The sequence below is a fragment of the Larus michahellis genome, chromosome 17 (assembly GCF_964199755.1).
Source record: "Larus michahellis chromosome 17, bLarMic1.1, whole genome shotgun sequence".
NCBI classification, from domain to species: Eukaryota; Metazoa; Chordata; class Aves; order Charadriiformes; family Laridae; genus Larus; species Larus michahellis.
The window spans coordinates 5,197,417-5,319,963 of NC_133912.1; the positions used below are offsets into that span (position 1 = coordinate 5,197,417).

General features: G+C 53.2%; 2 protein-coding genes and 1 long non-coding RNA gene across 5 annotated transcripts; all 3 read right to left on the reverse strand.

Annotated features, from left to right (window-relative positions):
* Positions 1-51,263: 51,263 nt before the first annotated feature.
* SORL1 (sortilin related receptor 1) lies at positions 51,264-99,912 on the reverse strand. Of its 3 annotated transcripts, none has more exons than XM_074561485.1 (48): positions 99,721-99,912; positions 89,183-89,299; positions 88,750-88,875; positions 88,058-88,219; positions 86,586-86,653; positions 86,060-86,240; positions 84,022-84,123; positions 82,892-83,061; positions 82,526-82,718; positions 82,213-82,330; positions 81,605-81,678; positions 79,770-79,858; positions 79,479-79,657; positions 77,895-78,081; positions 76,680-76,808; positions 76,360-76,445; positions 74,509-74,681; positions 74,186-74,317; positions 73,586-73,677; positions 72,640-72,886; positions 72,045-72,183; positions 71,177-71,350; positions 70,888-71,001; positions 69,629-69,751; positions 68,840-68,959; positions 66,415-66,540; positions 66,086-66,193; positions 65,500-65,631; positions 65,110-65,241; positions 64,273-64,407; positions 63,753-63,908; positions 63,007-63,156; positions 62,460-62,588; positions 60,942-61,068; positions 60,216-60,385; positions 59,511-59,623; positions 59,058-59,162; positions 58,024-58,096; positions 56,759-56,841; positions 56,383-56,479; positions 55,631-55,815; positions 55,033-55,152; positions 54,768-54,932; positions 53,737-53,911; positions 53,077-53,183; positions 52,223-52,415; positions 51,894-52,106; positions 51,264-51,412 (listed from the first exon to the last, which is right to left on the reverse strand). In XM_074561485.1, exons 1-48 carry the CDS (start codon positions 99,796-99,798, stop codon positions 51,345-51,347), a joined length of 6,435 nt encoding a protein of 2,144 aa, XP_074417586.1. In that variant the 5' UTR covers positions 99,799-99,912; the 3' UTR covers positions 51,264-51,344. The 3 variants fall into 3 exon arrangements, with proteins under 3 accessions (XP_074417586.1, XP_074417585.1, XP_074417584.1); XM_074561484.1 differs by lacking the exon at positions 99,721-99,912 and adding an exon at positions 98,822-99,119 and having other exon boundaries at positions 66,415-66,537; XM_074561483.1 differs by lacking the exon at positions 99,721-99,912 and adding an exon at positions 98,822-99,119.
* Positions 99,913-101,928: 2,016 nt separating this feature from the next.
* Positions 101,929-103,697, reverse strand: LOC141732458 (uncharacterized). Its single transcript, XR_012584115.1, has 3 exons — positions 103,556-103,697; positions 102,200-102,311; positions 101,929-102,064 (listed from the first exon to the last, which is right to left on the reverse strand). It is a non-coding gene; the product is annotated as an uncharacterized LOC141732458 (long non-coding RNA).
* A 7,900-nt stretch (positions 103,698-111,597) lies between these two features.
* On the reverse strand, positions 111,598-117,539 carry SC5D (sterol-C5-desaturase). The gene is made up of 5 exons (XM_074561491.1): positions 117,425-117,539; positions 115,433-115,650; positions 113,738-113,870; positions 113,163-113,263; positions 111,598-112,884 (listed from the first exon to the last, which is right to left on the reverse strand). The coding sequence occupies exons 2-5, from the start codon at positions 115,640-115,642 to the stop codon at positions 112,459-112,461; spliced, it is 870 nt and encodes a 289-aa protein (XP_074417592.1). The 5' UTR covers positions 115,643-115,650; positions 117,425-117,539; the 3' UTR covers positions 111,598-112,458.
* Between the last annotated feature and the right edge of the window lie 5,008 nt (positions 117,540-122,547).

The following is a 122,547-nucleotide window of genomic DNA, read 5'->3' on the forward strand; positions in this document are numbered from 1 at the left end:
TGGAAGCTGTAGGTTAAGATAGACCTTTTGCCTTTCTGTAGCCTGGACGCTTGCTTAGAGGAATTTTTTTTTTCTTTAAGATTTGCTTTCCCCCATTTCTCTGTGCGTTTCATTCAGGTTTCAAACACCTCCATCAGCTAGGGTGTGCTGAGACAGTCAGTGCGTGCTCCTGCTTGTAGGAACCTCTTGTACTGATGGTTTGTGGTCTCTTTTTAGAGCTAGATGTAGCCAGAGGTGGACACAGAGAAGCAGAACACGATGGTCTCCGAAGAGATGCTCTGAATTAAGCAGGAGGTTGCTATGCCATGGGAGTGCTGTGCTCTCCAACAAAAGTTACAGCACTGTGTCCTGATGCAAAATGGGGTTTTCAAAGCAAAAGAATCTGCAAAGGCATGCCCTTAGCTGGCTGTGGTTGTAAAAAAAAAAAAAAAAAAAAAAAAAAAAAACAACAACCAAAAAAAAAACCAACCAAAAAACCCCAAAAAAACAAGAAAACAAAACAAACAAACAAACCCAAAAAAACCCCAACCAAAACAAAAAAACCCCACCTTGAAGTCATTTGGTATTTTATCTCGTACCTCTTGCAGCATCCATATTTACTTCCCCACAAGCAAACTAACAAAACCAAACAGCCTCCCTTCCCCAGAATCCTTGAGTGTGCAGCACTGAGCTCTGCCGCCTTCTGGTGCTTATGTTTATTTACATAGATACTACAATAAAAATAATATTTGATTCTCCCCTGGAATGGCTCCCCCGGGCTTCCCCCAAGGATGGCTCGGCACATCTCTCACATCATTCATCTTTCTGGAAAGTTATTCCCACCTCTCGTCCAGCCGGAGAGGGTTAACTTGGCCTTTCCCCGGACCTAGCAAGGGCAGCACCTGCTAGCAGGGTGGGGTGTTCCCTCGCACAGCTTGTTAGAGGCAGATTATTATTATTATTATTATTTTGTAAAATAACACGTTTCTTTGTCTGCGTCCTACCCCACAACCTTCAATAGAGCGTTGCTGGTCTCTCAGCCCTCGCTGCCAATTTTGCTGCTTCCCCTGTTTGCAGAAACCTTAATGCTCTGTTTGAATTGGCCTCCAGAATAACTATTCGAGAAGGGCGAGAGACCGAACAAAAATGGGAGGCTTCCCCCGGTCCCCCCTCTCGTCCCCCAAAAAGGAGTGTAATTTGCCTTTAAAGGCTCTTAAACAGCAAACACATTCTGTCTGATCCTCCTTAATAAAGTATCCCAGCAGTGCTACAGTGCCTTATTTGAGGTCTGTGCAGTCTCATTAAATTTGATGTGTCACAGAGGGCTTGGACATGTGAAAGGGAGGCTGCAGGAACCAGGATTGAAGTTTGCCAGATTTGCTAAGGAAAAATGATTCATTACGGCTTTTCAAAATGGACGCCCTTCAGGCTTCCCGCTCCATTGATTGTGTGTGCGCGGCCGAGGGAGAGACGGGCAAAGGGGCCATCGCAGCCTGCAGATTTAACCCTTATTAATAGCTGGTTAAATTAAGGATTCGGTTTGATCTCCTAAGATGTGCGCTTGTACTTCTGTGCTGCCAGTAAAGAAAAGAAAGGTTATTAAAGATTTAAGGGCTGGATGTTTCAGCTGAAAACTCTGGGCTTGCTTTCCGTGCCACTGTAGGGAGGGAGGAGGGCGGCAGCTCCGGGCTTTGCCTCCCTACGCTCAGGCCGTGTGAAGCTCTCCGTGACTCCCACCTGCATGCGGACCAGCCCTGGAGCTGTTGAAACCAGCATCCAGCTGCCCCACGTGCCGCCGGTGCTGAGACGTGTGTTTGGGTCATCCCTTTGGTGTAGCCCCAGTGCCGTGCTTTCGGACCTGAATGTGCTGGAACTGCAAGGGGCTGTCACACAAGGACCGCTTTGGTGGGGCTGTCTCCTGCTCTACACGCAGGAGCATTACGCTGGGATTTGGATTCATGGACTCCTGCTGTGTTAGGGGCAGGTAGTTGGTAGATAATGACTGTCACGCGTGCTGCGGTCTGGGGCAAAATACACGTACAACACATTGGTTTCTGTTTGTTGGAGCTTGAACCCTAGTCGGTTCTCATGCTGGTGAAGTTGAGCAGCTTCTGCCCTGAAAAACCCCTTGGGTATCTGCCCTGTGCCTTACCGGGAGGAGAGCCAGCACAGCCTGCCAGGCATCTGCAGGAGGTTTCTCTCCTGCCATCATGCTGCACTAGTGGCGGGTGAGGAGGAGGAAGGTGGCTCGGAAAGGTGCTGTAGGAATGGTACCAGGGCAGAGTGATGCTGTTTCCCTGGCAGGCTGCAGCTGCTCGGAAAATAAGGCAGAGGCAGGTTAAGCTGGACACCAAAAAGTTGTGGGCCTGGAGCTAGTGGGCATATTTGGAGACGATGTCCAGGGTCAGTGGCCCCAGGCGGCGGCGGGAGTCAGTGAAGCGAGAGATGTCTCGCAGCGTTACCCCACGCTGCCCTTGCATGTGGCACACAGCGATACAGCCAGGTTCATGGGTCTGAAAAGGTGTTAATCCTGGGCAAGAGGCCGCAATAGTGAGCTGATGAGCAGCGGGCTCACACGTTATATTTCTTTCCTCTCCTCTCCCCCCCCCCGGCTCTGTGAGCCTACAGCGTGAAGTTCACAATACAGCCAAATTTCAGTTCTAGACACCAGGGGGAAAACCGTCAAGAAAACTGATCTGGGGGATCCATGTCCGTTTCTTTGGATAGCAACAAAAAGACGGGAGAAAAGCAGCAAGGGGGATTTCCTGATGCTGCAAAGATTTCTCCTGATTTGTGGCATCTGAGTTAGGGGCCTGAAAAGAAAAACATTTGTGCTTTTACAAAGCTTGTAAATCACGCTCTGAATGCTCACCATTTACATTTTAAGTGAAATAGGATGTCAAACCATTTTGCTTTATGTTTATTTTCAAATACTGTACGCTTTACTGTCCACTTTCTCTAGTGCCTGTGCCATTTAAATCATATTGTATATAGCCAAAGATGCAGGGAATATAAATCTCACATGGTGTGTGTATACACCAATTATTCTTGGGAAATGCAGCCTGCCAGCTAGAATTCGCAGTACCTGAGAAACCTGCATGCAGCGGACTGTGCTCTTTCTGTGAAGCTTTGGGTGTGATTCTTACCCAGCATAGATTTAAGAGTAAATCCACTGAGTTCAGTGGTGGGGCACAAGTATAAAATGCATGTAAATGAGATCTTTTAATTTTGGAGAGCAAATTTCGGCTGCAGACGCATACAGATGCTGTGTGATAAATACAGTCTCTCAACTGCATATTTAAACAAAGCATTAAAGCATTCACACTTCCTGTTGGAGAAGCATTTTATTTCTTTTCCTTTATTTATACAGTGTGGCAGAAAGAGCAGAAATAAATTTCATCAGCTTCTTACTGCCTCATCACCAGCAGAGACACACAGGAACAAGATGAAACATTGTTCAAATAAAATGTAAATTTAACTTGCATGCCTTGTCCAGTAAAACACTGTGAGACTTGGCGAGGAATAGCACAGGGCAATATGGAGAGCGAGACGGGGCCACAGGAGGGACGGACCTGGTTGTGATCCAGAGCTAAATGAGCTGAAGTAGTGGGGGTATCGCTGTACAGGCTTTGGGCTCAGCTCCATGCCTAACGTCCGTGCTGGAAGCGTGTGTATCCATTCCCCGAGTCCTGGCGCTAACCAGGTTTGGTTTCTGTTGGAGTTGTGCCCCATTTTTGCTTCGCTCAGGTCTTTAAGAAGGTGAGAGTTCCCACGAAGGCTTGCACAGTGGCAGTGCTATTTGCGAAGTGCTCTCTGCTGTAGGTTCTCTGGTCTTTCATAAGGTGTATCTTTTCAGCTTTTCCACAAACCAGAGGTTTGCCTCTAGTCTGACCTGCCTACAGTTATGAATGTCACGGGGACGTAACTCCTGCTGAGACGGCTCTGCCTTTGGTGACACCGTCTAGCAGGTGACAGAGCAGTTAGGGAAGGAGACGTGGTCAGCACGACTGCCCCGAGCCCCTCTTCTGAAGGAACCCGTGCCAAACCCAGCAACGCCGATGCTGCAGATAGGGCAGGATCTGTGCCGAGTTTGTGCTTTCTGGACAGAGGAACTCGGTGCGTTCTTCTCTATCAGCAGCGTAACGAGAGGTTTGGATTGCCTTGTCTTGAAAAATAGAGAGAACCGTCCTCCTCTGCCTTTCCGTAGCACTGCCTCCCTGACCTCGGTGAAACCGCGCAGATTCACGTCGCCTGAGCGTCGGGCGCTGGGGGAGCGGGGTGCCCCAATGCCAGGGTGAGGGGCACTGCCTGCGCCCGCAAAGCTGCTCCTGTGGTGGCCTCCAGTTGTCCCCACTGCTCTATGAGCCCAGTTAAACTGGGGAGAGGAATCAGAGTCATCGGGAATTTGATTTGCAATTACTGCTCTACCTTAATTTGTATACTTTTTGCTCACAATGAGGCTGGAAGCCCAGCTAAGAGACAGTGCTAGATCTTCCCTGAGCCGCCCTCCTGGTTAATTAAAAGATATTCTCCCCTATAGCTTCTAGCACAAATCCCATTTACCAGGCTTTCTCATGGGCAAAGAAAGGCTGAAATTCAAACTATAAGGCTAAATAGATCCACATTGTGCTGTGAAAAAAAATAAAAGCCACCACCCCACATCACAATTCAGTTAGCTGCTTAAAAAGCTGCCTTGCTTATTGCCATTGTTATAAAACCTAATAAATCATGAGATTACTTTCTCAGGGTCCTAGAAGCTATCCTGCAGGGGGAGAGATTTAGATAGCAGATGAAATTGGGATGTTGGCTCAGCAGACGTTCAAACCAGAGGGCACAAGACACAACCCCCCCCAAGAAGCCCTAAGCCCGAGTGGCGTGGCTGGCACATGAGGGATTTAGGCAGGCTGGGGGTTCCTGTGGGAAGGGAGGCTTACAGAGCATCCGAAGCATTCAGGGAGCTTGCAGGGCCCTGCTGCGTTCTGTCTTTTAGCTTACATCCTCTGCTGCTAGAGAGGTTTTGCTTTGCAGTCACCCAGATCCCGTCATACTGCTGAAATTTGAACACAGGCACCCTGTGCCTTATATTTTACAAAGGATATTCCCCAACTTCTTAGTATCAATAGGTCTGGCAGGCCCCAGGATTGAAGCTGGAATAGAAAAGATTGTTGTCCTCTTTCTCTGTTGGACCCAGTGTGTCCATTATAATTCCAAATTCCCTGTGACTGAGGAGTGGGTACCTAACCACCATACAGGTGCGTCTACCTAAAGACATTGGGGGTGCAATTCCATCCAAATTTCTACTTATATTAGACATGATCTTTTGGTCTATAGACAATAAGCTGTATTAAACTACAGCTCAGCTTGCCTTTACCTAGCAGTAAAACGCAATTGTCAGAGCAGGTTCCTACGGGAGACAGCATGGTGCGGTGGATGGGACACCGGCGTGACAGTTGGAAAGTGCGGGAGCTCCTCCCGTCTCTGCCATTGACCTGTTGGGTGGCTGGGGTGAGACTTTTAATCTGTTTCTCCTTGCTTTCATCTATTTAGATCGCGAGGGCTTTGAGGATGGAAGGGGCCGTGTGTGCATGTAGAGTGCTGAGCACAACAGGGTCCTGCTCCACGCTGGGGCCCAGGTACTGAGCCCCACTGTACCAGGAACGAACCCAGAATGAATTCACACAGCTCCGTTTCTGTCAGTGACACCAGCCGAGCACCTGGTCCTAAATTTAGCTTAAAACCTGACACACTCTTCAAGTCAAACTGGGACAATCCTGTTTCTGGGTGAGCAGATAGCAGCAATTCAGGGAGATAACATATTCCAGGTCTCTCTCATTACAATTCTCCTCATGCAAGATTATCTTTGATTTTTCCATAGCTCCTCCACACTGGCAGCCAGAGGCTTTGTTTAAAACACATCCATCATTATCACTGTAATGTATTATTATTATTATTATAACTTATTCATTCATATAGCATTTTCCCACAACAACCTAGGAATCAAAGTGTTTTACACTTTGCAGCCTGAAAGCAATCTGAAAGAAGAAATCGGGGTGGGGTGGCGTGGTGTTAAAAATACCGAAGTAAATCTGTGAAACTGGTTTGAGGTGCACAGTGAAAACTCCAGGTCTAAGTGGAAAGCTCTAAGTAATGGTGAGGAGCTGTGGGTAGCTGAGAAGAAAACTATTAAGTTGTGTAAGGTTAGATAAAAGAGAATTTAGAAGAGACTTTGCCTCATCTCTACCTGGAAGGGTGTTCTCCAGGTAGCTTTGTGATACAGCGTACCTCATCTCTAAAACAGGAATCCATATCTTGGTTCAGCATGCGGACATCTGGGAGCTAAGGTATAGATTTAGCTAGACATAATTAATAAGGATCAAGGCTGACGTCTTAGCAGAACGCCAGGGATATTAACATCTGAAGTTCTCTAGGTCTGTCCTTTTCTCTGCAGCTATCTCAAAAAAAAACCCAACCCCCCCCTCCCCCCCCCCCCCCCCCCAAAAAAAAATCAACCACCAAACGACAACCTCAAAACAGAGACAAATGAATAAAAAGAAGGGACTTGAAACTGCGTAAGGTCAGTGTAAACAGCTGTTAAAGGGGTGAGGTGAAACCCAAATGAAACCCTGATTATGCCCCAGTCCCTTCTCGAAGAGTAAAACTCTCACATCTGCATCACTCCAATCAAAGGCAGCAAGAGACCCCGGAAGAGACTGTAGTGACATCTTGATTTTAGATCTACCCAGACAGACTAGAGAACCCTGAAGCCTTCAATAATTCATTGTTTTATCCTCTTAATTTCCTTTCCTGCTACAAACATGCACTGTGCCGTGTATTTCATGCTCAAGGTTTTGCTGAAGGTGATTCTGTTTGTGCAGCTTTTAGATGCAGCCTCTTCCCTTTTTAATTTTAATGCAGCATTTTGAGGATGTCTCCTGAAAACCTTGATGTCTGCTTTGTGGAGTATCAGGAAGGCATGAAAAGATATGGCTAAGGAAGATTATGATATCATTCTGGTTAAGTGCAAATGCATTTTATAAAATGCTTTGGCTTCTTACCAAGAGGAAGTGACAGATCATCTTTGGCAATTTTATTAATGCATCTTTTCTGTATTGTTCTATATATCCCCATTATTTTCTAGAAACGGGCAAGGACCAGCATTATTTTTCTAAATCTTTCCTGTCTCCTCGTAAGGAATCTTGTATGCGTTTGGAAAATTGTATCCCAGATTCAAATGATCTTTTCCCTTTATGTATATATCCGAAATCCTTATTTGAATATCTGCCCACTGGTTATTTTATATTATCATTTGTGTAGTTCAACTTCAGCCTGACTCCTCTGTGAGATTAAAGTGTAACAGCCACCCTCTTGGCACGTATTAACAGGACTATTACCTGTCTAGGCGTTCACCCAGATGTGTTTTGAGAGCTGCTACGTTCGCAACTAGAAAATAAGGAAGAGAGTTGCAGTGGCCAAGTATTTCCTGGACACCTTCTTTAACTGCTGTTTGTGACAGCTGAGAACCAGCTTCTCTGTCACCACCACCTCCCTGGTGCATTCCCAGCCCTTCGGGTAACCCCCAAGGAAAAGAGGAATAGCTGGCCTGTAAAGTTTGTTTCTTTAGATGCTCGCTTGCTCGCAAGAGTTTTATCCTTCCTTTCTGCCCTGACGTCCTTCCATCATGAGCTCAGCGGCTTTTCTGGAGGGACAGAAGGCAGTTTATCCTACGTAAGTCTAGTGCGGTAGGTGTGTCTACAGGACATGGTGTCCAGCTGTCCAGCAATGCAGAATGAACCAAAGCGTCCTTATGTTCTGAAGGCCACGTGGTGGTTTTGCCACTGGAATAGAGAGAGAAAGGGCTAATTACAGTATCAGGGAAACGCTGAGAGACGAGTCAAATACAAAATATTCAATTCATTTAATATTCCTGATGAATAGGCAAATTACTCTAATCACATTAGTTATTCTATTCATTTATTAGCTAAGAGTGATTAGTAGTGAATAGCTGTAAGAGGATCTTCCAGGTGCAAAAATTAGGCATCTATAGTTTCATGATGTTTATTTTCAGCTGAAGATAATTGTCTCTTTAGTTCGTCTCAGACGTACATACACACTGACACACACAGATACACTCTCTTTTGTCCAGGCGTGGGGAGAAAAGGTAGAAGAAAACAGGGCTGGCACACAGGTGTGGAGAGATAAGGACAATTCACTGCAGAATTTAACAGGATTTATTTAAAAGCAGTTGGGAAGAGATTTCTCAAAGATTATGCCAAGTGAATGCAAAGGGATTTGGATCTCTGGTTGCCACAGAGCGTGCAGATAATGCCATGTTAAGCACTGGGCTCTACTACACTCATGCCTGATTTGATTGCACTAGCGAGTTGTAGCTTGGCTTTATCTGTAGCACAAATATGACATCGGTCCCTCGTGTGACAGTGGCACTGCTGCGCTGATCCATTTCCACCGATCCTCACTAGTCGCCAGATACTCTCTCGTGTCGCTCCTCATGGGCTGAATGCACGTGCTGCCTATGTGCAAAATTGTGGTGGCTAATTTGCGAAGAACGCACAAGTCTGAAACTTTTCCTTTGTTAGCAACTGTATAAGTGCGCATAGATGACTCCAGTACGTGAGGAAGAGCAATCAAAATGGCTGGAAGTCTGCCTGAAACAAATTAATTTATTAAAGTTCTGCCTGAAACAAATTAATTTATTAAAGTCCAAGAAATTCCTAAGAAAACCCCTCCACCGTGCTTACCCAGCACTTCCTGGGATGCACAGTTCAGTGCTAACAGGCACAGCCAGTGGGGGACACGTCGCAGGACAGCTGAGAAAAGCGGTGGGATTGGCTGGGCGTAGCGTGAGAGACAGGTAAAAGGGAATTTCTGCATACTTAAACTTTGCTGTCGTTGCCTTGGGACTCATCTTTCTGTGCATACCTTGCGGCTTGATGGATTTCACTAGGGCTCTGCACCAGTTCGTCTCCAGGCATTAAACTACAAGATCGGAGTTTGGATTGCAAGCAAGGCATTTTGCTTATTTCACCATGTAGAAAATCAATAGGCAATAGCATTTGGACGGTAAATTGACAGTAGTATTTACTTCTATATTGCATAGAGCGTTACCATGTTGCGTTAATTTAATGTTCTCATGCACTTTCAGGATGTTATGCTAAGCAAAGGCTGAGCTGTCATTACATTTTTATGAAGTCAATGCAGTTTCTAACAGCTCAGAAAAAAGAATTTAAAAAAATTGATGAAATATCTCATTTTTCTAAGAGAATCTGTTCCCCTGGATTTCCCTGAGCTGTCAGCTTTCATTGATATGATCTGATTGATGCTGTTTGCCACATTAAGAAACGTCGGAAGCTAATCTGTTTTAATCCCATTCTCTGTTTTTAATATAATACTCTTGAAGGGAACTGAAGGTTATTACTTATTTTAAATAGCTTAAATATTTGTGTCAAAACATTGTCCTGAAAGGTTCAAATCCAGCCTTTGCCACAAGGCTGGGGATAAAAAAAAAAAAAAAAAAAGAAAACCCCTGAACCACCAATGTTGAGACCATTTGGAATGATCTAATCCATGCTTCAAATCCCTTTGTTCTCCTGTTCCCTTGCAGTGTTGGAGAGTTTGAGCTGAATGCTATTTATTAGCCTGTTAGAGGGTGTGCTGGCTGCTAAGTCTCGTTTCAAAGATTTTCTTCAGTAGGCTGTTTTGGGAGGCTGCATTTTTCAAACTCACAATTTGCTCCCAGTTTGGATGAGAACTGCCATATCACAAGTCATTTTCTATGGCAAGGACTAAGAATCCATCACTGCACTGCAGGGAACACTCTGTTATATTAAGCTGGTACCTTTATTTCTGGAGGAAAAAAGCCGTGGTTTTCCAGGACTTTAAAACCAGTATTTCAGGGGATTGGAAAAAAAAAAGTCCTTGGGTAATGAGAGTTGTACATTATTTTAGAGGAATCATTTATCTCTATGCCAGTTGTTTACCCGGGTTTGCCAAGCTTGAAAATTTAGATTTATTGGTGCCAGAAATAGGAATGGAAGCATTTAATGGGCTTGTGCTCTATGGAGGTGACAAGGAAAAGCAAAGGAAAGTCAAGAGGTGGCTGCAGGGGTGGCTGGAATTGCGCATCAATGACTTTTTTTTTTTAAATAAGAATAAATTCTGATTGCTGAAAGAAAAGATGAATTTTAGGAATATCTTAGGCAAGATGGTAAGATGCTGGAGATGCTATAGGCAGAAGTGGTCAGAATTCCAGCATTTCATTGGGGAATCGGTGCCACGACTTCAAATTCCCGACAAAACATTACATTTGAACTTTAAAGTCGCAACTTTCCCCATCTGACCTATGTTGCAGCTGTTTGCCGTGGCCAGTCGTCCTGAATCGCGGCGGTTCAAACCCTGCTGTTTTAATAAAGCACAGCTTTGGCTTCCCTAGAGCCACCGGGCAGCACGTGCTGCCTCCCTCTTAGCAGGGAAGGGACACGGACCCAACCCTAGTGTTGAGAACACGAGCCCCACGACCCGTGCCTTTGTCAGGGCTCAGCTGGTTTTCTCCCCCCTCGGTAAACCTTCCCCTGCAGCCCAGCGCAGGAGGAGTTTTCTCCTCCCCGGCTGTTGCCAGACAAGGCGCCTCTCCATTTTCAAAGGCGCTGGGCTCAAGATGGCCCCCATAGCATACGCACGTTTGCTTGTGCTTGTGTTGCACTAGTGATGCTGTTGTTTACACTACATGCTAAAACAGGGCTTGCACTGGCTTCGCGGGAGCAGATGTGAAGCATAATCTTGGACGCTTTCCCAGCCCTCGCTCAGCGCGTCCAAGTGCTCAGTATTTCCTGCACGGAGCAAGTCTAGTCTGACACAATGCCAGCTGCACTAAATGCGCGCTTGGAGTGAATGCTCAGTGTCTGGGTGGCTGATCGCTCGCACACAAAACCAGCGTTTTTCAGTCGGTCCCATTTCTAGCTCATTTGCTTCCCGCCCAGCCCAACTTTAGCGTCGCGGCGCTGCTTTTGCCGCCTCGGCAAATGTCGGCTTTGCTCCTGCCTGGAGTATCTCCGAGCGGGATCGTGATGTAGGAGGCAGTGATGGTGAAAACACATCTGTGGTGCCCGGTGCCTTCCCCATGCACCTGCTTTTCCCGGAGCCGCTGTGGTCCAGCACCACCCCTTGGGTTGCTCCCACCTACGGCTTTCTGGGGCAAGCTGATCTCATGGAGGCACAAACCATGGCCCAAAGAAAGGGGTTTTGCTCCTGCCCCTCTCACCTGCTTTTGATTATGTCTTCGGATTTAGAGCTAACAAATACACGTGCATTTATGGTTTATGTAGATCAAGCAAAGCGGTGAACATTTAGCTCCTTCCTGCCAAGTTTTTCACTCGCTATAGTACATAGTCCACTTAAGAGCTACAATCTGGTTGCTTCATTTGCTTTCAGATTCGGTTCCCATTTGTTCCTCCAAGACATTTGGGTAAGTGGCAGCATCTGTCTTATGTTTGTGTTATTCACACTGAATTTCCAAATGGACATTTCAAATGGGTGCAAGATGCTACTCTGGCTTGAAAATCAGACTTCTCCAGGCTGTGCTCGACTTATTAGATGTTAAATAGGCTCAATTTTGATGTGGGGCTTGATGGAAAACCTCCAGAGCAGCACTGGAGCCTCTGTAAGGAGTGCTTTTGCTGCTGAATCTTTATCAGCACCATTGCAGTAAGGGCCTGGACACAAAGGGAGTGCAGCAGGGTCACGCACCGATGGCAGTGCCAGGGCTGAAATCTGTGTTTTTACGCTCAAAGGTCACCTGTCTGTCTCTGCAGAAAAGTGCAGGGCTGCCTTGGCCGGGTCCCGCACCCCAGTGAGCTGCATTCTGCCGGCCCAGGGGCCCTCTAGTGGCTTTCCCGGCAGGATGTGCTCAGCCCATCTCCTCCCTGCAACCTGGGCTGAGGTCTCCTGCCACCCTTCCTGGGTGGAGCGGTGGCCAGCCACCACGAGCAGGATGCTCCATGCCCCCCGCATCCTGCACCCGGGTCCCCACCCAGCAGCAAAAGCCCAGGTGGGGTGGGAATAAGGCTGAAACCACGGCAGGCTTCTCGGAAGCCTGCTCTGTCCGTGGCTGGTGTTGGGGAGTACAGCAGCACCCTCCTGCCTGCCCAATACCCCTCCTTACACCCCGACATGCCAGCCCCGCTTTCCCAAAGGTATTTCCCTCTCTGTAGCTGATGTAGCCAAACTGTCCATGTCCCTGCCTTATGCTTCATCCTGCAATAGCATTTCTCATTGCGGTATTATCTTTTCCTGGGAGGAGGTAGACATGGTCTTCCCCCGTACCGCAGCTCAGTGGCGTTTCAGCTCCAGGGTGCAGGAGAGAGCCCCGGCAGGGACCAATGCAGGGATGGGGAGGTCGGGAGTTGTGCGCTGGCGACAACTTTTCTTGTCTGCAAGGTGCTGTGATAGCCACAGCCTCCCCAGGTCTTTACAGGCCAGGTAAGCCATCCACCTTCCCTGCATGCTTAGTGACCAGGACACTGTGTTGGCCATTTCACTGGCTTGACAGGAATAGAAAGGGCTTTTAGGGATAGAAAGGTGTCTCTTTTGTATCTAGCTTTCCCTGTAGCTTTTAATACGACTTTTCTTGTCCAAGCTTGCTGGTGGGAACCCGTGTAAGCAAAGGAAACATCTCTGCTGTTCTATAATACAATAAACACCTGGGCTTCCTTGAGTAGGCTCTGTTTTTCACTTAATTATTTCTACAGGTTTTTGTGTTCCCTTGATTTCCTTTTTTTTCATTCTTCAGTTTTTCTCCATCAGCATTTTCTCCAGTTTCTAGGGCCCCTTTTTCAGTCTGTTTGCAAATAAATTTTCCACCCTCCATCCCCTTTTTCCTTAGACAATCAATTTTTTGAAGCTGTTGGAGAAATTGTTCAGATGTTCCCCCTAGCAAATACGAGCTTTAAGTTGTTCCCTGATGGTTTTACTTCTTATCCCTTTCATTTACAATGGGAGGGAAATACAGATAATTGCAGATCCTGTACATCTCAAACTGTTTGTGGTGATAGTTACAATTATCTAAAATAATTGGCAGAAAGATCTGTGGACTTAATGTGCTGGGCTAAATTAATACTTCAAATGCTAACATTTTAACAGCCTGTCTTTGTGACATTGCCTGTGCTGGATCTTCTAAAATGGGCTAAATTGGCCACGCTGGACATAAGGAAGCATAAAAAGGTTTCTCATGTCATTTCAGATTGAAGTTCATCTGACCAGCTATTGGGAAAGACAGGGAGGAATATCGCTTGCGCCCATAGGGATCTACCTTCTTCCCAACATAACTGTGTGGCCCTTACCCCTCAAAGACTTTAAATAGAGACAAAATTTTCATCTGCACAGCTATGCGCAGGCTGTCCAGCCTGGGCTACACAGAAAGTCAGTCTTCATCAGCGTTTCTTATCCAGTTTGCAAGTAAAACCCTCTTCTGGGTTCCTCTGTTTCTATGGCAGGCCACTGCTCCACACACAAAATATCAGAAGCTCGTTTCTGCTAGTTTAAGGGAGAGGAAAACATCTGTAATTACAGGGTGAGCATTCCCATTCCTCAAAGGAGCAGAGCTGCCCAACTGGTGAAGAGTGTCACTGGCCCCAACATAAAACCTCGGCAGACTGGGATGGGAATCTTTAGAGATACTGAATTTGGGATCAGATTGAGGCAGAGCTAAGTCAGAGCTAAGTACTTGTGAAAATCTTAGGCTGCTAAGGGTGCGCTTGGCCACTCTCTGGATGGAGCCAGTCAAAACCTCCAGGAAAGGGAGACAGAATAAGGGTGGGGGGTGCAGACAGAGCTGGTGCTTTGCCTACGGCCACGCAGGCGGCTCTGAAAACAGAACCACAGCTCTGGCTTTTGCCAAGAGACCTCACCCCCCCCTGCCCCCAGCCAGACTGTGGGGAGAAAGACATTGGGAGTGAAGGACTGACAGAGACTGACAGAAGCTTAGCACCCTGCTGGATCCGGCATTTCAAAATCTGCGATGAAAGATAAAACTCTCTGCGCTGCGATGGCAGCAAAGTCCCTGGTGCAGCCCTTTGTCTAAAAGATGCCAGCGAAGACTGTGCCAAGGTGCTTTTCCCTGACCATCTGCCTTATGAGCCCACATGCCAGGGTTGATGCAATCCAAAGCCTGATAGCACACAGGCCTGCTGGTTTATGAGAATCCATTTCGCAATTAAAACAAATATTTAGGATTTCTTCTAAATGAAGTGGCCAAGTCCTCAGAAGGAAAGTCTGGCGGATCCGAACAGGATAAAGAGGCTTCCCTGGCTCTCGTGACAGATGCAAATAGCAGTAAGATTCAAGGAGTACAGAGGTCGTATATGTAATTAAAAAAATCACACTGGACCTAAATTAAAAGAAAAAGGACTATAGAAACTCTAAAAAAGCTCTAAAAAAAACCAGAGAGAAAGTATACTGGCTGCGCTTCTTGGTAAAATGCACATCCTCCCCCTGCGGCTTAGATCTCATAGTGATAAGCCAGGCATAAAAGATAGAGGTTATCCAGTTATCAGGGATGCTGACTTTGACTTCACATTTCCTTTACAATATGCTACAGGGCATCTACTGTGCACCTGGGAAAAAACTCCATCCTGGCTCAGATATTGGGTCATTTTTGTATTCCACCTGAGCTTTCAAGGGCAGTATGTCTTGCAGCAAGGCTTGATGTTTCCTGAGCTTCCTTCTAGTGCTACCATCATGTTAAACAAATGCATATGCTTCCTGCAGTTCCTTGGCAGTCCTTTGAATATCTCCTACACGGTAATGATGAGGTCTGGCATGCCACTGTGCAATCCAATGGTCTCACACCCCAACAGAGCTCAGCTGCAGGTCATATGTTCCCCTCTGAACCATATTTTCTGATGAAAACCTTTTTGGCTGCAGCCTCATAACCAGCTTGAGTTAAGTCAACAAGACAGAGGAAATGACTTGGCCAAGATGAAATGGCAAGTTGGTAGTGGAGCTGGGACTGGAATGGGGTCTCTTGACTCAAGGGTGGTTTTTTATTGCTGTGGTTGATGAGCGCAGTACGAATGCCAACCTGTCCTATTAATGCCGTGCACACCTTCACCTGCTTATTTCTTTTTGACAAGTAGAGAGAGGGAAGCAAAGAGACTCCCCTATGAATATTGCAGTGTTGCACATCATGGAGGTAATCCTGAGGCTCCCCCATGGAAGCACCTCTGGGGTGTCGGACTTTCCCGGGCGTGCAGTCAGGCATCGGTCCTGTACCTGAGACACATCAGCAGCTGTAAACCCTACCTTTTGTTTCACCTTGATCCATAGAGGAAGGACCGGCTTTAAGCAGTGAATGCTCTTGAGATCCCGTAACTTAATGTGATATGGTTTTGGCTACCGTCACTGTAGTGTTATGTACTGGTGCTACCTACTGAATAAGGGACATGTGAATTGCTCTGTCTCTATGTGCTACTCTCCCTTTTTAAGCTGTGCTGTAAAAAGGAGTGTGGGACCTCCTTTTTTTCTGCTGGCGGGGTTCTGGCTATCATTCTCTGTGGATGGTTTCTAGACACACATTCCTTTGTTTAGGAAGACCCTGTATTATGTTGACACAGCAGCATGTGGCACTGGAAAAGGAAATAGAAAAGGCTTTTGAACAGAAACTGGACTAGCGTTAGAAGAATGCAGGGGTTTGCGGACAGCCCTGCTCCCTTTCAGGAAGAAAGATGATTAAATATTAGGGAGCAGTTGAAGTCAAAAATTCAGATCTGCATCTCTCCTTTCTGAACAATGTGGGGCAGGAAGCCCCGGTGATTTATTCCACTTGTAGGGCAAAGTAACCAAGGCAGGCTCTGTATTAACGCGGTGAGGTTCCTCAGGTAGAGCCCAGCAGGGCACTGTGTGGATATGGTGAGTACTGAGAACAAGGAGACACTGGAAGCTCTTTGGGTTCTTTGCCTTGTTCTTGCATCGTGTCACTTTGTGGTGCAGTAACTCCCACTCCCTAAGCCTCAGTTTCTCCCTGGGGAATATTAATGCTTATTGGTAAAGTGCTTTCAGGGCTTGTACATGAATTTTTAAAACACAACAGAATTGCCAAAAAAAATCTGTGGTTTGGTTCCAAGTCGATAATTTCCCACCCCCTAAGGACCGTGTCCTCAATCAAAACACATCTGTTGCAGTCAACGTAGCTCCATCAGTTTATAACACCTATGTCAGAAGTTTATCTAAGCTGTTCCACCGATCTCTGTTTCCCAACTTGTTTCCTAATGGATATTCCATGAAATATGGCTCTTGAATGGCCTACACGTTCAGGGCTCTTTCCTGGGATTCCCAAGCATAGATTTAATTCCTTATCTTGCTGAAAACTCCCCATAGGTCTGTGCACAAAACCAGCATTTACGCTTTTACTCGGCACTCGTATGCACCATTTCCATATTTATGGCTTAGCTGTTGCTGCGACTCAGCTGAGGCACAAAAAATAACTGTACGGGCGCTCAGGCTGGTGTGATAACCAGGAGGTTTGATTGAGTGTCTGAGCCCCCAGTGAAAGCCACATGAAGGGACATTTTACACTGTCTAAAAAGTCCTTTTAGAAGAATGCCATAGGGTAAAAGAGCCTTACAGGGTAAGAGAATTAGGTTTTATCTCTCTGCGCCTCAGCTCTGCAACTGTAAAATGGGGATGAACTGGTATTTCTCATGTGGCTTTGCTGGTTTCGGTTATAAGGACTTTCGGGGTAGGCACCTAGAATTTCTCCCTCCGTGTAGGGTGCCCGGCAGGATGGTGTCCCAGCTCCACCTGTTGTACCCAGGGGTGTTTGCAGTATGGGGAAGGGGTGCAGAATTTGGCCAACGCTGTGGGCTGCCCCCGAGCCCCCAGGTCTCGCTCTCTGCGCTTTGCCTGCCAGTCCTGATTTGCTTATCTCTTGGGGGCCTTTCTGTTTTTAATTCCATTGTTCCTCACCTGGGAATTTCAGGCTATTATTTAATTTCCTTCCAGATTTCTGCCCTTCCCCCTTGCCTCCAAGGTCTCCCACTCCATCGCCAGCCCCATCCCCTCGGAGAAGGCGTTTTACTTTTCTGCCCCTCTGTGCGAGTCAGTTTTCGTTGGCTCTCGCAGCGTCTCCTCTTGTCAAGGCATTATCCTGTGGGGAGCCTGATTATTTAGATTCCTCCAGTTTCCCCTTTTAATATATCTCCTCTGTGTCCTGCAGCCTGACCCCTGCCAAAGGACCTGCCACGAGGGTTGTTTCTCCCAGTCTGAAGCCCTCCCCCAGCTTCCCTTTCATCTGTGTTTTCTAAGAGGTCTGTGCTTCAGGCAGCAAAGTCAGCGAAGGGTTTGGGGCCTCCGGGTCCACTGCCGGATCCCTCCCCCCATCACCTGAGAAAAGGCAAAGGCAAAAACCACTTCAAGGCCAGTCCTGGCAGGGGGTGGGGAATAGCTGATCCTGGCCAGGGAAAGGAAACCATTTATTCCCCCCCACTTTCTTTTTTTTTTTTTTTTTTTTAAATTTGCGGCACGGTTCCTAGCAGACTGTAGGCACTGTGGGCTGTGCTCTGCAGCTTCCATTTTGGGCAGTGGGCCTGGGGGAAGTGAAGAGGGGGTCCCTACAAACCAGAAATCAGATGATATTAATACTGCACCGGCCCAGCCTGGGTCCAAGCTGCTGTGTGGGAGGTCAGCACCCGGGAGCACAGTCTGGGCTGGTCCTTGACAGGTCCAGTATGCCCAGTGTCCAGAGGGACCAGTCTGGAGCTCCACGCGGGGACCTCAGCGGAGCCCTCACTGGATTCAACGTGGGATGCCGCGTGATGTCATTTGATTCCCTACTCCATATTTACGTTATTTAGCACTTCTCAGCCACTGATCTCCAGGGGTTTTGCATAGCAAGACATGGGTGGTGTAGTGCTGAGGTGGAAACTGAGGTGGGCTCTCCAGGATTGCTGCTGAGTACGTGACCGAGGTGCTTGCAAGTCTCCGCAAGTGCAGCACCGCAGAGAGGAAAAGTCACTCACCACAGAGAACAAATTCACTCTGGTGACATTCACGTTTCGAGGAGCTCAGGAAGGCGTCTTTAACGGAGGGTGCACATCTGGACACCTTTCCTATTCGAGGTGGTACAACTGTTGTCTCGTTGAACCCCTCACGTCGTGCCCTGTTTTCACGAGCCACTCAGAGCTCCCACAGGGAGGGCTGACACCAGCTGCAATTGTCAAGATACTCAGAGCAAATCCCCCTGTGATCTGTATGATGGAGAGCATATGCACAGCCCAGGATCTGAGGGAAATCACCTCCCATATGAAGAACATAAACATGTTTTCCTACATCTCTGCCAGGGCTTTATTTGTAAAATTGCTAGAGAAGGAGGAGACCCTCAGAGGTCTCCAAGCTCTAGACCCAAAACAAATAAAATGGTGCTGGAATATATTTAGCAAAGATGATGTTGAACACAGAAAAACATAAAGGGAGTGATGGAAAGATATATCTAGTGAAAGCTATTGAGGGTTTCTATCCAGAGAGCGGGGCACTGTCTAAATGTTTTGACGGGCTCCCTGTTCACAGCTCAGGTAATATGTAAGCCACGCATGATCCGCCAGTGCTTGTACTGAAACCTGGCCCTACCAGAGGCCAAGCTGAAAGGCAGATAGCGGGGAAAAATGGCATTGTGCACATAGCATTGCTTGTAATTCCTGAGATGGGCACTTGTTCTCAAATAAGCATTCTCAAATATGCCTCCAGACTGGTGCAAAATAGCGGCTGGTGGCATTAGATCCTCCTTTAGCTCATACCTCTGGCACCCCTCCTTGCTGCATTGCGCGAGAGAGGGATGATTTGATCTTAGGAAATTGTCTTGTGGTCGGCCAAGCTATAGGAGCTGGAGCAGATGGGAAAATCTCTCCTTTAATGTCTGGGTATCACTCTATGATCAGAGCCAACTGCAGTGACCTTACAGGGGGACAAAGGTACTGTTCAGCACGCGTGGCCCACCAAGACCTGCAGTTTTTCTTAATCCCGTCTTCCAACAACATGCAGCAAAATCCTACTCTTGCAGAGAGCTACCTCCCTTGAAATCAGCCAGCACTGATCTAGTAATTGCCACGACTTGTCATTCCCTGTCCCATCTCTCACACAGCGCAACATGACACCTCCGCCAGGGACGTTCAAAAAGAAGCAGTTTTGTGTCGGCTTCAATTTACCAATAAAGAGAGAGAAAGGCTTTGAACACAAGGCTTTAAATGACTGTGTTCTCAATGAAAACCTCTTTTATGAAACGTAACGGGACACTTCTCTTGGAGAAGTGCTGGGCCAAAAACTTAGTTAGAAGTATTTCCCCTCTTTGTCTACCATCATCCACCCTTCCACTCCCTGGCCAACAGTATCATCAGGTTTTTGGCTCTACTGAGTGTCAAGGGAGAGTCCTGCATTGCCCCTTGCCTGGGGATGTGGCCCAGCACCTAAGTCCAAGCGTCTGAGCAGTCATGCTGACACCCCCCCTGCCCTTGATGACATGCCAATGGAAACTTATTAGTATTGAGCAACAACTCTTCATTGATATTTTCAAGGGGAAGGGCTAGGAGCAGCTATGTTCATCCATAGCTAGGACTATTGCAGCTAAAATCTTATAAAACCTTCCAAGTCCTGCGTACCTGGGTATTGCTTTGGCTCGCTGAAGTTGGTACCACTCGGCCGAAGTGAAGGTTCGGGCTGATAACGAGTATGTTGGAGCTATATAAGTTCCATGCCTCTGCATTTTCCCCGATATGTTAAATTTTTAAACATTTGGTTCCAGGAGTACAGCAGCGCTGTCATATGGTTTCAAGTAAGCCCTGTGCTTCCCCAGGCCAAAGACTGCAGGCAACCCATATTACAGGAAGCAGAGATTTGACATCTGGATCAAAACTCCAGTGCAGTTATCTTCAGGTTTAAAAACTCCCCTAACATTAACCTCACCCTTGACAGTTACCATCTTGCCTCTCTCCTACCTGTCTGAACAGTGCTGTAAATATAACTTTCTGGCTGATTGTCTCAGCTCCCCTCCCCTATTTATTTATTTTTTAACCTTCATAGCGAGCTGGGAATCCTTATCACAAGGCAGTGGCCCATCTAGCATCTCTCTCTCATGCTGTGAAGATCTCAGTCCTTGCTGCTTGCTTTGCTGGAAGTGCATGTCTCATCATCTACCGGGAAAATGACTCCTGCTTCCAAATGCCGCTTTGCTAAAGGCATGAGCAACGCCCTCTGCAACAGCAGTTGAGAGTCTCCCTTAATGCTGCAGGGTGCTCCCAGGTACGGGCTTGTCCTGCCTCTGGCCAGGCTCTGTGCTCCGGAGCGCGGTGGGGAAAAAAGCCCTACCAGCTCCTGTGTTAGGAGAAGGAGAAAAATCATTTTTTCTCTCACGTTCTGCAGTGCAGGAGGTGTCTGACTTCAGATTCACATTGTGAAGTCCGTGGAGTTGTCCGCATCCTTTTTAATCTCATGTTTATTTGGTATATAGTGAAGTGGGGGAGAGCCTGCAAGCAGGATGATTCAGCGAGGGGAAGGGCAGGAGTGAATGAGAAGACAGGCTGAAGCCTCCACTGGGGTGAAAGGAACAAGGTTTTGGGGAGATTTCTGTCATGTTGAGGATCTGGCCTGGTGAACAGCAGAGCAGCGATTATTTTCTAACACACAGAGCACATATTAACTCAGAGTTCAAAATTCTTTATTTCCCTTGGCATAGCGAGAAAAGAGACCTAACGTGGCAATCATACATAATACATGAAACAAGCAAAAAAAAGACATAAAGCAAACAAAAATGAGATCAAATGCACAGGATACGCAGCAGTACAGGGCAACCCGCCACTTGTGTACTGCTGCTAACAGCAATAACAGCGGCTCTCCTCCTGCACCTTTCAACGCAGGATCCCCAAGTATACGTTGTAGAAAACCAAAGTAAATCAATTAGCCTCCTAGCGCCCATTTGAAGGAAAGAGAGGGGGAATGTTTGCTCACCTGGGCAAGGAGAAAAGCCACCATGCCTAGGGGCAACCCCAGCCGCTGTGTAACCACAGGCAGCATGGTTGAGCGGCTGTTTAAGGCTGGAAGACTCTATCCACGCTGCCTAATTCAGGCTCTGACAGTAGCTGTGAGGCACCTGGTTGGCTGCTGTAATCAATAAAGGGAGGAAAACGGCTCCAGAAGTCGGTTTTAAGCCAGACTTTTACTTCGGCCCTTTGGCAGAACTGTTTTCTCTCTATGGGCGATGGCATCTATAGTTTGTGACTGTAGGGCTCTGCCATGGATTCCGCAGCAGATGTGGGAGGGAAATATTCCCTTCCTTAGTGCATGGTCCTCCTTGAAATATTCGGAGCTGGCCTGCGGACAGTCAGCCTGATGGGTTTGGATGAAGATCTGTTTCTGTCTTTCTCTGTGTTGGGGTTGGTGCCTCCCCTTGTCCTGGGTCATTTTACTAGGAACCGATGAGTGGCAGAGCCCTGGTTTCATGGGCTCTGGTGGTCTGAGCACCCCCTGAGAGAAAGGTGGGTCTTCCTTAAACAGTCCGGGTAAAAGAATATGCCAAACCTGCAGCTGGCAAAAGATATCAGAGCTCCGTTGACTGTAGTGAACTGAGTCCCTAACGAATACTCGTCGTCACTCTTGGATTGCATGTATACTGCGAGGGACGTGTCTGTTGGAAAACAAATTTGAGAAGAAATATAATCTTGAAAGGGCGGTTAGCAAAATGAGGGAAGTCAAAGTATTTCTTGAGCCTTCTTTGTTTAATCACTGCATTGTGATTTCTCCCCAGCAGCATGTAACACATCCACCATCCCCCTACACACACGCATGCACACACATACACTCCGCACCAGGGCAACTGCTCTGAATTTTATTGGAAAAATATAAAACGGCTTTGCATTCTTACCTTTATTTCAAGACCTCCTACAAGAAACAGGAAGGGTAAACATGAAAGATCTGTTTCCTTTAAATTGTGAGTGTGGGGGAGTTTTCCTGTAGTGAAAGGACTGTTTTGAAAAGCCCTAAATGCTTTTGAATTGAATACATAGAAGTAATGTACACACGGTTTGAATTTACAGTTCTGGGTCTCCTATCCCCCTCCATATGAATCCTATAAGTCAGACGTGTTGCAACAGTGATTCCCACCGGGAAAGTCTGGACCTAGACTAGGAACAGCTGTAGATCTACAATCCACCAAAGTCGGCTTCTGAAACAGATATGAATTATTGGTTCAGTCAGATAAATATGGCTTTGACTTTCCCCCACAGGCAACCACATATGGCACTTGGAAAGAATTAAAACCTTTACCCTTGGCCAGGTCTGGTTAAATAATGGCTCTTTCTTATACTTTCCCCCTCTCTCCATTTCCTCTCATTCATTCTTCTTTCAATTTTCCTTTCATGATCTTTTTGGCACCAGTATCCGACATGTCACCTCCTCAAAGTGACCCTGAATTTTACAGTGTCACCTACAGGGCTGCGGGAGCACAGGCAGGCAGACGTATGGGAAAAAATGTAGTTGTTATTCAGTGGGGATGGAGCTCTGAAAGGAGAAACAAAACCACCTTTCTGCCTCTCAGCGTGGCCACACTGAGCCCAGAAAACCCTCCGAGGCTGCAGCTACGCTATCAGCTGAACGCAGCCTGCCCCGGAGCCCACGTTCGCTCACCGCCCCTGGCACATACGTGCGGGACGATGCTCCGACGCCCTTCTTGGGGGGCAGAGCTTACAACCTCTCCTACACCAGCAGTGCCGATTTAGATATATAGCATTTTTGATGTCTCGGTGTTATGGCTTGTGTTAAACTGCTCTAACAGCGAGGACTGGTGATCTGAGGTGGAAGCATCACAGGGAGACGTGGGACGTGAGGGTTCGGCCGCTGGCTCTGCCATGAGCAGCCTTGCTCCGAGCTGGAGCCATGTGCAGCTGGGCACCGAGCCATCCCAAGATGCTGGTGTACGTGTGTCAGGATCTGCCCCTCCAAATCCAGGGCATGCAGGTGCAGAACAGCATCCCTTAGAGGAGAATTCAACCTCAGAGCTAAGAAATGCCCTTACCTGTTTCTCCTGAGGTCCCTTATATCCCCTCCTCTCTCTCTGCCCCTCTTTTCTGCCCTTATGCATTCATTCAGCCTCCCAAGCTTGAGGAGCCTGCCCCCAGCCAAGCCCTCCACTAGGTTTAACCCAGTTCTCTTCCTGAAGCTACTTCATGGGCTTTAAAAATCTGGAATTAAGAAACCTGTAACTCGCTGCTTTATCTCATTATCTCCTGTTTTGCATTTTAATGTGCCTGCTCTAAAAAAGACCTCATTGATATTCTGGTTCGGCATGTGTTTGTTTGTGTCTCTTGGGAAAATTGGCTACAGATATTACTAAGTCAAAAACACACACAGGAGAGTTTGCTGCATATTTTCCTCTCCTTTTTTCCTTCTTTGAAAGAAGATGTTATTTTCTTCACTTTCTTGAATGGTGAGCGAATTGAAACGGCAGAATTCTGAGACAGCTTGGGATGTAGGATAGAAATCTACTGATCTTAGAGATATCTGTCTCCTGTTCTGTGGCCGTAGGTCCCGCATTCCTCCTCCCCCTCTGCAAAAGGACCCCAGGATCCTGCTCTGAAATGCAGGTCACTGTGCCTGGCATCCTCCTACAGCTTCCTATTCATGTGGCGCCTCTTCCTGAAGCCCTAAAAGTGACAGTGCACACAGGGACAATCCAAAGGGTCCAAAGCAGCCCTTGGGAACCAAAGGACAGTGTTGAACTTAAGGTGAACGCAAAGGCCAGTGTTTCTTGCTATGCAGCGACCCCGGGAGGGTGACACCGGGCAGGAGCGTGCCCACCAGAGCACCGTGGGCTCCTAAATGTGGAGTGTGCCAACCCTTGTGCAGACGGATTGGCCCCAGTGTGTCTGTGGGCGGCCTGGGAAGTGGCCGCATGGGCAGTGGGCAGGCGCTGTGCCCAGCAGCAGCATCGCCCTGACTCCCACAGCGGCTCCTCAGCGGCTGTGCCGAGCTCAGCGCGGTTGCTTCTGGAAAGGTACGGGTGACTTAATTTGGATGGCTTTCTTTCCACTAGTCACTGCTCCAGCAAGATGTTGCCAGAGGTTTTTTTTCCTCTTCCTTTTGAGGTGCAAAATTAGCTTTCTGCCCTTGTGCGGCTGTTAAAGATCCCTCTGGTGCTGCTCTCAAAGGGTCGTTTAACTGTTATGGTCCTGACACGTTTCCACTGCATAACTGTGTGCTCCTTCCTGCTATAATCCTATGGTTAGGAGGTCTTAGGATGGGAGGAATAACCCTCTGGAGGCAGCGATGCCTCTCCACTGACTAGAGAGGGAGTTTAAATAGCTACTTCAGACCAGACATTGAATTCTTTAGGTGAATAAAAATTAGATGAGGTGAACCCCAGGTTGGCTGCTTGGGAAATCAGCGTCAAGCAAGTCTTTGAACAGATTTCTTAAAAATACAGTTGTTTTCAATGTGTTCTCAAGAATCATAAATGTTAAAATACCCGCCTTCAGCTTGGGACTCAGCGTACAAGGACTTCTTGATTGTATCTCCCTTGGTTTTGACGCGGCATTTTGTACAGGTGGCATCTTTGCAGTAGGAGGGGAGGATATGCGTTAACAAACGAGGAGGCTCTGTGTATGTGTGAATCGGCCTCGGAACTATGGCAGCTTTGGGGTTTACCCCGCGCAGCGGGTGATCTAGTAAGCCCTGCCATCGCACAGAGACCTTCGGCAAGTTAACCCACTAGAGGCATCTTACCACCCAAAAGATGCTGTCATCTTTATTTCGTCATCTTCCCTGTGTATTGCACTGTGATGCTCTGGTGTAAGCAACAAATGCCGTTGCCATTGCGCAAGAGCCCAGGTCCATGCTGGGCTCCAGGTGTCTCCTGCAGGCTTTTGCTGCTTCTGCTGCTCTTTCTGTAGCTTTGAGCAATGCCACAAACTCTCCCGGCAGCCCCCCCCGCCCCCCGCCCCGAGTCTGCTGTAGGTCAGCGGCAAATAAAGGTATTTCTGAAGAGTTCATCTCTCGATTTCTGGAGTGCTTTGCCCTCTCTGCATTGGAGCAGTGAGCAGCTCAGTATCGCTAATGGCAAAGACTACAGTGAAGCATTTTCCATCTTCGTTGCTCTTCAGGGGCCCAACGTGGGAGACTGAGCAGGGACTTTCCATACGGAGTTTGAACTCCGGAGCTGGATGGTGTGTACACGTTCCGTAGCACAGTGCATTCACATCCCCGCATGGCAGACAAAAGTCTTCACCTGCGCTTACAGCGCTTGTGGCACTAGAGCCACCACCCCAAACCTCTCCTGGGAGGTGACAGTATGGAAGAGAAGCACATCCCAGCGGTCAGCGTCCACGCATTTATCGCAGATCTCTGCGCCAGCAGGCATCCTCTCTGAGGCCTCATTTTGCTGTCCTGCTCTCTGGACTCCCAAAGATGAGGCACGAACCAGACCTGCTTTTCAAAGATGTAGACTTAGCGGTTCCTCAAAATCAGGCTCCTTTATGGCTTCTCAGCTGTTGAAATAGAGGGCTCCCTCTCCCCACGGCAGTCAATTTTCCTGTGTCGCCAACCCGCGGGGTGCTGAGGTGTCTGCGTGGGGTGGGTGGGTCAGGGACCTGCTGGAGGCTGGTGATGGGCACCTGTAAATCTCGGCAGCATCTCTCTGGCCAACAGCAGACTGCACGTTTTGAGACAGTCTCTGACAGCAGCCGACCCACAGACGCTGCCACCCATCTCAGGACACATTTCCCCAAAAACATGGGTCTATGTGAGGCACCATTGTAATCTAATGTTCCATTGCCAGTATTTCTACCTCTTAGGTGTGCATTTATTTGTTGTAGGTGCTTTTTTTTTTTCTCTTAAATGATCTTTTTACTTTCTTTATGTTTTCGGATATTTCCTGTGGAACTGTGGAAGCCAGTGCCTTTCTTTTCCACCTTGCCCTGCTGACCACCCCGACACAGTAGCCCCTGTCAAACCCGCAGCAAGCAGGAGCAAGCTTTCAGGGGACGGCTGTGCAAGGGAAGAAGTGGCACCGTTGCCAGATGCTCCGGCGAGCAAACAGTTTTGGAGCCCTGTGATTTTCCCCCCGCTGTATAGCAAGGCTGCTGCTGTACAGAGGGCTCCCGACAGCACTGCAGCCACGCACTTAACTGACTTTAAAAGGGACCGAGGTGAAGTAACCCTTCTTTCTTTATTTTTTTAAATACCCTGTGGTGCCGAACTGAAATTGCAGCCAGCTTCTATTTTCAGAGGCCTCGGTAAGAGAATGTTTTTATCTGGAGATACAATGACTGTCGCCCCGTAGCCTGCAGTTCCCATGCTGGTGCTGCCAGGACCCATGAATGCGTGCTTTATGAGCGGCTCTCGCAGGTGTTCGGGGGGCATGTAATCACTAATGAATAGTAGGGAGACATAGAAACTCGAGGCAGGCTCTGGCACAGGGAGCTAGGCCAGGCTTTTTTAATTCTGTGAGAAAGGGAGAAAAAAAAATAATAAAAAAAGTACAGTGCCTTTCCTCCGCTCCCTTTGCATACTTGACTGCGGAGCGCTCTCCCAGCCTCTGCCCGGCTAGCTAGTTATCGGCTCCATTTATACCAACACAGATGTAAATTTGGCCATAGAATTCATTGTGCTTTTATTTTTTTTTTTTTTTTTTACCTCCCTCAGGGAGCTACTCCCTGTAGAAATCCTGAGCTGCTGGAGCAGACGATGCTCCCATCAACACAGAGTTTGCAGGAGCTGGTCTTTAGGATTTGGCTCAGGATTTTGCGCTTTTTGCTCCTTGCTGTCTGCGTGCCAGGGCTCATCCATAAAATAAGTCAGAAACGGCGACTGCAGGATGAGTGCAGTCCTCGATATAATTTGGAATGTGTGTGTTATGGATGGGACCTATTATGATAATGATGATTAATTTGCCATTAAGCCTGTCTGATATTTCCCCTTCTACAACCCTATGACGACTGTAAAAGCTTCCACGGTAATGCATAGGCACAAAGGGAGGTGGATTGAGATGCTTGGGAAGTTTGAATTTTGGCGTGCTGGGCTTTCAAATGCTTGACTTGGCATCCAAATAACGTGATCTTAACAAAGTTCTGTGTCACGTGTGGAAAAAAAAAATAGTTAAAAAAACCCTTGAGCAGGGCGTATTTTAAAAGGGGAAAATCTCGGTAATTTTCTGAAGCTTCCACTTTCAACTGTTCTGACACAACAGCTCAGCAAAAGAGGGGAAGTAGTCCAGTTTATTTTCCGACTCTCAGAGCCGGAGCCTTTGGATCAAGTGATTTAAGCCCTCTTGACCTGTGGGCCGGCGCAGAGGTGACAGACACCCAGCAGTCCTGCACCGTGTTTGCTCAGGGCTCAAGCACCGACGGCCGGTCTCTCGTGCCACTGATAAGCTGCCCTCTCACTTGGGCTTTGGTCTGGGAGGGAGCAAAGCCTGTCCGAGCCGGGAAGCACCAAAGCAATTGACTTTGAGTCTTTTGGCCAGGGGAACATGAGCTCCGTCTCAGCTACGGCTGCTGCAGGTGGGGTGGACGCAGCCACTGGCTCCCGCCGGCAGAGCTGCTGGGTCGCAGCGCGGCTGCAAAATTCGGGTGCAGAACCTGGATGTGAAGCCAACTACCTGCCAAAGCCATAGGATTTCCCCTAGGAAAACTCCCAATGATGTTTGTTTATTATTATTGTTATTATTTAAACTTTCTCTGGAAGAGAATAGCCCCCAAGTTATGATTACTTTTATCAGCCGGTGTCAGGTTAACAGTTATCTGTAAAGCACTATATCCTTAAGCTTAAAAGGAAGATGCTATTTTTGAAAAATATTAATATTCAGGGTGTGCTGCCTAAGCTAGTGTTTTTATTTGTGCTCATATTTTTCATTGCCTTTCTTTTACACCTCAAGGACACATTTATGATCTCCTCATGGTATTTCACTTCTGAGGTGATGGTGATGCCTTGAAAAAAAACAGATCTCACATTAATTTGGCGCCCAAAGCCATTAAAGTGCTTGTGGAAGAGGGAAACGTGAGTACAGTTCTGGGATACTTGGCTGTATTTATCAGGAATTTCCCATTTTCTGCTTTATATATGCAGTACCAATATATGCAAAGGTCTAATATTGGGGTAGTGCGTGTCTTCTTTAGAAATAAATGGAAAGCCAAGCACTCCCTACCCTCCTGGAAGTAGCATCCCTGAAGGATTTGTCCATTACATAAAAATCTCAGATACTGTCTGGACATGCCAGAGAAAATAAAACCTTCATCGCTTTGCATATGTTTGCAAGTAGGGTTTTACCCTCCAGAGGAGGAAGCAGAAATGCCGGGGTGATCTGCCAGCAAATGAGGATAATTACTGATGAGAACGATAATACCCTGCGCTTGCAGGATACGTTTTGCACTAGGCTCTCCTAGTACTGGTCTGGCGGTGTTATGTCTCCTCTCTGGCTGCGGGAAACGGGCAGATAGGATGCCCAAGATCATCTGTAGAATTAGTGGCATTGCAGGAAAGAAAATTGTCAACTCCCAAGTGCCAGGACATGCTTTAACTGTCAGGAAACACAGCTTTTCGGTTAGAAGGTGGCTCTCTGCGCTGGTTTTGCGAGCAGTGAATGCAACACCTATAAAATAGGAATTACCCCTGATTTACATGAGGCAAAACGAATGACGCAGGGAGGAGATCACCACACCTAGCCGCAGCTTTCCAGAAGTCAAGTGTCGGTTTGAGGCAATAGTCCAGGCTCAGCTCAGCAGCAAGGAGACAGACCCTTGCAGGAGGCACGTTATCCCAGCCAAGATCCTGATGGCGTTCATCCCCCTCCGGATATTTCCGTCTCTACTGAGGGCTGTGTTTGGAGGGAGGACGTGGATGGCAGTGCTGGTAGAGGGGGCTGGAGGTGCTTTGGGAGCACCATGGGCTTCAGCACTCGCACACAAGGTGTGGTGACAACGAGGGTGGCTTGATGAGGCCAGACATAGGAATTCTGGGAGGCACATAAGGATATAAACTCCAGTGTACTGAAGTCCCAGTGAGGACACAGCTACTGGATGGCTCTGTCTTGACATGGAAGCGGCATTACTCTGTAGTTTGTCACAATCTTGGCTTTTCAGTATCTCATTTCTGGAAAAAAAACCAGCCCAACAAGCAGAGACAGCCAGCCTTTCGTTCAGGGAAGAATGAGTTTCCCCAACCACAATGGTGGCACAAAGTCTTTGCTAAAATTTGAATTTATTACTTTGCATTTGTTTTCCGGAAGTCTGGTGTTTATCTGGAAAAGGTGATTGTGCATCCCCCCACGCCGCGCCTTTTTATCTTCAGCATGTGAAACAACTCCAATTACTTGTAGCTTTCCTTGTACCTAATTTTCCCAGGATGTGAGCACCCTTTCTGAACTCCTCTGCAGGGTCGCCACATTTCTGCAAGCTCAGCACCTTAAGCTACACGTAGTGCTGTAGCTAAATCCTTACCAGTTATAAAGAGGGCAGAAATATTCATCCGTGTGCCCACCAGGCTTGCCCACCCCAGCTTTGTATCCTCGACTCACATTCAGCTTGTTATCTGCTCTGCCTGCTGGGTCCTTTTCTGCAGAGCTCCTAATCAGCCGGGGGTTTATTTGTGCTTTTGAGTATTCCTGCCTATGTCCAATATCTTGTACTTCTCTCCCTATTGGATTTCGCCCAGTTATTTCAGACGATTTCTCAATTTATCCAGATCATTTTGAAGGTTAATTCTGCCCGTAACGTACTGGCCGTCTCTCCCAGCTCTGTGTTGTCCACAAATTTAATAAACAGGCTCTCTGTCAAGGTCATTACGGAAAATGTTGAATAGAAACAGGAGCACAACAATCGCTTAAGTTTGACACCCACCATGCAAAAATTTCCCCAAATCATGCTGGTTTTAGCATCAGGAGAATGTAACTTCTGCCTGGAAAATCACAAGCTAGCAGCTCTCCCAAATACTACCGTCTCTGCTTTGTTGTCAGATCTCTGTTTCACCTTAAAAGAAAAAAAAAAGACCTCCCCCATATGACTGAAGTATTTTGAGATTTTTAAATAGCACCTTTCCACTTACAACTAATGGGACCGCATATGTACTTAAGACGACATTTTCATTCATAAAGACTTCAGGATCCACCACAACTCTCACTAGCATATTTTACTACCTCCAGAGAGGGGTATGGCAGCCATTTTAATGATGTACAATTTAAATTTGCACATGATTCACTCAAGTCGTGGGTTTATAATTCTGTGGAGTTACAAAGTTCTTGTTCCGTAATCAGTTGCTTCCTAACTTGAAGTCATCTCAAATTATAAATTGCTTCTCTAACCAATGCAAAATACGGCAGCATAATATCATGATTGATGCTATAGAGAAAACTCTGGTACAGTTTGAATGCTATCAAATATAATCCTGGTGCAGGTGGGTGACTGAAGCATGGGGTAAATGCAGTTGATTAGATATTTTGTCTCATTCAGGATCCTTTTCTGCGAGCACTATATGACTAAATGCATATTGCATGAGGGGCCTGTTCCAAACTCCATTGAAATGAACTGAAAGACTCCCGTTTCCCTGGCGAGCTTTGGATCAGGGCAAAAACACTGTCAGGCAGACGACAGAGATGATATGTTTCGGCTTGCGGAGACTCTCTCTTCTAATGACAAAAACAAATGTTTTGTGCGTGATGTATGGGGCTATTAATGACAGCAATTCCTCTGAGAGCCCGATTCGCCCTTTGAGAGCCCGATTTGCAAATATTGACTATATTGCCATTTTACAGGGGAATGGTAGAAACCGAAGGATGGAAATTTAAACTAGGTGGCCAGGTCCTTAGAGAAGAGCTAGAACCTTGACCTCCGCTATAGCCGGACTATGCAGGGATGCTCGTCCTGGCAGCATTGCGGGGAGAATGCGGCTGCGATCTTGTTCCTTGCTCCTAGCATCCTTCCTGCTAGGGAAACGGATGCTCTTTTCTTCACGCATCCAGCATCTGAGTCCAGCCAGGTTGCTGTTAGTCCAGCAAAGGCCATGGTAGGGAAGACCTCAGGCCACACCAAACGGCAGTGTACCCCAGGAAGGGTGCAGGAAAACTTAAGCGTTGCCATTTTCTGTGTTTCTTTGGTAGCTGACGTGCCGTGGCAGGGATGGTCCCAGCCCACGGCTGGTCCCCAGCAGAAGTCTCATCCCCTGCCCGTGTCCCAGCGGAGCTGCATCCTCAGCTGGCCGAGCATGGGGCTGGGACCTCCCAGAGCCCAGGGAGGAGGTGTGAGGGCAAGGGATTGGAAAGCTGAGTGTGTTGTTCTCTGTGTTTTCCAACTACATCTGAGGGTTTTTCTGTTTTCCTTAGAAAAAGTGCTTTACCTTGCTTGTATTTATTTGTTACTGTTGCCGGTGATGGGGAACACAGTGCCGCCTGAACTTGGCTGCTGCTGCTCCTGCTCTACAGAGGCAAAACCGAGACAGAGAAGGGATGGACAGCCAGGAGGGAAGGGGAATTATTCACGTTTTGCGGGGAACTCATGTGTGCAGATGGGATAGATGTGGGGACACCGTTGCTGAGCTGGGAAGAGAGTCCTGACCCCCATGACCGTCTCGGCTTGCCCATGACGGAGGGATGTAGCCCACCAGGGGAGGGAGGGGAGAGATGCAGAGCCTGCAGCCTGGTCTGCCACCCGTCCATCCATCCCCGCTGCTGGTGACAAACTGGATTTAGATGAGTTCCTGCCTCTGCTAAACGTTCATATTTATATGTGCAACATTTCTTCTTCTTGTGCCCCTTCTTCTTCCTCCTCTCGCCTTATATAGTCACGCGAGGCATGGCTTCAAAGAGCCAGGGGCAGCTTGCCAGAGCCTCCAACCTCCCCTGCCAACGCCGAGAGCTCTCAAGAGCTGAAATTTTAGTCAGAGCCATGGCTCTAATGGAACTATTTGCTGCATCATGAGATGTTGCTTGTGTAAACGCCCAGGGAAAATAAATAAATAAATAAAGTGGCGGACACCTCACGCATTAAAGCCAATCTGTAGCCGAAGGTACAGCCACCCCCTTGCAGCCCTCACTGGTGAGCGATAAATGAAACTTTGTTCCCCTGAAAGGCGTGTGGGTTTGGTTTTTTTTTTCCCTGTTTGCTGGTCTCTAGCGGTGCTCGAGACCTCCAAGAGGTCTGGGCGCAGATTGCAGTGACTTCCAACCTCGGCTCCGGCTCTTTGTGCCAGTATGGCATTATCTGCGGCTTTTCTTCTTTTTCTTCTCCTGCTTTCTTTACAAAGCCATAAAACAGCAAGTACTATTCAGTGATTAAGATTATTTGGGTTCACTTCAGTCCTGGCATGGTGCTAATAAAAAAAAAAAATGTTAAAGGGTTTGTTCTCTCATTTGTAGAAGAAACCGTCTCACTGTGGGAATGAACAATTAACAACATTTAAACGAGCTGAACTTGGTCCTTTTCTTCCATTGTCTTTGTGCCTTTTGAATCATCTGGAATTGGATTTTCTCTGCTGTATATTTTCCGGTGCGCTAAAATGTTTTACATAAATCGTAGACCAACCCCGAGATGTAACCCCCTCATCCCCACGGTCCACAACGCCTTGAAAAAATTACGAAATGTTGTGGTTAATCACCTGGATCTGTTGTATGATTACGATCTTTGCTGATCACGATTTCTTTTTTTTCCCCTGCCATTATTCCCCCTCTAAAGGAAATACAGTACAAAGATGGGGAGGGCGTTCTCTCTGATTCCATATCTGCAGGCATTTCTGCCTTCATTAATTAAAAATGATAGCAAGGAAGGGCAGGCAAAAGGTTTTGATCTTTGCCTCAAAAACCCAGTGTGCAGCCTGCGCTAAAACCTTTTAGCCACAGATTTAAGCTGAATTCTGCACGCTCGCAACCTCGGTGGGGTGTTTGCACGTGGAAATATTGCTTCCCTTCCCCGGCAGCACGGTGGGACACGGCACGTTTGAACTGATGCGGGGTAAAACGATATGTGGAAAACACCTCATGGGGTTTTATGTCTGTGTTGTAGGGGCTGCCGCGGGTATTCCCACCGCGTTATTTTCCCTGGAGAACAAAGCGGTCCTTTAGCGCGGGGGAGGATTTTGGCCGGGCGAGGTGTGGGGTTTGTCTCTGGGTTGACACGACACAGTGGCATCGCGCCTGGGATGGGAGAAGGGATTTAAACGCCCTTCTCCCCACGTCGGTGGGGCTGCGTTGTGGGGCTGGGAAGCGGGGCAAAGCGCGGCCGGGGTGGCTTTAAGAATGGAGACTGGAACACCTCAAATGAACCCTGCAGCAGACAGCTGAAAAAAGCGCCCTGGCCCCCGCCGCCCGTCCCCGCTCCTCGCATCATGATGTCATTTTTCAGGTGTCAGTTTGCCGGAGCGGGATTGGAACAGGCCTTGTTGCTAGGACATGAATGGAAAAGCAGCTGCTGATTGGCCGGCAGGGATTTCCTGGCTGGCCAATGGGAGGGGAGCAGTCGGCATAGAAATGAGAAGCAGAAAAGCTGCCGGCCGGGGGACAATTAATGTGTTTGCGGTGTCAGAGCAAATGGTGGCGCAAAGTACTGTGCGGGTACAATTAAACTGAAAAAAATCTTCCCCTGCGCAGGCTGGTGATGCTGCCCTAATGGACCAGCCTTGGGTCTGAGGCAATTAGCAGCCATGCCGCCTTCTGTCTGGGTTGGCAGCTCACAGCGGCCGGCGCGGGAAGGTTTTTCACTTGCACGGCGCAGGAGACTAGATAGCATTTTTATTACCTTTAGCCTGCTGAAATAGAATAGGTAGAATTAATTTCCTCTCATTTTTGCAATTGTTGTCATTTAAGTCCATCATGTGAAGAGGGGAAAAAAACCCAAACCAAAACAACAAAGCAAAAGCACCAGTACGCTGCAGCGACTCCATGCAGGAGGAAGGAGAGCGGGGAAAGCAGCTGGTGGGAAAGGCTGGTTTCCTACCCTGGAATAAACGCTGCAGCAGCAACAGCGAAAAGCCGGCAGGAGCCTGCTCTCTGCGAAGGTCTTTGAGTAGAAAGCAGCGCTTTATGAAGTGTAATTGAGTATGATTCTGTTATTTCAGACCCCGGCTATAAAAAGCGCTCCTATTTAAGTTGTTAGTAGTGCCTGCCTGACAGAGGAATAGCCAAGTAAGCAGATTTGCCTGCCTGTCATCCTTAACCGCTTGCTCTCGCCGGGCTCCTGCCACGCCACCGTAGCAGAGGCGCTTTTCTTACATAAGCACCCGGCTTTTCCGCAGCCATCACCCCCTTCCCGCAGGAACGAGGCACCTCCTGGGCCATCGAATCCAGTCCCTCGCTTGCCGGCAGCCACTGCAGTCTGTCTCGGGGAGGGATGGAGCTCCCTCTCCAACCTCCCTGAGGCTTTCCTCCTTCTTTCCTTCTCTTCCCCCTCGTTACTTTTCCTGCAGAGTCCTTCCCTCTCCATCACATGCCTGGACCTGCCGCCGGGACATACCACCTGCCTCCCATGGCTCTGCGATGGCACGCGGTCCCCTTCCGTGGCCACCACTGAGATGCTTTTTGCAGAGCTGTGTGTGCCCTGGGGTGGCCCACGGAGGGGGGTCAGCAGGTCCCAGGAACAAAATGATGAGTGTCAGGTATGGGGCAGGGGGGCCGCAGTGCTGTCGGGGATGAAAGTCGACGGTTGATTTCGCGAATCCCTGCGGGGAGCAGGGTCAGAGAGGCGACTCCTGGCCCCGCCAGTGCCGTCAGGAGGGGAGCGGAGCTGCTCGGGGGCTCTGCGTTCTGGTCTCACCCACCGAAATGGCAGCAGGCACCGTGCGGGCCAGCACTGGCTCCCGTTATACATCTCCGGTTGCTGGGAAGGCCTTGGGGCTGTAGGATGGAAGGAACAAGTGCCACGACCTGTCCTTCTCCCACACCGCCGGGAGGATGGCTTGCTCTGCAGCCGAGGCAGAAACCCCACTGCTCCTCTGACCGCTTACGAAGCCCTCCATTTTATTTATACTAGCCCAGAAGCACCGGGTCTAACTTACACCAATTCCCGTTTCAGAGCATTTGCATTTGTGGCCCATGTCCAAAACGTTAAAAAAAAAAAATTAAAAAAAAAAAAATTCTCTGTGTAACCGGAGCTCATCCTTATAGCAGCCAGTTAACCATTTCAGTTCCTCTGTCTTCCCAGAGCAGAAGCTGTTTTGGATAGGTTTATACCAGTTTCCCCAGAGGGTGAGGTGGTCCCGTCCCTGGCAATGTGGATGCACACTGGTAGCCACAGGCTTGCTCTGCCTGGCTTTCCCGCGCCAGCCAGCTCAGAGCCCACAGGCCCGCGTGGCTCCAGGAAACTTCCATTCGCAAGTTCACCGTGTTAAAATACATGAATTTCCATGTAAGTGGCTGGGGGAGAGCGAGGAGAGGGAACGCAGACACACAAACCAGAGCCCCGCTGCAGAATTAGGGCAAAAGTCTGGCCTTGTTTATTCTCATGTAAATCAAGAGTAAACCCAGGCAATTTTGTCATTCTCCGCTCTGACGCATTACTGTAAATCCTACTTTCGTAACGCGGTCATTATTTATGAGTATTACCGCAGTGCTGTATGAGATCAGGGCAGAGTTATGCCTGGTCACATGTGTGTATTAAGGACTACAGCTTGTACGTTTAAGTAGAGGAGACAAAGGCAGTCGATCATCTTCATTTTACAAATAGGGGCGTAGGATTACACGATCTGCTGGAGAGAGTGCAGGAAGCCAGTGTCTGGTCTGGACAGGAAACAGTTTTCCTGTCCTGAAAAACTTTTCATAGTTAGAAAAAAAAAAAAAAAAAAAATCCTCTTTGACGTTGGGGTGAAGAGTTTTGAGGGCAGGAAAACACGACCAGTAACTGCCCGGTGAGAGATCCAGATTTGAGCCCCTGACCCGCAGGGAGCAGATGAAGGATGTGCCCTTGGAAATCCCTACTCGCTCAACAGCTTTCCCCTGGTTGGGGGAACACATGGATCCTCCCTGCTGCCAGTGGAGTCAGGGGTTTCTGCTATCCGTGATCAACAATGATCGCTTGAGCAGGATAGATTCATCCTCAGTACTTCAGGTTTTGTCTACATCATGTCCAGAGCATGGTGGAAATGATTGAAAAAAAACCCACCAAGTTTTGAGCAGAACTACTAGAACAAAGGCATTTAAAAGAAAAAACAGGTCTCAAGATGAAAGGCTGTATGCTGTATGTCTACTGTATATATGCTATATGTGTACTGTATCACCTATTTAATCATCTTCTGCGTAGGAAGGTGGCTTGGTTGAATGTTCCCATCTCCTGCCCAGGCTCTGGCTGGCATTGCCCTTAGTCTTTGCTCACAAGCTGGGCTACTGGGAAGGATTGTCCTTGTGACTGCACCAGCTTTCCCATCTCCGAATTGCCAGTCTGTACCACCTGCTCCTCAAAGACTGGTGACTCGCTCGGTGGTTGTGCGCTGGATATCTGTTGCAGGTATTCAAGGGCTTCCTCCTGTTTTGTTTTGCCATATTATTGTCCGGTATTTAGCTGGAGGACTAGAATCATAGAGGACAAATGTAAATACTGTATAGTAGCCTGCCTTTCCCTGTCGAGGTCATGCATGCAGCGTTCACACAATCACTGCTTCTCGGTAATCTCATGTTTCTGCATAACTCCTCACCCCCCGTCTGACTTATCCATCTCAAACGACAGTATCTGCTAAAACCAGATCAGGTAAACGTAACGCCTCAGTATTGACCTAGGAGGAGAAAAATGACTTTCTAATCTGTTGAAGATGGTGTTTTCTTCTCCAATCAGCCCGTCCCCTCCTCCTACCATCATGCAGCGCAGTAGCCAGGAACGCTGAGGTCTCGGTCCACGTATTGCAGAGGAGCTGCCTTTGTTAGACGCAATGCGTGGATACTGCAAAATACTTGGGAGAGCTGAGCAGGTATCTTTTAAAGGGGAAAAAAAGGCAATTAATTAGACTAAATAAACATATATTAGGGTTCAAAATATGCATAGCCAAAATGAAAGCCACATTCTGCTTCATTAAATCTGAAAAGGCTTCACACGTTTTAAGCCTGTAATCATATTCACAGATGCAGGCCACCTTCCCAACCTTCCCCCCCTCCCCTCCTCCTGCAGATTTCACACCTTGGTAATGGCTATTGTAAAAAAAAAAAAAAAAAAAAAAAAGGGAGCTGCCGATGGCAGTAAGGCGCAGGTTTGCGGCGCCGGCAGCCTGCTGCAGGGGACGGGCTGGGGGGAGCAGATGCACATGCGGCAGGAAAATGACTGTTTACTGTGGCATCTATGTCAGGTCCTCGCCGCAGAGTCTGTCATTACCAGGAGGATGCGGGCTGGCGCGGTTCAGGTGCACGAGGAGGAGGAGGAGGAAGCACGAACCCTCGGCTCATGCTCTCCTTCCCCACCCCGATCCCGCATCCCACTCTCCGGACCCCCTGCTCCCATCCTTCCCTCCCTCCCCTGAAGGGTGGTATGTTACCAGGGAGCTGAGCTAAAGAACATATGGAAACGTCATGCGTGTATATATAGAAGAGGAGCAAAAATGGATGCTCTTGGGGACAATAAACATTAGTGTATCTGCGGGGGGGTGGGGTGGGGGGGGAGAATTTCAGCTATTTGCGCTGATTTTGTGGGTTTTTTTTCAGTGGTTTTTCACTACTGTTTGTAAAAAAAAAATACGCATATACATATACGATTTGAATTAGTAAATCTGTGAAACCCAGGAGTCATTCTTTCTGTGAAACTTCTGTTTTTTTCCAAAACGGCACTGTCAGAAAGAACGATGTTATGACTGCATGCCAGCAGATATTTGTAAGGAGACATTTTGAAAATCTGAAGTGATCAGTGTGAACATTTTCAAGATGTTGGGGCTTGTTCTGGAATACCTTGGTGATTCAATGCTTTCTTCTGGTTTTAGATAAAATGAGATCAAAATGAAAATGTTTCTAGCATGCAGAATCTCACAGGCAGCTCTGTTCAACCATTTTGTTCTTTTAGTAATTTTTTCCTGATTTTTTTTAAAAAGAAAAATATCTAGTGAAGATTTCACTCTGACCCGGTGTGTGTGCGCTATTCAGCAAGGAGCCAGCTCTGGGGTCTGCACCTCACTGTATTTTCTCTTTTCAAGAAAACAATCCCGAGGAATTTGATGCAATTACTCAGGGAAGTAAGAAAGCTCAGCATAAGGTGTCTTGCACAGAAACCTGGATAGCGTGGTTTCTGTGCCTGGATATCTTGATCAGTTTAAGCTGATTAGAAAAAGCTTCTCGGTTCATTCTTGGGCAAGCTGGAAAACGATCCCTGCTTTGTATAATGAAGTACGTTATCTATCCTGCCCTATAATAAATCGAGAGCGGGCTTGGAGGGGGATTGTCATCTGGTCTAAATTAGCATTGCTCCACTGATGTTGATGGCGCCTTGACAGTGCTCACCAGGTGAGGATGTGGCCCATTTAGGGAGTTCCCATGGGGTTACAAAAGCAGCATTGAGGACCACGGCTTCAGAGAAGGAAAGAAGCCAAGAAAGGAACAGGACAGCTTGCAGGGAATCTTAAATGACATTAATTGAAATCTTATCACTTCCTTCATCTTAAGGTGAACCCGGGGCACAATAAAGAGCAATTATCTGCCATCTTCCTTCATCTGTCCCAAGTGCAGGGAGGGGAAGAGTATATCCATCACTCTTTCTGCTCTACCTTCTTTTTTCAGTAGAAAATACGATATATTTACGGACCTGTCACCCCTTCAAACCCTTCCTTTCACAGGAGAGCTGAACAAAAGCAGGTGAAAGGAATGGAGCTGGGAACAGAGAGGGGATCTGAAAACTGGAACCAAGTAAAAATGGGGGTTTCAGCCCTCCGAGAAGCCGTTAAAGGGACTTGAGTTACCACACATCAGGGGAGTCACCACGGGAGGTTTTGATGTGGGCTGGAGGGGTGTGTGTTGGCAGTTAATAGAGTTGAGCGGAGACCCGGTACTCTCAAACATGGGACATGTAGTCTGGGTGCAACATTGCTGGAAGCCCAGCGAGGCTGGGACTTGTTAACAGGTCACAGAAATGGCCATGGCATCCAGCATTGGGACTGCTGGCAATTTTTTTTCCCCAGCTGCTCTTACTGGGGGAATTGGGAGGTGAAATGTAGCCCATGGCCCCATTTAAAGCATTAGCAGGACTGGCAGTGATCATCCTTTGTCTTGGACAGACGCACTGAGGAGGCACAGAAGCTGGATCACGTCCTGGTAGACCGGGAGGGAGATGGGTTCAGGAGTGGGAACTTTGCCCTGTCCTTACATGTATTACATCTATTCTGCAAATACACGGAGGACTGCAGGAGCTTTCAAAAGCAACACGGATTTGCAGGGTTGTGCCTAGATTCTCTTTACCTAGGGGTTACGTGTCTGAAAGCAACTGCTTGGGTATCTGAACCAGCTGAGGACAAATCAGCTCACTCGTAACGTAACCCATGCTCTTGTTTAGGCAGCAGCAAGGAAATTTTACCAGGTCATAATAGGAAAACATGACCAAAGCCCTTGAGGTCTCTCAACTAGTCTCAAGAACCAGATTTCCTTGTTGTTGCTCACTTTCTTGTGATTCCTTGTGGCCGTGACCAGGTTGTGTAGTCTCTCTCTGCCTCGGTTTCTCTGCCAGTGAGCGAACGGAATCCTACCTCCTGGGACGTCTGGCATGCGTGGGGTTTTGCAGAGTGCTTCAAGGTCCAGAGACAGAAGGCTGCTGTGTGGTTGTGCAGATCCACATGTGGTTGATGGTTTGGAAAGCTGGGGCCGCATTAAGAAGAGCAGGAGCAGGGCTCATTCCTGCATTGACAGAGTTTTGGGGTGTCAGGAATGGGCTCAAGCCCTGGGGAGGAGGGGATGCACTTTCCTGCAGGGTGCACAGCTCCGTGGAGGGGTGCGGAGAGGCCGTGAGCTGTTGGCCCTTTCCCTCAGCCCCTGCCCGAGGGTTGGTCCCCCAGGAGAGGGACCAGAATGGCTCAAGGCCATGGCTTGTGTCCCCCACCTTCCCCAGCATCTGAAAAGAGGAGCAGCGTGTCCCCCGCAGTGCTGCAGGAGTTTGAGGGGAGCGGGGAAGGGCACCGGCACCTGAAGCAGGGAGTGCAGCTCGTCGTGGGGCATCGGGATGGGAGAGGGGCAGGTTGCAGTCGGCTGGGTTTCGACTGCGTGTACAGAAACTCCAAGGCCGTATTGCTTTCTGACAGCAAATCGATGCTGCTGTAAACAGGAGAACAAAGGAACTCGCTGAGGAGAGGGGGGAAGGAGCAAGGAAAAGGGAGAGATGGAGCTCTGCTCCGCTAGAACAATGTTGGGAAAGGCTGGATTACTTCAGCACCTATTCATACCCCAGCCAAAGCTGGTTGCTCTCCCATTCCCAAGGCCGTTGAGGAAGTGGTGGCCTCAGGGGGATGAGGTGTGAGGGCGAGAGCCAGGAGCGCGGGATGGCTTGGCTGCTTCTGTGCTCAGTAGCCCCGGGCTGCTCGCTGGGAGCGCGATTCGCTCCCAAGGTTTAGGGACTGTTTAATCCCCGAGCCGAGGGGCTGGAAGAGGCGGACGCTGTACATGTGCAGCTGGTTAGGGCCGAGCATGCCCCTCCCCTCCAAAGAGTTGTCTCTCGTGATGGATATCACTGGCAGAGTGAATTCCCATTCATTTGTCCTGTGGCTTCAGCAGTGCGAGTGGTTTCCATACAGATCCCACAGGAGAGAAGACTGTGGAAAAATGGGAGTTTGGGAGCCAAGATGCTGGGACTTTCTTCTTCCCAGCGCCACAGCAAAAGAGCAGATCTGGGGCCCAGCAGGTTTAAGTTTTGGACGGGGTCTGGCTCCTGACCCCATATTGAGGTCATGTCAATGCACGGGTTTGGTGTTTAACCATTGCATGTGGGCTGGTGAAAGGGTTATTTAAGATCATTGAATCATAGAATGGTTTGGGTTGGAAGGAACCTTAAAGATCATCTAGTTCCAACCCCCTGCCATGGGCAGGGACACCTCCCACTAGTCCAGGTGGCCCATCTCAGGGCACCGTGCTGATCTGCACGACAGAAGCACAGGTTTCCACCAGCGCTGGTGGAGTGGGAGGGCAGTCAGATGCTTTGCAGGTACAACATGCTGTTGGAAATCTCAGCCTTCCATGAAGGCAGGGTTTTCTTGTTCGGTTGGGGCTTTAAGCTCGTGTATTTTCTCTGGATGTCATTGGGAAGGCCACATGGAAGAGCTTTATGGACCGATCCTGAAGGGGGAGAGGGGAGTTTGGCGCATGCAACTTGGTCCCTGAGTCTACCCATCTGTAAAGAATCAGCATAACAACACTTAATATAATTCCCCAACATGGCAGTTGTGGGGCTTAATTAAACCGTGCAGAGTGCTCGGAGATCCTCAGATTAAAGGCCGTGCGTACAGCGAATTACAAAAGCAAACAACATGAAATTTTCTGTGTGTTGTGTTATAGCTGTCTTCATTTACCAGAAACAAATCATTTAATGTACCTCTTATATGTAACTTGTTTATATAGGATGTGCTTATTATTCCAGTAGGAGGGAAATCTGGTAGTTTTGGTGATCGTTTCTGAATACGTAATCCACATAAGGCATAACATTTGAATATGACGGTAAAATAGTACAAATAGGTTTTTTAACTATATGTGTGTGCGTAATTAGCCATGGGAAATGTCATCGGTTTTAATAGGCCTGAAAGACGGTGGGAGGTAAATTTAATATAGTATAAAAATAAAGGTAATCCCAGCAAAAGACAAGCGTGGAGCGGTTACTAGAGTCACCGCAGGCAGAGACAGTACATGTTTTGTGTCCAACAATAGCAGCGTACGTGACTTGAAATGCTCTTTCCTTATAAAACAAAATACCCACTGGTTTGGCTTATTAGCACTAATCTTCAAAGGGAGAAGCAGTCCTGAGGTTCCTGGTTCAATTCATAAGTTCAGCTCCGCTCTGGCAGCGCCGGCTTGACAAAGTGCCATTGTTGCCCACGGCTGGGGCCGTGTGTGTGTGTGCGCGCGCGAGGTTTAACCTTCGGCGTTTCCCCTTTTTGGCTGCACAAGGAATGCCCAAAGCCGTGCAGAAAATATGCCTCTGATGTATAGTTTACATGTGAAAATGCTGCATTTGAACTTGCACTGACTCTGCTCAGAGTGGATCGGGTTAAATGGACTATTACAATGGCAGGAGCTCATCTGGAACTAATAATTTTTGAGGCCACCAAAAGTAAAAAGTAAAAAAAAAAAAAAAAAAAAGGAAGAGGGGGAAGGAATCCTGGTGAGTTTGGTGGCCAGTGACTAAAGCTGCTGCTGCCATCTGCTGCACATGGCTGGCAGTGGGGCCAGCTGGGAACAGCTCGCTTTGCACCGAATCGGCCACAGAACAGGTTAAAGAGTGAATCATCGGTTCGGGTATGGATGGAGCAGGTTCCCAGCTCGGCCCTTCGCACGGGCATAGCTGGGGTCTGGCTCGGGCTTCTCTCGAACCACTGCGGAGCATCTGGTGGGTCTGGTACAAAGGGAAGGGGAACACGGTGCTTTAATCGTCGCAGGTTTCGAACCGCGCTCGTTTTGCACTGTCGCCGCTCGCTTAGGATTCACCACCATGGGAGAAGTTTTTGGCTCCGGTTTGGGGGGGCCGTTAACAAAGCCCTCATCCATTGCATGCGACTGGCTGCATCACAAATCACACGACAAAACCGGCGCTCGGTGGCCGACATCTGTTTTGTCTCAGAAAGCGCAGCACGAAGGAGCGATGCTGGTCGGTAGCCCCACCCGCTGGAACCGGCTCAAGCATTACCGTGCTTGCCGGCCTGGCTAGACAATAAACGGAGTCTATTTATTTATGATGGCTGGACTCTAGCAGGTCACAGGCATGGTCTCCAAGGGCGATGCATTCGAATCCCTTTCTCAATTTTCTCTCTTCCATCTCTCCAGGCTGCCTTCTATTCTTTGTGCCTATTCTCCCAGGAGATCTGGTCTCGAAACAAATAGCTCACCATCCTTGTGGCTCTTGGTTGCGAGGTTAAATAAGTTTAGGAGGAGAAGTGCATTTGAAATGGTGCCGATCCAAATGAACGAGCCAAATGCTCTATTGTCTTTACCAGCTCCGAGTCCGCCATGGTAATTTCCTGGGTACGTAGACACGTTGGCTGTGAGTTACAGATAGCTACTGCGAAGTGGAACTGGATTGAAAATGAAAGCTGGTCTTGTGACTAAACACACCAGTGGGAATTGGCCTCTGGGCTTCTGTTTCTGGCTTGCCGAGGGATCTCAAGAAAGCCACAGCAGGGGGAAAGGAAAGCTGTGTAATTTCAGAAAGCCAGCCTAACCCCGCTGCCTCGGGAAGCCTCTTGGGGAAGGGGTGCTACAAAGGCGAGGTCTCTCCTCCAGGCTGCAGCATGGGGTGCTCCGAAGGCAGTGCACGTGCTTCATGCCTCCCCTGGGCAGGAGAATGTTCGTACCGAAATTGTGGGTTTTGGGATTCGTTTCACATAGGCTGTACAGTCCTACAGTCACAAGCTTCAGCGTGAGCTAGTCACCTTGAGTTCCCTTTATAGCAAAGAATATCTGACCTACTTTAAGACGAGGGAAAGCACTCTCTGAACTGCTGGGCCTCCTTGGCTACAGAAGGGGCCTGGAGTGACCCTCTCGGCTTGGGCAAGGATGAATCCTGCCTAACGTTACACAGCGGCCAGGCCAGGGGGAACCTCCAGCCTCTTCTCTATCTCCTTGCCATTTCCCTTCAGGATCTCAGGCTTGGGGAGATACAAAATGTGCAGGCAACCATTCTCGCACTGGGAAGGGAATGAAAAAGTGCAGGAAAACGTTTGAGAATAGCTCATTCAGGTTCCGAATTCCTCCTTTGAGGGCATCTGCTTCCCTCCGCTGGCTACAGAAAGATCCAGGGAAAAGAAGTCTTCTTGTTTGGCTGAGCCACCATTGGTGATGTGAATGCCACATTTTGTCCATCTCTGCCTCAGGTCTTCCATCTCTAAAATATGTTTCCCTCCTGTACAGCCAGCGTCAGGTTGCAGCAAGCCTCAGGATGTATTTAAATAACTCCTGCTCAGCTCACACCCCCATGCCCCATTCACTGACTGTCTTCCTGGCTTTCCTTCCCAAATCATCGTCTAGTTCCTTTTCATCACCCTCCAAAGCAGTGGGATTTTTTCCAGCCCAACCCCACGCAGGTGCCCTTGCCGAATAGGAGGTCAGCTCCGCTCCCTGCTTCACTCTGCAGGGCCCTGGGAGAGCAAATCTGCCGGGCATCGTGGGAGCCCAGATATGAGAATTTGGGGGATGTGGGCTTCTGGATGCCTATAATTTACAGGGAGGAACTAAACCACACATCCTGGAAGAACCCCGGACTGCCATTTTTCTTGCACCCCGCATTTGGCAGGTTGAGAGGTTCATGGCAGGAGCCAAGATGTTGGTGGTTAGAGTGAATCTTTCCTTCCCACAGACCCTCTCTTCCCTCCATAGGGCAGGGGCTGGTCTATCTGGGAGCTCTTGGCTCCTCCATCCCAAATTCCGGCTTGAGTTCTGCTGCGAAATATCCTCAGTTATTTCATCGTTCCTGCCGAGAAGGGCTAAACACAAACATTCAGGAGTCTGGCACAAGAAACTCGGATTGCTTACTCAAAGGAGGAGCAGCGAGCCAGAACTTCAGCTGCTCTCTCTCAAGATCAGAGCGCACCTATTTTGTGAAATGCTTAACCCATGCTGGGAAGTGCTTTTGCAGTCTTGGCCTTGCTGTATTTCCACCTGGCTTCCTCGCTCCTGCGGGCAGCTCACCGAGTCCAAAATCAGTGGATCCTCACCCTCCCCTCCCTGCGGTTGGGGGCCGCCTGCTGGAAGCAGCCCCTGATGTTAGCTGTGGGCAGGAGAGATGTAGTTTCAGCAGCAGCAGAGGGAAGGGAGCCTGGATCCGGGCCTCCCGGCTGGGTTTGCACCACGTCCTCCAACCGAAGCTCCTCTGGTGGTTGGAATCTTCCTCCTTAATGTGTTCTCATGTATATTATAGTAGGGAAAAATGTTTTGCAGCAGGAACGCTCACTTGGATATCTTTCTCCTGCATAGCTGCCTGTCTTCAAGGATCACACAGGACAGTGGCATATTCTGAGATCTCTCCCCCTTTGTCAGATGGGCTTGATTCGGAGGGTGCTATGGGGAAAGGGGGGCTTGGAGAAACACGCGTGAACAATGCGATCATACCTACCTGTGTTTCTACATGAAACTCTGACTGTGCAGCCTGAAAGCAGCAGGGAAAAGAGAGCTGGATGCTTCCTGTGGCACATTCCAGGCCCAGATGTAAAACAAGAGACAACGGGCGGGTCTCAAAGAGAAAATGAAGTCAGGTAATGAGTAAAGCTGGGACATTTATTTGGGAACTGCCAACATGTTCAGCAATATTTAAGATACCACTGTTCATTGGGACTCATTGCCTAATAGCATTGCCTAAAGTGTCTGAGAGCAGGGTATACCAATCGCACGGGCACTATGGAGACTCTGCGAGAAACTCCTTTATCTGTCAAGAGCTTGTTGTGTTTAGAGGCTAAGGTAGTAAGGTAAGGTCATAAAAGCCACAAAAAGGGAGAAGAGGGAGGAAGAAATTCCAGTGCAGACTTGCAGGGCAGGTGGGTTCAGTCTGCACCTGCGACTTTCGGGCTGCGCTCCAGGTGGTGGCTCTGAGGGTGAGGGTCAGGGGAGAGTCTTGGTATAAAAAGACCGTGAGCAGCTCAGGGAAAGGTCTGTGAGTGGGACCTTTGGTAGCCAGGAGAGGCTGGGTTGCTCAGAGCAATATTGCTTTGGTTCATCACAAGGTAACTTGATAAATACAGTTCTGACGAAGGCAGTAAAGAATTAGGGGAAAAATCTTCCCTATCCATGAAAATCTGCAAGTTTTTTTAGGAGGGGAGGCATGAACAGATCTTCTTTCTGTCAAGCCTGTCGAGATTTTCTCAGTGACACTTAGCACGGAAGCTTAAGAGTCACGCTGCCTACTTTAGCAGAAAGTAGGTGCATGGGAATGAGGTGTAACTTCTTGTACCTCCTGGGGGGAGCAATCTATTTCAGCAACAATAGGGAAAAATCAGCTTCATTCATGGAGAAGGGGGCAACGGGGAGGAAGGGAATGACTGTTTGTTATTGTTGCCTTAAGCTAAACATTAATGAAGTGCAACACTTAAGATGCTTGCATGCCTCAATTATGTCCACAGAGCTCACATGTTGCCGTTCCAATTATGCAGGCTAAAAAATGAGGTACGTGTGAAGAGACTGCTGCCTGCTCATTACCTCTCCCTGCGCGTAGTAATTCTGCTTTCTTTCGGCGGCTTGGGTGTCAGTTGTACTTGCACACACAGGGCTTCAAACAGCAACAGCCAAACAGTGCAAAGGCGGGGACGGGATTGTTGCGGGAATGGATTTTAATCAGGGAAATAACGTGTGATGTGAGCGGCAAGCCGGGCTTAGCGCCGGAGATGTTGTTCTGCAGACTTGGAGGTGAAGCTCGGGAAGGCTCGAAATGGTGTCTGGGGGTGTTGCTCACCGACTGCTGCTGACCTTGAAGGAAGGGACCGAGAACTAGCCAGATACGTGATCACATTATGAATGTTAGTGGCACATTTCTAGTAGGGACTCTGCTGCTCCTTCTGCAGAAAGCTCAATTTTTCTGTTTCTGATCATCCTGTTAGTTTATAGAACGCGTCCTTCTAATGTGAAACAAAAATGAAATACGGGTCAGAAAAGAGTCTCCTTGTTATTGCACTAGACACACAGAGATAATAATTTGGGAAACCAGAATTTGTTTTGTTTACCCAGTCCATTTTTATTATTATCATTGAGTGGGAAAAAAACCTGACAGACAAAAATTCCTTCAAAATTGTGCAATAATAACATCACAGAAATCAGTGAATGAATAATAAAATAAAAAAAGACACAGAGTAGCAATTCAAATGGTATAGTCTTAAACTTCGCCTAAGGAGTCAGATTAGAAGTTGACACTAGCTCTAAAAAACTCATTAGGGACTGGCTGCTTGTAGACTGCTGCATGTTTTGAAGGATTAATTATAAATGTTTCAGCTAGTTCCAGCAACGAAGGTGCTCTCTGGGTCCAAGTAACTAACTCAATTGCACTATTTCCCTTCTGAAGTCCATTTTAAGGAGACTTGAAAGTTGTTTTGGAAAATGTTATTTCGGTCTTTCCTGAACACAATTTTACATTTCCACCAGCAAATTAGTGAAGTTTGTTGTTAAACACTTCTCTGTCCCTACAAAGAGATTTCAAGCATATGCAGATCCTAAAACTGAAATCTGCCCTGCGAGGGAAGAAGGAGAGTCCCTGGCTCGGGGGAGGCTTCCCTGGTGGCTAATGGGAGTTTGGGGCTGCTTTTGGCGACTCTGGAAACGGGGTTAGTAAATAATCCTGCCCTGCCGGTTGCCTGGGCCAGGCAGATCCCTCTCCACCCAGACAGGAGCTTTCAGGTCACTTCTTCCAGGGTTTCTAGAAACCTGCAGGAAGCAATACTGTTTTGTGACCGCCAAGGTGACCTGTGAACACAACGGTCCTTTGGCCACGGGGCCAAAAGACGATGGCATGGATGTTGGTGGCCGGCATTGTCCCGCCACATGCTCCCTCACGCTCGTATGCTCGCTCCTCCCCTTTCTGGCTGGGAACACGCTCGTATACATCTACATATATGCAACTTGATCTCTGTCCAAGGAAAATAGCCTTTTCCCAGAACTACATCTGCAGCTCTCTCCTCCTAATGCTGTGTCAAGGTAGGAGCACATGGAACAAGTTACGGCAGGGTTAGCCGGGGCGTGAACTTACGGCGCGCCAGCTATTCTGCAGATTAAATATCTGCATGCAGAGTATTCCCCTGCGGTCAACACGACGTGCTTCACCCCTCTCTGAAATTCCTCTGAGCTTTTACCCGGGGCACTGTCCGTCGACCGAGCAGCATGGCACCGCAGCCGTTTTACGGAGGAGCCATGGGATTTATTCAGGCTGGAAGGACTGCTCTTTGGATCCTGAATGGGTGTTCAGATCTCAAGCCTTGAAAATGCCACCTCCTTGTGAAAAGCAAAACCCCCGTCCCAAAAAACACAAAAACCCTCAAAACACAAAAAACACAAAAACACACAAAAAACCCTCAAAAAAACCCCAAGCCAAAGCAAAACAAGACTCACGGTCCAAAACCCCACCAGATTTTAGTGTTCGACCTTAGTCTTTTGTTCAAATGGACTTAAGAGTACCAGCGGGCACCTGCAGGGAAATCTGAAATGGATGTAAACACAAATTAACTGGAAGAAGTTCCTCCTAAACATTCCTCCCATACCCCCTTTTTACCTTATGGATCCCAACATTTCACTGGGTTCCCATGAGGTAAACCCAAGTCACCTCCCAAAAGTTAGGGTAACGACTCATGTCACGTTGCATAAGGCTACGGAAACAAAACCAGAACAAAATATGCGTCCACATCCCTGTACCATATTTACACCAGAACCCTCCCACCCCATATACGTTTCTGTGAACAAGATTCCGTGCTTGAAAAGTTCATAAAAATATACAATTTACCCAGAACTGCAGCTGTCCTGCTCACTCCCTGCCTGGGGCTTAGACTTCTCTATTTCTATACAAAATACAGGAGCCCTGTGAAGTTGCTTTGCTGAGAGCACAGTGGTGATTTTTGCAATGAAGGGAAAGTCTCTGCGGGTGGGGTGTGCCTGTGCGTTACAGTACTGTCCACATATATGGTAAATTCAGCTTTGCAGGAAGCTTGCCTGTTGCCGTGCTCTTAAACCCCGGTCCAACGCTGGGGCCACTCTGTAGACGGAGCTCAGAGGGCTCCGTTCCACCCACGTTGAGGCACAGGTAACCGGGAGCATCGCTTTTGAGTACAGTATTACAGCAACACGCTTTGCTGTGGCAATAGGCTGAGCTCCGTATGAGTGTGGCTGAGCCACGGGTACAAAGGAGCCTTTCAGAATGGCCAGAAGTGACCTGTCCCCCAGCTGACGCTCGAAAGCATCCAACCACAGGATGTCTGCAGAGTATAAAGTGGTTACCAGGGTCCCCCTTGGCATCTGCCTCCCAGATAGAGACACAAGATGGGCTAAATTCGACTCGCTGTACTCGAGCAGGATTTAGCCTGGAGGAGTAAAGTAGCAGTATTTAACCAATGGTAATTCTCACCAGAGAAGTACCATCTTCTGGGATGCTGCACTGTAGTTTTCCATTACCTGTGCCAGAAATATTTGCCTAATGAGGAAGGGGTTCAGTACTCTTTATCTCTGCTTTTAGGCTTTCTTTCCTATATCAAATCTTTTGATTTATATCTTTAGAGTAGTTTAGCTTCTAGGTCAGATTCTGGTCTCCCTATGTAGCTGTAATTCTAGACAAAATTGAACTATACATGCTGGGTTGATGTACTCAAAATTTTTACTCCTGAACAGCACCTGACCCACTAACAAGGTAAAAATATTGCAACTCTGCAAGCTTTCTGCTACTTATAAAATCTGTTATTGTTTGGTCCCAGCTTTGGGGGAAAAAACTGTCACCGGGAATGATAACACCAGTAACTGAAAATAGAGTTAGTATTTCTATAGAGTATCAAACCATAGAGAACTTCAACTTTCTATACATTTTCTGTATGCAAAATTAAATGGATTGGTCATGTATCAAAACATAGTTGGCCTCTCTCATTTCATCTGTAGGAAGACTGCAATTATAACTGAATTTACACAGCAAAAATACTTTTGGTTTTAACAAAGAAAACAGTGTGACAAGACAGTGTGCTGTATTTTACTGGTGCAAAGCTTTGCATATATAGAGCAGGGACAGGCGTGACCCGTGAATAGCTGCTCGTGTCGTCGCTCTTGGGTTGGCAAGTAGTTGGATTCGTGGTGAGATTCCTGTTTTGCTATCACTGCTATCGACAGTGGTAACCAGACATTTCTACTGCTTAGCTTGGTAGTCAGTATTATGTCTACTGGGAACATAAGATGACTAGTGATGGGAAAATAATATATATACGTGTATATATATATATATATGTTACTTCTAAAGCTGAAGGTACAACTACAGCTACTTTTAGGAAATACTAATGAAGGAGGATCAAATCCGTGCTGTAAACCTAATGAATTTAGATTCTTTAGTAATTACAGCCCTGTATGACTGTGGAAAATCTGTATGTGAAGCTGTTTCCTAGTTGCGCACAGTGGAGGCTCCCCCTTCCGTCCCCCCAACATAGTAGCATCTTAGAGAAGCTCCACGGAGGAAAGGTGTCCTGATTAGCTGGGAAGTGTGTTTTAAGGTGTAGGGGCAATTTTTTTCAGTGACGTTATTAGCATAAACTACAGATTTATCGGGCTGCGCGTGAGGGGCACGGTCAGCAGCTTGGTAACTGCAGGTGCCCTCCGAAGGGGTTTGGGCAGCAGTGGGAGGGAACGGTGTGTTGTCACCGCACACCTGAAAGCGAGGGTCAGAACTGCTGAGCCTGGGCGCTTGCTGCCCGGGGGTAATCGCTCTCCTGCGGGCAGAGCCCCCAGACCCTCCTGCTAATGGCCCCTGGCATCTTACACACGCACGCAAGGGTTTCCATGACTCTTGGCGGCATGGTTTGGTAGGGATGCTTTTGGCTTATTGGTACGGCAGCAGGAAAGCTAAACTCACATGTAAAGTATGGGCTGCAGTACCTTGACGCGGGCTCTGAGATTGCCAAAAGATTGTGTCTTTTAATAAGGGGGAGAAATATGTAAAAATAAGGATTTTTATTATCATGGCAAGAACGATGATGGGGATGCCAAGATACTACTGCCTTGCAAGATAAAGTGGCACATGTTCTACACAATAATGTGTACAATGTCTGACGACTTTGGAAACCTGGTCTCAAGCAGATTTCCCAATAAATTAACACAACAAAAATACTTTCATATAAAACAAAGTCCAAAGGATTTTTTTTTTTAAGTAAAAGCAAAACCTTCAGGGACTATATTACTTATCTCTCTCTACATATATAATCTCCTGAATTATTTTTTTTAAATAAATTTATTCTCGTCTTAGAAAAATAAAATGAGTAGCCAATTTAGTCAACGTAAAATATCTCACAGACTTAAAAGCATGCCCAGCAAGCATAGCCTTGTAAGACTAAATTAATGTTAAATCAAAGCAATTTCTTACTAAACCAACCTAGTCTGCAATTCACAGTTGATTACTACAAAGTGTATTTTTTAAATTTTTTTGGCCCATATAAAAATAACATATTGCAACTCAAAGTGCATTTTTAAAATAAACAATCAACTATTTTTATCAAATAAAATATTTACACCATTTGGTTTTTACAGTCAGAAATGCGCTTCATGCGATGACCATGGGAACATCATCTGAAAATCCAGTTATCATTGGGGCTTCGTCATCCTCATCTCCTGAAAAACAAACCCAGAGCTCTGTTATGCTGCCCTCAGCGTTTCATGGGGCACGAGGAAACCGGCTACTGAAGCTGGCCACCAAACTGCCCTCAAACCCAGTATATTATGGCCTCGCTCGTGCTCTTACCTGGTTGTTGTATCTGTTATATTCGGTTTTAACAGATTTGCCTTCATAGAATCATAGAATGGTTAGAGTTGGAAGGGACCTTAATGATCATCCATTTCCAACCCCCCTGCCATGGGCAGGGACACCTCCCGCTAGACCAGGCTGCTCAAAGCCCCGTCCAACCTGGTCCTCTAGGGATGGGGTGGTTTAAGTTCCTAAAAACATTTATCCCGGGCCAGCTTTGTACTCTTGGAAGAGGAACGAATCCATAGAGATTCTAATGCCAAAAGCGGCCCCAAGCATGATGGAAAAGTTAGGTCTCGCACCGATTTCACATCCTTAAGGCTGGGCATGAAACCAAGGGCTACATACCTAAATCATCTCCCGAGGAGAAGATGGCCGAGCCCAGGCGGGAGCTGTAGTGGCTGTTTGCGAAGGCAGTGAAGCTGTTCTGCAGCCGTCGGTGCCTCATGTACAGCACCACGAACCCAATCCCGAGGGTCACCAGCAGCAGGAACAGCACTGGTACCACGATGGCAGCGACATCTGTGGGTCTATCGGTTTTTGAGGCAGAGGAGTCTTCACCTAAGATGAGGGAGGGCAAGAATTGCCGTTAGCAACTGATAGCACATTTCTCCAGGAGTCTGTGAGGCTTTCGTTAGTCTTTGAGAAGGAGGATGGGGAAAACGCCAGGGACTTACCAGTTCCTAGTTCATCATAGAGAAGCGTGGCCGGCTCACCGCACATCTGCCCGCTGTACAGGCACCTGGCCTGAACGGTGAATGAGTAGTTGTGACCTATCTTCAGGTTGGAAACTTTGAAGAAGTTTTCTGTGGTGTTCCCGAGATAAGCTGTGATGTTCAGCAAGCTGTCAAACATGTGAATCTCGTAACCCTTTGTGAAAACAAAGACACAAACCCCAAATCACTCGGCTGCAGAGGTCAGGTTTGCTCCTTCTGATAGGGCTTTGAAACTTGTTTCTCCTCCTGAATCCAGCTTTGATGCAACGTACTGGGCTATCAGCTGGGAGAGAGCAGTGTGGAGCCTCCTCCAGGCATCTGTCAGTGTGCATTGACCTTGGCCAGTCCAGGGAGGAGCGACAATTTCGCTCTGTCTGGTTCACTCCGTTCTTAGCATCCACCCGAGACCACCCAAAACACAGAGTCCGGTAACCGTCATGGCTTTTTTGGTGTAGTTTGCTACCTGCCCGGGCCCTGACAGAGAATGTGTCACAGATTTTCTATCAAAGTCTAAATAATGACAAGTCTCAGACGCTAGCGATGTGCTTCCCGGCACGGCGGGGCAGTGTCCTATTCCCAGTCCTTTTGCATGTGACAACTGACCTTTTCTAAGAGGATAATTATGTTCCTAAAAGGTGACCGACTGGATCTATCAGCTTGAGCGCCTTAGTCATGATAGGAATTGAAGTGAGCTCTACACAGAGCTCATCAAGGACACTTGGAGGACCAGAACGTACTGGTGGTTTTTAAAGAGTCTGTGAAAGGAGGTTTTTCTGAAACACTGCCTGTAGGTCAGGAGAGACCGCGCAACTTACCCGGCTTTCATTGAAATTACTCTCCTTTAATGCCAAACTCTTCCAAAAAAGTAGAATGTGGTCATTTTCTGTTATAATTTTCAAGGCGTCTGGTGCAGACAGTGGAACTGCAAATGAGAAAAAATGGCAGGCGGGTTAGATTTTAACACTGGAGACGATGTCCTTTTGGCTGAGAAACAGCAACGGGGTCACTTCTGAGACTTAGTATTTTTTAGGGATTGGCACAATACTCTGCTTAGAAAAGGGCTGTACTGGAGGAGAGGATACTGTGGCACGTAATCTGGGTTCAGTGGGTTTCAGTGGGTTTTTATAGTAGGACCATAATGGTTCTTGATGGTGTCTACACAGCCAAACAGGTGTCTTTCCCAGCTCCATCTAGGCAGGAGACAAACTCCCCGGTTATCGTTTGGGAGGCTTCCTCTCCGCTGCTGTTGTTCGGGCATTTAACTGGGAGCTCTCCTCCCTGGGAGCAGCAGGGGAGGCCTCGTGGAGCTGGGTTTTGTCTGTGGGAGAGGACGAAGTGATGCAGAAACAGTACTGCAGCCTGCAGCCAGAGCAGGGGTGGGATGGATGGCGGGAGGGACGGTGCTGGATTCCCTCTAGTGGACATTGCGGCAAGGACTCGCCCCGGCACACGCCCAGCACTACTCTTCCCTTTACCTGTGCCGATCTTCACGCTGGATTCTTTGCTCATGTTTCCCAGTTGAACAATCACGTGGTATTTGCCTCCTGGTTCAAGTTTCTTAATGGTGTACTCCACCGTGCTGTTCCGGGTTTTCACTTTGTAGATTTTATCTGTTTTTCTTACTAAATCTTTAACAGCGACGGCATATAACTGGAGGAGGAGGAAAGGCACACGCGGTGAAAGACCTTACTTTCCTGCAGCTTGCTAGCAATCTCATACAGTGATAGGACATTAGATGGGGTGGGGGACAAAATTTGAATTAAACCATGCCTGCAGTCTATAAAAAGCCTAGGAAGCAAGATTTCAAGCCTCTTGCTGCACTCACTGGATCCCTGCCCAAGATCCATATTTACAGATACAGAAAATGCAGTTACTGGAACAGATGAGGGCAGGAGGAAAATCTCAGGTTGTATTTCTTAATGAATCACAAGGATGCAATGCAAACTCCTGCCCTGTCAAAGTTTCCACTTTTGCCGGGAAGATTTATACCTTTGCCGTTAAATTCTCTGGACCAGAATAGGAGCGGAGCTTGCTGAGAAAATGACTCGCCTTCAATGGAGCGAGACCTGACGGTACGCCAGCATGCCAGAAAACAGAACCGGGCTTTGTTGGGGCTGCGCCGGGGTGGGAGGCAGAGCCCGCAGCCCGGCTGGCCCCACGCTTGTCCTGCCGACCTGTGGGCTCTGCTGGGGCTCCGGGGCAAAGCCGAAGCCCAGAACGGCGTTTTAGCACATGCACAAGTTCGCTTTCAGACTGTCAGCAACAGATATCCCAGACCTGACTCTTTTTAAATGCAGCATTGAATGTTATAGTCCTGAGCTAATGGCCACTAATGTGAAGGCAGGAAATGCACGTCCCGGAGGTGTCAGCATCTTGACGACAACTATTTAGATGGAGGGTAGACCTGATCTCAGACTCAGCTGTCCGTCGGCAGCAGGGTGGAGATCTGTCTTTGAGGGAGGGTTTTGTGTGCAAAAGGATGGGAGAAGGCGCTGTGAGATATTACCATGTCCTGGTCAGGTGAATCGTAGGGCGATTCCCACTTAATGACGGCGAACGTCTTTCCGGTATGCACCGAGTGGAGGTGCCGAGGGGGAAGCCGATTGTCAGGGATCATCTTCACCACAACATAGTCGGACGGTGGCCCTTGGTAGGGAGACATCACACGGACCTTGAAGGGATGACGCAGCGGTTAATACTGTGCCTGCACCCTTCGGTCGCAAGCTCCAGCCCGCAGCACAGGTAGGAAGGGGAGCAGAAAAGGAGCCTACCAGAAACAGGTATTGCTCATCCTGCTGCACCAGCACAGTCATGTTGTGGGAGGTCGTGGTGGTGTTGTGAGGGCTCCTGTACAGCTCTAGGAAGGATGTGGCGTAGAAGATGCCGTAGACCTGCGGAGGAAGAGCACAACAGGGACGGTACAGAGTTTGGCAAGGGCCAGGGCTCCCACCCGAACTTTCTCTGGCTGTCGCTTTTCAGGGACATGACGCAAAGACCCTTTTTCCTCTGAGCACTCTCTCCTGGCCACGTTCCGGTTCAGTCTGTCCGCTCACACTCCCCACCCCAAAATTCCTGGGCTCAGCTCTGATAACACAGCAGTCAACTGAAAGACTACTGGAGCATCATGCTATCTGTATTTCAGCCACTTCTCCCCTGGAGCAGTGTCTGAACAAATAGACAACATGAAGGTTTTCTTTTCTTCTATTTAAGGGGAAGCAGGTGCTTTCCCTCATTTTTTAAGCGTAAAATTTTCAGGTTCTCACAACTCAGTCCCAACTAATAACCCTGTTTTAAGATTTTTTTCTTGTGTTTTGAGGCCCTGAGCTAGACCCTATCCTGGCTGGTGAGAAAAGAGAGTCGGTGCCTTACGACATTCCTTGGTCCGGTCCAGCTGCACTCCACCGCAGTCTGGTTGATGGCCTTGGCTTTGAGACTTGGCGATGCAGGTCTTGTCCCACTGGTCACCACATGTACAAAAGACAGAGGGCTGTCACCCAGCTCCGTCCTAGCCCAAGCAGAAATTTCATAGGGGGTGTGTGCTGTCAAATTTGCCACTGAGCAAGAAGAGAAACATGCACTATTAGGTGAGGCAAAGGACTGCAATGGCAGGGAGAGAGCACTAGGAAATGGTCAGCATCATCAAAAAGTGTTAGACAGGAGCCCACATCTCTTGGTTTGTGTTTTCATTAATTTTGAGTAATTTCCTTCATACAGACGCACCTGGGACTCTGGTATCTAACCTAGCCTATACTTTCCCCATATCTAGACTGTGCACACCAGAGATTTTTCCAAAACAGACTTTTGATTAACAGGGACATGTACTGTATGCAAGCCCTAGAAATTGTTGACCTTTTGGAGAGTAGATAAGGAACCACACACAAAATCCTGTGTGATGAGAAAAGGCTAGTGCAGCTCTGGGGGATAAATCCCAAATACGATTGAAATCTCCAAGTCCTAAGAACAGAGGTCAAGGATTTGTTGGTTTGTCCTCCCAAGATTTACGCTTTCCTAAAACCAAACTGCTCAGTTGCAAAAAAAGAAATAAAAATCCTATAGCCTTCCATAAAACCTTCCGTTGGGTGTTGACTAAAGCAGAATTTTACACTTTGCACAGAATTTACCTTTCTGGATGGACTTTTCTCCTTCTATGATCAGAGTCCTTTTTTCCTGCCTGTGTGTATCAAATGTCCAGTAGATGTTCACGACATAACCGCTGACCTGTCAAGCAGCAAGGGCACGCAATACGAACTATCAGTTCAGCTGGTTTTGCATGCAGTGAAAAACTCGCCATTGAAAGTCTTTGCATTGTGTTTTCTATCCTAATTAAGAGTGCCGGGGCGGTTTATGGGTAGAAAGAAATGATTTGGCATGAAATAACTAGCTTCAAAAATTAATTGCAATACTTAAATAGGTGACAGCTTATCCCATCCAGTATTTAGCATTTACCCAATGCAGGCCTTTTTACTCCAGTTTCAGAAGTAAAGCTTGAAATTTTACCTTGATATTAGTAGTCATTTTTAGGCTGAAACTGATGGAGTCCTCGCTGTAGCTCTCAATGCGTATGACAGGCGGAGGAATGACTGTAAGGAAAGAGAGAAACAGCTGTTAGCGCAACTCAAAGAAATACAAATACTAATCGAGAGGGGACAGGTAAAATACAGGCTTCCATTATGACAATCAGCTCTCGGACCAGGAATCCCCCCATCTTCCAGCCCCAACCTTGCCTGTCTCTAAGACACACGCCGCTCAAAGAAGGCACCGACACGCTGTACCTCTGTCATTTTTTCAGCCACCTAAAAGCTGCCTTATCTGTGCCTGGCTCAGTACAGGCGGGACACAAAGAGCTCTGGAGACAGGTATTTACTTCTGAACTCAGTGGGACAAGTTCATATCACAGCTAGTGGCTCCTGGTGAGGGAGGTCGGGCGCTATTGGTGGGGCCAGCTGCCAAATGCTCATGCAAAACCTGAAGGGAAAGTTGTTACGATTCTTTCTACCTCTGTTTTTCTAACCATCAGGTACTCATGTACTTCATATTATCTGAATCCTGCAACTTGAGTAGCATGGTGTTTTCTTTCCTTCCTTTGTCAACATAGTGAGGACGCACTTTTATCTAACAAATTAGCAGACAATTTTGACATCCGAATATAGGTTTGGAAGGAAAACTTGGCATGAATACAAATGATTTCAAAAGGCTTTTCTAAAAACAGTTTGGAAGGAAATGATTTACTGTGTTGTTCGAATTTATCAACTGTCAGACTGTAATGTTGTGATAGTTGCTGGGATTCTTAGTGGTCTTTTAGTGGTCTAACCTACATGAGATGCAGAAACCATCATAATTATAACCTAAGAGGGTGCAGAAAGCATCCTTTCAGGCAGTGATAGTGAAGGAGTTTAGCGGTAATGTGTCTCGCCTCTCCAAAGGTAGGATCTAGCCTACACAAGTCAGAGGGAATCCATCTGCAGTCCAGCAGAGAAAGGCACCTTCTGGACAGGCTTCTCACCCGCTTCCAGGGCAGTACATCCATCCTACGTGCCACAGAGTTCAGAGGAAGAGTTGGTGACCTGTTCAGACTTGCCACTGAACTTTGACGCAGCTCAAGTTAAGGGAAATGGTACGGCAAAGTTGTTAAATAGTGTAAAACGCTCAATAGGGAAGAATGAAGGACGAGGAGGTGGTTATGCATGCTGATGCTAACACTTCGGGCTTATATGCTGCCTTTTTGATATGTGGTCCGAGTCGACCGAAACAACAACATTTACCTTTGCCTTTTACGGTGGTTATGGATTTGGAATCACTCCAATTTCCCACTCCTCGACTAGTTACCGCAGCAACCTTTTCAAATAAGAGGGTTAGTTAATATGAACAAATGTACCCCGCCAACATTGTATAATGCAAACAGAGAACGAGGTTAGAGCAAGGTTACGGACGCGGCGGAGCTCATGGGAAAAGGACTTTGAAGCAAACAATAGCTTAATTACTTGGCCATAAAATGCTTATTACAGAGATAAAGCAGACTAAGTCAATTAAAGGAATCTAAAAGGAGGGAGGTGCATCCTCTTTGCAGATAACCACTCTTTTATAAGATCTTTGAGGAGTCCATCAAGATAAGGAGCTTTGGACTGTGAAGGCTGCAGTGTAGGTAAGAACCGCACCAGGGAAGTCTATGTGAGCACCGAATCCAGTTTCAAAGAGTTATTCAGTAACAGATTAGTATGGGAAGGAATACCAAGGAAGGAAAGACTCACTCCAACCAAGTGTGAGAATAACATTGATTCATGGCTGGGGCGAGGGGTTCATGCCACCTTCCAGCAAACTTCCCCAAGAACCTGTGCTCATTCAGCACAGGGAGGATGGACAATGGCAGAGTATATGTTTCCCAGGGCACACTGTGCAGACTTTCATTTCCTATTCTTATTACTTCTGTCTATAATTACCCAGCTTCTCCCATATGCATACATTCCCCACAGGCAGATCTGCTTCTTTTTCCCAGTCATACAGTCAGGACCAAATTTATCTCTGGCCCAGATCCGGTGCAATTGCAGTGACATTGGAATGGGCAATTAGTAGTGCAGATTTCATAATACAGCCGGGCCTTCTGGGGGAAGGTGCAAATGAAGGGCCTTAATTTGGGCCTTGAAACTATATACACTAGCAGTGCAAATGCCAAGCCCCCATTGAGGGTTGTCATTAAAGGGCAGGATTTGAACAACGTACTTTTTTAGCAAGTACTTGACTGTGCAGGACTTAGACCATTTAGTGAAAAGTAATGAGATGGAGCTGTAAACGTACTCACCCTAACAGTGTATAACGTGTTGACCTGTAAGTTCTGGATCTCAGTGTAGTTCTTGGTGGTTCTAAGGGATGACCACTCCTTAGATCCACTCCTGCTGTACTCCACCTAGGAGCACCAAAACAAGGGATGAGGGCTCCACAGTCAACAATACCGTGAGGTGACAGGTCCCTCTGTGTCAAAAGGTCAGTAGAAAGACGTACAACAGCTTAGAAAGGGAGCCAGAAATGAAATTATGAACTTGAAGGCTCTGTCGCTACCTAGAGCCCTGCGGCATTTCTGCTCCCAACTTGCCCAATGCTCTTAGCAGATTTCTTCTACAAACTGTCCTATTCCTGGCCTGACCCCTCTGCAGAGATATCTGTGTTCAGATAGGCCGTGCTGCCGTGAGCCCCCAGCAGCCTTCCCCATCCCACCACCGGTCCAGACTTGGCCCCGCTGGGCAGCAGGACTCACTATGAATTCCCGTATGAGGCCGTGGGCGATCACGGGGGGACTCCAGCAGCCAAAGACCACTCCTTCAGCTTCTTTTTTCAGGGACAGCTGCAGGTTAAAAGGAGCATCTGGTACTGGGGAGAGAAACAGAGGTGTCAGTGACGGTCGCAGTTGTGTGTCCGGATCACACAGGGAAAAGCAGGATTAGGCCAGGGTCTCCCTGAAATCTTGCGATAAAGGGGGAATGGCCACGTGGTCCTGGCTCACGGGAGAGGTTTTCTTCCTACAGTTGTGTCCCGAGTCCCTTTCACTCCTGCTCTGGAGCAATAAAGGGTTTTTTTCTAACTGGGGTGAAGCTAGGATTATGCTAAACTCTTTTCTTCATTTCATCCCTTAACCTGACCTCCACTCTGCAGCTAGAAAGATCTTGCTTCTTGCGTGCAGTACTGAAGAGTCCCGCAGGCTCAGCACTGCACTGTACCAAGAGATGAACTTCCCAGTGATACTAAACCACTAAATCACGGGGAAGAAAGAGGGCAGGCTGGTGACTCAGTGCAGGACTGACTCTAGGCAGGGAACCCACAGCCCTTTTTCCCAGTCCAGCACAATTCCCAGGCCTGTGGAAAGACTCCTTTTGTTCCTAACGGGGATATCTCCGTGGTATCTACTTTCTCGGCCAAAGCAGCATGCCTCAGTCACCGATACGAGCCATGCAGGTCCGCTTACATCCTTCGGGTGTCCGGAGGGTGATGAAGTCGTTGGTGTTGTAGACTCGGCTGAGACACTGCACTTGGACTTTCACCTGATAGGTACAGTCAGGCTTGAGGACTTTCAGAACGCTGTTGGTTTTGTTGCTGTGGGTTTCCAAAATCTTCCAAATGCTTTCACCGACCGTCCTGCATGAGAAAGTTGCACCCCTCCAGTCAGGAAAGTGTTTAGGAACAAAGGGTGAAACCATCTATCTGTATGTTAAGAGCTTGCTGCGTAGTTTCCTTTTCAGTAAAGCCACACCACCTGCTTGAAAGGACGCTTTTTGAAAGCCTGAACTAAACATAGTTTAGTGACTTATAAGCACCGTCCTCTGAGGCTTTCTATAACTGCTGTGCTCTAATTTCTTGACTTTGTTCTCATTGTTAGCCGTCCCACAAAGACAAGACCCGAGCAGAAAAAAAAGCCCAAATATAGCCACTTTACTGTCTGTGTAAACAATCTGGAGGAAATAAATACAGCTTTTTACAAATGCCCCCTGGTTACGGCTATTTTGGGTCTCCTTTGCAACCAAGTACAAAGACTATCCAAGCAGAACTAGATTGCACAGTCCTCAGCCTTTCAGGCCTGATTCTGAACTGCACTTTGCTGTAAACATGCGCGCACTGATACCATGCCTGTGTTTCTCCTGTCTTTTACTTGATACGAATAGCAATGGGTCACGCAGTGTAATGCGCAGCGTACCTGTAATAGATGTTGTAGACACAGGAGGCCGAGGACATTCTCTTTGGCCGAGCCCATGTCAGAGTCACATCGCCAGAGAAATCGGCCGTCCACTGGAGGTTCTGGACTTTGTACACGATTGTGTCATCTAAGCAGGCAACGGGAAAAGTTAGTCTATGGGAGGGAAACAAGCCCTTTGCCCAGAACAGAAACAGGAGTGATGTTCATAGCACAAACAACACGGGGAGGTAGAAGCAGTAGTATGACCGAAGAGAGTATTTGCAGCATTCAAATTAGATGTGTAATTTAGGCAGGCGTTATCAGTGGAGAAGAGTGGGCTCTTCAGATGGCAGTTCAGAGCATGAATGTACCCCCGGTGCTCTTAGTTCTCCCCAAAAGTGTACGAGTGCAAACTGATCAGTGCAAGCTAAGTCACTTTTCTACTCATATGACGAATCTGTGCCGTCACTGTAAGCCATCCAGGGCCTTTCTCTGCGTGGTTCTCCTTATCACATCTCGCCTTCAGCAGAAGGACCCAAGCGAAGGCTGGTTGTTAAAGCAGTAGTCTGGGGATTGCCTGGAACGCCAGCTCTGCACCTGAATTGCTGCCTGACCTTGGGAGAGGCATTTAGGGGATAACAGCACAGTAAGACCCAGCGGTGGGGACTCGGAGTGCTTATCTGAAACAGCCCAAATCCATTCCCTGTTCTCTCCCTCTGGGTACCGTGTGTCGGAACCCACATCCAAACGCCGTGGCCTGGCCCCGCTTGGGTGCTCAGCTTCATTCCCAGTGCTGTACAGAAACCGAGCAGAGCCAAACCGCTGCTGCTTCGCTTTCCCTGCCCAACTGGAAATGAAACCCAGCAGGCACGCGGGTCCGCAGACAGGCACGGCAAGACAAGCTATCCGAGGGAAAAGAGATGGTTTTCCCTTTGGCATAGCAGCCAAGCTGTGAATCTTGGCAACTCCTTCTCCCTCCCCTAAACCTGCTAGCCTCTCCCAGTCAATATTTAATTAAAGAACTAAAACCTGATTGATGCTCAACTCCCCAAGCAGTTGGGTAGAAAAGCAGCTGAATCTCATGGCTGGCCAGAGACAGCGATCGATCACCATTATCTGCCCAGGGCGGGCTGCGGCGTGCGTCCCACCTGCCTCCGCGGGGCCACCAAAGGCCAGCGTGGGAGGACCAGTGATGGTGTTCAGGCATGCGCCGTGGCTCCCAGGGTCACCTTGCAAAGGAGGACAGAGCCGGAGACTATTGCTTCACCTGTGGGCCGTGTAAAATAGACAGCTTTGCTCTTACCTGTCCTAAAGTTGTTTTTCTGCGTGTGAGGCTGCTGGAAGACAAATTGTCAGTGTAGAAACTAGCCAGAAAGTTTGTCCTGGCTGGTTATTAATGGGTAAGGAGGTAGCTGGGACAATTGAACAGAGGCAGATACGTCTAGGATGTTGTGAATTGAATGGTCATGTATCCGGGAAATCACCTCTGCGTGCTAACACAGAGCAGGGCATGAGAAACGGGAGAGGGCTGCTGCTTACCAGTGCAGTTCCTCTCATCACTGCTGTCGGAGCAGTCCAGATATCCATCACACCGCTCTGTCACCATAATGCAGGCCTCTCCGTCCTCGCATTTATAACCATTAGGGCACAACAGGGTGCTGTGAGTAGCTGAAAGAGGCAGGAAGGTTTCAGGACTTGGGGCAGGAATGTTCCCTCACCAGCACTGGGCTGTTTGCGATGCCACTGCTGGCATTGCTGCCTCAAAAGCAGGGACGATGCTGGGGTGGCTTTACATCAGGGCTGGAGCCCAGGCACAGTGTCAGAAATAGGGCTATCTCATTGTGATGGCATCTCCTGTCGTGGTGGTATCAGAAGAACCTGGAGCTTATCCCACTGAAAACAACCACAGGACTTCTAACGGGAATGGCACTGGTTGTTTTGGATTTTTACTCCTTTTTTTACTGTAATGCTGCATTTACTGCAAGGATTTCACCAGCAATAAAACTCCTCGGCGGCACCCCCATCCTGACAAATAGTTTCCCAAGGGAAAGCGCCAGGCAAGACGCTCTCCTCACCCTGCACTTACGGCAGTTCCTCTCGTCCGTGCCATCCTGGCAGTCCCGCAGGCCGTCGCACCGCTTCCAGTTGGGGATGCACTTGTGCAGCTGCTGGCACTCGAACTCGAACCTGCTGCAGTGTCCCGGGAGCACCGGGGAGGTGGCCGTCACGTTGGGTCCTGCACACGACAGCCAGGGAGTGAGGAGACCGCCTAAGGCACGGCCGGGCTGCTGCTGCCACCAGGAGGGACACCAAAAACCTGTCCCCAGGTCCCGACTCCACTAGATGGCAATCTCTTCCCATCTAGCAGGTAGATGGCTTCTGCTGGGATGACGCCTAAGCCATCCTCTCTCCTGACTGCAGAGGGCTGGAAAAGCAACTGGTTTGCAGAAGACGTCCTGCACCGGCTCGGAGCTCGGCAGCCCTTAGCGAGGACGGCAGCAAGAAAAGCCCCTCTTTTACCCTCAGCGCAGGTGGAAACCCACCCTGCAGCCCTGCTCTCCATGCCGCTACACAATCTGAGACAACGGCATCGGGTTTGAACAACCTCATCTGAGCAGGGACCTGTAGTAATTCATGCCGCTTGTGGGGCTGGAGCACCGTCCCAGCTGGTGGCAGGGGGTCTGACCCCAGGAGAGAGGAGGCGGTAGGCTTTTGCACCACGGTGTAACTCAGCCCTGGTATCTGGCAAGGCCCCGAGACTGAAAGACCTGACAGTCCTGGCAGATGTGATCCTACAGAAAAAGGAAAGGCGCGAGGAAGAGAAAAGCTTACGTGAGGTCGGGCAGGCTTCCTCATCGGAGCCGTCGGTGCAGTCCTTGTAGCCATCGCAGACCCAGCTGTTCATGATGCAGGCGCCGCTGTTGCAACGGAAGTGATTAGGTAAACACGTCGGTGGGATCGATGTAGTAACGGGATGGACCGGAGAACCTAAAAATACACCATTCAGAGCTGATCCGAGAGGCCTGCTCCCGCGTACGGGCTCTAAGCTGTGCCTGTTCCCAGCAGACTGAAAGCCACTATCAGCGGAGGGACGCAGGAATATTACAAGCCCAATATTTTCACCTGCCTTGTATCTGCACAGCTCCTAAGCAGGATTTTTAAAAACACAGAGTAAAAAGATGCATGAGTGTGCACACACAGCCCCATTCATGGGGGATTTCTGGAGGCACGGGGCTGGTGCAGGCTGTCCTGAGCAGCCCTGCAGGAAGGTTGAGATGCTGAGAGCGGTCCTTCAGCATGCCGCAGCCCAGCCTCGGCTAGGGCTGCCACGGGCAGAGTCCTGTGCCCTTACCCTCGCAGTCCTTCTCGTCAGACCAGTCCCCGCAGTCGTTCTCCTCGTCGCACTTCCACCGGTTGGGGATGCAGTGCCCATTCCCACACTGGAACTGGTAGTACCGGGAGCAGTTCGGGGCCTCTGTCGGGTTTTCTGACGATGAGAGGAGAGTCCTGTGAGCCCCAGTGTTATCTCACCAGTCTTCTGTATGGCTGAGGTGTGGGAGCGTCTCAGGCCAGGCTACAGCTATCTATTCCCCTGAGCATCATGGTCAGGGTCCTTTCTCTCCTTCTCCAGCATCCCCAGTCCTCACAGCCCTCGCTAGCCTGTTGCCACTGCTATTATGTCTGTGTGCTGGGACCTTCATGGCCAGACACCACCTATGATCTCGGAACCAGAGCTGACAGCGAAATTCAGACAGAGCATTGCAAAAATGGAGAAGCAAACCCTGCAACTCTGAAATGAAGACGCGGCTGCTTTGTCTGGCTGGGTACAGCTCCTACAGCTACCCAGGGAACACTGGTAAATATTGAGTTTGGCTGGAAAAACTGCCTGTCTGCTTTGGGCTGGGAACATGTGGAGTAAATATGGTCACATACGACTTAGTCAACCACAAGATGTGCCAGCCACATCGGATTTTCAGTGTGCTTCACGTTACCTACCTGCCATATGGGGAAATGACACTGATCTCTATGTAAGACCCTCTGCGATGTGCAAGTGGAATGCTACACCCACACACGTGCATGTACACACATGAGCGCCTGCGTAAAACATGAAGAAGCCAGTACTCGATGCTCCTGAAAATCAAAGGAGGCTGGAGCTACGGTGACAAAGAGACCCTGAGGTACTGCTCACCACAATTTGCTTCATCAGAGTAATCGCCACAGTCATCCATCCCATCGCACTTCCACACCAGGCTGATGCACACCCCGTTCTGGCACTGGAAGCTGAACTGGTCACAGGTCCGGTGGAACTCGGGGTCCTGGGCTGCAGGGTGGCATGGAGAGACAGCAGAGGTTTAGTGTAAAGATCAAGGACTTGAGGGAAACTCATCACTGAGGAGGAGGGAAGGAGCACACTCAGAGGAAATCATGGATTGATAAGCAGAGCATTACAGTCCAAAGCCACATCTCAGGAGAACTGGCAGCTTTCTGGTCCCATGGGGAACTCGCTCTCCTCTCCATGCCTCTGGTTTCATTGTCTATTTCACTCTCCTTTTGCAAAGATACGCAATATCACACTTACAGCAACCAGCGTAGTTGGCGTCTTCATCTGATCCGTCTCGACACTGGATGATGCCATCGCACACCATGGAGTGGAACAAGCACTGCTGCCGGTTCTTGCACACAAAATCCATGTAGCGGGTGCACAGGGGTTCTGGAGAAACGGGAGGTGAGGAGGAGAGGGGATGGCACCTCCGCAGCCCTTGGCAGCAGCAATGCCGCCAGCTGCCCAGACCTGGGCACAGCGGCCGGAGTTCAGCAAGTTACAGAAAGTTTCCAAGACAAATCGCTCGGGCTCTGTCCCTGCACAGGCCGAGAACGTGCTGGGGTACGAGCGGGTTGGCAGAGGCGTCAGGAAGGATTTGGTCACCCCCCTGAATACAGCTCCCGACAGCGCGCCCTCCCTGTCCGTCACGGCCCTGCCTGCTGCGCCTTTTGCTGACACTCGCAGACCAGCCGATTTCCCAGGGGGCTCGTGAATGCTAACTAAGGCTTTCCCATTATCTCACCACGGCTTTTCTCCCAGGGAGACGGGCTTTGGCAGGCCATGAAGGCTGTCAGCCCTCGCTGCCAGGGCCCCGCCAGCTGCCCCCGGCCCCGGTACTCACCGCAGTGCTGCTCGTCCGAGGCGTCGGAGCAGTCGTTGATGCCGTCGCAGTGTTTGCTGGTTGGGATGCAAGTGCCGTTCGGGCACTGGAAGCCATTGCACTTCTTTTCTGAAATTCAGAATTGGGTAGATGTTGTGTGGCTTTTGTGTTTTTCTTTTAAGCTGCCTTGAGTTAGCTACAAAAAGCCCCGACTGCCTTTTCCCTGTGTCTGCCTGCTTTTGGAGGGATGGGGATCGTTCCCCGGAGTTTGCTGCGGGGTTATCTCGGCGAGTTCGTAGAAATCCCTCCCGCCCTGTGGCAGAGCCCCCTCCACACGTGTGGCGCGTTACCGCAGTTGGCCGGGTCCTCGTCGGAGCCATCCTGGCAGTCGGCGTCGCCGTCGCAGGCCCAGCGCTGCGGGATGCAGTGGCCGTTCTGGCACTGGAAGCTGGAGGCCTCGCAGGTGTGATATACTGCTGAAACCAGAGTGGGGGGAACTGCCTGAGCGCGGGGCGCCGGGCTGAGCTGTGGCACGTGTTGTGTCAGGCCACGCAGCCCAGCACCCTCCGCCTGCACCGGGACTTCACGCCGTGGCAGGTCCCAGCACCAAGCCCAGGTAGCAAGCACAAGCGACCACTTCATGGGCTCCAGGCAAGAGGCTGCCAGGAGTCCGGGTCCTCCCTAGATCACGCCATGGTCTTTTCCTCTCTGTGCCATGCTGCTTCACCAGCCTGCCGTGCCTCAGGGATGGCTTTCGGAGGCTAGTGAGCCTTCACAAAGCTCCCAAGAACCTCTTGCCTTTTGATCTCAGTCCTCGGTGTGTGTGGGCAAAGGTGACAGTGGTGGCATCTTGATGGAGATGGCAAGAAACGTCACAGTGAGCAAGCGAGCCTTGGCGGAGCATGCAGGCCAGACTCAGAGACAGTCTTTAATTAAGGCAGTCAAGGCTATTCCCTCTTGCCAAAGCAAATTAGAACTACAATTCTCTTTGGGTTTCCAAGGGAGTAGGGCCCTGGCTCTCCTTAGGCTCCTGTCACGAAAATATCTGCCTGTGGGGTGTCTTGGTTGAAGCCTAGTCTGTGCTGTCACTTTACAGACAAATACCGCTCTTCAACCAGGAGAGCACTCGTCGTTATTGAGAAGAAAAGCAATGTTCAACTTAATTAAATTGCATGCTACTGGATTTTTAGGTTGGCAAGTGACATGCACTTGCAGATATTTCAAAATACTACAATCTTGTGGCAGTAATATTCTATTAGGTATTCAGTGTGAAATGTAATTATTTTAGATAAGAGCAGTAATTGCAGCCGGTGAAGTCAGATGAAATGTTTCTCAAATAATTGTGATCCTCTTAGATAATTTCAACTTTAGGCTTTATAGACCCGATATGCTTTCTGAAGTAGGTTCCTTTGCTGTAGTAATTCTCTACAGAGAAACTCATATGAGAGATAAGTGATACCAATATAAATTAAACCTTCTTATATAGCCATGCACTCGGAATACTAACGACCAGGCTCCCCAGCGCTGCGCTATAAACCCCATGTGCTCGAGGCACAGCAAATGCCGCAGGGGGTGAGCTCGCAGGAGCTCGGAGGCCTGAAAGGGATCTCCTGGATCTCGTGCCAGAGCCCCACGAGAGCAGGAAGCCCCGCTGTCTGTCCCAGTGGCTCCGGGGCTGCTGCCAGTACCCTGGGGGGCTCCCCTGGCCCACCAGTGCATTTGCTCTTTCCACATGGCATGGAAAACACTGCTATCTTAAAATATCGCCTCTATTGTTTTATAAGTATGACGTCTTTCACTGATGGACTGAAGCGCTGCCTACTCTCAGAACTCTTCTCATGCAAATACTTTGGGTTGTGTTGGTTGGGTTTTGGAGTTTTTGTTTGTTTTTAGTGGAAAAGACCAACACATAGTTATCTGTTGCCTTATCTAATGAGGCTCCATCTGTCTGTTAACTTTAAGCGACTGCTGAAGGACTTCGGTATTACACTGTGGTGCTGAGGACGGTTCAGTGTTTTAACTTTCAACTGCAAATAGAGAATGAGTCTTACAGGTGTAGGCCTTGCTGCACTAGAGGCATAAACTAGGAACAACACTATCTCTGGCAACCAGGTTGCATCAATATGAGTCATAAGCAAAAACAGGAGCGGATCTTCTAGGCGTGACTCCATACTCAAGACACCCTCTTTAGATTTCCAAACCCCCGGAGCAGTGTGGGGCCACTCAGAAGAGGGAGCCACTGCCTGAACTAAATCTGCCCCTCCTTCAGATCAGTTGATTGTGGAGAAGGCGCAAAGAGCGTGCCTGTTTTCTGCAACGTATTTAAGGGCAAGAAAACGGTCAGAGTGTGAGCTGTGAAATCCGATGAGTGCACATGGGCCTATTTGCTGTCTCCGTGCAACAAGGGAGCCCTTTTTGCGCAGAAGCATCCTTTGGCTGCCTGGCAGCCGCAGACTGTGGCCCGGTGGCCACCGCAGCAATGCATGCCTGTCGGTGCAATCTTCTTGCAAGTAAAAAGCAAAGCTGGATTGCTGCGCGAGCATCGCAAAGCAGTCAGCAAATTCAGAGCAAGCCCTACGGCCTGTTGAAGGCACTAGCGGAATGAAACCCTTCGCTTTTGGAACATTACATCACCATGAGCTGAGCTGTGGGCTGCCTGGCTGCCCTGCCAGGCAGGGAAACTGAGGCACAAGACATTGGCTGATGTCTTGCAGCACCTCAGGCTGTAAGTAATGAGCGTGTGCAATAGGTTATTGATCACATCGAAGGGCTTACCAGTGCAGTTCACTTCATCGGACCAGTCCCTGCAATCATTATCACCATCGCACTTCCAGGAAAGACGAATGCACATCCCGGAGCTGCAGCTGAATTCGTCGTTTCTACACTGGTGAGCCTCTGCAAACAAACACACACAGATCAGATGCTGAGGGGACAGGGGAGAGGAGAAGCAAAACTTCACACGGGCTATTGACCGAGCAGAAGAGGCTGATATCACAGAGGTGGCAGCCTACACAGCTCTGCAAAACAGACTTGTCCTGAAAGCATGTTTTCCTGCCTCATCCCTAGCCCTGAATGACAACAAGCTATCGCTTTGCTGTTTGCAGACTCTTGTCTCCTTCAATTCAGCAGCCCACCTCTGCGAATCGCTGAGCCGGAGGTGGATGGCCACAAACACAACACCACTGAGCAGCCCATGCCTCCTGTGCGCTTGCTGGGCAGCTGCCCAAGGTCGGCTTGTGATCTCTAGCGAATATTTGGCTTCAGGTCATGGCAATACCCAAGGAGCGGAGCAGGAGAGCTGGATGATAACGGCACAAAAGTCTCTCTGCCAGACCACAGCGAGGGTGAGAACCAGCGCACAGCCCCACTCTCTTCTCCCATCCCTCATTTCCCAGTACCTATTAAATGATGGGAGGCGGCGGTTGGCAGCCAGGATTAACAGGGAGATCTGGTGAAGCACTGCCTTGCCCTACAGCGTCTACGAGTAGCGCCCTGCCTGAAACACTGCTGGGTTTTCCACCCTTGCAGAGGGACAGGGAAGGAGGTTTGAGCGAGGGCACCCACCACAGTGACTTTCATCGCTGTTATCACCACAGTCATCCTCCAGGTCGCATTTGTAGGACAGCGGGATGCAGGTCCCCGAGCCCTGGCAGCGGAACTGGGTGTTGGCGTCACACACGGTGGTGGCTAATGCGGTGGAGAGGAGAAAGAAGTCGAGGTTCTGGTTAGACAATGTGTTCCTGCTGCCCGAGCGCATGCACTTAGTGCAGGGAACCGAGGGGAGAGGGATAGCATCCTGCGAGCTTTGCTCAGTGCAGCCTGAGTTACTGTTATGGCATTTTAATGGCATTATTAGGAACTCCGTGTAAAGCAGAGCAAAGAAGAGTTAGCTATCTGTCAGGGGACCAGGGCTGAAGCCTGTGCCACCCACTGCATCCACTCACAAGTGCCTCCCAGCCAGGGAGCAGGAAAGCCGAGGGTGTAGAGCTGCCCGCTCCCCACAAAGGGGACTCGAAAGCGCAAGTGGCAGCCAAAGGAGGGGAAAAGCTGGGCATGAGCATTGCTAACCGGTCCCTGCGCCAAACTGGTGACCCCCAGCAAACCCACGCAGAGGAACGGGTACCCACAGAGGCTGTCCCTCACCCAGAGCCAGGCAACGAACTCAGGCTTGGACCCTGCTTACTGGTATCGCAATGTTGGCAGGAAAATAAGCTCTTTATCAGTACAAAACCGCATAAATGGCATCTCTCCAGGAACACCTGCTCCTCCGATGATTCCTAACTTTAAACCCGGCCCTTGTTCCACAGAGCGCTAATCCAAACCCTTCAGGCTCTGCAAAGCCTGGTAACATCTGCCCTTCCTGCACGCGTTGGCAGTCCCTAATTTTACTCGAAAAGGTGACCTCCATCCTTAATGTGTGAACTTGATTTATTAGTTCAACAAAAGGCCCACGTCTCCACCATGAAGCCAGAAAGTCACTTTGTATCTGCACGTTTTCCCTCAGCATTTGCTGTGCCCTCAATTAGCCTCAGAAGACAATTACTACAAGAGACAAACACGCTCCCTCACGGGAGAGCTGGCATCAGTCTCACCGAATTTTAGACGCTTACACCTAAGCTGGTCAGAGGGGAAATATTGGCCCTTGCAGGACACGACTCATCCCACCAGCTGCAGCTGCGTACCCGAGGAGGAGATGAATCGCACCCCTAGAGCACCTCTTGCTCTCCGTGACTACAGGGGAGCGCAGACCATCGGCTCAGGTGCAATGCCGACACAGCAGACATCTAAATTTGGACGGGCGAATGCCACCGCAGGACACTTACGGCAGTTCTTCTCATCGCTCATGTCCCCGCAGTCATTATCGTTGTCACACTGCCAAATGCTGTTTATGCAGTTGCCGTTGAAGCATCTGTACTGGTTCGGCAGACACGTGTTTTCTGGTGCAAAAGGGAAAACAAAAACAAGCTGGCATGAGGCATGACGTTGTGCTTTCAGAAGACAGGCCGTACTCCTCCTCGCCCAAAGGGCACTGGAAAGGTTGAGCCGCCCTCTCGCAAGGGCAGAAGCCGCCTCTCAATGTAAAGCAGCAGCAAGAACCGAGCGTGGTTTTACCTTCCTTTATGCAAGTGTTGTTCTTCATGACGTAGCCATGAGGACAGTCGCACTTCACCTCTCCTGTGGGCAGCACGGTGCTGGACACCCCCTCGGGGCACTTGCAGCTCCTGCCGTTGTTGGACTTGGGCAGGCAGAGCAGGCTGCAGGGCTTGGCGATGCAGGCGTTCTCCCCTGCACGAGGAGAGGGAGGAAGGGCACACAGTCAGGACGGAGGGCTGGAGATGCCACGGGAAGCCCAATTTCAGCTGCCATCCCAGGCTTTGGGGTCAGAGCCCCATTAGGAGCCAGCTCTGTGATGCTGAGCACTGAGGCTGCCCTTAGAAATGCACAGAGCCGTCTGCTCCGGGGAGATCAAGGGCCTTAAAGGGCTTCCCAGTCTCTTGCAGGCTGCTGACCAGCGAAGCCCTTTGATGGTCTGACACCTATCTGAAGCTGAAGCCAGTCCCTTCAGCGCGTACACCGTGCAGGGGCTGCTGCTACCTGACTGCAGGCCAGACGGACGAGTGAGTGGAGGACAAAACTGGTGCAGCTCTGAGACTCTCTACTTTTTTTGGACCGTACAGCATTTTGCATGGAAAGGCCGTGGTCTGTGACCCAAACTAGGAGGTACCACCACATCTGAGTGCCCTATGGACTCCCTCCCTGATGGGGAGTATATTGTGGCAGCCGAGAAGTCCAGCACACCACTAATGAAACACATTCCTTACACCAGCTCCCGAGTGCTTCAAATCCTGCAGGAAAGGGGATGTATTCAGGCTCACGAAATGTGAGACGGGCTGGCCCAGTGGCCTGGGGACTTGTGGAAATGAGGGATGAACGCATTTCTAAATTGCAGGAAAGACCATCTGCACACTCATGCAATTACCTGTTGTCTTTCCTCTGTAAAAGATTTTCATGTCCATGATTCCATTTAATCGGCCAACTAAGATCTCCATTCTCGAGCCGCTGTTTTTGGATGCTCTGAAAATACTCAGCTGTGACCAGTCGTTCCAGTAGATTTCATTCTGAAACAAAGGCTTTGCTCTTAGCGCGAGGAGCAGCGCTGCTGGGGCCGCGCTCATCAGCGGGTACCTGCACTAAGCCACCCTAACCACCTGGACACACCGGGCAATCGAGAGCACAAAGTCTCCCCAGCCCAAGGGGCAGAAGCAGAGGAAGACCTGAGCTGGGATTTGAGCAGGGATGGAAGCAGCAGGCACGCCTACTGAGTGGCAAACAATCTGGGGAAGATACTGCAGTGCAGCTGCTTCGGAAAGCTGCACGTCTCTTGGATGTTGGGCCTGGTTTCAACGGCACCTTTCTGCTCGGAGCAGAAAGAGAGCAAGCATCATGCCTGCTCCTACCCCCCAAATCCAGTGTGCTCAAAGCTCTTCCACTACCCGCCCTGTAAGCGCAACGACCTCTGAGCCTGTCTGCTATGGAAACGCATGCTGATGAGAAACGAGGCGCCGCATACCTACCTTAAATACAGCAATAGCGTAAGGGTGAGGGAGACTGTCCAGGATCACGGATCTCTGCAGCCCGTTGAAATCGACCCTCTCAATCCTGTCCATGTAGGCTTCGGTCCAGTAGATCCAGTGGTCATCCACAGAAATGCCGTTTGGCCACCGCACGCCCTCTGAAACAATGCACCCGGCCGATGAGCCATCCATGTCGCTTCTGTAAATGCCGGCTCTGGAGTCTCCCCAGTCGGTCCAGAACATCAACCTGACAACAGGCAGGGAGGTTATGTGAAATAATAACAAAACAGCTCATCAAAAGGAAACAGGTTATGAAGCAGAGCTTTGAATACTTGACATTGCACATCTCTTGCAAGACGTGCTTTTGGAAAGGGAGCTCTTTGCAGTTCTAAGGAACACGACTGGCACATCTACGAGCAGCAGAGAGGCTTATTTAGCTGCAGGTTCTGTGCTGTGAGTGCAGCTGGGGGTTACCTTGCGTCGAACCGCTTTGCTTTGGCACATATGGCTGAAGGCAGCTCGGGACGGTCAGCGCTACATTTGCACGCAGCAGCCGCGCCAAAGCCATACTCAGATGTAACTTGCGTTTGGCGCTGGAATTTGAGCACGGCTCAGATTCTTGCGCGTCACTGCAGCTTTCCCCACTGACCAGACCAGTTTTACTGGCAGCAAAAGTGATTTACTGGTAGATGTGTTGTATGGGGAGGAAAATAGCAGTTTAATCGAAAGAAAAAAACAGTTTGTGACCTCTGCTCCGAGGCGGCTGGCACCTTAGGGATGCAGGACTGGGAGCCGCACTGCCTGCCACCGCTCCCGTCCCCGTCCTTGCTAAGCTCGGAGGTGCAGGAGGGTGCAGCACCCTCCCTCGTGTTCGCCTCTTATGAGGGTGGCGGTGCAGGACGGGAATAGCAAGGCAGCAGATTATTTGCGATGCTTTCTTTCTTACCCGTCTCGGGGAACCAGAGCGAGGGCTCTGGGCCGTTCAAGTATCGAGGAATTGAGGACGGTGAGTCGCAGGTCTCCGTCTGGATTGGCAACCTAGAGTCGCAACCAAAACCAGGAGGGGTGTGTTTACTGTGGGCATCGAGGAGGGCAATTGCACTGGTTAAAGTTACGTGAAGTCTGTGGCAGGTAATTACTGCTCCCTAATAAAATAGCTGCCGTGGGCGCAGGGAGCAGTTACTGTGAGGCAGGCGATAAAAGAGGATAGATGGGTGCAGTTATGGACAATTCCATGTGACTGAGCGAGCAGCCGCCTGCGGCAGCGCTCCATGCGTACTGCGCAAGGATGGTGCTTTTTTCCCCCCCATTTCTGCTGCGTGATTCGGCCTCACGAACTGATCTCTGTCTAAGTACACAGGGCTGAATGTTATCATACCCTGTTTGCATTTAGATCCAATAAAGCGGGATGTGGGACGAGGGTCAGCGTTCAGTAATGCCCCACCAGCAGTGAGATTTTAGGGTGGCAGACAACTTAGGTCCCGGCTACCTCAAAAGATGCACTGATATAATCACTTCTTGGTAGCAGGGGTGGGCACAGCCGTACCTCAATTTTGGGAATGCCGGCATTGACCCAGTAGAGCAACTGACTGAGAGGTTCAAAGGCCAAAGCTTCCACTGTTTCCAGCCCGGTGCTTATGATTATTTCTTGCCCGGAGCTGCCGTTGAGACAAAGACGCTGAAAAAAAAAATAAATCAGGATAAAAGATGAGGAACTTCCGCAGCCTCAAGGCGAAGCGCGGTCAGGTGTGCGAGGCAAGCCCTAACAGACAGGGCAGGCAGGAGGAGTACCCGAGATAAATATTTGCATTTCAGGGTGTGCACGCAACACCTGCCTTGGTGCAAGGACGCGGTGACACGGGCGCTCACCTGTATAATGTCCAGAGTGATGTCGGCCCAGTACAAGCAGTTGTGGTCGTAGTCGAAGTCCAGGGCGACGGCCCCTCGCAGCCCAGCCAGGGGCAGCTCCTCGCTGACGCCGGAGGCGAGGTCGTAGCGGTGGATGGAGTAGCGGGTGGCATAGAGAATGAACTCGTTCTCCTCTGCAAGAACAGGGAGCGCCTTGTTTAGACGCCTCTTGCCGTTTTTAGGCTGCTCGAGGGGCCAAAAGAAAACACCAGGTATTTTTTTCTTACCCCCCAACTTGTACGTTTTAGCACCTCAGCGTAAGGGAGGCAAAGGCCCTTTGTCTTGGTGGGATCAGGTTAATGAGAACGCGCTAATAGCCTTATGCGGGTCCCGCGCACACTTGTGCAGGGAACACACTGCGGCCGTTGTTCCTTCCAGGGGCTGAAGGAGGAGGTAAGGACGGCAAAATCCGTCGTGCCCCTTTCCTTCCCACGTCAGCGTGCCGCCCATTAGAAACAAAATACTGATCTCCTGTTCCTCAAAAATCTCATAAAAAAGGTGGGAGTGATGTAAATCTGCAAGTCCTAAGGGACGCCACCACCGCAGTGAATATCCCAGGGTGGGTTTTGTTTCTAATTTGCGCAGAATCCAGTGTAATGGGATACTGGTCCGGGACCAAGTCTCCTGAGCATTAGCACACTACCGGTAAAGTCCAATAATGCTATTAATGAGTAAAGCTAATGTCAGTAAGTAACTCTGGCTGTGCATCCCTAATGAGATTATGCGGAGATACGAAACAGATACCGTACATGAAAGTGTTACCATGGTGCGAGCCAACATGTATCTGAAGACGATCAGCAAATACTCTGGGAACGCGGCACTTCAAAGCCCAGCCCGATGGGGACTGCAGGTTTATTTTTCGATCGGCAGGGCCCTTCTCAGCATGACTAACACAGCTCTCCAAATAGCTCGAGAGGGCTCGGAGGGGTGAACAACGTGTCAGGCTCTGAACGAGGAGGAAAACTTAGCACGGCGTTGGCTTGAATCCCAGCAGAGGAAACGCTTCCCCAGGCACTCGCTGGGCTGTTTTGCACCTGGAATATCTTTTGCATCCTGAAAAATCTTAGGCCAGTGCAGGAAAAGCTCAGCTCAGCCCCTGTTACGTGCCGCCCCATCCCTTACACAAGCCTCTTCCATGTCTCGGGCTCGCTCCTGAGCTGCTGTGCGGCAGCATGCTAATCACGCAGCTCGTGACGGCAGATTAAATTAAAGCTGTAACAAGCAGAATGCAAATAACTTTGGCAGCGCAGGAGCACGAGACCGTTTCAGTGCCTGGTACGTTTGAGAGGAGAAAATAGGACGGAGGCGAAGTGTGGCAGGGACGTGTCTGAGAATTAAAGGGCAGCATCTGCCCCGGTCTGGCCCCAAACAGCCGTCGTTCGACAGCGTACAGCGGCCTGTCTCAGGGCAGCACCTTCCCAAGGGTTTCCTCAGGATGAGGGGTATTTTTGATCTAACTCCTCGATCAACTGTCTTTCTGGTTGGCTTCAAGCCCACTACAGTGAGGACGTGATGGGGATAAGAGGGTTCCTGCCCAGAGACTGCACTGAGGGGCTCCACCTCTCTGTCTTCAGGAGCAGAGAGGGCTCTGCTCCACGGGCTGAAGCTGCGCCTCAGCAGGTCCCTCAGAAGCTCGTTTGGTGCTGGACAGGACAGGAGATGATGGATTTATAACTGACCGAAGCATTTCAGCTCCTGTGTCATAGGTTTTGTCTGAGAGCCCTCTGGGAATTGGTGCGCGGTCCCTCCGGCACCGGCCAAAGGTTTTATGAATGAAGCCCTTGTGCCCGAAGCAATCCCGTACGTACTCACCAGCTAGCGGGCACGGTACCAGCTCCCCTTCGAGCCGTGACTCGATGTCTCCACCCGTACAAGTGTCCCCAGAGATCTTTCGGTAGCTGCAACACATCCAGCCAGGCACTTTATGTCATGGAAACTGTTAACATGCCACCCTGCACGGCTAGAATAAGCAGTGCTGCTTAGTTGCAACGTATATCCAAACATGCAATTTGTTTACTGCCGCTCATGGGGCGTTTGTGTGTGGTTTTGTGGTTGTTTGGGATTTTTAATCACCAAGAGGATAAAACCCAGCATTTAGAAGATTAGGTTCCCCTCCCAAGGACAACGCGTACCCTCGAGTCTTCTTGTACGTTGAGCCCACAGGGCAAGGGACCGGCGGGTCGTACGGTTTCCCGGCAAACTCAGGGTCAGGGACGCAAACTTCTAAGGATAAGTCGTCACTCAGCTTAAAGCCAAAATCACTGCAAGGAGAAAGAAAGATGTAAGGAAGGATGAGGGGAAAAGGAAAAAATGCAGTTATGCTATACTATAACTCCGCTGTATTTTTGCATAGAAGTTTTAAGAACCCGAAGGATCTCAGAAGTCCATTCATTTATTATCAGTATTTAGCTGCATAATAATATCTCACGGCCAGCCAGCGTCTGTCTCCAGGACATTTCAAGAACATTTTTGGACTAAGCTTGCCAGTGGCCGAGCAGACTGGGGTAGGTGAGGCAGCAAGGCACAGCTGAGCAAGCGTGCCCTGAAAATCTGGCCGCAAGTCCCGGTTCTGCTAGCTGGCTTAGGTCACTGGTCTGTCTCTTGGCTTTTTCTGTCGGTAAAATGGGAGTGACAGTGCATCTGTTCTTTGGAAAATGCCGTGGAAGAGGTTACGTCAATCTGATATTGCAAAGAGGCCAGGGCTGCAATTCTGAGGCAGGAACCGGGTACCCCCCAGCCCTATTCCCAGTCTGCTCACGACGAGCCGGACTCGGTCTCTGTCTCGGCATCGGACAGGCAGGTCTGGAGCCCCGTCCCTCACTGCGTGCACCGGGCACGTGCTTGGTCGGGCCGTGAGCTCCGCTCAAAGTCCGGTCCCTGAAAAGCAGTTCACTTGCTGACCCCAAACCTTTGTATCAGATTCCTGGAGTGTGTTTCCCAATCCTGAGAGCTGTGCAATGTCAGTAATGGGCAAATCGCAGATAAAATGATAGAGCCGGGCCAGTTGCATCCCTGTGGCTAAAGGGTCACTAAGCTTTTTGGCGGAGGATCTCTATGCGCGATGGGAAATTGTCTGCCATCATTTGAAAGGTGATGCATTAACAATACTCTCCTCTTCTATAGAACCTTTCAAAGGCTCCTGAAAGGCTCTAAAGACATTAATTAAGTCTCAGGCCCCGTTATTAATGAAAGGATGTTTTCAGTCTATTTAGTTTCCTCTTTGCTATAAAATCAAGCAGCGATACAAAGAGCTAAGTAAATTGGATGTTTGTTCACTTTGAGTGATCGGTCACAGATATTTATCTCCGACTTACAATCCAGACTAAAAGAAATTAATTGGTCTTTACCATTCAAAGTCTTCCCTTGTACAAGAGCAGTTGGAGACCATGACAGGCCTGTCAAAATCTTCCCCATTGAAACAGGTCGCATGAGGAGTCCTCCTTTTGAAAACGGTTTTATGCCCCAGTAAGCATTCGTTGCCTCGCTCGTCGGAGGGCGACCACAGTTTGTAGTCATTCTCCGTGCAAGGGACCCCTAAGAGAAGGAACGAGGTTGGGGTAAAGAAAGGCGCGCTCCTTGCCGTGACCCGGACCAAGGGTTTAAAAGCAAGAGGGTCACAGATGTCCCTTGGTCACTGCTGCCAATACGTGCCCGGCGAGGATGTGCAAAGCACGCTATCGTGTCCTGCGCCGCGCCCCGGGGACCGGGAGGGACACAGAGAGCCTTCCTCTCAGGAGAGGGGTGTAAAGGCCTCTCGAGGGGAGCCACAGGCTCCGAGCAGCCAGCCCAGCCTCCGAGGAGGCTTCATTAACCTCGACTTCTTGCCATGGCTAGTGGCATGGAGACCCAGGCTGCTCGGAGCGAGGGCAGGCGCGTTGGGACCCACTCATGCATCATGAAGATGCCCGTTGTCCCTTTACCCTCCCCACCCTCCTCTAGCACAAAATGAGGAGTTTCCCCCCCACACACAGTTTCAAGGCTCAAACCCTGGCCCAAAAGAAAGGGCAGAGCAGAAAGTATTTCAGCTCGGAGCGTGCAGCGGCACTCGGTGACAGGAGGCAACAAGCAGCTCCGTCGCGGTGACAGTGAATTTGCAATGCCTCATTTAAATGAAGTCATTCTGGTTACCAAACAGATCCGTTTCTAACAAAATGTCAAGGGAATCAGTTATAAATTTTAGTCAAGCAAATTTCTCTGCTGGGTTTAACTGCTCTTTGATTAAAATGCTGCCTCACAATCAAAGCTGAAACGGGTTATAAAACATTCATAGGCACAAGCCTTCAGAAGGGGTTTTTTTTTTCCCTTTTCCTTTTCAACAAATCCCTTGGCGAAGGGAAGGGGTATGGGGAGAGCGCAGGGGATGCGAGCGCCTTCAGCAGCCGGGTCCACGTGGACATGGGCTGCGAGGGACGGGGCACCCGAACACGGACGGTGGTACCGTAGCCCCACAGGCGATGCCCTCTCCTCCCCGGCTCCCATGGGACAGCTGGGGCAGCAGGGTCTGCTGCTAACGGGACTCGAGGACACCTCTCCAGGGTCTCTTTTGGAAAATAGGATGAACGGCAAGAGCACCAAAGATTTTTTCCTTGCCCGATTCGTATTTAGGCGCCCAACTTTGCGTGTGCGTCAGTGGCAATGCAAGAGCTTAGATGATTAAATAGTGTAGGTTGTAGCCTGAGGTTTCTAGATCGCTTTGGGCTTCTGAAAGCGTCTCCCGTGCCCCTTCCTCGCTCTCAGCCCCTCAGAGGGGGTATGTCAAAACCCACGTGCACCCTTTGGGATGCTCGGGGCAGGCTGTGCAGCGTGGGGACCGGCTGATTTTAGGCAAGGGCTTATTAGTGTGTAACCTGCAAAGCTATGGGGTGGTTAGACAACGTCTCTCCCACCGGCACAACCAGTGTCAGCGATGGCTCTGTCACCCGTCCCCTTACCCAGCACGTCCGTGGTGTTGATCTGCAGTATCAGCCAGCTGTGGCCGTTCTCTTTGTATGAGCCAAAGATGGTGAATATGGTGCTTTTCTCCCCGGGCTCAGTAAGCAGGCCATACACAAACACCGGCTTCTCTGAGAAAGTGAACGTTTTCCAGGTTTCCCCTTCGTTTGTGCTGTACCTGGAGAACGAGGGTTGGGAGAGCTGCCAGGGGCAGGTCCTGCCCGCCGCAGGGCACTCTGTGCCGGCGCCAGCCCGAGCCCCAGAGGCAATGCCCCTGCCCCACCACTTACTTGAGCTGGTCGGTCTCGGTGCCTTGCGCGATGGCCACGAGAATGCCACCATGGTCGCCCCAGGTGTAATAGTGGGGTCCAGATAGTGCCTGGAAGAGAAAGGGTGCTGAGGGGTGCATCAGAGCAGGGAAAAGCTTGTCTGGAAGGCACGGTTTGTCAGAAACGTTGTCTGACCCAAGCTAATCTTTCAGGTTGCCTGGGCCGAGCCAAGTATCTGGAAGCACCAGAGATTCAAGTGTTACGGGCCAACATCTCCTGTCAAGAGCAGCCAGACCAAGTTTCCCCAACGTATAGCTGTGTTGAAGAGCAGCACTGCGCCCTGGATTCTGCTCCTCCCACATCATGTCCCGGGAAAGAATTAACAAAGTGCCATGACATGAAGCCAGAGTCCATCGCTCCCCGACTCAGTCTGCAGCTCTTTGTTATGTCTGTGAGGATTTCCCGATGCTCCATAAGGAGTCCCCGCCTCCCTGTGACCGCAGGTAAGTGTTGGCTTTTGGGCTGTAAGGTTTCTTGAATGCTCACAGAGAAGTGGGGTCATGGTGTGCAAAAAAAAAAGCCCCAGAGACAGTTCATACATCTGTCTCGTGGAAAGAAACTCGTATTTCGTGCTCATCTCCAGCTCTATCTAGTGATCACCAAGACAAAAACCACCTTTTTTTCCTGTCTGGGAAGCCCAGCGCAGCTCAGGATGAAAACAGAGAGCATGAACGTGCCTGATTCTGCTCGGAGGACACGCTAACGTGCTTAGGGCTGTGCTTGCGCAGGGCACTGAATGCACTGTTTCTTTCTTTTCTGTGCTGTGAGACCGTACCGGTGATCTGGAGAGCAACGAGCCTTCCAGCCTGCCGCTTGCCAAAGCCGAGAGGAGGAGTTGGGTTACTGCTTCTCGGCTGAGGAACGGCAGAGCTGGGTCATTCTGCACCTCTGCTTGCCTTACAAAGGGCCCAAACAAGCCGGGAGCTCAGTGTTGTTAACCGTGGGTCAACGCTTCCTCAGCATGTTTTAACGGCACTTGAATGCAAACCTGCCCGCGAGCCAGGGGAGGTTGGCACCTGAAAGTCTTGGCTTGTGGATACCCTCCTCCGGCTGGGGAGCGCTCCTGTCTTGACGCAAGGCTCCCGCGGGGAGAAACGGTGGCTCCCCGTGGCCGCTTCCCAGTGGAATTTCGGAGGCGCCCGCTCTCAGCCCATCGCCTTTGGCAGCAGCCAGACCCGTGGCGTGTCCCCACCGCCGCTGCAGCTGCCCAGACCTTAACCCAGACCGCGCAGCACTTACGGGAGGAAAAGGAGGCCGTTTAATTCGCAGGATTAAATAGCTTGCAGATGTTGAAATACCATATTACACTCGCAGCAGAATGCACAGGCAGACCACAAATGCTGCCGCAGACCAGAACACCCAGCATCAAACTCCTCATACAGCGAGGCCGACATCCCAGTTTTCTGGAAGACGTCGAGCCTCTCCGGACACTCTCACATACAGAGTCCTGCCTGTCCGTCCCGTCTACAAGGGGCCAGATGACCCATGCCGATGGCAAGTCCTGCCAGTCGAAAAGAACTAGAGGAGGGAGCTCTCCTGCGTTTGAACCCACCACCTTCACCCACAGGACCGCGACCGTTCACCTCTACGCCAACCCACACGTGGTCCTTCATTTAAAGCCCTTTTTGCCTTGGTCTCAAGGACATTCCGCACCTTCCAGCTACAGCTCTTGGATTCATATGTGGAGGTCAGCCGTAATGCCCAAGAGCTGCACATCGCTTATCTCTATTGCTGCTAACCTCCTACCCACTGCACCGCCGCATCGGCCAAGCCGGCAAGCACAAGAGCGGTCCTACCTCTCTCCACCTTGCTCCGGCGCTGCTCGAGACATAGACGTTGGTTTTCCTTGCCATGTTCTTGCCAATGGAGCCTAGGAGAACAAGAGAAATCATTCTTCTTGAGGAATGCAAAGCGAGTGCTTAGAACGAAGCCAGACACCTCTAAACTATTTTTATCTGTGAGCAAAATGATGACTGAGGAGCTGATTTTTCACACTATAAACTAATCTCTTCAGAAGCAAATATTTTAGACTAAGCCAAGCTTTAAAAGCAGCTGGGGAAAAACCTACGGCTATAAAGATGATGAAACAAAACACGTAAGTGTTTTCTTCAGTAAAGGAGAGAGACAAACAGGAATTTCTGTATGTTAAAGAAACCTTTCACGTGGATAGCGGCAGGAAGGAGGACCAGAATAAAGCGGGCAAGGTTTCTCACATCACCGTGCTGCAGTAAAAGCTACATGCTGTAATTACTGTACAGGGACTGCAGCAGAGACAGGACAGCAAAATGCACAATTTAATTGTGTTTTTGTAACCTGTGTATACAAACTAAATGCTGCCAAGTTCCTCGCGTCCTGACAACAACGTGCCCTAAGCCCTGGCACACTGTGGGAAGGAAAGAGGTACCGGTGGCGATGATCAGTCCCGGCGCTGACTCCTTGGAGAGAATGGACATCCTACGCAGCTGGAAATTCAGCAGCTGGCTCAGGCGCTGGGCCAGGTGGAGAGAGCAGCCCTGAGAAAACTGGAAAAGCAAACCACAGCGGCGTTAACCCTCCATCCCGCGCTCACCTGTGTCCTCATCCCACCTATCCCATCTCTCTACACTTGGAAAGGCAAGGAGGGACTTCCTTATGGCAGGACTGCCATTGCAGCCTATTTTGCGGGGTGGGGGGCTTCTCCCGCGCTTGCCCCCCTGTCCTTTCTCGCCCCACGCTACCTCGCAGTCTATCTGCTCCCCATAGCGCGTCTGTGCCGGGGGCTGTAGCAGCTCCCAGGTGCCCCCCTTGTCAAAGGTGATGACGGAGCGCATGTTCTCCTCGCTGAAGGAGCCGTTGATCAGGGTGGCGATGTAGACACCCCGCACGCCTTCGACGCGATGGAAGTCCGCGAAGGGCTCGTTGGCAAAATACCTGCGAGGAAATACAAAGGTGGAATCTGGGAATCGCAGCCTCCCTAGGTCTGGGGAGTGGGGAATGTCAAGCCATCAAACGCAGCCAAAAACTTCAGGGACTTTGGTCAATGTTCTCATTAGAGAGAATCGCATTAGAGAGAGATGGATCTGATTAAGCGTGTCCCACGTTACCTGACCAAGGTGTCACTGCCAGCTCCTCCCGGGCTGTAGTAGAGCACGTTTTCTAAAGACAGCGAGAACTTCAGGCCTTCTGCCTCCGAGATGTAGAGGTTGGTACGGTTGTTATCGTGGCTGACACACACAAACACTTGGTCCTCCGAGGCATCGGCAACATAATATTCCTTTGGATGGAAATGACAGGCGAGCAGGCTTCATAGGTGTGGGCACACCAGCAGGGTTTATGTACAGGCTGCTTTAGCGTTTCCTCTTAGCTAGCTGAAAGCTAAATCTTCTCTCTACCCATTTGTACTTTTTCTACTTTGCAAGGAGGTATTTTCCCCTCTGCTTTTACTTTTGCGTTTCCCCTCCCCCAACCGCTATCCTCTGCCCTCCGCCCCACACAACCTGCCGGCATTCCCCTGGGAGCAGCACAGGGAGCCGAGCCCCATCGGTGACAGGTCTCTCTCTGCCTGGACCCCTCTGAGGCCTGGGGCGTCTCCCAGCCAGGGGCGTGCCCCGCTGCTTCACCAAACACGGAGCGCACCGCTCGCGCTCTCCTTCCTCCCCACCAGCCTGGGGATGCCACAGCAAGTCTGGCTCAGGGATCGCAAGCTCTGCAAACCCTGGCTGTCGCCCTGGGCTTCCCCTGCCCGCAGAGAAGATGGATGCTCCGGGCCACGATGGTGGAACCAGTGTGTGTTCGGTGACCTAGCACGCCAGGCCATGGGAAGAAGTAAGGTCCCCAGAAGCCGAGCCAAGGCACTGAGCACCGAGCTCAGCCCCTCTCTGCGTATCTGGGCTTTGCGGCCAGTCTCCATCACCAGTGCTGGAGGAAGTCGGTGACTGTCTCTTTCCAGACAGCCTCACACCCAGGACAGTGCTGACCCTACACAGTGCTCTGGGTATTCCAGTATTTCTCCAGAGGCACGAATCGCTAGAATGAAGTACCATCGTGTAAACAACAAGATCACCCGAACATGAGCTTTTGCTCAGCTAATCCCCCGAACGGGGTCATACGAGGTCCCTTCCCAGCTCCGGCTCCCGCAGCGTCTGATGAAACGCAGAAAAAACTGCTGTTGACATCTGAGGGCGTCCTTGGCAAAGGAGGCAGAGAGGAGGTCTTCTCGGAAATGGCCACTTACCTTAATTGGATGCTTGGTTATGAACTGTGCCGCGCGCATCGGCTTGCGGTTGAAGGAAACCCAGAGCTGGACCGAAGGCGGCTGCGAGCTGCCCTGCAAACGCTGCAGCAGAGCAGAGGGACACATTAGGAGTAGCTCTCGCCCCCGAAATCACCCTCACCTCCAGCAGCGGCCGAAAGACAGACTGGGGCAAACTCACAAACCGTGTGCCTCCCTGCGTGCGGGCAAAGCCTGGCAGCTGCCCACTCCTGTTGTACATCCACATGGGCAGCGCTCAGCAAGGAGAGAAACTGCCCTTTCTGGCTGGCCAGATGGAAGTAAGGAGGCTGGGTTTAATTCCTCCTCTTTCTGCAGAGCACTCTGTCCTTTCCTTCCTATTTTTAATGATTCGCGCTAAATGAAAGGCACCAGTGCGAAGCCACAAAGGTAAAAAGCTGGGGGCAGCCTATTTCATATGGGATGCCAACGGTAAGAACCTAAACCCAGATCTAGGCTCCAAAAATAAGCGGCCTGATTTTCCTAGGCTCCATATCGCTAAGCAACCGCACCTCCCACGGAGAGGAGCAGAAGTTGGGAGTCCTGGGCGCCTCTGTCGCCCAGCCTGTCCCCTCTCCAGCGCCATTCTGGGGTTTGACGTGAGTGCCGCATCCCACACCCGGGGATATCATTTCTAAGCCCAGGGGTCCGCAGCCAGGCTGGCCTTTCTCTCAGCCTCCGTGTTTCCCACAGGTCTTTGCCTCAGCCTGGAATACGGGTGATTTTAATGTTGTTTAGTGTAACGCCGATCATTAGAGCTGCAGGACAAAGCGTGATGGCAACCCCTGAGCCCCGCGGAAGCTGGAACAACCCCGAAGAACCCCCAAACCGAGTTCACCCCTTGAAAGGTAGTGACTCAAACCAGCCCCGTGCTTTCAGGGCACTGCTCCCTGAGCCCGGTGACTTCTCGGCAGAGACGCAGACCATCCCCCACGTTTCCCTCTGCACCACCAGCGAGCCCAGATAAAATCTTCTGCAAACCACAGCAGGCTGCAGAGCAGGCGTAGCGCCAAGGGGCCGGGCCCCAAGAGGTGCAGGCTGTACTGCCTGCGAGAGAGGCTGCCGAGAAACTGAAACTGCTCCGCAAACATGTCCCCCGCCAGCATCAAGCAACTCTGCGGCTGCTCGGGTGGCCGGAGGTGACACACTTGCTGTGAACCACCTAGGAAACGCTACAGGGTTTTGCAAGGAGTCACCCTGAAATGGCAAAGGTTGCTCGTTAAAACAGACTCGACGGCAGCAGCGGGGGAGCAAAGCAATGTTTGCATTTTCTATAAAGATGACTGCTCCACCACTTCTAGAAGGAATGGGACTCAACCTCTCCGCTGTCGTGTCTCTGATCATCCGTAAAGGACTTGCCCTCAGAGAAAGCACAGATGACTGCTAGCTTTCTTTCACATTTGTCTGAAGCTGGCCAACAGCTTCAAAAAGTACAGGGGGCCTGGGCTGCAAAGGGACCGCAAAGAGTGCTGTTGCTCACCCGCATCCTCTTTCCGTAGGAAAGCAAACTGAAAATCCAGGTCTCTCACCAGGCTGGAGCACGGTAGGCTACTTGGACCTAGTCTATGCGTGATGGTAATCCTCTCTGACAAGCGGCCTCCTAACCACCGAGCTGCTGCGCCACATCCCCCCTTCCCCTGCCACCGCGTCCCTCCTCGCCCGCCTTCCCAGGGTTTTTCCCCGGTCCCAGCACTTCGCAGCCTGACCTACTTCTGCCCAGCCTGATGAAGGCAGGCGTAGGGAAACGCCACTGCTCCGAGCCCCGCCAGGAGACTGGCGTCGGTAGGTGTTGCTTTGTCCACGGTGGCACGAGGTGAAGCGGGGCAGGCAGCCTGAGCAACACCTCCGGGACAAGCTAAACGCGAGGTGCAGCAGCGAGCAGCACCGACCCTAGCAAACGCTCTCACCGCACTTTAGACACAAGCAGAGCGATCACCCGCTGCGGCCATGGTACTGTACCGAAGCATCCACCATCACAGTGATTTGCTCGCATAATACTTACCACGGACTTGGTTGCAAACATGTATTTGTCCCTGAGCTGGAAGTCTTCAACATCTTCCAGGATTATTTCTTTATTCTCTCGGCTCTGAAAGAAATCGGTGCTGCGAATGACAGTGGAAACCCCAGAAGGCTCGTGCCGCTCAATGTACACCGTATTTGGCTTATCGTAGGGCTCAACTCCCCTGGGAAGAACAAAAGGAAGGCGGCGGTGGTGTTATTTCTGCACTCGCAGAGCAAAGCAGAAGGCAGCGGGTAGCAAGGAGCGGGAGCCTTATCAAGAGGGTGGGCATGGAAGAACCAGGGGAATGTGGAGCATCCCAGGAGCCTGCATTGGTGGCTGTCTCTTGTCACCCCACCGTGCCACATCCCCGGTAGCAGGGTCTCGGCTGGACAAGGGGAGCAGGGGACCCGAGCCGGAGCACACTGTGGTACCCGGGTCCCTGATTCGCGCAGGGCGGCAAAGGAGGCCAGAGGTGAGAAGCGAGAGACGACAGGAGCTGGGTGTAACACACAGGGGTGACACGTACCAAGAAAAAGACTTCACGTGTTCCTGAATCATTATCCAGGTCTGGCCAAAATCATTCGACTTCCAGAGCTGCAACGACAAAGGTGGGAGATGGCAGTGGGACTGGGCAACCAAACAGAGCCAGTCCTTTGAGAGACCCAACCTCGGGCAGCAACGGCAGGACAGACACGTGTCCATTGCAAAACTGTGAACTGCTTTGATGACTTCTCTTTATATGCCAGCTACCCAAAGCAACAGCAACCTTTCTGTCTGCAGGGGAGAATAACCCAAATGGGAAAAAATTGCACCTTAGTCTCCTACCAGAAGGAATTCTCACTGGCTGTCGATCCACTTGGTTTTATACTACCTCAGAAATAAAAATAACTCATTATAATGTACTCATGGACTGCATTAGCAAGGGTAAATATCCGGGCAGAGCCGTCTCCCCCTCGGAGGCCGTTACAGCCTCGAGCACAGCGACACGCTGTTGCTGCAGATCTGTGGGTATCAGTAAGGAAAAAGTCAAGAGGAGAGATAGTATCTGTCATTGCACCAACAAAAGTAGCAGCGATAAACACGCCAGCCCGCAGGCACATCGGCCCCTCTGCCCATCCCTCCAAGGGCCTGTGTCCCTGAAACCTGCCTGGTTTTTTTCCAAGCCCTACGGTGGCACCTGAGCTGCAATTTTTGCCTCTTTTTTGCAGGTACGTGGGTACGGCCAGCCAGACTCCAGCCTCGACAGTCAGTCCAGCATCATGCCCGAGGAAGGTACCGCTCCCAGCCAGCTCCGTCGCCCAGGAAGGCATCGGGGGTGCCCAGCACACACCCTGCTTTGTCCCGACTCAAACTGGCACAAACTGTGAGTACAGCCTGTACGCTGTCCCCGTTCACATCTTGGGGGATAGTTGTTTCACCTCCAGGTTTGGCTTACGCTGCCTGTATCTATCTGAGGGTGCTGTAATTACTTACAAACTGTAGCCGATAGCTCCGGGGGAGAAAAAAAAAAAGGATTTGTGTTCAAGAAGCAATTTGTTATGCAAAACCCCAAGACAAACCACTTGCCCGCGTGAAATACTGCAGAGGTCAGTCCTGGCTCAGCTGCCAGCGCTGCGCGGTGAGTTACGACCGCAATGCTCGGGGAGATCGATACGGTCAGGAGCGGTGTGGATGAAGGACCAGCATAAATGATGGAGAAGGGAAAGCAAATGTTTAAAGCAGCCACCCTGCAGGTACCACATCCTCACCACAGCAGAGGTCAGAACCCAGCCTGACCTGTAGGGAAGGGGTGTCCAGGCCAATTTGGGACAGCTCTACGTACAGCGATTCAAGATCAGACACTCTGGACGGTCAAAGCACAAAACCACACGGCGATGGCACGAGGCAGGGTGGATTTTGGCATGCCATAAGGGCTGTGGGGCACGTAACGGGCCAGGGGAATGCGACGGCAGGGTAGAGGCAGGACGCCGGCCCTCCCGTCTAAACCACAGTGCTCACCTGTTTTTTAGGATGAGACCTGTCAAAGCCCAAGAGGAGGCTGGGGTTCCCGGCATGCAGGAGGAGGTCTGCCGCTCTGAAGGGAATCGAGAAGCCCTGAATATTGTTGCAGAAGTCGGTGGTGATCCAGAGGTACGGGACGAAGGCGTCTACGAAGATATACTGGGAAGAGAGGGGTCGATAAGGAAGAAAGCAAGCAGGCGGTTAGCCTCCAGGAGGTCAGAGCTGAGCTCGGGGAGCAGTAAGCAAGGTACATGTCCCGGGGAGCCTTTGGGAGGGCAAGCTCTGGAGGGGAGGACTTTCCCTGGCCCAGTCGCCCCCTCTCCCGCCACACTCCGATGCTCCTGAGCATCTCAGAGCCGTAGAGGAGGTACAGCAGCATGGCTGGCATGTCCCACCTCTGCCTTGGGGACCCCCGGGATGACCAGGGGGGCTCTCCCAGGAAGCCAGAGGCCCTTGCAAAAACTGCTTTTGGTCCCCATCTGTGGGAGGCGTCCGTCCCTCCCTGCTGCCGTAGCAGAAAGGCCCATGCACGCACTTGCCCCGTGCAAAGGCAGGTTCTCAGCGTGACTCACGGACGCGGATCGGGGCGGCCACACACCCGGGTCCCCTGGCCCGAGGGCTGTGCCATCACGCTATCGGCAGTGATACACTGCGTACAAGCCGCACCGGAACCCCTGCCACATCCTTACCCTCTTGTTGTCTGCCGGGCTGTGGTAGAACTGGGCGATGGCCACCTCGCTGCCATTTCCCCCACTGAAGCTGAACCTCTCCGAGATCTTCTTAAAACTCTTGCCATAGTCGTATGACACGTAAACCTGCAAAGGAGGAGCCCCAGCGTGAGGAGCGCAAAGCTCTCGTTCCCCTTCTGACAGATGTGGTTAAAAATTCAGAAAACTAAAAGCGGGGGACAGTTTAGAAATTGCCCGAGCCAGCCTTTCACGGCTTGAACCTGTGGGGCAAGAGAGAGGATAGTAAATGGTGTTTTGTGTGTCTCTGAACTCAGACTCAGGGGCCTTTCTTCCCTCTTCCCAGCCCAGGAGAGAAAGGCAGGTCGTAGCTCGGCAGCCGCCAGCACAGAAACCACGAAGGCGCCCCAGGACAGAGCCGGGTTGCAGAACTTACGTTGCTGTTTTTGGGACCCAGCAAGGACAGGCTGTCTCTGGCCAAGGCCACGATCACGTTGCTCTTCTCTCCCGCCCAGTGGACGACCATCTGATTGTGGGAATCGTTGAGGCTGACCTGCAACGCCAAGGAAATGGGCACCCTGAGCCACAGCATCGCCCGCAGGGACAGTCAGAGAGCAAACACCCGCTCATGCCGCTCCTCCTCGGAAACACGCAGACTTTGGGGAAACTCATTCAAACCCGGGGCAGAAGTTGAACAGGCCAGAAGGCAGAGGGGCGCCGTGTGTCAGGCTCTTCAGACCTCGGAGGGGCCCAGGCTGTGCCCATGGGCACACTTGGGGCAAGCTCAGCTCCTGCCTGGAGAACTAAAAGGCAACAGCGTAGCCCACCGCTATAGTGCTAAGGGCTCTGCCTTTCCGCTTCCATTTTCCGAGATTGCTGTGCCATCATCCCACTCCCACCTCCTCCTGCCATCTCATTGAAAGCAGAGCCAAGCGAACCAGCGGCCGCTCAGCATGACGAGGGTTACACTTAGACCGAGGCCACCTCAGCGAGGGATTCATGCGCTCGCTGCAAGCCACCAAGAGTTAAAGAGAAGGCTTCCCTGGGGAGTGATGTTTGAGAACAGCAAATCAGCATCTCCCATGAACACGCTGGCAAAATGCGTGTGCCTAAAGGGGTTAGTTTTCCCGTTATTCGTCCTCAGATAAACAGGATTCGGGGCATAAGAAGTACGAAAATTAAAAGCAAGGACCAAGAAGTGATTTCAAATCCAGGCTGAACAGGTGAAGGGCCATGGGAAACAAAATCACCTTTCTACAGCGACTTCTTCTGTACCCTAAAGGACGTGCTGGTTTCCAACACAAACACAGCCACATGCCGTCCCGTCATTCCCCGTGCACGCATTGTATCTGGCAGTGCTGTAACAGCACCGGCCATGAAGGGACGGTTTCTAGGGAAAACTATCGGAGCATCATCAACGGTGGGAACTGAAAGTGCAGGAGCCTCTGGGCAAACCCGGTGCCCGAAACGACCGCTGCCTGCATGCAGGCACAGCCAGCATCACTGGGGACGCTGGGTGAAGTTTCTCCGACACGGACGGGCACCTCAACGGCTGCAGATGCGGCCGCGTGTGCTCAGCCCACGGCTGGTAACCCCTAAGCTCATGTCCTTGGGAAGCTGTCAAACACAGGGCTAAGTCTTTCTTAGGCCTGATACCCTCTGGCTCCCTGGGATCAGCTAGGAGCCAGTTTAACCTCCGCCAGCGACTGGCAAGTAAAACGCTTGGAAAAACTAGATCTTTATTCTGGAAGGGGCGGGGGGGCGAGCAAAGCAGAAGCCTTCAAATCCCTCTTATGCAATAGGCTCATGCAAGGGGGAAAAAATTAAATAATCAACAACTAGCAGGGGGGACAGCGAGCAGCCCCCAGGGCCGGTACCCCCAGCTGCACCCCCATCTGCCCAGCCAGAGCCCCCCCCCTCCGGGCAGACCACGTCGGAGCGCCCAGATAGCAAAGGCAGCAGAGATTTAGGTCAGGCGCTACAAAGCAAGCCAGCGGTAGCCTTGCGCGCCCGCCGGAAAAAAGCAGCAATGCTGTTTGAGGATGCAGGGACACGGGGCGGAGAAGAAGGGATTGGTGCTGCCCACCCAGGCAGCCCGCATACAGCCTCGGGGCTGGAATCCGGAGCGGCTCTGTGCTCCCAGTCCCTCTCCCGTCCCGTAAAAGCAGAATAACCTCATCTCCATCTCCGACATCTGTATCAGTTATTTTGGGTGCAGCTTTTTTTTGGGTTCCCAGCCGCACCCGGGCTGAGGTTGCCGGTTCAGGCAGAGGGCTAGGTTTATCAGCCTGTCTAGAGCTGTGTTGTTATTTGGAGGAGGGGGGCGGAGATAGGGAAGGGGGAGCCCGTAGCATCGCATTCAGAAACAGAAGCGAGCGACCCTGCCCAGGCTCCCTTCCCCGGGAGAGGCCCTCCAGAGGGAGATTTGTCCGCTGGTGTAGACGTGCCTGAGCATCCCTGCCCGCCCCAGCTCCTCTCCACCGAGAGGGGCTTCTCACCACCTCCGTGACAGTTTCAGTAGCGCTTTGGGGTGTTTTTTTTCTGCAAGAAATCTGACACTAGGACAGTTTCAAACCAGGAAAACCACAAGAGGCTCCTACTTGTGCCTTGCTGTAACCTCAGCACTAAACCTGTACAGTTTTCTTTTTTCCCACAGGCAAGAAGAGACAGCAAGCTCCCGAGAGACCCCTCCTCTGAGCCGGAACACCTGTGAGGTGTAGTGAAGCCCAAAGGGCGGTGGTAAGGTGCCTGGGCTCAGAGGAGCCAGCTGAGCCTTGTTACTCATTAGGAGCCATGTGACCTCAAGCAGCCTAATTAGGGCAGAGCCCCTGTATAAAGGCCAAACTGGGCACAAGCAAGGTTTGGCTCCCTGGTAGGAGGGAGAAGAGCAGCAGCGAGTGCCGTGGGGCTCCGCTCAGCAGAAAGCTTAGGAGCACCTAAAGGCTGCTGCAGCATATTTTACTAAGGGGTGTAAAGAAAGAGAAGCCAGCAGAAGGATGCCTTACGCCGTAAGTCCCCTGAGAAGTGCTCGTGCAATAGCATCTCAGGTTTAGGAGCCTCACACATTCGTCTCTGCCAGCGGCAGCCCTGCTGTGGCCCTTTGGAGCTCAGGGGAGAAAGGAACGGCACCCCGAGCCTTTGCTGTCCAGGCAGCAGCACTGCATTGTGCCCCATGTGAACAGCACCCGATGTTCCAGTGACCGGGACATTTTATGTGAAAAAACTTTTGCAATAAGGCCATTGTTGTCCCCGACACGAGTAACACTGCCCTATTTGCCAGCAGGAGGCTTATTTGGCAGGAGCCCACGGTCACAGACTCCCCCCCCTCCCCTGATGGGGGAAACCTTCCCCGGGAGCCCATGTAACCTACGAACGAGCAATGCCCTGTGCCCAAAGGAAGCAGCAGTTAAGTTTAAATTCCCCTTAACGGGGAAGTGTTTTGGTCTTTGCCAAGCGATTAAGTGTATATGAAATATGCATGAAATTTTAATTTGTCCTCCTAATATGTAAGGTGCCAAATGAAGTCCAGGAGGGGAGGACGGGAGCCAAGACATAGCGGAGGCTGCTTGTAGCTGTAGTTAGTGCTGCTAGCTTTGCTCATACTATATTTTTTTGTTTTGGTTTACAGAATCTTCCAATAAATGGACACCCCACAGAAACCGAGCAAGAAGACAGCCCCTAGAGCTGCCATCCCGCCACGGGAGCACGTCCCAGAGCAGGTAAGAGCTCCCGCAGGGCTCAAGGGGCACAACAGGAGCCCGAGCGCTCCCAGGCTGGGCTGGGAGGGGGAACGTCGTGCGGCCGCGTGGTGCTGCGCCGAGACCGTGGCAGTGCCTTGCCGAGCCTCCCGAGGCGACGTCCGTCGGGAGGCGGGCGGAGCAGGGTGCGTGGCGTGCGGTGCCGAGCTCCTCCAGCGCCGAAGCAGGCTGGGGAGCTACCGGTGTGCGTCGATGGGTTTGCTCTGTCAAGAGGTCCGGCTCCGGCTATGGGGCTCGGACCGCAGCTCAACCCAGGCTCTTGTTATTAATCAGGAGGCGACACGGCGCGACTGCTTGGGGATTGAGGCTCAATGCTGTAAAATGGAGGGTGTGCAGGAAAAGGGCTCCTAGGGAATATTGATGTGTTTTTCCTGCCCTGGTTACGTAACTGGAAATGGGATGCTTAAAAACCAGTGCAGCTCCTGGGAAATTTCTGATGAGTTAACAGGTTATTACTACAGCTAGATAAGTGACGGTATCGGAGAGCAATGGGCCTCCGCGGTTGCAAGCGGCTGCCGAAGCCGTCAAAGAAAGCTATAGCTAAAAGGGGTCTGAAGCGAAGCCGCCGCTGGGTTAGCACGGGGATTTAAAGGATAGGTGCTCTCACTAGTGTCCTCGTCGTTTCGGCTCGCTGGAAGCCGCCGCGGACAAGCTTTTGTCCCCGTTTTCTCTGCCTCCCCCCACCCCGGCAAGGCTTACGCAATAGCCCAGCATCGAGGATGAGCGTCAGGGGCGGCTATTGCATTCCCGGCGTGCCGCGTCCCCCCTGCGCTCCCGCTAAAGCTTCATTACTGTACCTTCTGCTCTGCTCCCGAGCATCTGTTTCTAGCCCTGCCACGATATTTTAAAATACAGTCTGTGCCTGCCGTAGCGCTGCTTGTGGCTCGTGCTGAAAATGCCAGGGTCTGAAATCATTGATATGAAACACGGGTGACTCATCGCGGAGCGCGCCAGGCCCATGTTAATTGTGTTAATACTGAAATCATCTGGTGGCAGAGCTGTTTTCCCTCCGCTACCACCAACAGAGCTCTCAGTTAGCTGTTGTTTCTAGGAGGAAGGAAAAGGGTAAGGGAGGGGGATGGCAGAGGCCGGAGCCCCGTTCACCACAGAAATAAGCAGATCCCTGGGCGAGAGGGTCCCGGAGGTGGGTTCTCTTTATAAATTGACAGGGAATTGAGGCTGCCCCGGCCAATTTGGGTGAGCGCCGACGAAAGCCACTCCATAACCGAGGCACGGGGGAAGGCTGCAGAAAAGGTCTAACGTGCTGCCAGTGAAGCGTGCCATGAGCTCGTCATTACAGCTACAGAAAGCTTAAGCGATGCCCCTGGGACACCGCAACGCTCGCTTAGTCCGACAGCGGGGTCCGTGAGGAACCTGCCAAAGGGAAAACAAGGAATGAAAACACCAGTACCCTTTCCAGGTGCAGCAATGCTGGGAGCCGGCAAACTCCGGCCCAAAAGCAGGCGCCGGGAGCGGGGAACGTTCCCGGGGTGGCGGGGAAAGGGGCAGGGATGCCCCAAGCCCAGGCAGACGGGGTGAGGGCGGGGGGTATCTGCCGACGGCAGGAAGGGTTAAAAGGACCGGGGGTCCCGGAGCGCCTGCCGGCCCTGTGCCGGGACCTGCCGTCACCAGCCAGGGCACATCCAGAAGGTTAAAGTCTAATCTGGGAAGGTCTCTGCCGGGCTGGCAAACTAGGTCAAAATTAACTACGGTTCAGTTCCGATGCAGCGTGATTGATGTCTCCGCTTGCATAGCTGGACGGCACTGACCCTGCCGGGCGCTTTCCCGTCTCCTCTGAAGGAAGAAGGGCTCTTTGCCAGTTTGCAGGCTGTGAGGGAAGGGAGCTAAGGTGGGCCCTCTGTGCAGGACGCACTGATGGTGTTAAAAGAAGAGAAGCTTCAGCTCTCTGTGCTCAGGCGCTATTTTGATGTGGCGCTAGCAGTATTTTAGGGTAGCTCGCCAGCTGCCGGCCGGTGCCCACCACTCTAGGGGTGATGAGCGAGAGGATGGAGCTCATCTGCCGGGGAGCGCATTGCTTCCTTGGTACTCCGCAAGCGTGCGGTGCCACAGAGACAGAGGTGTTAACGTCTCCTGCACAAGGTCAATGCGGTGGCGTTATGTTAATGGGAGAGGAATTCTGCTCGGCTGTCTAGAGAAACTTCCGTCTTAAAGATAAAGATCCCTGAGTGGCATCACGCTGCAGCGTTGGTTTTAATCTAACAGAGGCTGGGGTAGCGTGTAGGAGTCCGAGCGCTAGCAGCTGAGGAGATCCCCTTAGGTCTTCATCAGTGTGGAGCGGCGGGGGTGTCGGGGTCAAGCAGGTGGGCTGATAAAAGATGATTTAGTAGTAAATGGCCTGGAATTGAAGAAAACCCGGTCTGCTTTTCCTCAAAGGCAGGACTGGTTAGCGCCAGGAAAGAGGAAGCTCGAGAAAGACAGAGTAGGTCCTCCCGGGAGGGAAAGAGAGGAGCTGCTGTGCGGGCGGGCAGCAACGCCGGGCGCGGGGACGGGGAGGCACAGCGGGGACGGGAGCACGGGGAGAGGCCGGAGGCCTCACAGCGGCAGCAGGGAGGGCGAGCTGGCCGCCGCAGGAGCCAGCAGCAGTTAGATAAGATGTCTTTTGTCTCAGCGCGGTTTAAGGCTTAAGGTTGTGAGTCGTGTGCTTTTGGGGGAGGTTTTGGATAAGCCCTTTTCCAAAGAAGGGAAAGGTTTGTCTGCAGATAAAGGTGGGACCTCTGTGTCTGTATTAGCAGCCCTGCAATGTGAATGCTGTCCATAACCGTGATGCTCTCTCTTGCCCCTCAGGACCGGCACACAGAGGCCTCCTGCCTCGGCGCTTCTCCTCGCTGTTGGCAGCGGCTACGACCCGACACTCGTCAGACGGACGGACTCACGGTCACGGAAGACACTTCGTCCCAGCACACAGGTAGGCAGCCACGGCAGCTCGTTTTCTTTTCCTTGTTTATTGCATTGAAGATAAATCCTCACAGGCGATGCGGTTCGTGGCCGGCTTTCCCCCAGGAGGGGGCGGGATTTATGTGGAATGGTGGGAACGTACTCGAGAAATGTACAATCACGGTGCCAAGTAATTGCATCCAGGTGTGAGTAGGGATGCGCAGGCAGGAGTAAGGAGGTCGTTAAGGGCGGGCAGGAGATGAGCCACCGCCTCGGTAGCCAGGGGCTCGCGCAGGAAGAGGAAGGCAGGGCGCGGCGGTTTCTGGAAGGGGTTCGGGGAGCGCCGCCGGCCCCGGGGGGGCATAAGCGGCAGTTGTTTTGCTTTGGGGATGTTTCTCTGTTGTCATTGGCATCCTAGAAAAGACCTGTCACGTGTCGGTGCCTGCTTCGTTACGGTCCGTCCATTGTAACGCTTGCCAAGAGTCCGGTAGAGGTGAGGGTGGCACAAGGGAACAAAACCCGCTCTGTCTCGAAGCTGACGGTCGCTGGAGTCGTGCGTTCGGTCTCTTGGTCGCCGGTGTTTCAGGGCCAGAAAAACCCGGGCAAAATCACGAAGGCACAGAAGTGTAGGCTACCGGTCTTGTTGTTTGTTGAGGTTCCCAAAAAATGTTGGTGTAGCCAGGCGTGGAAGCGGCGCAAAGATGCGATCGGTGGTGAGGATCCGGAGGAGCAACCCAAGTAATGTTTTGTGCTTGTGTCTTTGGTATCTAGGGCAAGAGGGCTCCGAGCCTGTTGCTGATGGTGTCGAGTAAGCTGCGTTCGGCTCCCGAGGAGCCACAAAGGTTTTGGACTTTCTTCCCCTCCTCGATTGCAGCTGGGGCGACGGGTCCCTCCCTCCGGCTCCGGTCCCCTGGTGACATCTCCCATGGCGGCAACCGGCAGCACCAACCTCCCGCACCCCACTTTCCTGCGCCGCCGAGCCGGGGCTCTGTGCCGTGCCACGAGGCCGCGCGGGGACCGCAGTCGACAGCAGGGGAAGGGCAGGGAGTTTCGGGGCGCGAGCCAGCACATAGCATATGGCCGAGCGACCTGCCAAACGTACATGAACAGGTTGCGCCCCAGATAAGGGACTGCAGCGCACGGCAGTAGGATGCTCGGTTCAAGCACCGCCCCTTACGATGATGTCCCTGAGAGAGGACTGTTTTTTTGACCATGCAGTTTTACGCTGGTAGGAGCATCAGAGACACGGAGAGAGGGGGACATGGGTATCGGTCGGGGCTTGTGACGAGGTGTGAGACTTCCAAGTAGCGTGTTACGCAGCTTTCTGGCTTCCCGGGTGTTTGTAATGCTGTATGGTCTGATCTGCAAGGGGGGCTGTAACACACGGGCTCCCTCGTATCTTTGATTGCCGCACTGTATCGGTCGGGAGAACTCGGAACTGTTGTTCGGTGTCAATAAACTCTTCTTGGTGACATGCAGTACCTCGGCTGTAAATTTTGTGCGTCCCGCCCCGAAGCGGCGGAAGGGCCGGGTTTTTTACGCTAGTCTGAAACCGGGCGCCGAGCCGCCGGCGAGAGCAGCTCCGTTCCCCGGGCAAATCCCCTCTGAAAGCTTCAGGCCACAAGAAAAAACCAGACAGCCGCAGACCGTAGTGAAGTCCCACCGCTTCCTATTAGTCCTGTTCCGGATAGCACCAGGGTTACCGCACCCTCTTAGATGTGCCACTGCATGTCGGTGATAGAGGACTCTCGGCCGAAGCAGCTCTCTCCCTGACCCCGGCAGGTGGGTTAGAGGAAAGCCACAGGGAGAGGACGAGGGTAAGTGCTATAAATGTCTTTCAGTAGATGGAGAGACAAGCATGATGTTTTTTTTCTAAAATGGGGTAGATGTGTGATGCTAAAAACAGCCAAACGTCGAGGAGGTAGGGGAGGCGAAGCAGATTGTCCAGGGGAGTAGGAACAGCTTTTCCCATCCTCTAAGCGGGGGAAGAGGAGCAGGGATCTAGGAGCAGCGCCAGCCCCACGCGTGCCCCTCCGGCAGCCCTAGAGCCAGGCCCGCGTCGTGGCTGGCTCTTTCCCATCCTACAAGTAGCAAAAAGGGGAAATTATAGGGCCCCCAGAAGGGAAAGCAGTAGCGAGGAGGCAAACATGGGTGTCACTGAAGGCTCGAAGCCTCTCCCGGAGCGCACCCCGTCCCCCTGCGGGCAGGTCCCCCCCACCTCCCCATCAGCCTTTCGGGCACGTGATGGGACACAGGCAGCATAAGCGAGGAGGGTCAAGTGGGGTAACTTAGCATAGTGTAGCGTGTGGAGAGGTAAGGAATTAATTAGAGTCTTAAAGGCTGAAGCTGTCCCTAGCAGGCGTCCAGGCAGCCCGAGTGTAATTCTGTATCACCCCGAAAGCAACGGTTGCCTGGAAAAGCCGGGAGAGAGGGGAGCCCTGACAGTCCTGGCAGCAAATTTCACCAGAGAATCGAGCTCGAGCAGGGATACTCTCAGAAATAGCAGTTTCTATGTTTTGCTGCGATGAGCAACTGCTCTCCCCCTCTTTTCAAGGAGCGGTGGAGGCTGGCTCGCAAACGCAGAGCGGAGCCCTTCTGACGGAGAAGGGCACGGTGGCTCACAAATAGCAATGCCTTCTGCCAGAAGTCACCTCCCTCTGCCCGGCATCCGAGCGTAGCCGTGGTCCACACCAGCATCTGTAGGTGATGAGCCCTCGCCCACCCGCTCCCGGAGGGACTCGCGTTCCCATCCGGCGAGCCGGCGCGTGCCCTCGGCCACCTGGCAGCTGCCGCTGCTAGTCTTGCTGGAAACGAACCAGCGAGTGTCCAATGCCAACCCGACAGTGCCAGTAGTTTGAGATGGATCTGGGAGAAAGGGGGGGAGGTGGGAACAGCTGCAGGCAGAGCTCGGCAAGGTCTGAACGTTTGCCACTTTGTGAGCGGAGCAAGTCGCGGGCGGCGAAGGAGCGATTAGACGGAGCCGGGGCTGCTTCGCCAGCAGCCCGCATCCCCGCCGGGTGCCGAGGGGATGCCGGCCATCCCCGCGCGCGATCCGCTCCGACCCCTGCACGCCTGGAAGTTGTTTTCCCAGCAGCAAGTGTGCGCATACACACACACGCGCAGGCACACACGCAGACCCCCCAGCCCCGCAGCGGACGCGCGGGGGGCTGCGGTCCCCGAGGCCGTGGGGCCGGCTCCCCACTCGCGACACTGGCACCGCGGGGCGGGGACACAGGCGACCCGCGGCCGCGCGGGGGGATGGCGGCGCGGTTGGTACCCCAAGTCCTCCCCCCCGGGAGGGGGGAAGCGCCGCTCGGGCGTGATGTAACGCGTATTTTCGGGGGCAAAGGGGGGGGCTGCACCGCACCGTCGTGTCCGGCCCCCTCGTGTCCCGTCCCGTCCCCCCCCGGGGTCCGGCTCACCTGCCCGTACACCTGGATGGGCTCCGGCGGTCGCGTCGCGTCGCGGCGGCTCCGCGGGGTCTGGGCGGCGGGGGCGGGCCGGGGGGCGCGCAGCAGCAGGGCGGAATGGCCGCCCGCCGCCGCCGGCAGCAGCAGCAGCGGCAGCAGGAGCGGCAGGAGCCGGCGGGGGAGCGGGGCGGCCCGGCGCGCCCCGCCGCTGCTCGGCGTCGCCATGTTCGTGGCGCCGGGGCCGGGCCGAGGCGTGCGGGGCCGCGGCGGGGCCGAGCGGAGCGGGGCCGGCGGGAGCGGGACGCGGCGCCGCCGCCCGGAGAGAATGTGCAATGGGCAGCGGCCCCGCTCCGCGCCTCCCCGCGCCGCTCCGCGCCCGCATCCCGCCCCCCCCAGCGCGGGGGATGCTCGGGGACCCCCGTCCCCGCAACCGGGCTGGGCCAGCGGGTGCGCTTCGCTGGGGCGGGGGGGATGCTCGGGATCCGGGTGGATCGACACGAAAGTTATTGTAAGGAAATGGAGCGAAATGAAATGAAATGGCAAGTCCGACGGAAGGAAAGTAAACGCAATGAAGTCTAAAAAGATAAAATAAGGGAGTTGCAGCCTGTTCTGTTTGGGGGATGCCCGAGGTTTTCCCGCTGCGCCCCCAAAGCAGCCTAGCTGCACCTTGTCTCCCACACACACCCCTTGCAGCGCGTGTCCCCCGACCCGGGACGTGGGCCTAAAGCACCCCGGTACCGGCGGAAGCGGCGTGTTTGCCCGTGCAGGCTGAGGTTTAATAGCGTCGCAGGCCCAGTCGTCACCGATGTCACGCGTGGCTGCGCAGGGGGTGAGAAACACAAGAGGCCCCGTAGGGAGCGTCAGGCAGGGAGAGGGTAGCGCGAGGCAAGCCCGTTCCGGGGGCGGCGTACCGGGAAGGACCAGGTCTCGAAACGGCGTTTCCAAACAAAGCCCGCGTCTCCTCTGTTGCCGTAGCCGGCAACCTGCATCTCCTACTGATGATCCATTGCTCTCGCTATTTGTCCATCAGTTTTGGGATGGGTGAAAATAGATGGCACACCTGCGGCTGCACGCGCAGGTCCACGTGTCCTTGGCCGGCAGCTGTTGCGCACGTGTGGAGTAACCGTGCACCCTGTGCACAGGGTCCCTGTCACGGTAGGAAGGTCCCAGACCCACGTCGGCGCTGCCGATTGCGGCCGCGCTCCCCACAGCATCCGGGCTGGGAGCACGAGGCCTTTCTGCGTCGGGACCTGCCGGGAGGGAAAAGGGGTGCATGCTCTCTACGAGCGTTACCCTTCCCTGTGTGTGCAACGAGGTGGGATGTGCCGTCAGAGCAGGCTTGCCAGCGCGCATGCTCCTCTCCCGGTATATCGATCGTGTTGATCGAGTATTTTGAGCCAGGTGAGCAGGGATAGACAGGGGAGATTGTTGTCCCAGCACTGCAGGGTTCTGGACACTTTAATGCTGCTGGTGTCCACAAGGAGGGGGGTGGCCCACAGCGTGGGATCCGCTCAGTTTGTGGCTTTGAACCTCTTACAGCGTTGTGGAAGCTCTGTGCCGCTCGTGTCCGATCCCGGAGGTCCCGCTCGCACTATGCGTGCCTGGTTCCTTTTCTTTTTCTAAGTCATTTTATGGTCAGTGTCTTTGGTAGTTCGGGCAGTTCCTGTTGCGGAGCGATCCCCGGGAAGCCCCTGTCGGTTTTAAATGTCTACCGGCTTCGCGCAGGGATGTGTTTTTGAGCGTTGCCTCGAGGCTCCTTTCTGTGCCTTACATTTTGTGAGGAAGGAGAGTAGCTGTAAAAAACTTGGGTTTCCTGTAACAGAAGATTTATTTGGTCTACGTGGTCTATGTGCATCGGGGAGATTATAAAGCGGGTCAAGAGTATCGCTTGGTGTCTAGTTTCTGTTAAGCATTATCCCGGAGCTGGGGGGCCGTTTCGGGTAAGCGGCTTTCCCGGCCGTCGGTCAGACACGCCGCGAGGTCGGGTTCTTGGCCAGGGCGCAAGGAGAAGAGGCTGGGGAGGGACCCACCGGCAGGGCGGGCAGCAGCGTAGGCTCTGGTCCTTGTCGCTGAAGGGGTGGGTCGGGTGCCACGAGGGGCTGCGTCTGTCTCTGGATGGGGAGATGAAGGTGTGGATGGATGTCGAGAGGAGAGAGGAAAAGGTGTAAACGATTTCATACGTTACGGTGACAGACTTCCCCCCGGTTCGGTTCCGGTAGCTCTCAGAGCCCTCCATCCCAATTTCTGTCATTTTCCTACCTGGGCAGAGCTGGGAAGGCGAGCCCCGTCCCACGAAAAGCGGGAAGCCGGAGGCCCGCAGGCGTCCCTCCAGGTCCTCCCGCGCCTTCTCCCGGCCATTGCGCCCAGCAGGAGGGTTCGAGCCGTGCCAACGGAGCGTCTCTTTCCACCCAGGGTAAAGGTAGCTAGCTGTGCGCTCGCCCATAAAACACTCAGCATAGGTAACATGCCTGTGCAGCCCTCGTAACTCATCGGTGTGGCAGAGATGATGTACGGTTATGCAGGGACGGCACAGGACCAGTGCCAGCGGCCGCAACCCTGATTTATCGGGGCGGGCCAAAGCGCCGGGCTCCCAGGCGCGGGGACTTGCCCGGTGTCGCCGTGGGCCACGAGAGACAACTCTCACCCCTCCCTTGTAGAGAGCGACTTGCCCCGTCCTTGCCCAGGGCTTGTGCGGTCGTACCAAAGGAAGTCATTGTAATATGCAGCGGTTTTGGCGCTGGGCAGCGCCGTGTCCCGGGCGTTAGGGAGCAGGGGCGGGAAGGGGGAGCGGGGATGCGAGGCGGAAGGAGGGCAGCGCGTCGGCGCCCAGGGGCAGGGAAGGAGAAGGGCCAGCTCTGTCCGCGCTCCCCGCGGTCAGAGTCCCGCTCTCCTGCCGGCCGGAGGGTCCGCTCTGCGGGGCTCCCTCTCAGGCTTTGCAGTCAGCGGGAGGCGTGGGCTCATCTCACGAATGTGCTTAACGGGAATATACGGTCTGCGGTTCCCAGGCGGTTCGTCTGCATCCAGGCCCGTTCACGCCAAGCACTAGGGACTTTGCTGGCTGCACAGATACGCGTTACGTGACTTGACCGACCGAGATCATGCCTCGGGAGTGTAGGACTGTGCAAGGGAAGCGAGAGCGTTGCTTACTAATGCCGGGTGACCCTCCGTCTCTCGCGTTCGTCCCCTTCCTCCCTGCCGTTGGCGCGGTCTCCTTTTGCTGCCATGTCAAGCCGGGCAGATCAGCCGGAGCCACGTCTGCCGTGACAGGCGGGACAGGGGGTGACCGTGGGAGACAAAGGGAGCATTGAGCCATGCAGGTTGCCTGGCCCCAATTTGTAAGCCAGAGCGGTGTTTTCTGGGCATCGTCTCGCTGCTAAGAAAAGGCCTTACCCGCTTTGGAGCCTGGTTTGTCTCAGAGGTGCCGAGAGCAGACTAAGGGGTTGCACGTCCTCCGCCTCTCGCGCTGTGCGCTCTTCCGGTATTTCTAATGTTGTCGGGAGCGCTGTAAAGAAAATGGATGTGACCCGGCAGTAAAGGAATGGGAGTTTATGAATCCTGCGGACAGCCCCGAGGCAGACGCGCTCCCTCTTATTTCGCTTGCCGTCGTAGCAGAACCATTGTCCAGAGCTTTCCCCGAGGTGTTTTCACCTAGAAACCTAGTGAGTGTATCTCAATTAGTGAGTCAATACAACGCTAAGCCCTTCTAATAGAGCTTGTATAGGTCTCGATTCAGCGTAATGTCCCTCCGGAGGTCACGGCGGCTGAGGGCAGAGTCAATAAGGGAGTTGCGTCGCGCCGGAGCCCCTATAACCGGTCGCTCTCCGGAGCGGACACAGCGGGCGGGCGGGACCCAAAAAGGCCGTGCCGTCGTTTCCCAAAAGCAGCGCCGCGTCCGTCCTGCCACCCGCGAAACAAATCTGCCCTGCCAAATTGCCCCCCCAAAGAAGGAATAGAGGAGAGAATAGAATAAGAAATAGCAAGAAATGAGGAACCAGCCTTATGTTAAACGGAATCATAGATTCACAGGACAGGAGGTTGTAGAGAGGTGGGGGTCAGTCTCTTCTCCCAAGGAACAGGCGATAGGAGGAGAGGTTGCACCGGGGGAGGTTTAGATTGGGTACGAGGGAAAATTTTTACACCGGAAGGGTTATTAAGCGTAGGAACAGGCTGCCCAGGGAAGCGGTGGAGTCACCATCCCTGGAGGTATTTAAAAGACGGGTAGACATAGCGCTCAGAGATACAGTTTAGTGATGGGTTCTGTCAGAGCGAGGTTAACGGTCAGACTCGATGATCGGACAAGTCCCTTCCAACCCGGGCAATTCTATGACTCTAGGATTTAGGTTGGAAAAGACCTTTAAGGTAATCGCGTCTGACCGTTAACCTAAGGGTGCCAAGTCCACCACTAAACCTCATCTGTCGGCATTACATCTACATGTCTTTTAAGTAGCTCTGGGGACGGGGACTCCACCGCTTCCCCGGGCAGCCAGTACCGATGCTCGACGACCCTTTAGGTGAAGGAATTTTTCCTATTAACCAATACAAACCCTCCTCCCGCGCGACTTGAGGCCGTTTTCTCTCGTCTTATCTCGTCACTCGTGAGAAGAGACCGACCGCACCCTCGCTCGAACCTCCTTTCAGGGAGCTGTAGAGAGCGAGAAGGTCTCCCCTCAGCCCCCTTTTCTCCAGGCCGAACACCCCCAGCTCCCTCAGCCGCTCCTCGCAAGAGTCACGCTCCAGACCCCTCACCAGCTCCGTCGCCCTTCTCCAGACTCGTTCCGGCACCTCCGTGTCTTTCCTGTAGCGACGGGCCCAAAACCGAACACAGTATTCGAGGCGCGGCCTCATCGCCGCCGAGCGCAGGGGGAAGATCGCTGCCCGAGTCCCGCCGGCCACACTATTCCTGATTCAAGCCAGGACGCCGTGGGCCTTCTCGGCCGCCCGGGCACGCCGACGGCTCACACTGAGCCGGCTGTCGACCCACATCGCCAGGTCCTTTTCCGCCGGGCAGGTTTCCGGACGCTCTTCCCCGAGCCCGTCGCTCCATTCAGGGCGGTCGCAACCCAAGTGCGAGACCCGGCCCTTAGCTCCATCTAACCTCACACCGTTGGCCTCGGGCCATCCATCCGCACTGTCTAGATTCCTCCGTAGAGCCTTCCTACCCTCAAGGAGATCGACACTCCTGCCCGACAGGCTTACCGAGGTTGGACTCGATCCCCTCGTCCAGACAATCGATGAAGATACCGAGCAGAACAGGCCCCAGTAGCGAGCCCCGGAGCACACCGCTCACGACCGGGCGGCGACTGGATTTAGCTCCGTTCACCACAACGCTCGGGTCCCGGCCCTCCGGCTTTTTTTGGTTTTTACCCAGCGAAGCGTGCGCCCGTCCAATCCGCGAGCGACCAGTTTCACGAGGAGCGTGCGGTGGGAAATGGTAGCAGAGGCTTCAATAAAGTCTAGGTAGACACCGTCCACGGCTTTTTCCTCTTGCGTTTAAGCGGGTCACCTTGTCACAGAAGGAGAGGAGGTTAGGCAAGCAGGATCCGCCTTTGTAAACCTACGCTGACTGCGTTCGATCGCCCGGTCGTCCCATACGTGCCGCGCGACGGCACTTGAGATGATCCACTCCGTAACCTTCCCCGGCACCGAGGTCAGACCGAGAGGCCGGTAAATCCCCGATCCCTCCTTTCGGCCCTTCTGGTAGATGGGCGTCCCGTTCGCTACCCTCCAGTCGACCGGGATTTCCGATAAATGACAGAAAGCGGCTCGGCAAGCGCCGCCGCCGGCTCCCTCCGTATCATCGGGCGGATCCCACTCGGCCCCAGAGACCGGCGCGCGCCTCAGCGGTGTAGCAGGTCGGTCGCCCTTTCCCTCCGGGTTACCGGGGCTTCGTTCCGCTCCCCATCTTCCGGCTCAGGGGGCCGGGCGCCCGGCAAACAACCGGTCTTGCTACTAAAGACGGAGGCCAAGAAGGCATGAAGCGCCTCGGTCTTTTCCTCATCCGTGGTCACTGCGTTTCTCCTCTCGTTGAAAAAAGGATGGCAATCGTCCTTAGCCCCCCTGTGGCTGCTAATGTATTTATAGAAACATTTTGTAGTGTTTTTTAGGGCAGTAGGCAGAGTACGTTGTAGGTGGGCTTCGGCCCTTCTAATTTTCTCCCCGGTCAAACTTAGGACAGCCTCGTAGCCCCCCGGCCTTTCTTCCAAAGGTCATAAAGTCTCCTTTTCTTCCCGAGTACCAGACAAAGCCGGAAGGGAGAAAATCGGCGCACGGAGCCGAGAAGGTTCCCCGTGCCCCGGCGGACTCCCAGGGTCACAGGGCTGGGCACGAGGGAGAGCCGCGTAGCGAAGACCTCTCGGGTGAAGCTAGAAGTTAGCCGGTAAATGCGAACAGATGAATAGCTCTTCCTTTGTGGAGGGAAATACACATTTCCTTTGCTAAGGTACATTTCGTTTCTTGAAAAAAGGACCCGTCTCGTGCCGTAAAGGGGAGGGGGAACAGAGCACAGTGTATTGTAAGGTCCATCTGGTTTTCATCGGCAGCCAATGACGCGAACTCCGAGAGCGACACGAGGACCCGTCGGCCCCCTGGTTTTCCTTCCCCCTCACCTTTCCCCGGTGTGGCCCTAGAGGTCCCGGCGGGCTAGATGTACCCCGCAGTGCCTCAGCGAGAGAGCGAATAGAGCGGTTTGACGGAAGCGTCGCACGTGGCTGGGGTCGAGTCAGGGGGTAAAGTAGCTCTCCCGGCCATCGGAGTCTGACCTCAGCCCCGCGGCGGCAGAGAGCTCGGTTCGCAGAGATGCCGGGGGCGAGAGCCCGCCGCGGCAAGAAGGGCGGCACGCGCGGCTCGCTCCCGGCGGGAGCAAATCGAGGCGCACGTCGAGCGGGCGGGTCTGCGAGCGGGGCCGGCCGTTCGCTTTTGTTCCGACTCCTCTGGGAATCGAGCGAGCACGTCTCCTCCTGGGAAAGCGGGCCCCCGTTGCGGAGTCGCGGCGCACTCCTTCGCCGAGCGTGGTCGGCGTCCCGGTGATGGAGGATGCAGAGAAGACGGAGCTACAGAACGCCTTCTGGGCTTCGGTCTTTACTGCTGAGGCCAGCCCTCGGGAATCCCAGACGGCGGAGGTAAGAGAAAGAGCCCAGAGAAGGGAAGACTCTCCCTCGATCGAGGCGGATCGGGTTAGAGGTCGTTTCGACAAAGGCGACGCCCGCACATCCACGGGCCGCGACGGGAAGCACCCGCGAGCGCCGAGGGAGCCGGCAGATGTTATTGCAAAGACGCTCTTCGTGTTCTCGGAAAGGTCACGGAGAACAGGAGAGGTGCCCAAGGACCGGAGGAAAGGGAATGTCGCGCCAGTCCTCTAAAAGGGCAAGAAGGAGGACCCGGGTACCTACAGGCCGGGCAGCCTCTCCTCTGTCCCTGGAGAGGCGACGGAACATCGCATCCCGGATGTCGCCTCTAAGCACGTAGAGAAAAAGAAGGTTATCGGGAGCGGGCAACGTGGATTCGCCAAAGGGAAATCGCGCTCGACCAATCGGATGGCCTTCCGTGACGGCACGACCGGCCGGGCGGAGGAGCGGAGGGCAGCGGACGTTGTCTGTCTCGGCTCGTGCGGGGCTTTGGAGACCGTCTGCTATAACATCCTCGTAGATAAGCCTAGGAAGCGTGAGTTAAATGAGCAGAGAGGGAGGCGGATCGGCCCAACGGCAGAGCTCAGAGGGTCGCGATCGGCAGCGCGGAGTCCAGTCGGAGGCCCGTAAGCGGTGGCGTTCCCCAGGGTCAGTGCCAGGTCCGGTCCGGTTGAGCGCAGTCATCCAAGACCTGGATGAGGGGACAGAGCGTACCCTCTGCGAGCTTGCCGACGACACAAAACCGGGAGGAGCGCCCGCCACACGGCAAGACCGGGACAGGTCGGAGAGTCGGGCGGAGAGGAACCTGACGAAGTTCCACAAGGGCAAGCGTCGGGTCCCGCAGCTCGGGAGGAAGAACCCCACGCGCCGGCACGAGTTAGGGGCCAGCCTGCCGGAAAGCAGCTCCGCAGAGAGGGACCAGGGAGTCCCGTCGGACAACGAGCTGACCACGAGCCAGCAAGGAGCCCTCGCGGCCAAGGAGGCCGACGGCTTCCAGGGGCGCATTAAGAGGAGCGCGGCCAGCAGGTCGAGGGAGGCGATCCTTCCCCTCGACTCTGCCCCGGCGAGGCCAGAGCCGGAGCACGGCATCCAGTTCCGGGCTGCCTGGTTCGAGGAAGACCGGGAACTACCGGAGAGAGTCCAGCAGAGGGCCGCAGAGAAGGTCGAGGGACCGGAGCACCTCTCTGTTGAGGAAAGGCTGAGAGACCCGGGTCTGTTTAGCCAGGAGAAGAGAAGACGGAGGGGATCTCATCGAAGCCGATCGATAGCTAAAGAGCGGGCGCCGAGAGATCGGGGCCGGACTCTTTTCAGCAGCGCCCGGCGACAGGACAAGGGGCGACGGGCACAAACCGGAAAACGAGCAATTCCGTCCGAACATGAGGAAAAACATCTTTACCGCAAGGGCGTCAGATCACTGGAACAGGCCGCCCAGAGAGGTCACGGGGTCTCCTTCTCCGGAGATTTCCCACGCCATCCCGACGCCCGTCCAGCCCGCTCAGGGTGACGCTGCTTCGGCAGGGGGGTCGGACTAGACGATCTCCAAAGGTCTCTTCAAAACGCTGCCGTTCTGCGATCCTGTGACACAGGGAGCCTTCCGAGAGAAAATCATCGGGTCTCGGCAGGACCCGCCCTCAAAGCCAAGGTCTCGGAGGATGGGGCCTCCGAGCCGTCCCATCCCCCTCGGGGCCTCACGCGTCACTTTTTCGGATCCGACATCCGCCGAGGGAGCGGAAGCCCGAGGGGCGATCCCGTCCGGCACGGGCCGGGAGCTCGGCACGGCCGAGTTGCGTCCGCACGCCACGGTGGCGGTCCTTTGGGAAGTTCCGCAAGGGAACGGCCTGAGCCGTCCCCGAGGCATCCATCGGCGGGTCTCGGGGCTTCGACGTGAACAATCGTCAGCCTTTCGGCCGGAGAGGCCGAATCTCTCAGCGGGGCGTCAACCGAGCCCCGCAGGCGGTAATCCCTTCCTTTCCTTTCCCATTTTCGCGCTCGCAAGCCAAGAACCCCCGTCCGGAAATCCAGAGCAGGAATCATTTCCTACAGCTCTCGGGTCTCGCCGCTCTCCGAGCTGCAGCAAAGGCGCTCGTTATCGCCGCGAGGGCGAGCGGTCCCCCGAGACCGCCGAGGAGGGCAAGGAGACAGGCCAAACGGGCAGCGAACGGGGGACGGACAGGGTGGAACAAAACCCGCGTCTGTCGTTATCCGGCACTGGCGGCCCACGGCGCGACGACGCTTTGGGTTTAGACGGACTCGTTCAGGCTCCGGCGTCCTCTGCTCTCTATTTGCGTATTGGAAGGCTGGAAGCCTGGCAGGGGCAGCCGTGCCCCGTGCCACGGCTGTAAAGGTTCATTGGTGACGAGTCCCGCCGTCTGCGTCTTGGGTTTAATAAGTGGAATACTGAAAAAGAGTAATGCGTACTATGGCGTGGCTGGGGGAGAGGGTCTCGCAGGGATGCGAGTACCGGCCCCGCGGCTCAGCTCCCCCGGGACCCCGAGCGGGCCACCGCACGGTCTCCCCTAGGTCGCCGCTGCATCCCGTCCGCAGGTGCTCGCAGTCTGGCGAATGTCACGTAAACAGGGAAGGAATCCCAGCTAAAGCAGGGCAAAACACGGCACAGCCAGCGGCGCGCGCCCGGCAAGGTCACATCACGCCGTCTGTCGTGTTTGAGAAGCCACAGTCCGCCCCTCCCACTTCACGTCCGGCACCCGCCCGGCAAGCGATGCGGGCGAGAGCCGGGCTGGGGGGATTTCGGAGCGGCGTCACCCCGAGGGCGGGAGAGGGAACTCTCAGTCCCTGCACGCGGCTCTCGCTCCCGGGCACGGCGACCGCGCAGGGTGCCGTCGGGCCGCCTGCTCAAACGCCGAGGCGACGGGATTGAGCCGAAACCCGGCGCCCAAAGTTCCCTCGTGCGGCACGAGGGCCCGACGCGGGTCCCGGGGACGCTCAGCGGGAGGGTGGGCGGTTTGTAATTAATCTGCGCGTAGCCCGAGGGAAAAGCTGTACGCTTCAGACACAGTCAGGGAAACGCGTGGTCCTTTTCACGGGAGCCGTTTTCCGGGCAGGCTGGTCTTTTTGTAGTTCCTAAAGTCCAAAGGCGTCCCGAAACACCAGCCGTGGCTATCTTTGGAGGAAGGTAGCGCCGCACGGGAAGGCTAGCCCGGAGGTCGACGCGATTTAGCAGGGTGGCAGGGCCGCCGAAGGGAGCACGAGGTACTTGTGGAGGGTACGCGGCATATTCACGCAGTCAGCACGTAGTAGACGGCATTCTCGTCTCAGGCCGCTCGCAGAGCGGTGTCAGCCAGTAGGCGTCTGTCGGCATACCGTACCCGGAGAGGGACGGAGCGTTAGTCAAACCCGTACTGTATTTCGTCGGGGGGACAGAAGCTTCCGAGTCGCGGGGCGCACGCGGCGCTGCATCTCGGCATCCCTTCCGCGTGGCCGACGTCGGCAAGGCTCCGTCCGCGCGGAAGCAGATAGCGAGGCGTCCGGGCGCTCCGAGGACCGGAGGGCTTCGCGAGAGCCAGGTTGACGTGACGCCGGCGCGTCGTCCCTTTGGGAGACAGCCTCGGGGACAGCTAGGGGCCAGATTTTCCAGTACGCGTAGGCGAACGGAGGGAAGGCAGAGGTCGTAAGCCGGGCGGCGTGTCCGTGTGGGTTTTGAGCGGATCCCAGGGTAAGAGGTTTGATTCGGGATGGGCCTTCGGCAGAGCGGGAGAGTCGCTCACGCCGCCTTTGGTCCGGGCATCGCGTCCGCATCTCTCGGGGTCGGAGGGGACGGTCCGCCTCCTCCTCGTCCGCATCCGAGGCCGCGCGGCCAGCTGCCTGCGGGAGGGAGGGGATCTCTCAGCCCTCGTGGCGGGGAGAGGGCGAGCCGGGCGGGCGGCAACGCGAGGACGGCAGCGGGGCGGCCCCATCAGGCTCCGGAGCTTTCCGTGCGTGTCGTGGAGCGGTCCTCGGTGCGACATCGTGCCTCACGCCGTCTCCGACGGCCACGGGCCTCCCTACGCGTATCCGCCGGCGAAGCCGGTCGCGTCCTCGGGTCCCAGCCTTCTGGGTCACCGAGGAAGAGGAGGACGAGGAAAGCCGTTCAGGGCAGCGCGGCCCCCGCGGCCGGCGCGCCGCGAGCAACACCTCCATCTTGTGGTTACAGCAGCATCAGCCGTTGTGTTTTTCCACGGGCAGCGGCAGGGAGGCGCCGTTGTTAGACGTGAAAAGAACGGATCGCGTCCTGAGGGCGAAGGCACGCCTTCCTAGAGCGGAGCCTTCCCGGCTCCGGGTCGTGCATGGGTGCTGGGCAGGAGAGAGGCCATACAAGGAGAAGTGTTCCGGGGAGGTGACGGAAGCGGAAGGGGAGCACAGAAATCCGGGCGTCTAGAAAGCTAGGCATGTTGATGTCTGCGCGCGGCAGGGGCACGGAGCTGCCCCGAGACGCCGGGGAGGCCGTTTGCACGGCGCACAGAGGCCAGAGCGCGACTCGTGGTAACGAGGAGGGGCTTTGCGGTGGCCGACAGAGCCGTCGGGGCGACCGTGCCGGACCTCCCGCCCTCGGCACGCAGCCCGTCGCCGGGGAGTTCCCGCGGGCATTCGCGCGAGGGCCGGGTGCAGGCAGCTCGCCGCCGAGGGAGGGACGTGGGCGAGAGGCGGCGGGAGCCACCGGCCCCCAGGGCGTCTTGCCTCTCAGCCAGTGGAGGCAACTCGGCCGGGCTCACGCCAGCCGCCGCCTACGGGGCGGCCGGGCTTCGCTCTCGGCTGCCTCTCAGTCCCCCGGTGTCTTCACCATGGGAAGGACAGGGACGCGTCGGAGCGAGTCTGCGGGAGGGCCGCGCCGCCGCCGCGAGGGCGGGAGCCCCTCTGCCGCGAGGACAGGCCGAGAGAGTTGGGGGGGTCCAGCCTGGAGAAGAGAAGGCTCCGGGGAGACCTCGGAGCCCCTTCCAGTCCCTCAAGGGGCTCCAGGAAAGCTGGGGAGGGACTCTGGGTCGGGGAGGGGAGCCATGGGACGAGGGGGAAGGGTTTTAAACCGGAAGAGGGAAGATTTAGAGGAGATATCGGGAAGGAATCCTTTGCCGCGAGGGCAGCAAGCCCCCGGCCCAGGTCGCCGAGAGAAGCTGCGGCCGCCCCGTCCCCGGAGGCGTTCGAGGCCAGGCTGGACGGGGCTCGGAGCGACCCGGTCCGGTGGGAGGCGTCCCTGCCCAGGGAGGGGGGGTCGGAACGAGGCGATCCGGATCTATATTTTCTGAATCTGTGACGCTATGAATGTGTGAATCGTAGGGACCGTCTGGGCTAAGCCGGACATCTGCCCAAACGCTCTGGCTGTTTCTCCCATCATTTTTACGCATGTGGGGTTTTGCCGTCAGCGATGCTGTCGCCGAGCCCCAGGCTCGGCGCAGGTGGAGAGATGGGGTGTCGAGACAGGGACGGGGCTCTTCCCGAGGGCCGGACGTCGTTAGGGAGCGGGGCCCCCGGATAAGCCCGGCGGTTCGCAAAGGGCAGCAACAGCGTCACCGTGCACGATCCGGGCCGCGCCTTGACCCTTGGCGGCTCTCCGGGCTCCTGGTTAATCAGCAGACAGAGGTCAGGGTTCCCGCGCACGTCGGGGAGAGCAAATCATTGCAGGGAGGCGAATGCGGAGCGTCGGGAGCGAGGGCGAAGGCACCGAACGGCAGCCAAGTTGGCAAGCGAGATTTATTGAGCGCCGGTCAGACCCGAAGGGCTACCGCGTTTCAGCGGGAGGAAGGGAGACAGCCAGCCACGAACCCGCCATTGCCCGTTCCTCCCCTGCCCCCCGCCCATCCCGTAGCGTTCTCGGGGAGCTCAGGGGACCCACGGGACTCATTCCGCCTTTCTGTCCTACAGGCGCGTCGTTTCCGGGACGCGTCCCGTCAGTGCCCCACGGGACATCCCCGGGCGAGAAGGAGGAGGAGAGCGCGTCGAGCGCCGAGGAGCCGTCGGGAGGATCGGCGCCGCGTCCGAAAGGTAGGGGTTTGCGTCTTTTTTTCGTGAAATACAGCAGGGGAAAAATAAAAAAAGTGGCCCCGTCGGACTCTCGACACGACGCGACTCGTCCCGACGGACTCCGCGACGGCAGTGAGGCATCGGCGACGATGGCATGCCGCACGGATGGACGGAGACACCGCCACACGCCACGTTAATCTTCGATTTGTGCCACGATACTGTTAAATTTGTGCCACGTTATCGTTGTATTTGTGCCATGTTTTCCTGCTAGGTACACCATAGTTTTGTTTTTATTTTTGGTAACGTAGTAGCACACTCGTAACCAAGCGCAGGGAGCTTAGCAGAGCTCCAGAGTCGGCGGGAAGGGGAACCGCAGGGGGACCGGGGCGGGTCGGCAGCGTAGAGCGAGGCCGTAAGTCACCGGCGAGACCGGACGCCGCCCCGCGCCGGTCGCGCCCTCGGGGGACGGGGGCCCTGCGTCCGCGGGAAAATAGTCTCGAGAGGCCGGGGAGGAAGGGGACGAGATTGGGCCCGGGCACCCAGTCCCGAAGAGGGGCCGGGCCGGGGGGAGCCCTACTCGGTCTTGGCGGCCGGGGGGCCGTCGGGCGCCCCCGGGGCTTTCTCTCGGAGCTTGCGCAAGTAGTCGTGGGGGCCCTTGCCCTCGAAGGCCGTGGGGCTCTTGTAGGAGCCGCCGATCTTGTCCCAGAGGGTGAAGTACTGCCCGTAGTTGTAGTCGAAGTACAAGTGGTGGTCGGTGTGGTGGGCCGATCCGTTGATGACGTGCCGCAGGAGGCGGGGGACGCGGTAGTCGCCATCGTGGATGGAGATGGTCCAGACGTTGACGAAGATGTAGAGGCCCAAGTAGGTGACTTTGTGCAGGGGGAAGAGGAAGGGGTAGACGTGGTAGGGCAGGCTCTGCATGAAGCCGTCGACGGGGTGGAAGGCGTGGCTGGCGAAGGGCGTCGCGATCTTCCAGAGGTGGTGGGGCTTGTGGAAGCGCTGCGGGGAGAGGGCGCGCCGTCGGTCCCCGAGGCCCGGGGGCCCCGGAAGACGGACGGGGGTGGGCACGCGGGCCGGCTCCCTCTAGGGGCTGCCCCGGGAGCCGAGGGGGCCCGGGGCCGGGGGAGAGGGACGCACGGCTCGCGCCGACCGTCACGGGCACTGGGCGCGCCTCAGGGAGACGAGGCGACGCCCGGTTCGCCACGCCCCAGCCGACCGTTCCCCCGCGGCTCGCGGCGAGGGCTCTCGCACAGAGAGCCCGCCGTCCGGTCTCGTACCTTATAGAGCAGTTTGTGGTGGAGAGCGCGGTGTATCCAGTAGATGCCCATGTCGGTGAAGAAGAGGAAGGACAGCATGCTGAGGAAGACGCCCGTCCAGCCTGGGGGAACGGGGAGGTCAGAGGCGGCGAGGGCGGGCGGGGAGACGGGACAGCCCTCAGGCCGGGGGGCACACGCGAGGCACGCAGGGGCCCGTCCCGCCGGGGAGACGCGGCGACGGGGTCGGACGGCGTCCCGTGGCTCGGGGAAAGGGCGTCGCGTGCCCGTTTTCTGGAGCCACGTTTGGGAAAGGGACCGGGCTCCGTCGGGGACGGGGGCGTACGCCGAGCAGGGTCTCGCGCTCCGTTCCGGCACCAGGGCAGGCGGGCGGGTGGGCGTCTCCTCATGGCGGCTCATAGGGCACCCGGGGCCGTGACCGCTCGCCGCGAGGAGCTCGAGGCCGGAGGCAGCCGGCCGGTTTTTGCGGGGCTCGTACGAGGCGAGCCGTTGTCAGGAGACGCGAGGGCACGCCGCCCGCCCTGGGGGGACGGGGAGAGGGTGCCGGCCTGGCGAGGGAGCGCGGGAGGGCGGCTCACCGTACGGGGAGTCCTCGATGTTGTCGTAGAGCTTGCTGTAGCCCCGCACCTCGGCGAAGAAGAGGGCGACGGTGGGCACGCTGATCCAGGGGAGGGAGCGCAGCGCGTAGAGGATCTCCCGGCGCACCTGGTTCTGTGGGGGGCGGCAGCAGGGGAGAAGGGGGGTCAGGGGGACAGTGTGCCCGCCGCAAGGTTGCCGACGGCCCTTAGCCGAGCGGCACGGCAGACAGGCCGGAGAATGCGGACGCCCTCCGGAGGCATCCGGACAGGCCGGAGAAGGGGGCCCGCGGGAACCTCAGGAGGTCGCACGGGGGCCAGCACGGGGGTCCCGGACCCAGGCCGGGGCAACCCCCGGTATCTACGGAGGCCGGCGGACAGAGGCGGGGGGAGCAGCGGCGACAGGAAGGCAGATGGGAGCCGGGAATGTGCGCGCGCAGTCCGGAAGGCCGCCCGTCTCCCAGGCGGCATGGCCAGCCGCGCAGCCAGCAGGGCGAGGGGCGGGGATTGCGCCCCTCTGCTCCGGGGAGATCTCACTGCTCCGCTCCGGAACCGGCAGCATAGGAAAGACAGGGACCCGCCGCCCAGGGGAGGGCCGGAGCCCCTCGGCCGTGAGGCCCGGCCGAGAGAGTCGGGGCGGCTCGGCCCGGAGAAGAGAAGGTTCCGGGGAGACCTTGGGGCGGCCTGCCAGTACCTCAAGCGGCTGTTTAGTGGAGACGGGGACGGCCTTTGAGAGGGGCCTGTCGCGAGGGGCATTGCCGGGGGGGGTGTGAAGGTTGTAAGGTGAGAGGCACGTCGGGCCCATCGGGAGGCAGGGAGGGCCGGCGCGCGGTTTGCCAGGTGGCCTTCAGTAGCGGCCCCACGCCATGGCGTGGGCGCCAAGGCGAGGGGCCCGCGCGGGGAGAGCCGCGCTCGGGTCGGGGCTGGCGCCGGGCGCAGCCCGGCGTACTGATGGTACTGGCGTCTAGTCAGAGACAACCGGGAGCCCAGAGGGGGCGTTTCCAGAGGGTGTGGGGGGTGGTCGTCGTCACGGGTCTGGCAGGTGTTGTCTCTCAAAAGGGCGTCGTGAGGAAGGGCGTCGGGGCATGTCCGCGTGCGGGCAGCCGAGCCAGAGGGGCGGCACAGGCGAGGGACGATCGCCGCCTCGAGGGAGCTCGGACTCCCATCGCCACAGGGCGACACACGCAGGGGAAGCGGGGCGCTAGGGCAGGGTCCAGCAGCACGGGCGTGCGTAGGGACGGCACCACCCTAGAGCGGCCGGGGACCCCGGGGCCATTGCCGTTTTTGGAGGGGGAGAATTCGAGGCCGCTGAGGGCGGAGAGGGGGACGCGAGGGGCGTATCGGTTACCGCCGGGCAGGCAGGGGGATCGGGGGGTTAACGCGTTCGAAGAGAGCCTGGGCGGCCCGGATGGGACAGGGCAGCCCGGCGTCTCCGCCCGGCCCCCACGTCAGCCGTACGTTTTGGGGCTTTGCATCCTCCGGGGGTTTCCGGGGGCTCGGCTTAGTATCGAAGGCGGGGTCGGGCCCATGGGAGACAAGCACCCCCGCAGAAGCGAGGGAGAGCAGCTAGCGGAGAGGCAGGGGGGGCGTCGGGCGCCACGGCACGGGCAGGCGCCATCGGGCTCGGCCTCCCACCGGAGGAGGGCGAGGGGGTCCGGGCCGGCGCGCGGCAGGGGCGCAGGCAGGGTGCGCACGCACCTCTAGGAACTGGGGATGCGTCTTGAGTCGGTGGTCAAAGATGAAGTAGTAGCTGAGGGTGCCGAAGAGGAGGTAGAGGGCGAGCGCCCCGAGGTTGGTGATGACGAAGAGGCTGAGGAGCTGGCGGCAGGGCTCGCCCTCGGGCCAGCTGGCGGGGTAGACGTAGGGGGTGAGGAGGTGTCGGTCGGCGGCGTCCAGGACCAGGTCCATGGCGTGGCCTGCGGGACAGAGAAAGGAGCATTGTGAGCGGTCACAGAAAGGGTTCCCTGCACCTCCGGGCCCTCTCCGGTCCCGAGGGGGTAGCGGCCCAGGGTAAGGGGGCGCAGGGGATCCGCGGGCGGGCGGCGCGGGGCCCCTTGGGGGGATGCAGGTTGTGGGGTAGGAAGGGAGGACGGAGGATGCTGCGACGGCAGATGACGTAGCGGCGGGGCAGCCGCCCCGCGTCATCTTTTTCTGGGTGCGGGAGCGGGGCCGTAGGTGAGGGTCCCACGCCGGGCAGAGGCCGTCAGCAGGGGGCAGGTTTTGGGGACCTCGTAGAGGCGGGGCAGCCGCCCCACGTCGGTTTCCTCTGGCCCCGGGAGCGGGGCCGTAGGTCAGGGTCCCACGCCGGGGGGGTGGCGGGCGTTAGGTATTGGGGCACCTCGTAGAGGCGGGGCAGTTGCCCCGCGTCATCTTCCTCTGGCTGTGGGAGAGGGGCCGTCGGTCAGGGTCCCCCGGCGGGGGGTCGGCCGTTAGGTTTTGGGGACCTCGTAGAGGCGGGGCAGCCGCCCCGCATCGTCTTCCTTTGGGTGTGGGAGCGGGGCCGTCGGTCAGGGTCGCATGCCGGGGGGGTCGGCCGGCGGAGGGCGTTAGGTTTTTGGGATGTCGTAGAGGCGGGGCAGTTGCCCCGTGTCGTCTTCTTCTGGGTGCGAGAGAGGGGCTGTAAGGTTTGGGGGACCTCGTAGAGGCGAGGCAGCCGCCCTGCGTCGGTTTCCTCTGGCCCCAGGAGCGGGGCCGTCGGTCAGGGTCGCATGCCGGGGGGGTTGGCTGGCGGCGGGTAGTAGGTTTTGGGGACTGTGTAGATGCGGGGCAGCCGCCCCGTGTCATTTTCCTTTGGGTGTGGGAGCGGGGCCGTCGGTCAGGGTCGCATGCCGGGGGGGTCGGCCGGCGGAGGGCGTTAGGTTTTGGGGACCTCGTAGAGGTGGGGCAGCTGCCCCGTGTTGTCGTCTTCTGTGTGCGAGAGAGGGGCTGTAAGGTTTTGGGGACCTCGTAGAGGCGGCGCGGCCGCCCCGCGTCGGTTTCCTCCGGCCCTGGGAGCGGGGCCGTCGGTCAGGGTCGCATGCCGGGGGGGTCGGCCGGCGGGGGGCGTTAGGTTTTGGGGACCTCGTAGAGGTGGGGCAGCTGCCCCGTGTTGTCGTCTTCTGGGTGCGAGAGAGGGGCTGTAAGGTTTTGGGGACCTCGTAGAGGCGAGGCAGCCGCTCCGCGTCGGTTTCCTCCGGCCCCGGGAGCGGGGCCGTCGGTCAGGGTCGCATGCCGGGGGGGTCGGCCGGCGGCGGGCGTTAGGTTTTGGGGACCTCGTAGAGGTGGGGCAGCCGCCCCGTGTCGTCTTCTTCTGGGTGCGAGAGAGGGGCTGTAAGGTTTTGGGGACCTCGTAGAGGTGAGGCAGCCGCCCTGGGAGAGGGTCCCACGGCGGGGAGGGGCCGGCAGCGGGCGGTAGGTTTTGGGGAGTGGGGGCTTCTCCCAAGGCAGCCGGGGGCTCTGGGGCGCGTGGTGCCGTTTCGGGTGTCCGGGGGTGCGTCTGGGAGCGTTTTTGGGCGGTCGCGGTCGCGGTCCCGGCGCGGACAGCTCCCGGCAGAGGGGGGCCGGCGCGCGGGGTCGCGGCGCGGCGCGGAGGGGCGGACGACCCGGCCCGGCCCCCGCACGGCGCGGCGGCATCGGGGCGTCCCGCGGGGCTGGCGGCGCCGGGACCCCCTCGGCGCCCCCTCCCCGCGTCCCCCCCGTCCCCCCCAGTACCTGCGTGCGGGTCCCGGCGCGGCGGTGGGCGGGGAGGGGCGGCGCCGGCGCCCGGTAGCGCCACGCGACGTCACCGCCGGAGCGGGCCGTGACGTCGCGGCGGGGCGGGGCGCGGGGGACAGCCCCGCCGGGGGCGGCGATCGCGCGGGCACCGGCCGGCGGGGCCGCCGTGACGTCACGGCGGGGTCTCGGGGTCGGCGTCTGTCGGGAGCGGCTTCAGAGGAGGGCGGTGAGAGACGGGACCGGGCGGCCCGGGGCGGGCGAGGCTCCTGCGTGCCTGCGGGGGGTGAGGCATGTCGTCCTGGAGAGGTCCATGCCGGTGGCGAGGGATGGCGGAAAGGCCGATGCGGAGCCCAGGCCAGCATCGCGTAGGGTATTGCCGTGCGGTGCAGGGCCAGGGCGGCGGAAGGCGACCCGCCGCGCCAGCAGGACCCCGAGCCGCCATTGTCGGTGAGGATGGGTCTGTGGTGTGTGGCGCAGTGCTCTCATAAGGATGAAGGATGAATGGGGGTAGCGATGCGAGTCTGGTTTGTCCTAGAGATTGAGACTAAAAGTGATGCCGGTGGGTTTGCCGCAGCGGTTGGGAAGGGTACGCTCGTTTCTGTGGGGTTGTGTGGAGCAGCCTGGGCGAGCCCAACGGTCCCGGGAGGAGCCCCTCGCGTGCCGAGCTCCTTCTGAGAGCGGGGCCCAGAGGGAGTCTCGGGCTCAGTGCTTGATGTCGGAGTGAGGAAAGAGTCAGGGAAAGATGGCGGTGGCGTTGCGGGTCCGAAGGGGAGTCTGGGCCGTCCAGGGTCCTTCTCGCCAAGGACCGTAGGCGTGGCCGGATCCCGTCCTGCGGTGGGGGTTGCCAGGAGGACCCGTGCCTAATATGTCTAGCAGAGATGTTATTGTGGTGAAGCTTGAAACGTTAGTATGGTTTGTGCGGTGTCCCTACCTGAGGGATGCGCAGCAGGGGATCGGGGTACGGTCATCCAGTACGGGTCGGAGGGAAGGGAATGGCAGGATGTACTGTGTGTCAGGATCATCCGGGATGCAGAGAAGGATAGGTATTATCTGAAATGGGGCGTGCGTGCCGAAGCAGGGTCAATCAGAGACCCGCGCACAGCTGGCATAGGGCAAGGGACCTTGGGGTCCCGAGGGGATCGGCGGCGTAGCTGGCCGCAGGCGTTGGATGTACACAAGGTGCTAGAGGTGTAGCGTAACGGGTCGAGGCGGGTTTTGCTGCCGAGTCCGGTCAGCGGGCGAGGCTCTCGCCGAGAGCCTCAGGCAGTCGGAGTAGCTGCGGCGGGGTGTACGCGTGCGGCAGGGGCAAGGGTCGGTCGGCGTCCGGGGCTCGTCCGCCGGAAGCATTTGCCAGGGCAACAGGGGTCAGCCCGGCCGTCTGTAGGGAGGGAAGGAGGCTCAGGTAGCGGACCTCGTCCTCAGATGGTGTGGTCAGAGGTGCCGCACAGAGGGTTTTGCCGCGGGGAGTGTGTCTGGCGCCTAGATAGTGTGATCTGCACCGCCTTTCTGGGGAACTTGCGTGGGCAGGTAGCGTCCTGGTGTTGGCTAGAGCCCACGCGGCGTGTGGTGTAGCGCCGTGCGTTTTGCCTTGACGGGGCCAGGGAGAGAAGCAGAAGGGTAACCGTGAGGGTGAAAGGGAGCATTGCAGCCGCGACTAGGGCGAAAAGTAATTTTAGGCAGAGGAAAAGGGGCACCCAAAAGAGGGGGCGGAATTTGCGTAGTCCCGTCCGGGAGTTCTCCTGAAGGGTCCGGACGAGCCGGGAGAACCTGACCAGGTTTCATCGGGCTGACCACAGGGTTTGGCGATGGGGAGGGGCCACCCGTCGTTATTTATGCAGTCTGGGGAAGGTAGAGGCTGGGGCCCCGTCTTCCCCTGCGGCAGGACTCCATCCGAGACAGGCGATGGTCTGTGAAGGAGGGCAGGCTGAGAGAGCCAGGGCGGCGTATCGAGGGGAAGATAAGGAAGTCTCTAGGGTGTCAGGGGTGCTACTAGGAAAGGCGGGGGGCATCGGAAGGTCAGACTGGGGTGAGGGGGAGATTTCTCAGCGGCCCCCAAGGGGAAGAGTACCGAGTGACTCCCCTGAGTTTTGGGGAGGTCACGGGGTTGGGGGAGTTGGGCTTTGCCCCAGCCCAACTTTTTGGGGGCCCTTTTCCGGGTAGGTGGGAGGCCTGGGTTGATGAGGTGGGGGAGCCCCCAGCTGGGGTGGTCCGCTGGCCTCCCCATTGGCCGTGGGGCCGGCCGTCTGTCAGGGGATGGAGGGCCGTGAGTGGGTGCCCGGGGGCCAACCAGAGGCGGCAGGAAGTGGCGGGGTGGGCTCCGCCGCCCTTACCCCGCCGGGCCTGAGCGACCTCGGGAGCGTAGCGAAGAGGGACGGAGCAAAGAGCGACGGCACTCTGGGCGACGGCACTTTTCATGGCACTTCGCATGGCGACGAGCAGGGCGACGAGCAGGGGCCCGGGGCCCTGGCCAGCGGGCCCCAGGAGCACCACCACCAGCAGCAGCAGGAGGAGGAGGAGGGCACCAGCAACCAGGGCCCCCGAGGTAAGAGGGAACCCCGGGGGAGCAGGGCCGGGAAGGACGGCCGGGTCGGCGGGAGGCCGCCGGAGAACCGCGTCGGGCCGAGAGTCCCGGGCACCGGCCCGCGAGACCCGGCGCCGCGGGCCGCGTGCGGGCAGCCGGAGGCCGCGGTGCGGCGGGCACCGGCGGACTCGGTCGGCCGGCGCGGCTCCAGCACGCGGACAGCTCCCGCGGTGGGTGCGGCTACTCATAGGCACCTGCGGACCGTGGCGACGGGTGCCAGCAACACCGGCAAGGGGACACATCTGCACCCCCTCCCTGTCCCACCGCTAATAAAACCAATTACCCTCCCTCCCTCGCCCGCCCAAGCGCAAAACCATCCCTCTGCTAAGTAACCACAAGCACCAACACCTGAAACGACAAGTACCCACCAACACAGACATCACCCCCACGGCAGGCAAGAAACACACAGATACATTACCACACAGCAGACGAGGCACACAACACCAACAGGACCAGGCACCTGGATCCACACTCTAGGCAATCACCATCACATCTCGACAACGGTACCTACAAAACCAAAAGACAACAACCCACAACAAAGACAACCACCCACCAAGAGCAACCCCCCCCTCAACAACCAAAAGGCACACCCAGTATCAACCACCACAACAACAAATGGATACAATGCACTACACAAATGACCAACATCCCTGCAAACACTACTTAAAGCACAACACTGATGAAGTCAATACATACCTAAACACAACACTCAACACACCACACTGCTCAAGGCAACACAGAGATGAAATGAAGACACGGATCAGGGGAAGACACTGCTCAAACAAACACACTGCCGAAATCAAGACAATGCTCAAAGCAAAGCGCTGCTCAAGGCAAGGCACTGCTGAAGGCATGACACTGCTCAAAGCAAGTGGCTGCTGAAAGCAAGACCCTACTCAAAGTAACAAACTGCTCAAAAAAACACACTGATGAAATTAAGAAACCGCTCAAAGGAACACACGGCTCAAAGCAAGACGATTCTCACATCATGACATTGGTCAAAGCAAGACACTGGTCAACGTAACACACTTCCAAAACTAAGACACTGCTCAAGGCAAGACACTGATGAAATTAAAGACACTTCTGAAAGGAACAGAGTGCTCAAAGCAACACACTGATAAAATTAAGACACTGCCGAAAGCAAGACGACGGTCAACGTAACACACTTCCAAAACTAAGACACTGCTCAAGGCAAGACACTGCTCAAAGCAACATACTTACAAAATCGAGAGGCTGCTCAAAGCAACATACTGATGAAATTAAGATATGGCTCAAGGTTAGACACTGCTCAAAGCAAGACACTGCTCAAAGCAACACACTGACAATCTTAAGACACTGCTCAAAGCAAGACGCTGCCCAAAGCAAGACACTGTTCAAAGTAACACACTTCCAAAACTAAGACACAGCTCAAAGCAACACACTGCCAAAATTAGGACACTGCTCAAAGGAACACACTGCTCAAATCAACACACTGCCGAAATGAAGACACTGATCAAGGCAACACATTGCTCAAAGCAACACACTGTTCAAGGCAAGACACTGCTCAAAGCAACACACTGATGACATTAAGACACTGCTCAAAGCAACACACTCATGAAATTAAGACATTGCTCAAAGCAACACACTCATGAAATTAAGACATTGCTCAAAGCAACACACCGCCCAAAGCAACACACTGAGAACATATAGACACTGGTGAAGGCAGGACACTGTTTTTAGTAACACACCGCTCAAAGCAACACAGAGGTGAACTTAAGACACTGCTCAAAGCAACACACCGCTCAAGGAAGAGACTGCCAAAATTAAGATGGTTTTCAAGGCAAGACGCTGCTCAAGGCAAGACACTGATGACAATAAGACACTGCTCAAGGCAAGACACTGTTCAAAGCAAGACATTGCTCAGAGAAACACACTGATGAAATTAAGACACCGCTCAAAGCAAGACGCTTGTCAAAGCAAGACGCTTCCAAAACTAACACACTCCTCACGCAAGACACTGCTGAAAGCAACACACTGCTCAAAGCACCACACTCATGAAATTAAGACACTGCTCAAAGCAACACGCTGATGACATTAAAACACAGCTCAAAGCAACACACTGCTCAAAGAACACACTGCCGAAATTGAGGCACTGCTCAAGGCAGGGCACTGCTCAAGGCAAGACACTGACGAAAATAAGACGCTGCTCAAGGCAAGACACTGTGCAAAGCAAGGCATTGCTCAAAGAGACACACTGCTCAAAGCAAGACACTCTTCAAAGTCTCACACTGCCCAAAGCAAACACTGACAAAATTGAGACGCTGCTCAAGGCAAGACACTGCTCAAGGCAAGACACTGATGACATTAAGACACTTCTCAAAGGAAGACACTGCTCAATAGCAACACACTGCTGAAATTAAGACGCCGCTCAAAGCAACACACTGCTCAAAGCAACACACTGATGAAATTAAGACACTGCTCAAAGCAAGACACTGCTCAAAGCAACACACTGCTAAAAATAAGACACTGCTCAAGGCAAGACACTGCTCAAAGCAACACA

What these genes read in the sequence shown, in the direction of transcription:
- SORL1 (XM_074561483.1), bottom strand. Translation starts at nt 99,034, where the DNA reads ATGGCGACGCCGAGCAGCGGCGGGGCGCGCCGGGCCGCCCCGCTCCCC. An exon ending in CCATCCAGGTGTACGGGCAG is followed by an intron (nt 89,300 to 98,821) that starts GTGAGCCGGACC and finishes TTGGCGTTGCAG; the next exon opens with GTCAGCCTCAACGATTCCCA. An exon ending in GGACCGGACCAAGGAATGTC is followed by an intron (nt 55,153 to 55,630) that starts GTAAGGCACCGA and finishes CTTCCTCCGCAG; the next exon opens with GTCTACGGCATCTTCTACGC.
- SC5D (XM_074561491.1), bottom strand. Translation starts at nt 115,642, where the DNA reads ATGGACCTGGTCCTGGACGCCGCCGACCGACACCTCCTCACCCCCTAC. An exon ending in CGCATCCCCAGTTCCTAGAG is followed by an intron (nt 113,871 to 115,432) that starts GTGCGTGCGCAC and finishes CGCCCCCCACAG; the next exon opens with AACCAGGTGCGCCGGGAGAT. An exon ending in ACCACAAACTGCTCTATAAG is followed by an intron (nt 112,885 to 113,162) that starts GTACGAGACCGG and finishes CTCTCCCCGCAG; the next exon opens with CGCTTCCACAAGCCCCACCA.